Source organism: Canis lupus, chromosome 19 (assembly GCF_048164855.1).
Source record: "Canis lupus baileyi chromosome 19, mCanLup2.hap1, whole genome shotgun sequence".
Taxonomy (NCBI): Eukaryota; Metazoa; Chordata; class Mammalia; order Carnivora; family Canidae; genus Canis; species Canis lupus.
In genome coordinates, this window is record NC_132856.1 from 3,144,662 (window position 1) to 3,254,847 (window position 110,186).

The window sequence follows — 110,186 nt, forward strand, 5'->3', positions numbered from 1 at the left end:
GAATGAAGAAAAATGAATAGTATCAAAGAAATGTAACACACCATCAACTGCATCAATACAGACATAATGGCATTACCAGAATACAAGGAGAGAGAGAAAAGGGCAGAAAAAAATAATTGAAGAAATAATCGCAGAAACTTCCCAAATTCACTGAAAACCATAACCTGCACATCCAGAAGCTCAATGAACTATAAATAGGATAATTGCAGAAAGATTCAAAAGCATACATCATATTAAAAATGCTGAAAGTCAAAGGCAAGAAATCTTTTTTAAAAAGATTTTATTTATTCATGAGAGACACACAGAGGCAGAGACACAGGCAGAGGGAGAAGCAGGCTCCCTGCAGGGAGCCCGATGTGGGACTTGATCCCAGGACCCCGGAATCATGACCTGAGCCAAAGACAGGCACTCAACCATTGAGCCACCTAGGTGCCCCAAAGACAAGAAATCCTGAAAACATCAAGAGAAAGATGACTCTGTCACTTAACTTACAAAGGAACTTCAATAAAATTAAAAGCTGACTTCTGAACAGAAACATTGGAGGCAGAAGCAGGGAATAACATATCCAAAGTGCTTGAAGAAAAAACTGCCCACCAAGAAACTTCTCCAGCCAAGCTATCTTTCTAAAATTCAGGTTAAATAAAGACTTTTCAAAATGAACAAAAAGCAAGAGAATTTTTTGTTATTAGACCTGATTTACAAGAAATACTAAAGAAAGTTCTATAGGGTAAAACAAATAACCTTAGATGATAATTCTCATACACACAGAACATTAGTAAAGCTAATTATGTAATTATAAAAATAGCATTCATTTTCTCACAACTGATTTTAAAAGCAATTATATAAAATAGTATGTATATAATATAATATTGGGTCTATGACACAGATAAATGTAATAATATTATATGTGATATATGCATCAATAACAGCAGCCGTAACCCTGAGCCTGACCCTAATCCTAACTCTAACTTTAAATTACTCTAAATGCAGATGGGTTAAATTCTCCAATCAAGAGACACAGAGTCACAGAATGAATTAAAGACAGGATCCAACAATACACTGCCAATAAGAGATTCACTTTAAGGACACACAGAAGCTGAAAGTGAATGAATGGAAAAAGATATCCCATGCAAAAGGACAAAAGAAAGCAGGTGGCTATAATAGACTTTCAGCCGAAACTGATCTCAATAGACAAAGAAGGCCACTGTATACTGATAAATGGGTCACTTCATCAAGAGGATATAACAACTGTAAGCCTACATGCACTCAACATTGAACCATCTAAAAATATAAAACAAATATTAACAGAGCTGAAGAGGAAAATAGACAGCAATAATACAGTAGGGGATTTCAATACCCCACTTTTATCCACCCCATTTCATCAATGGATAGATCATCCAGACAGAACATCAGTAAGGAAATAGCAGACTTGAGTAACACTACAGACCAAATGGGCTTAACAGACACATACAGAATGTTCCATTCAACAGCAGCAGAATACAGATTCTTCTCAAACACACATTGAACAGTCTCCAGGAAAGATCATACTGTGGCCCTCAAAACAAGCCTTAACAAATTTTAAAAGATTGAAATCATATCAAATATTTTTTCTGAACACAATGCCATGAAACTAGAAATCAGTATCAGGAAGACACTTTAGAAAATTCACAAGTATTGGAAATTATACAACACACTCTTCCACAGCCAATGGGTCAAAGATGAAATCAAAAGGGAAATTAGAAAGTATTTTAAGACTAATGAAAATGGAAACATAATTCATCAAAACTTATGGAATGAAGCAAAAGCAGCTCTAATAGGGATTTTCACAGTAATAAATGCCTACATTAAGAAAAAAGAAAGATCTCAAATAAACAACATTTACACCTCCAGGAACTAAAAAAAAGAAGAACAAACTAAGTTCAAGTTTAGCAGAGGAAGGAAACAGTAAAAATTAGATCAGAATAAAATGAAATAGAAACTAGAAAGACAATAAGAAAGAGCAATAAAACTAAGAGCTATTTTTTTAAGATAAAACTGACAAACCTTTGGACTAACCAAGAAAAAAGGGAGGTACGTGGGTGGCTCAGTTGGTTAAGCATCTGCCTTCAGCTCAGGTCATGATCCCAGAGTCCCAGGATTGAGCCCTGCATTGAGCTCCCTGCTCAGTGGAGAGCCTGCTTTTCCCTCTCCCTCTGCCACTCCCCCCACTTGTGCACTCTCTCTCTCTCTCACTCTCTCTGTCAAATAAATAAGTAAAATCTTTTTTTTAAAAGAAACAAACAAAGAGAGCCCAAACATATAAAACTACTAATGAAAGAGGATACATTACAACTGATACCACAAGAATACAAAGGATTATAACAGACTACTATCAACAATTATGCACCAACAAACTGAATAACCTAGAAGAAATGGATAAATCCCTAGAAACACACAACCCACAAAGACTGAATTATGAAGAAATAGAAAATATGAACAGACCAATAACACATAAGGAGCATGGAGTAGTAATCAGAAACCTACCAAGAAAGAAAAGCCCAGGTCCAGATGGCTTCGTGGGAGAATTCTACCAAACATTTAAACAAGAATTCATGCCAAGCCAATCCTTTGCACATCCTTACAAGTCCAGCATTACCTTTATACCAAAGTTAGACAAGGACACTACAAGGAAAGAAAATTATAAACTGATAACCCAGAAGAACACAGATGCAAAAATACCCAACAAAAGACTCCCAAATTTAATTCAACAACACATAAAAGATCATACACCAAGATCAAGTGGGATTTATCCCTGGGATACAAGAATGTTCTAACACACACAAGTCAATAAACATGATAAATCACATTAACAAAATGAAGGATAAAACCATGTGATCATCTCAACAGATGCCCTCCAAAAAAATCACTTAACAAAATTCAACATCCTTTCATGTTATAAGTTCAACAAATTAGGTATGGGAAGAATATACATCAATATAATTAATAAAGACCATATATGACAAACCCACAGTTAACCTCATACTCAACTGTGTAAAGCTGAAAGCTTTTCCTTTAAGATTAGAAACAAGAAAAGAGTGCCCACACTCACCACTTCCATTCAACATAGCGCTGGAAGTCCCAGCCAGAGAAATTAGGCAAAAAAAAAAAAAGAAAGAAAGAAAGAAAGAAAGAAAGAAAGAAAGAAAGAAAGAAAGAAAGAAAGAAAGAAAGAAAAGACATCTAAATCAGAAAGAAGAAATTAATTGTCTCTGTTTGAAGATGAAATGAACTTATTTAAAGAAAACTCCCAAGACTCCACCAAAATTCTGCTAGAACTAATAAATGAATTCAGTAAATTTGCAGGATACAAAGTCAATATATAAAAAATCAGTTGCATTTCTATATACTAACAACAAACTATCAAAAAAAAAAAAAGTCAAGAAAATAATCTTATTGGGATTCCTGGGTGGCTCAGTGGTTGATCATCTGCCTTCGGTCTCAGGTTGTAATCCCGGGGTCCTAGGATCGAGTCCTGATCAGGCTCCCCAGAGGGAACCTGCTTCGACCTCTGCCTGTGTCCCTGCCTCTCTCTCTGTGTCTCTCATGAATAAATAAATAAAATCTTTAAAAAAAAAAAAAAGAAAGAAAACAATCTTATTTACAATAGCATCAAAAAAATAAAACACTTAGGATAAATTTAACCAAGAAAGAGAAAGATATTTTCATTGAAAGTATATGATATTGATGGAAGAAATTTAAAAAGACAGCCAAAAAATAAATAAAATACAAAAGGAAGTGGAACAAGGTTTACTATTGTTTAAATATCTGTATTACTCAAAATAATCTACAAATGCAAGCAATCCTTATTAAAATGCCAACTGTATTTTCACAGAACTAGAAAAAACAACCTTAAAATTTGTACAGAACCACAAGAGACTCCAAATTGCCAAAACAATGTTGAGAAAGAATAATAAAACTGAAGGCAATATATTTCCTGATTTCAAACTATTTCACAAAGCTGTAGTCATCAAAACAGTATAGTACTGGGATAAAACAGACACATAGTCCAATGGAATAGAAAGGAAAACCCAGAAATAAACCCTAGTATATACAGTCAATTAATCTTTGATAAGAGTGCCAAGAATACACAATGGGGAAAAGGTAGTCTCTTCAATAAATGGGGTTGGGAAAACTGAATATTCCACATGCAAAAAATGAAACTGGACTCATCTCACACCATACACAAAAATTAATTTAGAATATATGCATTCTTGAATGTAAGACCTAAAACTGTAAAGTTCTCAGAAGAACACAGGAGGAAAGCTACTTGAATTGATCTTGGTCACTTTTTTTTTTCAGATATGGTATCAATTGCACAGGCAACAAAAGCCTGTAGGACTATATCAAGCTGAAAAGCTTCTGCTCAACAAAGGAAATCATTAGCAAGATGAAAAGACAACCTATCAGAGGGGAGAAAATGTTCACAATCCATGCATTTTTTAAGGGGTCAGTACTCAAAACGTATAAGGAACACACACAACTCAATATTAAAAATACTAAATAATCAGATTAGTAAATGGGCAAAGGACCTGAAGGGACATTTTTCTAAGGAAGGCATATAAAGAGCTAACAGATACATAAAAAGGTGCTCAACATCATTAATCATCAGGGAGATACAAATCAAAACCACAATGAGATATCACCTGTTAGGGTGGCTATTTTCAAAAACACAAGGGATAACATGTGTTGTAGAGCGTGTGGTGAAAAGGGAACTCTTATACACTGTTGGTAGGAATGTAAATTGGTGTTGTCATTATGGAAAACATTATGGAAGTTCCTCGAAAACTTAAAAATAGAACCACCATATGATCCAGCAATCTTGCTTCTGGGTATATATCCAAAGGAAATGAAATCATTATCTCAAAGTGTCTACCCTTTCATGTTGATTACAGCACTCACTATTCACAATAGCCAAGATATGGAAATGTGGAAACAACGTGAGTGACCATTGACAGATGGAAGGATAAAGAAAATTTGATGTAGACACACATTACACACACACACACACACAGAGAGAGAGAGAGAGGAATATTATTCAGCTATAAAGAAGGAAATCCTGCTATCTGCTACAACATGGATGAACCTGGAGAACACTATGTTAAATGAAATAAGACAGACTTAGAAAAAAAATGGTTCTGTATGATCTCATCTATATCTGGAATCTAAAAAAGTAGAACCCATAGAACCAGAGGGTAAAACAGTGACTGCCAAGGACAGGAGGATAGGAGAAATGTGGGGAGACATTGGTCAAAGGGTACAAACTTGCAGTTATAAGATGAATAAGTTTAGGGTGACTATAGTTAATAATGCTATATTGAATACTGGAAATCTGCTAAGAAAGTAGATTTTAAGTGTTCTTACCACACACACATACAAATGGTAACTGTAAGGTAACTTGATTACAGTAATTATTACACAAAATATGTATATTAAATCACCACATTGTACACTTTTAAAAATCACATTGAGGGGATCCCTGGATGGCTCAGCGGTTTAGTGCCTGCCTTCGGCCCAGGGCATAGTCCTGGAGTCCCAGGATGGAGTCCCACATGGACTCCCCGCATGGAGCCTGCTTCTCCCTCTGCCTGTGTCTCTGCCTCTCTCTCTCTCTCTCTCTCTCTCTCTCATGAATAAGTAAAGAAAATCTTTAAAAAAAATAAAAATCACATTGTACAACCTAAATACATGTAATTTTTATTTGTCATATCTCAATAAGCTCAGGGGAAAAGGAGGAAAAAATACAAAATATTAAGTGTTCTGTCAAAAATAAAAAAATAAATGTTCTATCAAACTATTAGAGAAATTGAAAGTATAATTAAAAACCTTTCACAAAATACATTTAAGACCTAGGTGGCTTTGCCAACAATTTCTACTGGAAATTTAAATCCAGATAAGAGGAAAAAAAGGAAAACTTCACAACTTGTTTTATGAGGCCAGAGTATAATCAATACAAAAACCCAAAAAGACATCATGAGTATGAAAATATCACTTAGAAAAATAAATGGAAAAATCCTAAATCAAATATTAGCCAATCAAATCCAGTGACATATCAATCACAGCAACTCAGATTTATTACAAAATTTGTAGTTTGGTTTAATATCTAGAAGTCACCACATTAACAGAATAGAGTAGAAAAAGCATATGATTTTCTCCAAAGATGAAGAAAATTGATTGCATTTAACATACATTCATTAATTTTTAAATCTTATCAAGGTAGGAATAGAATGAAACTTTCTTAATCTGAAAAGGGAAATATATAGAAACCTATGCCAAGTGTCATATTTAATGATGAAATATTGAACGCTTTGCCCTTTGAGATCAAGAACCTGTCAAAGGGATTCACTATCATCACTTCCATTAGGCATTTTATCAGAGATTCTAACCAGTGCATCAAGGCAAGGAAAAGATAAGGAATAGAAAAGAACTAAAACTGGAATTGAATTAATACAAGGTTAATATATAAAAATCTATTGAATTTCTATAGATAGTAACAAACAGAAAATATTTTTAAAAGAAACCACTATGCTAGTATCAATAAATATCAAATACAAATAAAATTAAAGAAAACCTACGTAAATGAAGGTATGTATCACTTTCATAGATTGCAAAACTCAATATTGTAAAAATGTAAATTACTTCTAATTGCTGTATAGCTTCAATGCAGTCCTAATCAAAATCCCATCAATGAACAAGCTCATTCCAATATTTATGTGGAAGAGCAAAAGCCAGGAATAACCAAGACAATCCTGAAAAAAAAAGAGCATAGTAGGAGAACTTGTTCTACCAGTTATCAGGACCTGTTATAAAGCTACATTGCTTAAGACAACACAGTTCTGTACAAGGTTATGTAATCAAACAGACCAACAGAGAAGAGACTCCAGAAATATAAAAATCGGATGCTCAATTTATTATTTTAAAATAGTAATAGGTCAGGATGGGGTGCGGGGAATTATTTTTAATAAATATAAATAAAATCATTGGTTATCCATGGTTTTCCATGAGGAAAATATTAAACTGATCGTGCCTCCCATGATAAGAAAATCCGGTCCAGGTGGAATTGTAGATCTAAATATGAAAGGTAAAACAATAAAGCTTCTAGAATCATATAAAGAGAATTTGTAATCCCAGGGTCAAAGAAATCTTTTTTCAACAAGATACAAGAAAATCTGTTAAAGAGAAACACTGACATGTTGGAATGTGTGGAATACACATGAAATATATGTTATATATGTGAATATCTATTTTATGTATAATTTATGAATGTTATTTATATTAGGTATAAAAATACATAGGTGTAATACATACTGGAATATATTAAATTAAAATTAAGAAATTCTAGATATCAAAGACACCCTTAAAAAAGTTCAAAGGGAAGTTACAGAATGGGAGTAGATATTAGTGACATATAATAGACAGAGGCCCACATTCAGAATATGAAAAGCACTCCCTCATTCTTATTGAATAAAAAAAAGACAGAAAACTCAAAAGAAAAGGGACAAGGGCAAGGGACTGAACAGCTGTTTCACCAAAGAGAATATCCAAAAGATCTATAAACACACGAAGAGATGCTCAGCTCATTGGTAATTACGGAGATGCAAATTCATACCACAATGATATAGATACCTTAATATATCCATGAGAATAGGTTAGAATTTAAAGTTCTGGCAAAAGGTGTTGACATGATGGGGAATAACAGTAATTCTCACATTCTGCTGGCAACAGTGTAAATGGACAGAATTGTTTTGGAATCCAGTTTAGCAATATCTACTAAAGTTGTAGACAAGCATACTGTGTGACCCAGAAATTCCACTCCAAATTTGTTCTCAAGCAGAAATGCATGCACAACATGTACAAAGAGTTCTCAGCAGCACGTGCAAAGTGTTCAAGACAGGTGGGAAAATGTCCATAACTGCATTATTCATAATAGCTCCAAACGGGAAATGAGCCACATGTCCATAAACAAGAAAATGGAGATGTTAGCTATAGGACATTTACGAAGAAATACCACACAACAAGGAAAATGAACGAGCAGCTACACACCAGCATGGACGAATGTCACGAACAATGCTAAATGGAACATGCCAAACAAAAAAGGAGACAAACTGCGGGATTCCATTCCTATTTTTTTAAAAAACAGCAATCATGACTTAGGGCTCTTTGCTTAATACAATCATAAAACTATTTTAAAAGAGAGAGAGAGGAAGTAATTACCAAAAGTCAGGATAGTGGTCATTTGGGGGGAGGATGAAGAAAGTAAGGATTAAGAAGGGCACAAAGGGATTTCTGGATACTTCTAGCATTCAATTTTCTGCCCTGATTGGTGGCTCTCTGGGTACTTGCCTTGTGGTAACTCACTCCAGATGTACATTTCTTTTTGGTACAATTTTCTGTATGTGTTCACAATTCACATGAAAAAATTATTTTAACTGCTTCTGTTTCTTTGGCGCTGATATATTTATACTCACGAGGACTCTTTTAACTCTTACACTCTTTAAAGTACTATGCTAGCAGGTGGCTGTTATTACCTTTACAGATAAGGGAAACTGACTCTGAGGCAGGGCATGGGGGAGAGGGCCGGGGCCATGCTCAGTGACAGAGCAGCAACAGAATATTTATTCAGTCCACATCTGATCTTTTGCTTTACACAATTAATTTGTTTGGGGGGAGAAGGGAGGTGCAAATCACGTTTTCATAAATTGATTTCATTTCATTAAAATGCACTGGAAAGCCTGCCACTTCAGGAAACCCCAGAGTGTATTCATTTATTAATTGATTCAGCAAATATTTATCAAGTGACTATCTTATTCACAGAACTGTAAACCCCCCTGAAACCTAAAAGGCTTGCCTTTTAAAATTTTTTTTTTTTTTTATGATAGTCACACAGAGAGAGAGAGGCAGAGAGAGAAGCAGGCTCCATGCACCGGGAGCCCGACGTGGGATTCGATCCCGGGTCTCCAGGATCGCGTCCTGGGCCAAAGGCAGGCGCTAAACCGCTGCGCCACCCAGGGTTCCCAAAGGCTTGCCTTTTAATTTTCTTAATAGTGTATTTTGATGTATAGAATTTCTTCATTTTAATATATTCCAATGTGTATCCCACATATATGTATTTTTTACACATGTAAAATGTTTTCCACATGTATTTAATGCCTTCCAGTATATCAGTGTTTTCTTTTTAGGTTAGGTTTACTTTAATATGATTTAAATTTTTTCATAAAAATATTTTTTTCACAGGTACCTGGGTGGCTCAGTTGAGCATCTAACGCTCATTTTCGGCTCACGTCATGATCTCAGCATCGTGAGACTGAGCCCTGAGTCAGGCTCCATGCTCAGCAGGGAGTCTGCTTGAGATTCTCTCCATCTCCCTCTGCCCCTGACCCCTCTCACACACTCTCTCTCTAAAATAAAATCTTGAAAAAAACTTTTTCATAAAGTAAACACTCCCTTAATTTATTGTTTATATAAGTCTATATTTTCAGATATTGATACATTTTAACTTTTTATTGTTTATTTTTCCTTATTCCAACAGTAGTGCATGTTCTGCAAAACTATAGAGCATTTGGAAAATGGAGAGAGAAAAAAAAAAAAGAAAGGAAAACCACCTGTATCCCACCCACCCAGGGATAACTATTGTGAACATTTTGGTCTACATCTCTCTGATAGTTCTTTTCTATGCATGTATTACTTTTCTAACCAAAATGGAATCACTCTAAGTTTCTTTTTAACTTTAATTTTTAATTGATTTTTTTAAACATCTAATTGAAATCTATCCAGGAAAACAGAGGGAAGTATCTCAAATATACGAGCCACTCTACTACTGATTCACATAGGAGGACTACAGATGTCAGGTACAGGTTAAGGATGCATCATGTGCACATGCTGGGGTGACTGGGTATCCCCTTCCTGGGACAGTGTCTCAGGAGCAGCCTAATTGTGCACCCACCCAGATGACCTCCATCATCACTGTCAGCTGAGTGCAGCACCTGGTCTGTGCAGACTTAAGCCCCAACTACTGGAGAAACCCAAGGAACTACATATGGTTACAAGATAACTTCCAGTAAGAATATACAGACAGCTTTCCCCAGATCACCTTTGAGATTTCACTAAAATTCTCCTCCAGCCTTTGGGTAACATGGTTCTCTGTTGACCCAAGTCTCACTACCAGAATTTCAGCACATTCTGCCTATAATCCTATGGATATACTCTATTTTATGAAAGCCTACACTACCAACCCAGGTTGTTGGCAGGACCTCCATACTTTTCAAAGAACAGAAAATTTGGTAAGTTGCACCTATCAGACAGACATGATGTCTGGCCAGAACACTGCTATCAGGAGTAGTCCTGTCCTCGTCCTCTCAGGAGGCAAGGCACTGGTGGGGGAAAACAAAACTAGGGCATGAGGGAGAGAAGGGATGACAGATGACTCCCCAAGACAGGGGGGGAGTCTAGTGATCATTGATCAATATCAATGATCCAGAACCAAGCCAGCACCATTAGAGGGTAAGCTTGAGCTATCTGGACTCAAGAGGAGCCAGGAGAAAGCCAGGTTTCAAGAACTTGATCTAACATCTGGAATCCGGGAATTACAACTTGGCAAGAGAGATGACCATCACAGAGATCTTCATAACCCTTTTCAGGAGAAATAGAACATGTTAAATAAATGAACAAGTGACACAATAACCTAGCAATGAGGTGATCATGTCCCCAGTGGGTTGTATATCAATACCTCCTTTGCAGGGGCACCTTGGTGACTCAGTTAATTAAGTGTCTGCTTTTGGTTCAGGTCATGATCCTAGGATGGAGCCCCACATGGGGCTCCCTGCTCAGCAGGGAGTCTATTTCTCCCTTTTCCTCTGCCCCTCTCCTTGCTTGTGCTCTCTCTCTTGTTCTCTCTCAAATAAATAAAATCTTCAAAAAAAATTTTAAACACTTCCTTTACTATAAGCTCTTTTATCTTTTCATAGAGCACCAAAAGCAACCTAGGCAAAGTTGGTTTTTATGGAACACAATTCTTATAGCAAAGACAAAGTCACTGATTTGGTCAGATGCCAAATGAATTACAAGCAGGGATTAAAATCATCTTAGCCAGTGAACAATTTACTTCATTAGCAATTTGTTTACAGTTTATAAAACCCTTTTAAAGAAAGCATCTCAGGGTGCCTGGGTGGCTCAGTTGGTTAAGCGTCTGCCTTCAGCTCAGGTCCTAATCCCAGGCTCCTGGGATTGAGCCCCATATCTGGCTCCCTGCTCAGCAGGGAGTCTGCTTCTTCCTTTTCCCCTCCCCCTGCTCATTCTCTCTCTCTCTCTCTCCCTCCCTCCCTCTCTCTCTCTCTCCTTCTCTCTCTTTCTCCCTCTCTTGAGTAAATAAAATCTTTTTTAAAAAAATTTTTTAAAAAGCATCTCAAAAAAAAATAAAAAAATAAAAATAAAAAGCATCTCAAAAAATGTACTGGAAACAGTCAGAGGGACCCAACTAAAGTCCTACTTTTAGACTGGTAATTAGACCCTGTTTGATGACTCTTCTATTATTTTTGGATATCAGCATCTGAACCTTTTTTAGTGTTAGGAGAAATTTCACCAGAGAAAGCATGGGCATCTCTTCAAGACCCTGGGCTTGGACATGTCCAACTTTGGGAGACCCTATTTTTAAAGGGTGAATGCTTTTGGTAATAAGATAGTTACATTGTATCAGCAACAAGTACACATGCATTTAAATATGTGGAAATGTGGAAAGTTAGGTGCAGGCTGATATTGGATAGTCAAAGAATAGGGTAATGAAGGAAACCTGTTCATTGGCTTGTTTTGCTCCTTAGCAAATGAATCACCCTCAGCTATGGACTGAATGCTTGCATCCCTCACAAATTCATATATCAAAGCCCTAACCCCCAATGTGATGCTGTTTGGAAGTGGGGTCTTCAGAGGTAAATAGGTCATGAAAGTAGAGCCCCACAAGTAGAATTGGTGCCCTTACAAGAAGAGACACAACAGAGATGATCTCTCTGTCCACCATGTGTACACACAGCAAGAAGGTGGCCATCTGCAAGCCAGGAAGAGAGTCCTCACCAGGAACCGAGTCTGCCAACATCTTGATCTCAAACTTCCCAGCCTTCAGTACTATGAGAAAATAAATTTCTGCTGTTTAAGCCACCCAGTCTGTGGTATGTCTGTTATAGCAACCTGGACTGATGAAGACACCCTTCTGGGAGTGACAAATCACTGCCTTATGAGTTTTAGCAGAGGCAGAGCCCACCCACTACTTAGAAGCAGTTTAAGAACCCAGAATCCTGCTTTCCAGCCTCACTCAGGGTTAGCAAGTACACCTGACCCAGCATTGGCCAGACCAAGCTGTACAGATAGGGACTGGAGTAATTGTCCCAGTTCCTGCAGCAGGATTTTGGGAATGGAGTCAAAGATTTAGCCATGTAAACAATCCCGTGATCTTTTTATACTTCTGTGAGAAACCCAGGATCCTTATAACAAGCTCTTTTTCTAAGTAAATCAGTTGGAGTTGGTTCCTGAGCTTTCCAACTAAGAAGCCAGATTGCTAGACTATGAAAATAGTAACATGCTATTCAGTAATGGGAACGACACTGTCTTCTAAGATGCTTCATTTAACCTCAATGAATAACCAAGAATTTCTTCATGAAATCTGTACTTTCTAAAGACCTAGGTGTGAATTTGTCTTCTCACCTATACAAAATATGATATATAAATTAGATGATAAATTTGATTTAAAAATACAAACAAGACCTTTGAAAACAGCCCTGTTAAGTTGGTGTTCTCTCCCCCTCAAACAAAAATCTCTCAGAAATAGCAAGAAAATCAAACTTTACCTTGATTAGAACTAGGATTTAGCTAAAGCAGGAAATAAAAAAATGTGTAAATATGTGAAGTATATGGAGGCACCTGGGTGGCTCAGTCGGTTGAGCATCTGACTCTTGATTTCAGCTCACATCATGATCTCAAGGTCATGGGATTGAGCTCTGAGTCAGGTTCCACACTCAACATGGAGTCTGCTTGTCCCTCATCCTCTGCTCCTCCTCCTGCTCACTCTCACCCTCATCTCTCTCTCTCTCTCTCAAATAAATAAATAAATACAATCTTCAAAAAATAAGTGAAGTATTTTAAAAAGCAATAAAATTTGAGCAGGAATATAGGAGAAAACAGTGTTAGAGAAAGTGTCCATGGCTGCAAGTACCAGAAAGAGTTGATAAGGTATATGTACCCAAGTAAGAACCAAAATCCTTTATCATAAAACCAAAATCCTTGGGATGCCTGGATGGTTCGGCAGTTGAGCATCTGCCTTCAGCATTAGGGCATGATCCCAGGGTCCTGAGATTGAGTCCTACGTTGGACTCCCTGCAGGGATCCTACTTCTCCCTCTGCTTGTGTCTCTGCCTCTGTGTGTGTGTGTGTGTGTCTCTCATGAATAAGTAAATATATCTTTTTAAAAATCATTTCTGATAAAAAAAATGTATTACGTTCTCTGTACTCAGTTTGAATCTAAAAATCAGTGGGCTGATCTCCACAAGCAATCCCAGACAAAAGGAGAAGATATTTGCAGCAAACCACCAGGCCATGTGGCCAGGTTAAAAAGAGAGACTTTGCTCTGTGATCAGACTTACAGGTGACTGCACCATCAGGTGGGAAGAAGTGGATGCTGAAAGATGCACACACATTAGCTACAGCCAGCCTGGGGCACAACCCTGCCTCTCCTCCCTTGAACCTGCAATAAAGAGCTCATCCATGAAAATTTTCCTTATGCAGAGATGAGTAATGAAAAATAATTAACAGATGTTTATAAAGGTATCAGAACAAATGAAAAACGAGAAATCTCACATAAAAATTAATAGTAGATAAATATCACTCACCAGAAAACATCGCTTCTGAACAGAATTCAAATACTGAATTTTGCATCATAAAGTATAAAGACTTAACGAAGTCACTGCCAATATAAAACAAGACTACAAAGTAGATACAAGAGCTCAACAAAGACAAAACTAGAGAAAGAAGGCAAAGCATGATGAGCCGGCAGAAACTGGAAAAGATCAGAAGCAGCACAAAAGACTTTAGATGGAGTCCATCTACCATTGATCTGAACCCTACTCCACACAAATTCTCGAATGTCCACTAATACCATGGTGCCACACGTGCCCACAGACCTTACATATAATGTTTCCTTCCCTGTGAATCGCTTCTATATACATGTACTTTGGCTACCAAACTAATCTACTTCCACAGGATTTGTCTTCTATTTGAGTTCTTTTATGCTGAAAAACCACGAGGGGTTTTTCACCCTCATTATTTCTCCATGGCTTCTCATTATTTTCACTTCTGTAGTGATGTTTAAATTGTTATGCAATCTTTGAACATGCTAGGTATGTGAGTAGAAAAATGAGAATGCACAAAACTCTTCTCTTCAATCTCATGGTCTTCCCTGGCTTTCTCATGAGCTGGAGCTTTCTTCTGAACAACTGCCACTTCCTTTACACGTGTCTCCTGGTTTGCTTTGTGTTTCTCTAACTGATCTCTACAATGGCAGACCTCCCAAATGGAAAACAAGGTTCATCCTGGTCACTCTGTAGCTTTACTCCATGGGATGGTTCTTCATCATAAATGTCCTGTGTTGGGTCTCAAAGAGTTACCTGTACACTCATGTTCACAGCGGCGTTATTCACAATAGCCAAAAGGTAAAACAACACAAGAGTCCATCAAAGGACAAGTGGATAAGCAAAGTGTGGTCTATATACAGACAATGGAATGTTACGTAACCTTTAAAAGGAAGGAAATTCTCACACATGCTGCACCATGGATGAACCTAAAGGACACTGTGCTCAGTGAAATAAGTCAGCCACAAAAGGACAAATCCTGTATGATTCCACTTATACAAGATATCTAGAGTGGTCAAATTCATGAGGACAGAAAGAATGGTGGTTGCCAGGGGCTGGGGAAGGGGAAGGGCAGTTAGTATTTAATCAGGATGGAGTTTCAATTGGGAAGATGAGAAAGTTCTGGAGGGGATGGTGGTGATGGTTCCCCAGCAGTGCGCATGTACTTGACACTACTGAACCATACACTTAAAAATGGTTAAAATAGTAAGGTTTATGTTACATGTATTTTACCATAAATAATTTTTTTAATTTTTTAAATGCCCCAGTGGAAGCTGACTTCTCTCTTGCAAGCAAGTTTCCCAAATCTGAACAGTTACCTTGAAAAAAAACTTTTTTTGACCCTTCATGATTTATCCCTTTGACCTATCTAGAACATCTCCCTCAATCTGACGACAACCTCTCGAGGAAGGCTGTCCTCAATCAAACAGTGGCAGTGGCTGGATCCAACCTGGGTTCCAGAGTCCCCACAACTCCTGCACTGTGCTGCCACTCCCACAATGTACATTCAAATAAGCTCTCACATGCTCAGAAATTTCTGGAAGCTCTGTCTAGGAACAGTGGGCAGGTTTTCCCTGAGCCTTAATGTCTCTTCTTTGGCACGAGGGGGTACCAAAGACTTGCCCGCCACATTCCCTAAGCACTTTTCCCCTATAAACTAACATCTCTCTTTTTCTCCAGACAAAAGGATGAGCAGGAATGCTCATGTGGATGTTTCTAACTTTTGCTATTATAATTGCCTCTACAGGGAGCACACTTGTAGCTGCATCTTTACTCACTTAATTATTACTTTGGAATAAATTACTAGAACTGGAATTCTTGGTTTAAAAGATATGCACATTTTAAAGGTTTTTGATACATATTGCCAAATTGCCCTCTCAGAAATGTTCTACAAAAGTGCACTCAAAGCAGCAGGGTATGCAAGTCCCAGTTTCCCTACACACACCCCAAAACAGGGTCTTATCTTTTAGTTTTCCTCATCTCTTGCCAATTGCTCTGTTTTTTTTTTAAATATCTTATTGTGTTTGCATTTGCATTTCTATGATCACTGGTAATGTTGAGCACTTGTCATATATTTATTAGCCACTTGTGGTTTCGTCTTTTGTCCTCGTCCTTTGTCCGTTTTCCCATTGAGGTGCCCATCTTCTCCTTAATGATTTATAAAAGCTCTAAGTGTACCTGCTTTCCTGAAGCAGGTCCCAGCTGCGCTCGGCACCCTCTCTGGTTGCTATGCAGATGTACCAGTGGTGCGACCAGTCTCCATGGCCACAGATGCCCAGGTCTCAGCAAGAAGCTGAGTGGGGAGAGCGTTGCCATAGTGATGCTACCCAAGCGGTGCCTGGCTCCCCTCCCACTCGCTGAGCGGCTTTTCCTGGCCAAGGGGCCACCAGCCCAAGTAAAGGCTTTGCAGGCTGCAGGGAAGGAGGCATAGGGAGATTCACACCCTCAGAGAGCCAGGGACAAGTTTCCTGTCTGAACTGTAATGCCCAGCCATGTGCCTGGCAGGGCTGGCCACAGAGGGCTGGCCACTCAGACTCCAGGAGTCAGAAGTTTAGACTGTTTCATCCCTAAATATGGATATGTGTGATAAGATTCAAAGAATAAGCTGCTTATTACAGAACTTAAAATCGTGTCCTGTGGCCAGACCAGGTAATCAATAATGCACTAAATGAGTATTTTATTTAAAATATTGGAATTATCTTGTTATGAGCACAATTGTGGCACATTATTTGTGTGAAGTGTGCTTAAAGTACTAATTTGTTAAAGTGGCCATTTAAAATATAGACTAATTTTTTAAACCATTGAGGCAGATCCTAAGAGAAAATAAAAATAAAAACAAAAAACTGAAAAGTGCCTCTCTCAACCTCTCAAAATGGGCCTGCCCTCCCACTTTATGAGCTGAATCATGCCCCCCCTACATAATTCATCTGTTGAAATCTTAACCTCTAGTACCCCAGAACGTGATTATACTTAGAGATAGGACCTTTAAAGAGGTAATTAAGTTGAAATGAGGTCATTAGCGCTGGTGCTATCCAATGTGACCAGTTCCCTTATAAAAGAGGAAATTTGGACACAGATGTGCTCAGAGGAAAGACCACATGGAGTTACAGGGAGAAAGATGACCATCTACAAGCCTAAAGGAAAGGCCTCAAATGAATTGACCCTTGACACTTTGATCTCGAACTTCTGGCCTCTAGAACAGTGAGACAATACACTTCTGTTGTTTAAGCCACCCAGCCTACAGTATTTTGTTATGGCGGCCAGAGGAAGCTAATGAGCCCCCAAATCATCCATTTCACTTTATCTGCTCCACAGGGAGCTCATGTTATGATCAAACCCGTTTACAGATGCAGATAGGAGTTCCAGGAGGTCAGGGGTATGTGGAGAGAGGGCCTGGAGTCAGGATTCGAACCTGGGTCAGCTCTTCTTTGGCAATTGTGTTCTCCCCACTGCACACACTTTCTGAAAAAGACTCTGACTCTTTTCCTAGGAAGTGGGAAGCCTGCACCATCCCCTTGCTTATAGTTGAGGAAAATGAGACAGAAGTCAATACCCTCTGTGAGGTCAATATTGCTCCACCTCTTTAGAGCAGCTGGAAGGAAAGACTTCCCTCTCCGCAAACACTCCCAGCTCTGGGCAGTCCCTTGCAGGCTTAGATGAGGGTTATTTGTACCTTTTGCATTCATGTATTCATTCATTCCATTTCCTGACACATATTTATTGAACACCTACTATGTCTCCAGCTCTGGGCTAGAGAGACAGCAGTGAATAAGAAGGGCAAATCTCTGCCCTCACAGAGCTTACATTCTAGGGGAGACAGGATATACCCATGTAACCTAGTAAAAGAAGATCATTTTAGGGAGTTGTAATGCTAGAATAACACAAGTGACAGGACAGAGAGGGGCTGTGGCAGGGGGTGACTTGAGATAGGGTGGTTGGAGAAGGTGACATTTAAGCTGGGACCCTAATGATCTGGAGCAGCCAGCCACATGAAAGGTTGGAGGAGGCACAGTCAGGTGAAAGAGACAGCAAGTGACATCCCCAAAGCTAAAGTAAGTGTGGGAGGTCAGAGTAAAGAGGACAGTTTGTCTGTGACATGTTGACAGCGTAGGGGATAATAGGAGACAAGAGCGGAGCCATCTCAGGTCCTAGGAGTAGTGAGAACCTCGTCTTACTCCATGCTCAGGAGAACCTCAGGAAGAATCCAGCCCCCAGGCCCTTCCCTTGCCAGTACTGTCCACCTCTGGGTTGCCCCCTGGGAGGTAGCAAGAGATATGAGGAAGAACTTGAATTTTGGAGATGGAACTAAACTGGAATCTCAGCTTTGAATCAACAAGTTATGGGACCTTGAGAACATTGGTTTGTAGGGGACACAGTTCTATGTAGCCCAGATCCCCAGTTCTGGACCAAGGCACTCATTCTCCCAGAGGCTGGAAGTGTTGGAGGTGGATGACTGGTGGCCAGGTCCCTGGGAATTGTCCTTGCATGGTGGCAGCTGCTTTGCCCAAGATTATGCCCCTCCCAGAAAGGAGGGGGAGCTGGCAGTGGGCATCCACATCCAGGAACTAGTTGATGAGGGGTCCAAAGTCCTGGCCCCTAATTAGGAGAGAAGGACCACTCTGCAGGGCCATCCAAGATGGCCCTGGCTGAGACCATATGGCAGCCACATCACTGCCCAACAGTTTATTCTGACCAGCCCTGCTTGCCTCACTCCCTATGGTGTTGATCCCACATTCACTCCTTATAAACCTCTCACATCTCCCAGTTCATTGCCCAGGAAGCCTGACCTGAGACACACTTGATCTCTGAGATGTAGTTCTTCAGATGTACAGTGGCCACAGGGAATCATAAAGATGAAGAGGTGAGATATGCAAAGCTTCTTTGTATGATAAGAACATGTCTTTAATAAGTGTTGTTTTCCCCCTTTTCTGACCTTTACACATATTTCTATTTCCCATGGGGCTCAAGCCAAAGCCTTGGCACTCATCACACTTATCAGAAGATGAGGCAGAAACTGTTTTGTTGTCCCCCAATATCCATTCTCACCTCTCTCTCTCATGGAAATAGAACTCTAGACTTTTAGCTGGATACTGGGTTTCCCAGAATAAATATTACATTTCCCAGCACTTCCTACAGCCACCAGTGGTCATGTACCTAAATGCTAGCCACTGAAGCATAAGCAGAAATGATGTGTCCAACTTTGAGTTGTATTCTTAAAATGAAGGGTCATACTTTCCTCTTCCCCCTGGCTAGAAAGCAGATGTGATGGCTGGAGCTAGAGCAGCCACTTTGGATCACAGAATAGCAAAGCAACCATAAAGTTGTCATATGTATCCTGAGCTGAATGCTCATTGGCTGAGCTCATCATGGCTTACTGCAGTGAGTCTCTTACCTCAAAGAACCTCACTATTTGCATATGTAAAAAGAGAATGAAATTCTAAGTAAAACCATATGTGATGAATTTTACCCAGGAAGGAAAAAAAAATCCCTTAAACTGTAGGGTCTAGGACTGTTAGAAATTCTTAATTCTAAATTAACTCCTTCTTAATTAACTCATGTTTCTATTTGCTTTGGAGGTATGGCCTTGTTTTCCCTGGAGTGTTAGAGACCTAGTAGGACTGAGGAAAAGCCCAACAGATAAAGAAACAGATCCATCTCTCTCTTTTTTTTTTTAATTTTTTATTTCTTTATGATAGTCACAGAGAGAGAGAGAGAGAGACAGGCAGAGACATAGGCAGAGGGAGAAGCAAGCTCCATGCACCGGGAGCCCGACATGGGACTCGATCCCAGGTCTCCAGGATCGCGCCCTGGGCCAAAGGCAGGCACCAAACCGCTGCGCCACCCAGGGATCCCTGATCCATCCCTCTCAAAGGGAGCATTGAATTTATATAAATTAAGTGTGAGCCTGGCAGGACTCCAGCAAGGCAGGTCAGAGACCCCAAGGCAGTCACCATGGTTGTTACTCTGTGATGGTTTCAAATGCCCTCAGGACTGCAGTCTCCATGGGAAGGAGGTCTAGTCCAGTGCAGATGCCACAGGAGTTGTGTAGCCTCTGGGCACTGAAGAGGAGGAAGGACTTTCCTGGAGAGCAGAATATCTTGGTCAGTGGTATAAAAATGAGCATGAGAATGGCAGGGTGAGATAGGATGGATGCTGGCCTGAGTAGAGTAAAGGGTCTTTGGGAAATTTGGGAAGAGGACAAATCCAAAGCTTTGAGAGGACAATCAGTGAACACATGAAGTTAGCCTGAATTAGATGTAAGTATCAGTGAATCTAAGGACTGGCTTGCTTCTGACCTGGACAGAAGCCTATCCAGCCCAGCCCCCTGCCAGCAGCCCCTCTGCCCCCACCCAGGCTTTGGGATTCAACGGACCTTTCACAAGAACTCTATGCACCCTAGGGTATGATACAAGGTAAGTCACGTTCAAAATTTTCACAAAAAAATATTTTGGCATAAGAACTGAACAATTAGAGCAGAAACCCAGCATGAATACCAGTCATGCATATATCAGAATCTCCAGGGCAACCAAGGTAAAGGATATCCTGGGTAATTGCAAGAAACTCTGACTTTTGGGACTTCTACATATGGAAAGAGAGTAGAAGTACTTTCCCCTGTTCCTTCCACTAAGGACGGCTCAAAGTCATAGACATTATATATAAACTCTAAAAATGGAGAGAAGAAATCAGAACCACTGGAAACCTCAGTGTCCAAAGAATGGCATAATGGTGATTTCTCTGAGTCTTTCTTACTCCTCATATATCCCAGCCTGGATGCTCAGGAAGCTGATAAACTAGAAAATGGGGTCAGAAAAAATCCCCAAGAAAAGCCTGATCCTTCCAGTCCAGCAACCAGATAACAGGTAACCCAGAAAACTCATAGACAATAGCTGAACTGCACCACTAAATAACACAGAAAAAAAAAATGAGGTCTCATTTCCATTCTGACCAGTAGAGGCTATATTTCCACCCTCACCTAGTTGTAATGAGGTGAGCCTGTCCTCGCTGGGGTGGCATCAGAAGGTAACTGGGAAGTGGGACTTTCACCACAGCCCAGCAAGCACAAGGGTTGGTGGAGTTCATGACAGGGTGATAACAAGGTGTTATCACTGCATTAGCAGAGGAAAGCCAAGCCCTGTCAGCTATAATAAGAACCCTCTCCTTCCCTTAGTATCAAAGGAAGCCTAGTGGGGCACCTGGACTTCCACCCTCACCTGACAGCAGTGAGGCAAGATCCCACCATCCCCACCAGGACAGCATTAGAGGAAATGTTTTCAATAAAGCTCAGAATCTCATAGCATATATCCCCAAAAGTAAGGTTTCAATTGCAAGTTACTTTTCATACCAAGATCCAAGAAAATGTCTACCTGAGTGAGAAAAAAACAACAAAAGAAACAATCAGAGGATATGGATGCTAGAATGCTCTGACAAAGATTTTAAAGCAGCCATATGAAAATACTTTAACAATGAACACAATTGGAACAAATGAGAAACTAGAAAGTCTCAGCAAAGGAATAAAAGCTGTAAAGAAGACATTTCATAACTAGGTGATGGGCACTAAGGAGAGCACTTCATGTAATGAGCACTGTTATATGCAACTGATGAATCACTAAACTGTACCTCTGAAACGATTTTTTTAAAAGTTGTAAAGAAGAACCAAATGGAAATTTTAGAACTGAAAAATAGAACAATCATATTTAAAACTCAATGAATGTCCTCAACAGGACAGGGAACAGAAGAAAGAATGAGTGAACTTATGATAAAGCAAAAGAAATTCCTCAATCTGAACAACAGAGAAAAAATAGACTTAAAAAATGAACAGAAACTCAATTACCTAAGAAAGGGACTATAACAGAAAATCTAGCATTTGTATGATCAGAATCCCAGGAGGAAAAAGAAATCAAAGCAGGACTAAAAAAGCTGTCAAAGAAACAATGGTTTAAAAATTCCCAAATTTGGCAAAAGACATAAACCTACAGATTCAGGAAGCTGAGAAAACCCCAAACAGGATAAACTAAGACATAGCATCTTAAAACTTCTGAGCAAAGAAAAAAGACAAAGAAAAAAAAAGTCTTGAAAGCAGTGAAAGAGAAATGACATATATAAGGGGAAAACAATTTGAATGTCAGCAGATTTCTCATCAGAAACCATGGAGACAAGCAGAAAATGGCACAACATTTTTCAAGTGCTGAAAGAAATGTCAACCTGGAATCTTATATCCAGTGAAAATATCCTTCAGGAATGAAAAAGAAATCAAGACACTCTCAGGAGAAAGAAAACTAAGCGAATTTGTCATCCTCAGACCTATCCTAAAGAAATGATTAAAGGAAGTTCTCTAAACAAAAAGGAAAAAATGATAAAAGAAGGATTCTTGGAACATCAGTTGGGAAAAAAGAACATAGTAAGTAAAAATATTTTAAAAACCAATAGATTTTATATCCTCTTTAGTTTTCTAAATTTTGTTTGGCAATTGAAGCAAAAATCATTACATTATCTGATATGATTCTTAATATATGCTGAGAAAAAATGTAAGACAATTATATTAGAAATTGGAAGATTAAAGGGACATAATGGGATTTAAGTCTCTATACTTCACTCCAGCTGATAAAATGGCAACATCAGTGAACTGATGTTATGTATGCATCATATAATATGCTAAAAGTATGCTTAAAAAGTCTATCAAATTAGATACACAGAAAAGCATTATATACAGGTCAAAATGGAAAATTCCATTAGTTAACTTAAAGTTTTAAGTAACCCACAGGAAGGCAGAAAAAAGAGAAAACAGAGAAACTAAAAATAGGGACAAACAAAAGACAAAAAATAATGAGAGACAAACTCTAACATATAAATAATATTAAATAAAAATGGTCTAATATGCCAGTTAGAAGGCAGAGATTGGCATAAGGGATGAAACAATAGCAGCAACAACTATAACTGCATGCTGCCTACAAGAAATTCACTTCTAATGTAATGATGTAGGTTGAAAGTAAAAAGGTGGCAAAAGATAGTGACAATACCAAATGCCGAAGAGGGTATAAAACAGTAAGAACTCACCGGTTGCTAACAGGAATGTGAAACATTATGACCACTCTGGAAAACAGTTTGGCAGTTTCCCATAGAACTAACTGTACATTTACTGTACAACCCAGCAATAATACTCTCATTTATCCCAGAGAAAAGATATCTTAAATCCAGAAAAATAGCAGTTATATGTAATTGTCCATGGGAGCTTTATTTATAATTGCCGAAAATGGGAAAGAACCCAAACATCCTACCACAGGTGAATGTTTAAGCAAAACTGTGCCATACCCATACCAGCAATAAAAAGGGACAAACCATTAATACCTGCAACAACTTGGGTAGATTGCAAAGGCATTATGCCAGGTGGGAAAAGCCAATCTCAAAAGCTCATACACTATGTAATGCCTTTTATATAAAATTTGTGAGATGACAAAACTGTAGGAATGGGGATCAAATCAGTGGTTGCCAGGGATAGAAATGGTGGAGGGAGGGGTAGTTATAACCATAAGCATCAATATGAGAGGGGATCTAGGGGATACCTGGGTGGCTCAGCGGTTTAGCGCCTGCCTTTGGCCCAGGGCGCGATCCTGGAGACCCAGGATCGAGTCCCACGTCAGGCTCCTGGCATGGAGCTTGCTTCTCCCTCCTCCTGTGTCTCTGCCTCTCTCTCTCTCTTTCTCTCTCTGTATATCATAAATAAATAAATAAATAAATAAATAAATAAATAAATAAATAAATCTTTAAAAAAAAAAAAAAAAGAGAGAGGAGATCTTTGTGGCCAGAGTTGGTTCTGTATCTCGATCACAGTGACAGTTACACAAATCTACATATGATAAGGGACATGGAACTAGATACACACATCATAGCAATGTCAATTTCTGGGTTTAGTGTTATACTATAGTCAGAGAGATGTTGCTTTGGGGAAGCTGGGTGAAGGGAACAAGGGATCTCCTTATATTAGAAGATCCCTTAACTTTACATTTATTTTGAAATAAAAAGTTAGGAAAAAGATTAGGATGCAAAATTACTTTCTTTACTTTGACTGTACCCAGATGTATTCATAAATATAATCAGGAGAGCCCAAAGATTTTTATTTAAGGTTAAAAAATGTTAACCCTGAGGATGCTGTTTTCATTGTTTATTATTTTGTCAATCTGTAATAAAACACCATCAAATTAGAAAAAAATGGTTCCATTTGGTGCAAATGTATATGAAAGCATGTGTGTATTCACTTATTCATTCTATAAATACTGAGTACCTCTCCCCGCAAAAGACTTTGTCATCTTCAGTAATTTTCAGCAATTTCTGAGTCAGAGATCCAACAGCAACCCCCTAATTCTTAGAAAGCTCTCAGCACACAAGAGATCCCTAACCCTCCAGCCCTTCCAAAGATTCTGTATGCCCCCCACTCCCCATATTAAATCCTTTTCTGCTTGAGAGGAAAAGGAGTACTTTGCCCAAATAATCCTGACATAATGTGTATGCACACAGCCTGCATCAGGGTGGGAAGCACTGGAAAGCACAAGTCTGTTGGTGCCACTCTCTTGGCACAGGACCATGAAGGCGCTTGCTTGCCCTGCATCCTTCGTCCAGGAGCTCAGGGACATCCTTCCCTGTCCAGCATCATATCCTGCCCCTCCAGAGCTGTTCCAGATTCTTTCCTCTCCCTGCCTTGCTTCTGCTTCTCCTTCTGCTCAGAATGTTGTTCCCTGTGCCCTTTCCAAGGTGAACCTATCTGTCTCTGATCGGATTCCAAAGAAGCAATTAAGTACATGAGGTGTATTAAGTGCTCCCAGGGAAGCACCATGAGGGTTTGATTACCAGGCAGAGGTGGGCTGCCTGTGACAGACCTGAACACATCCTGGAAGCTGCTTCTATCTACGTCCCACTTAGGACATTGCTAACTGTGAATAAAAGACAAGGTCACTGGGAGATGCCACCTCAATCTGAATGGCCTGCTAACCTTCTGTGTTCCCCCTGAGACTGTGAGCCCTTTGAAGATGGGGGCTTAGTCAGATTTCTCTGTACCACCAGAAACCAGCATTGAAGCAGGCAAAACAAGTAGGGGCCGGAGACATTTTCCCTTAAATGCATGAGTGAATGCTATCTCCAGGCTTTCACTATTTTCAGAGGAGCAAGATAAGGAGGCTTCTGTGGGCAGTTCCCACTTCCAAAGCCAGAAATTTGGCAGGTTCTCTACAAAGCCCGAGTGGATCCATGAAGTAGCCTGAGATCCCCCCCACACACACACACAGTGACGCTACAGCAATAGCTGTAGGCAGAGAAGCTGTGGAGGGAGGCCCTGTATTGCCCTGCCACAGTCCTTTCTTTCTGGAGTATTCCGTGGGCCCTTCCATGCTCCAGGTGCTAGGGACACAGCAGCAAACAAAATAGATAGTCCCCTTGTGGCCATGGGAGGATGCTGAGCTGCTCCCTCTGCCTCAGTGTCCTCAGCTGTAAAGAAGAGATTATAATTTCTCCTTGGTTGCTCCAAGGCTAACAGTCAAAATGCATCAAGTGCTTGAACAGTGCTTGGCATATAGAAGTGCTAAATAAAACTGCCTTGAGTTTTATTAATATTATTCATTAATACTTTTATTTTTATTTTATCAATAACTTATCCACTAGGGTCATCTTAGAGAGCGAGAAGGAGCAGAGGTGAGCGTCCACCAGCCTGCTGCAGGAGCCACTCACCTAGCCCCAGGATGGGTCTGTCGTCACCAGAACATGCTCAGTGCCAGGCCTCAGGCGGCGGAGCCCAAACCCACCAGATGGTGCGCCCAGCATCCACGCCAATCTTGTCCTCACACCTCATCCAGCAGAGGCCCACATGAGGGCCCTGGGGAGGGGGCCGGTGTGTGGGAGCAGCGAGTGTGCCAGCCCCAGGAGGAAGATGGGGGTGGAGGAAACAACCCAGAGCACTCTACAGTGATAAGGGACGAGCTAGTGGAGGCAGCCCTTTGGTGGGTTTGAGGTGCGCCAGGAACAAGGCTCTGCTCTGAGCTGAGTCTAGAGACCCTCCCCCTCTAAGCATAGCTCTTCCTTCACAGAGACACACCGTCTTTGTCTTTGAGACCACTGGCTGACTGGAGTCCCTCTGTTGCTAGGTGATGGGAACTATGGGGAGGGGCAGAGGGGAGCACACAGGGTCTGGTGGGCCCCATAGTGGGGGGCCCCAGATATCCAGACACTGGTGGAATGCACAAACCACCTACACATAGCCCCACAGGCCCTTGGGGACACACCCACCCCACGGCAGACAGGCTCAGATGATCGCAGACACACCCCCACAGATGCGCCCAGCAGCCCCCCTGCAGAATCACACCTACAACCATCAAACCGAACCAAAACAATCACATGCTCATACACAAATACACACCCCCCGCACAGATCCAGACAGATCCAGAGCTCACCGCGACAGACAGGTCTGAATCACATGAACACACGGGTACAGCTGCCCACCTTTGGACAGGTGTGAGCTGAGGGGAGGGAAGGGACCTCACCCTGTCACCCTGGCCAGGGCTGGACACACAAAAGGGACTACCCCCAGGGGAAGGAAAACTGGCACCCCCAGGAAAACCCGGTCCAGCACTGCCCTCACTGCCACACCCCCCAGGTATACTCCTTACCCGTCCCAGCCCACCCTGGGTCTCAGAGGCCATCCCCCCTGCAGGGGTCACCTTCAGCCCAAACCCAGGGCCTCGACTAGGGATTGCCAGCCAGCTCCTCACTACACCCCATCTGTGCAGTTATGTGTCTTACAGGAATCTTCACTTGGGGACACAGCTGTAAGGAAAGCAGTATGTCCTGCCCTGTGGCAGCCACAACTTAGTGGGAAATGAACAATCATGCTTATAACCAGAAGCTTTGACCTAGTTTGAGGGAACAGTGCCCTGAGGGGCTGACCTCTGAGCTGGGGTGCCCATGGCAGAGGTGGGGAAGTTCCAGGATTATGCAAAGATCCTGCAGACAAAGAGGATATAGGGGTGAAGATGAGCTAATGATGGGAGAGTGACAAGGCCAGGTTGAAACTGGGATCAGCAGGTGAGCCTCCTGCCTGCTCAGGATTTCGCTTTATTCTAAATGCAGTGGGAGCCATGGAAGAGTCCAAGCAGGCCAGTGATGTGAGCTCTGGGCGAAAGTCTAGAGGGGACACTGGGGCGGGGCAGAGGCTGCAGTAGGAATGGAGGGGGTCAGGTCTGGTGGCTCCATGGCTGGTGGGGGATCACGTGCCTGGGCATAGGTAGGGGGACAGGGGAGGAGAGCACGCACAGGGGCTCCAGGGTTCCAGCTCAGGCAGCAGGGGGTAGGGAGGGGAGGCAACCCAATCCCTGACTCCTCCCTGCCCGGCCTGCCACGCCTCTCCCCACCAGGACCACCACCTCTGTGTTTCCAACAAATCCAGACTCTTCCTCCATTCCTTCAGCACAAGCCCTGTGCCCTGCCTCATAAGCACAGGGACCGGGGCCTTGCCCTTACGGGCCTCCGATAGGCAACTTGAACCCCTGACCTGTATTCTAGTCAGTGCCTTGTCCCAAGGGAGGCTGGCGGCTGCAGGGCCAGGCTGGGAGGGGCGAGGGCCTGACACGCAGCCTGGGAAACCAGGCAAGCCTTCCTGGGGAGCAGGCACTTACCCAGGGGCTAGAGGACACTCTTACCTGGTAACGGTTGGGGTCAGGCATCCCCAAAATGGAATCCCACTGTCCGTGTGGGCCAAGCCATAGCAAATGCTATAGAAGTAAGCTAGAACCTCTGTGCATATCTGCAGGGTGTGAGAAGAGGATGTTAGAACTTCTATTTTGAACGTATGCTTCTTAAAAAATATATATATATATTTTTTTTTTTTTTAATTTTTATTTATTTATGATAGTCACAGAGAGAGAGAGAGAGAGAGAGGGGCAGAGACACAGGCAGAGGGAGAAGCAGGCTCCATGCACCGGAAGCCCGACGTGGGATTCGATCCCGGGTCTCCAGGACCGCGCCCTGGGCCAAAGGCAGGCGCCAAACCGCTGCGCCACCCAGGGATCCCCTATATATATATTTATAATCTGCTTTTCACTACATCCTCTAAAGGTGATACGTCACCTTCACGTGGCCCTGCAAGGCCCAAGTGTTGTTTGGGAGGGGAGAGGCAGGAGGCATGGCCTGCGAGGCAGAGGGCCTGCACTCACAGCCTCGTTCTCCTTCAGCACACTGCCACGGCTGGATTGTGGATTTGTGGGTTACAGTCTCTGCTTTTAATTAAACTAACCCTAACAAAATGACCAAGTAGCTTAAGAAGTTCCCTGTGAAGGAACTGCAAACTGAATTTAATGCAAGCCTAAGCTCAGGACAAAAAAAAAAAAAAAGGTAAGGCTGGCACTTTCCTTCTCCCCTGGAAGGAATGCTGGTGAGCACATCGTCACCTAACCATCTCTGACGAGGAGCCAAACGCAAAAATCACCAACTCAACAGAGAAGTCTATTCATAGTGTGGGTTTACACCTGCGACGGCGAACGCCGGCCTGACCTGGAAGACATCCCCGGGAGGATAACAGGTGTCAGGACTTTAAGTCCCTTTAAGTACTTTAAGTCCCATTTATAATAAAATAATAATAGTTGTAGTAGTAGGAATGAGAATAATATATGTTAACATATGCACAAAGCCAGGAGGGATGGACACCAGCCCAGGCTCCCCCCCGCAGGGGAGGGTCGCTACTGTCAACACCATGCCTCTCTGCTGATTGGAATCATTACAGTGAGCACATACGACAATTTTAATAAGAAGCACAAGAAAGAATTGTTAAGCACCTGATTTTTTAATGCTTCATTTGCAAACAATTTTAGATTTACCCAAGAATCACAAAGATGAAATAGAGGTCCCGAACCTCCTCCCTGCAGCTCCTCCCACCATGAGTGAGGGCACCACTAACCACAGTGGATTTATCAGGACTACAACACGCACATCGGTCAATAGCACTAACTAAAGTTCAGACTTTCCCAGCTTCCCCACTAACATCCAGTCCAGACTCTATAACACACGTGGTCATCCTGTCTTCCAGTGTCCCTGGTCTGGGACAGCTCTTCTGGCCTGCCTTGTCTTTCACGACCTTGATCCTTCAGAAGCACACCGCCCAGTGACTCTGCAGGATGTCTGTGGCTTTCTCACGATCACTCCGGAGCTGTGGGTTTGGAGGGAGAAGACCACAGAGGTGGACACCCCTCTCATCACATCACATCAGGGGGTACCTGCTACCCATATGGCTGATGTTGCAGGTGATGTTGACCTTGAGCGCTGGTGGAGGTGGTAACTGCCAGGATCCTCCACTGTCCAGCGGTAGGTGGTTCTCCAGCAGTGAGAAGTTTCACAGAGGGGGGAGGGATCCGGAGCGGGGAGAGCAATAGGGTGGGCAGGTCACCGGTGACCTTGACTGTGGGCTTGGACCTTCTCTCAGAGGGAAAAGGAGTCTGAGCCGTGCTGGGCAGAGATACAGCAGGGTCAGCTCTGACGGTGCCTGTGTGCAGAGCAGGCCTGGAGGCCAGGGGAGATGCAGGGGGCAGTGGGGGCGGCCAGAGAAGCGATGTGCAGGAGACAGGGGTGGCGCTAGGGAGAAGAGGAGAAAAGTGAAGAGCCAGGGAGGAGTAAGACGAGGAGCCTCAGGGAGTGGTGCTTCTCTTGCCGGAATGAGCAGAAAGTCTCAGAAGTTGCTCTCCTGGAGCCATCACCTGCCCTCCCCACCCACCCACTGCCTACAAGTGCCCGGTGGGCTCCCCCATGTTGTGGGCCTGGCAATCCCCATGCGGGGATTCAGGGAAGTAAGGACCTGGCCCCAGTGATGCAGGCGGTCAGGGCGGGCCGGGCCTGGGGTCGTGGGGGAGCCTTCTCCTCCACCGCAGCCACCTGAGGTGGACAGGCTACCCTCCCCCTCACCCCAGGGCCTCAGGCCCTTGGGCGTCCCCGCCACTTCAAAACCAGCCCAGAGAAGTCTGCTGGCCCCAGTGTGGAGCGGATGCGGGCAGCACGTTCCGTCTGAGTTATCATTTGTTGTGTGAACAAACTGCTCCAAACTTAGTAGCATAAAGCAGTGATCATTTGATTCCACTCTCAGAGTCTAGGGGGTCAGGAAGTGTGCCAGAGCCCAGCGGGGGGCGGGGGGGGCTGCTTCTGCTACAGGAGTCAGAGACCACAGCTGGGAAGATTGAAGGCTAATGGTGACTCAAACTACTGGGGGCTGGAATCATCTGGAGTCTGCCTCAGCCTTGAGCCTGGCACCTGGGCTGAGGCGACTTGAAGGCTAGGCTGTGGACCAGGGGGCAGGCACCGGTGGCCCCCCACAGCGTGGTAGCAGGCTCCCAGGGGGAGCATCCTGAGGGGTAGCAGTCCAAGAATCCAGGTGGAATCTTCAGACCTGTCCTTCCACTCACCATGTTCTACAGATGGTAAGGGAGTCCTAAGGCCAGCCTGGACTCAAGGTCAAGGGCACGGGGACAGCAGCGGGGCCAAGAGCTTGTGGGATGGGGGGTTAGGGGGGTGTTATGGGACTACCTTTGGAAAGGAGACCAGCCCCTACGTCTTTCAGCCCCCGTGTCTGCGTGAGCCTGGGCTCCCAGGGTCACCGTCCCCATCCTGCCACCACGGCACAGTGTCAGCCCAATCCATTCCACCCTCAGTTTCCACACTCAACACCCCCTTCCTCAAAGCAACTTGAAGGCCAGAGCTTGCTCCTGGCTGGGTTTCTGCGTTTGACTGGGGCCGCACAAAATCCCCCACCCTCAGCCGGCGAATTTGTGTCAGACAGCCCTGCATTCGGGTGTCACTCCCACCCCTGACCTGCCTCACCACCTTGACTAAATGGATTCTTCTCTCCAGGTCTCAGACACTCTGGTCCCAGGCCCTGGGGCTGGGCAGTGGTCAGGGCCTCCTTGCACTTTGCACACCCACCCTAGTCTGGTTCACACAGTCTCCTCCGTCTGTGCACCTCCTTGAGCCTCCCTGTCCTGCAGCTGGAACCAGGGGGCTGCCGGGCAGACCCAGCACCGAGGGAAGTTTACAGCCTACCCCACCCCGGAGCCCAAGCCTGCCTGTGACTGGGGCCTGCCTCGATGGTGTGCCTGACATCCCAGCTTCCCCAAGCTGCCCAGAGGCAGGGTGTCCATCCTGACCAGAGTCTGGAGGCTGGCGTGGATACTGCTGGCTCCTCATCCACCCATCCTGAGGCAAATACTCCTGCAGCAGGTGTCAGGGATGCTGGGAGCCCACATCCCGGGGCAGGAGACTGACCACAGATACAAGCAAACCAGCACACAAATGCCAGGCAACAACGAGCACAAGACCCTGGCAGGCAGTGAAGACAGGCACCACCGCAGGTCAGCAGTGGGAAGAGGACCCTGAAATGGAAAAGAGCACGCAGGGGCTTAATTAGAGGGGGCTCCGGCAGATGAAGTCTTAGTGCCTCCCGTACAGCGACCATTTGTTTCTCACAGCTCAGAAGGCTGGAAGTCCAAGGTCAGGGTGTCAGCAGACTCAGTGTCTGGTTCCTGGAGGATCCTCCTCTGGCTGTGTCTCAGGGGGCTCCCTGGGGTCCTTTTACAGAGCCTGGAATCCCATTCCTGAGGCTCCACCCTCCATGACAAAATCACCTCCCAAAGGCCCCTCCCCCAAATACCATCACACTGCCTGTTGGGGTTAAATGCATGAATTTCCACACAGAAAGAAAGAGGGGGAGGAGGCAACACTGGGCAGGGGGAGGCAGGCTGTGAAATAGTGGCTCAGAAGCCCACCCAGCCCTGCGGGAGCCTCCGCAGCCAGACAGTCCTCTAGAGCTGCCCGCGTTGGCAGGAGCCCCCACATCAATCACTTACAGGGAGGACGGTGGCCTGGGGGGGCAGGTGTCTGCACCTGAGGGCAAAAGGCTCTCATGCCCAAAGCTGCAGGCTGAGGAGCCTGCCACAACATCCCTCATGGGTGCTGTTTTAACCAGGAAAGCCTCTGTGATGGCTAATTTCATGTGTCAACTGGACTAGCCCATGCTAGACAGTTTTTGGTCAAATATCAGTGCAGATGTTGCTGTGAAGGTGTTTATTAGATGGGATTAACACTGAGGCCAATACGCTTTGAGTATAGTAGGTGCTCCTCCAGAATGGGGTGGGCCGCATCCAATCAGTCAAAGGTCTGAATTCTGTCGGCAGGCTGCCTTCGGACCAAGGCTTGCAACATCAACCCTTCCCGGACTCTCTGGCCTGCTGGCCGGCCCGAAAGATTCCAGACTTTGCCAACTCCCACAATCACATGAGCCAATTCTGTGAACTAAGGCTATCTCTAGCTCTCTCTTTGCACACACACATGCTCATGGTGGCAGGACAGCAAGAAGGGCCTGGATGGTGAGGAAAGTGTGAGCGATCACCAGGGCACAGCGGCACAGACCAGCTGCGTTTGGGAGGGAAGGGATGCTTCCTCTGGCCACCTGGTGGAGGACAGACTGTGGGGGCCCAGGGCCAGGCAAGGGGGCCGGTGACGAGGTGGTCACTGCCATCCAGGGGGATAGCACTAGGGGGATAGTGGTGGAGCGAGTGGGCATGGCCACTCTAAATGAGTCTGGAGGCAGAATCGAAGGCCCCCCAAGTGGCCTGGCTCTGTGCTTGGAGGGGCTGAGAGGGCTCAAGAGGGAATGAGGATGTGGTCAGGGCCCCGTTCCAGACCCCATACATATCCAGGATGTTTGGTTTCAGCCTGTGTCTCACAGCAGGCTCCAGGAGGGCAGGGGATGGGGCATTTACCAATCCTGAGTATTACTGCGCCCATGGGGCTGGAGACATCTTTGTGAAGTGAGTGGATGAGCAGCCTCTGTCTCCACCTGCACACTAGTGCCAGCAGGGCTGGTGTCCGGGCGTGGCTCAGGGCTCGGTGTGGCCACCTGCCCAGCCCAGGCCTCGGGGAGCCCTGCCTGCTTGGAAGGCTGTGCCGGGCCCCAAGAGCACAGCTCTCCCTCACAGTGCTCACACGAGTTGAGGAGATAAGGCACAAAATAATTAGTGAGCAGAGTGTATAATTAAGTGCTAAATTGTGTGTTTCAGACGCTCTGAACTGTGGGAGTGCTAGGTGGAGGGAGTCGTGCCAGGCTGGAGTGGCTGGGGGAGGCGGCTTGTGGAAGAGGGGTGGCCACACAGGAGCAGGGGGATGTGCAGACAGGCCCTCACCCCTCCAAGAGCAGTGGGGACTGGGGCAACAGGGTCCCAGGGTTCTGCTGGGTGAGCCCATAAAATGGGCTGCCAGGATACCCAACAAGACAGTCTGTGTACAGATGCCAGCCCAGGGCTGGGGCACCGGGAATGTCCACAGACAAACAGTCAAGCTACCACACAGACAGTCGGATGGTCAGACAGTGAGACACACGGGCAGACAGATAAGCAAGACATATCCAAATAGACAAACAACTGAATTCAAGTCTCCCCACTCCTGGTCCGGAGCAGGTCCTACCCCCCTCATCCGGGCTTGAGAGGCAGGAAGTCTGGGGCTGCTGGTGGCACAGGGCCTGCCCGAGTGTCGAGGGACCCTGAGTGGCAGGATGCCCTTGCTGATGCCTTCAGAAGCCATGAGCTCTGGACAGCAGCTCTCCAGGGCTGGCTGCACATCTTGGAGGGCCAGGGGCCAGGAGTCCAGAGTCTTTCAAAAGGGCCCAAGCAAACAATAGTCACAACTGGGGCAGAGACAGGCCCGGCCCAGAAGGAAGAGGGGGAGGCAGGGACAGTGAGGGTCACCTCCGCGGGCCGTCAGGCCAGGCACAGGAATAGGGCAGCGTGTGCCTAGCATGGCCAGAGCCCTGCAGCAGCAGGAGGCTCCCTCTTGGCAGCACTGTGTTTGCAGCCTGGCTTAGCGTGCCACCACCTGTTAAACAAATATTGTGACAAGCCCGCTCCATGCACTCAGGGACAGTGGTGACACTTGGCTGTCACCAGGGGTAGCCTGTAATGAGGGCACTGGATGCCACAGCAGAGCCTCTCCTTCCAACACAGAGGCAAAGCGCTCTTCCTGAACAAACACTGGGCTTGGCCGCAGCCAAAATGAGATGCACCACACACCCTGGAAGAGGCGCGCACTCAGGGTCATGGCCACGCGCGGGCACCAGCCTTCACACACGTAGGCAGGAAGGAGGCAGAATCCACATATCCGTATCTATATATCCACCCGGCAGATATTTATTGAGCACCTATTGTGTGGATCCCTACTGGGATACAGTAGGAAACAAAGCAACCAAAAGCCCCATCTTCATGGAATTTATATCCTAATCAGGGATGGTGACAATAAACAAAAATATAAAACACCTAGGGGCAAAAATGATCTAAGAAGAAAAACCACAAGGTAAATTTGGGAATAGAGTGTGACAGTGAGTGGTCAGGAGAGGCACCTGTTAAGACTGGGGTGGAGACTCAACAGAAGTGATGGAGCCAAGTGGGAATCGCAGGGAATAGCATCCAAGCTTTAGGAGTAGCACATGCAAAGGCCCTGGGGCAAGGCTGTGCTTAGCAAGTTCTGGGACTGACCTGTAAGAAATGCATATGACTGAAGCAGAGTGAGGGCTGAGGACAGGTAATTCCCGAGGCCCGAGAGGTACTGAGGCAGACTGTGTGGGCTTTCCCTCTGAGGAAGGTGGCAGCATGGATAGTGTGGATCTGGGTTCAGTCTTAACAAGATCTCCCTGGGTGCCACAGGGAGCCAGAGCAGAAGCAGGGAGGTGGTTTCGACAGTCCAGGAGGGAGGGAGTGGGGTGCTTCGGACCAGAGTGGTAGCAGGGGGCAGTGGGGACAGAGGTCAGGTTCTGTGAGTATTTGCAAGGCAGGGTGGCAGGATTTCCTCAGAGGCCAGATGCGGGCACGAGGGGAGCCCACTGCATCACAGGCTTCCCAAACAGTGCTGAACGGCCCCATTCATTCACCCATTCAAACTGCTACTTTCCTCTTATTTTTGGCAGGGAGGGAGCAAGGGAGAGGACAAAGATGTTCACCGCAGCATTAATTATAGCAGGAAATTTGGTTATAAGATATTGGTCTTACTGATGGGATAAGAAATAAACTAGCTCAGCCCTACAACTGAGGACTGCGCAGCCCTGAAGTTCAGGTCTTTGGAGGGTTTCCAATCCACCCAGCCTGGCCATGCGGCCCTGAGGCCCTGAGACGAAACAGAAGCCCCCCCCGGCGGTGACACGAGTCCCCTGGAGCACCCCCCATTATTTAGATGGCGGCAGGTGCCCGCCGAGTAGCACCACCTGCCCAGTCCTAAAGGGAAGGGTGCAGCATGGTGGGGGTGCAGAGGGGAGGAGTGGGTGCCTGGCCACCAGGCTGCAGCACCTGAGAGGCTTTGACCATCTCTCTAGCTGACGATGTGACTTGGTCCTGAGGCCTCTGGCAGCCACTAAAGGACAGAGACATCGCCCCCTGGCAGCCCCGTGCAAGGAGACTGGTGGGGAAGGGGGCCCTGGCCTGAGCCAGGGCAGGAGGAGACTCGTCTGTGGCACACTCCCCCAAGGGGACAGCGTTCCCTGTGCCTGGCCCCTCAGGCCCCCAGCAGAGCCCTATCCTGCCCTTTCCTGCTGAACCTGCCCCTGCCCCTCCCTTCACTCAGCCCTGTTCCCGGCCTCACTGTGTGCCCACAGGCGAGTCCCCTGCCCTCTCTGGGCCTCTGGGAAAGGCCGGGACCGCAGGGTCTATGAGCCCAAGGACGCACAACCTTGCGCCAGCCACTCCTTAATGCACACTTCTCGCAGAGCCCAGCGACACTGGGTCAGGACAGGCCTGTACCTTTGGGAAAGCCATGTCTTTGATGGCGGGGCAAGTGAGTGGCCAATTTCAGCATCTTTACCCAAAGCCGCCAGATGGACCTCAGTTGCTGGGGAAGGCTGGACAGGCTGCTAACCCGGCCAGCTGCCACACTGGCACTCGGGGGCTCTCCACTAACGGGCTCCCTGCGGAAGAACAGCCACCATCCGCAGCCAACCCGTCCATTCATCTCCATTCATTCATTCACTGAGAACCTACAATGTGGATTAGGGTGCTGAACTCCGTTCTGGGGACTCTGGGGTGCGCGAGATAAAGCACTGCACAGATGGTGCTCACACACCGCTGGGGGAGACGCACAATGGTGCACAGGAAGAGCTCCAGTGCAATGTGTGGCAGGAAGAGAGTTAAGCAGGTGCAAAACCATGTTGGATGGTGGGGGGGGGGGTTGCCTCCCTGAGGAGGTGACATTTAAGCTGAGCCCTGAATGCCCAGATGGAGCCACAGTGTCAGGGGACAGGACTCTAGGCAGAGGGAACTCCAGTTGTCAAGGCCAAAGAACCCACTCCAAGCGAGGGGCTTTCCCAGGGCCAGCAAGGAGGCCGTGTAGCTGAACCGAGTGGGCGTGAAAAGGAGCAGGAGGAGAGGAGGTCACAGATGGCAGCAGGTCTGCAGCAGGTAGGAAGAATCTGGACTTTCTGCCGAATGCACTGGGAGTCATGGAGGGTAGATGAGGACAGAAACATCCCCAGTGTGGCTGTGAGTCGTTCCTCTGCTGTGGTGCCACCCACCCATGGACAGCCCTTGCCTCCAACCCCTTCCACGCCCACTGGCCCACACTGTTCCCTACAAGAAGGTATGGTCGTGCCCATTTAACAGATCAGGAAACTGAGGCTCGGGATGCTGGTTACTGAACCAAAGTGATAAGGATCAGAACTTGATATTAGCAGGGACTCAGAGTCCAGCCACTCCAGCTGAATCCAGCCCAGAGAGGTAACTGCGTTTTTCTTGCAGTTTTGTTTTGTTTTGTTTTGTTTTTTAAGATTTTATTTATTTAATCATTAGACACACAGAGAAGCAGAGACACAGGCAGCGGGAGAAGCAGGCTCGATCCCAGGACTCGATCCCAGGACCCTGGGATCACAACCTGAGCCAGAAGCAGACGCTCAACCACTGAGCCGACCCAGGAGCCCTCCCTGCAATTTTTAAAATTTGAATCACTTGCTAACATCGAAGAATTAGAAAATCTCACGTAAAATATATCTTGGCTTTCCAGTGTCTCTTGAGCAGTCAGTCTACAGCAGCACTGCCCCCAGCCTTGCATGAGGTTGACTGTGCCTGCCCCATCAGACGGGGGAGGGGAGACACTCCTGTTTGGCACAGACCCCCTTTCCCAGCTGTATCACACTTGGTCTCAATATGTCTCCCCAGCCCTGCAGCATCTCAAGTTGACACCCTAGTGGCCTCTGGTTGGGCCCACTGGCTCAGCTGATGAGGGGTGAACACACTGGAAATTCTCTAAGGGAATCACCACCACCACCAGCATCACCAGCTCCCCCTTCCCCTGCACTCCCTGATTCTAGGACTAGCACCTTATTTTCCTGCCCCAGGACCAGAGACACCCAACCCCAGCTTGCAAGAAATGGATTCAGAAGCCCTCACAGCCAGAGACCATGGATGGGACTATCCCTCAAAAGGAAACTGAGGCCCGGCAGGGCTGAGGGTCATTCGGTCAATCATTCTCAGTGGTCCCTCTGGAAATACAGGGTAAAGAAGTGTATCCTTCAGAGAGTCCTTGGCTCGGAGGCCCAGCCCTGCCTCTGTTCAACTGTGAGACGTGGGCAGCAAGCCTCAGTCTCCCCATCTGTTCACTGAGGGCTTCGTTGTGATGCTCTCCGAGGCCTCCCCTATCTCATGCACCCATTACCTGAGGAGAGAAGCAGCTTGCCTCTCTGGAATCAAACTCGGCCACTTCTGCTTGTTTCCGTGACCTTGGGCAGGTGGCTTGACCTCTCTAAGGCTCAGTTTCTTCATCCATAAAATGGAGCTGTAATTTATGGAGTTATTGGGAGATCCCATCAGATGATTAACACACAATAAGTGCTCGGCAAATATGAGCTGCCCTGCGTGCCCCTCTGCAGGGCTTAGCCCAGGGTCATGGCCACCTGGCCAGAGTCCCAGACTGGCATGGAGGCCAGCTTCCAGAGAAGGCCAGGCCCCGCACTACCCCAGCAGATGTCCAGATGTCTGAGCAGAGGAGTCCCAGACTGAGATCACCCTTCATTCCTCTGCACCCTCGTCAACACTGAAGAGGTCCAGTGGGGAACCAGACGCTCTTGGTCTTTGCAGGGGGCTGCTCCTGGTACTCCGCTTGAGGGGGGGAGAAGGATGAAACGGGGGCGGCACAGAAGCATCCAGGTGGGAGGCGGGGCTCCTCCGGAGCCGGTGGGCAGGAGAGAGCTTTGAGGAAGACGTGTTAGGAATGAGGGGGCGGGCGGCAGCGGGGCAGGCATGGGGGGCGGGGGGCACCGCGAGCGCGAGCGCGGACCGGGCGGCAGGCAGTCCCCGCGCCCAGGTGCTCCGAGGGACCCGGCAGCCCCAAGCCCAGGCGAAGCCAAGCGTCGCGGCTCTATTTGAAGGTGACAGGAGCCCCTAGAGTCGAGGCCCGCGGTGGTGCGCCTGCACAGTGAGGCCAGCGGCAGGCTCAGGTCCTACCCGCGGCTCCCGGCGAGGACGTGAAGCCAGAGGGAGCCCCCAACCCGCGGGGCAGGGGGGGGCGGGGCCCCGAGCGGGGTCCGGAGGAGGCGTGGGGCTCCCAGCCAGGCCGCAGGGCGCACCCTGGAGGGGCCTGCGCCGCAGCCCCGGCCCGCCCCGCCCCGCCCCGCCCCTCCTGCCCCCGGCCCGCCCCGGCCCGCCGCCCCGCCCCGCCGCCCCCCGCCGCCCAGCGCCTCGTGCCCGGTGCCGCACCGCCCCCTGCTGCCCGCGCCGAGCACCGCGCCAAGGCTGCGCCGCTCCCGGCGGCGCGGGGCTGTGGGACCTGGGCTGCAGGACCCACCTGGGGGCGCGGGGAGGCAGCGCGGGAAGGAGGCTCACCTCAACGCCAGCCCGGCTGCCTTCCCTCGACCTTCGGAGCCGCGAGCCCTGGGTGTCCCTTCGCGGTGACACGCGGCCCAGGTCAGCGGGGCTGCAGGCAGCCCTGACCACGCAGGCCAGCCGGCTGCACAGCAATCCACCTCACTTTCCTCACCTGGAAAGCGATGCCCATCATTCCCCCACCTGGTTTAAAAGCTCACCTCTCAAACCGTTAAATCTCAGCAGTTTGAATCCAGCTAAATTCACCAACAACGTCTAGATCGTTTTAGCTTAAATCCGCCTTATTCATGCATCTCCTTTCAGCTCCGGGATGAAGCAGAAGTGACATTGAACCGTAGGGTCTCCTAACTAAAGAGGATGGTTTTCCCGAAGCAAGGCCCTCCAAAAGCTAAGTTTGTAGCTCCATTAAAGATGTACAAGGACCTTACCTTGGAAGTCAAAAGATAAGTGACACACCAGGAAAAATCTCCGCAATTCCTATCACGAGTCTAATACAGGAGTCAGCAAACGTTTTGTGTAGAAACTCTGTCGAAACTACTCGACTTTGAGGTTGCAGCATGCAAGCAACCATTGACAATGAGTGGGGCTGTGCTCCAGCAGAATTGCATTCACAAGAAATAAGACGGTGGGCCTGAGGTAGCCTATGGGCTGTAGTGCGGCCTAATTTAACCAATATACAAAAAGCTCCTAGAAATCAAGAAAAGACAACCCAATGAAAAGTGTGCAAAGAACATGAATAGACAGTTTAAAGAAAACTCGAAAGGCCCCTCAACATATGGCAAATGCCCAACTTCACACATATAAAAGAAATGGAAGTTTCATTTTTCATCCCTTACCCAAATGGCACTTCAACGGAAATGGTGCCAAGACAGACACCCTGTTGGTGATGCCATGAGAAACAGGTCCATTCGGTGTTGCTGATGAGAGTGCAAAGTGGACACCCCCTTGAGGGGAAGCTGTGTGTTCTCCCATCACGGTTACCCTCTGACCCAGCAGCCCCACTGCTGAGCACGACCCTGCAGGCAGACCCAGGTCCCCTACAATGCCATATTGCCAAGTTACACCCAGTGAGCCATTGCTGCTGTGTTTGGAAACAACACACTCAGGAGCCAGTTACAGAAAGCCTGCACTGGGTGCACAGAGGAATATCACACAGCTGTTAACGGCAGGGAGGAGGCTCCAAGCCTGATATGGAAAGATCTGCACGCTGGCAGACATCAAGGGGAAAAAAGCAAAGTGCAGAACTGTGTTTTAAAGTAAGGTTTTTGTGTAGGAACAGGGTATGGGACTAAGAGCCTATTTGTATGTGTTCGTATTTGTGTAAAGAAACACTGAAAGGGCCCCTAAGAAACCAGTACAAGTGCTCTGTCAGGGGAATGAGTGGTCAGGAGCAGGGAGGAGAGAGAGAATTCACGGTATAGATCATTGACGTTTTTAAACCCCATAAGAATACATTTTGTCATCAGGAACTTAAAATTCTTAAATCAACGACTATGGCTTTGATGAGAAGTGAGGGAAAGAAGCCAGAAGAGTATATATAGATCGCTACAGTTTGTATAGGAAAATGCATGTTTCCTTATGTCTGAGTATCTGGAAGGACGACCCCTCCCCTCAAAAAGTGCTGGCAGAGATGGCCTCTGGGAGGACAGGGCCAGGGGTGGAAGGGAGACTCACCTGTCATTGTTGATCCTTTTGGGTGGTTGTATTTTTTAACTTTTTTTTCCCACCATATACATGATTTGAAGTTTTCAAATCAAAAGAAAAAGAGATGAAAAAGAAGGCAGATGAGAGCCCATGGGCCGCTAAAATAATACAGCGGCTCCCCAGGCACCGTGTTTGCCATGAGCCACATTCCGTTCCTTTCACGCACCTAGCAAGTGCCCAGGAAACTGAGGCCCAGAGAGGGGAGCGCTGTGCCCTGCATCATGCACAGGTGGGCACATTGCCCATCGAGTCTCTGGAAGACCCATGGGCGCCTGAAGCTGGAAAACAGGGATGTGGTCCCTCAGTGCTCAACACTGAAACTCCCTCTGTAAAATCCTCTCAACTTGCTACCCAGCCTTTGCTTGAATACCTCCCCACACCGGAAGTTCACTACTTTAGAGACAGGGCATTCCATCCATGGCCAGGTGGTTCAGTTAAAAATGCCTTGCTCAGCAGGAGTGTCTCCTTGTCCCTCGCTCTGCCCTCTGAGCCACCTGATTCCTCTGCCAAGGAGTGCCACACGGGCACACAAAGATCAGGGCACCTGGGGCTGTTCTTCAGGCTGAGCAGTCCTGGCTCCCAAGGTTCCCCTTGTTGGGTAATGTAGGTCAGTCCCTTTCCCTCTGTGAAGCAATGTCCATAACACATCCCCTTCTACATGATTGCAGTGGCCTCCACAGGACCAGTGTCCACATGCAGAGAGCCCCCGGCCAGTGTCTCCTGACTCCTCTTTATTCTGTGCTTTAGCCATATTAACCTTTGATCTTGCCCAAATCAGCCAAGACTGGGCATACCTCAGGGCCTTTGCACTTACTGTTGGCTGTATCTGGAAAGCTCTTGTTATGTCTGCATCATCCCAACCTCAATTTCCGAGTAGGACTGTGACCTCCTTGGACAGGCCTTCATTGAGTAGTCTAGCTAACATAGCTCCTGTCCATTCTCTTTCCCATCTTCCTTTTTCACTCTGGAATCATCTTGCTTATTCATTGCTTTGTTTGTAATAGAACATGAGCCCAGTGGACAAGGCCCTTATCTACTGCATTCCCTGCTGGATCCCAGTGCCTAGAACAGTGCCTGGTATATAACAGATGTTTGACACATGAATGAAAGGATGAATGCTGAGGCCTCTCTAGCTCACAGGGACAAGCCAGGAGGGGTTGTGGGCCCACAGGGCTGGAGGTCTAAGTGCCCGTCTCTGGAGTCTGCCCTGAGCAGCCCCCACCCAGGCACCATCATCAGTCTCTGCCCTTTAGCCCCTCTGCTCTCTCATCCACGGCACAGGGCAGAGGGGAGGCCAAGAGGCCACCCTCCCAGAGAAATATCAGGGCTCTAAATTCAATTTAAAACAGTTTAATTGCCTAATTGCTCTGCTCTTCGGTGCAGTTTGTTAACAGAAGCGATTCTGCAGCAGCCAGGCCAGCCTAGCAGAAAATTGGCATTTCAGCCAGAGGGAATTAAAGAGGCAGAGCACTGAACTGCCACTGATCCCAGCCACCCCGAGGCCCCTGCACCACCATCCCCAGCCCTACATGAGGTGTCAGCCACATGCAGGGCTTGGACAAGGGACGGGAGCGCCAGAGCTGAGCCTCTGTACGTGCAGACACGCACGCAGGCCTGAGCAGTGTCTGTGTGTTAGGAAGAGCAGGTGCTCTTGCCAGCATGTTTGGATCTCTCTGCTGTGTGCTTACCTAAGCATGGCTGTGCTTTCTCTTTCTTTATGTTTAAGCCGTGCTTTTAAATAGGAAACACATGCAAATGGTGTTTTAATTCAAGGTGTAAGTGGGTTTGCAGCAACAAGAGCCTCCTTTCCCCCCACCTTGAGCCCAGACCACCAGTTCTTTTCCCAGGCTCAGACTGTTATGCTTCCTGTGGGTCCTTCTAGAGCTATTCTGTTTATATATGCATAAGACTGTTTTTATACAGATGATTACATACCGTAAACATGGCCCCGCTTTTCTCCCTCATTGGCTGTATTTTGGAGACTGTTTCTTATCAGAGCTTATCGAGAGCTTCCTCATATTTGTCATAGTGAATGACTGCCCTGGATGACTTTTGTAAATCCCCTATTGCTGGACATCAAGGTTGTTTCACCCCTATGCTTTATAAGCAACAGTGCTATCTCAGTGCATATACACACCTTGTTTTAGCACATAGGAGGGTACATGGGCTTAGAACTCATATTCCCTTTCCAAACCAGTTGGCTTTTCCCACCACAAAGCCACACTGTCACCCTACAAGAATTGGAAGAGTGTCCCAATCCTATGGACTCAGAAACAACCTCAGTTATGCCCAGACTCTGGTGCATATGGATTCTGACTTCTGGTTCACCCAAATGGGTTCAAAGCATTCAGACCATTCTGCAAGCTGCTCCTTTTTTTCTTCATTCAACAATCAATGACACTCATCTTCCTATGTAAGTAAACAGCTCTGCTTTTTGTTTTGAGGGCTGAATAGCATGCCATTGTGCTCTCCTACTACATCGGATTTAACCACTCCCTTATTGGAATCCAGATTGTTGCCAACTTTTTGTTATTACAAGCTGCACTGCAGGAAAATTCCTTGAAGCTAAGTCCTGGCACACATCCTTTATGCTATCCTTAGGGCAGCTTCCCAGAAATGGAATTTCTAGGTCAGAGGGTGTATACTTTGGGGTGGGGGTGGGGGGCGGACCATGCATTTTAAAACCATTTGAAATGTATTTGTGCGTGTGTGTCTCTGCTGTGTGTTAGTGGGCTCCTGCCGGTAGGTTCATGCAGGTACCCAAGCAAATCTGTTGTGTGGATTTGCATAAATGGGGGTCTAGGCCTACTCTGTGCTGCCCCCCTCTGCCTAATATTTGGGAAAGTATGGGAGTGACTGCTGCCTGTAGAGTGCCATTGGAGGGTCTGTAGACCTCACTCTGATTTCTGAGCTAAGCTAAGGCTCATCTTCTCTGGATCCTCCCAGTCACCAGGGTCAGAAGGCCAACCCAGGCCGGCTTTACATCATGGGTGAGAAGTCTGAATCACCAGGAAGCCCAGGTGGATGCAGGTGTTGAAAGAAGTTCATTCAGCATCAACATCTGTCTCTCTCTCTTTTTTTTAAGATTTTATTTATTCATGAGAGACAGAGAGAGGCAGAGACACAGGCAGAGGGAGAAGCAGGCTCCCACTGGGAAGCCTGATTCAGAATTCGATCCCAGGACCCTGGGATCACAACCAAAAGAAGACGCTCAACTGCTGAGCCATCCGGCGCCCCCACATGTGTCTTGATTCTGGTTTGCTCTATGCCAGCTGCATTCTTGGGTCAGCCTTCACACGCAGAGGCAGAGACAGCCTGCCACCAGCTCCAGGCTTCCAGCTTCTCGCCCATGACCCCAGTTCCTTCTTTTTTTTTCCCTACAGTTCCAGCCAATGGCTTGGGTTTGCCTCTGATGGACCAGCTAAGATCACATATCCACCTGAACTTTCATGGCATCCAAGGGACCCTGGTGCCACAGGCCACCTCTGTATCCAAAGCTCGGAGCCAGTTCCCCGCCCCAGCCCACCCAGCCCTGCTCCTGAATCCCTGCTCCTGTCTGCTCACCCAGCAGCCAACAATGAAGGGGGTCGGTGCCAACGACTCTCGCCACTTGCCTCTCCTCTGAAAGAGCTGCCGTCTCAAGGAAGGACTCCAGAAATCCAAAAGGCTTCCAGCCACACAGGAGGAGAGGAGCTGGGGACCAGAAGCAGCTATTTCATGTAGCAGAAGTCACAGGAAACAAGGCTTGACTTGCTTTCCTTTGAAAAGCACTAAATGATTTAGCAGAAGGGGTTACTGGCAAACACTGGACTGTCGCCCTGGTCCGCACTGCTGTTCCTGTTTTCCTGTACTGGCCCCCCCAACCTGAAGGAAGGGCAGCGGTGTCAAGGTGAGACTGAACCATCACCATGGGTGATGCTTTCAACCCCAGGTCTTATCAGGCTGGACTATTTGCACTTCAGCAAACTCCCACTCATCCTGCAAAACCTATCCCAAAGTTACTTCCTCAGGGAAGCCTTCCCTCGCTCCCTCTGGCAAAGTTGGCCCAGAGTGATCTATCTGTGCCCTCTGAGTACCCATCACCTATCAGCGCCCAGGGCTCTGGGTCTGGTCTAGGGTTTCTGACTTCCCCCAGCCTCATATCCCACTGTTCCATGGAAGAGGAGCTTAGAATAAGTGGATATTTTGATCCGCTAGAGGAACAAAAATTGTTTTCATTCATTCATGCATTCATTCACTCAGCCAATATATACTGATCACCTACCAAAGACCAGGCCTGTGCTGGGTGCCCCGGCAGATATCACAATAACCAAATAATACCAAAAATAAATGCAGCATTCTAAGGGATGGTACATGAAGAAGAGATGGCATAATTCAAGGGCTGAGAACACGGGCTTGGAGCCAGACTGCCTGGGTCTGAATCATGGCTCTATCCCTTACCAGCAGGGTGAGGTGGCCACATCATGAAACCTCTCCAAGCATCAGTTTTATGATCTATAAAATAGGGAGAACCACAGTGCCAGCCCTATTCATCCACTGGCAGGATTAAATAGGTTGCTGGAGAAAAAGTATCTGAGAGAGGTGCATGGTCCATCACAGGAGCTTAAACACATCTGGATGGCAAACTCCTGAGCATACGTAGCGGGGATGCCTACCCTCTTTGATAGGTCAGGGAAAGCCAGTGTTTGCGCAGAGGCTGGAGGATGGGCAGGAATTAACACAGAGGGAGAGTGTCCCGGGGTGGCCATCCCACCTCGCATACATCACAGGTCCCCTAGACAGAAGACATGGGGAGGGCAGCGAGGCAACCTCCAGAGGTGTGGTGGAAAATGGATGACCCTTTCTTTCTATCACAAAGCATGACAAGAGGAATAGGATACAAAGCACTGAAGGCAGATATTCAATATTGGATGTGCACTGAACTTCCAAATAAAGCGTTTCTAAATATGCAAATGATCTGGAGTTGGCTTCTACAGACATGCCTGTTTTCGCACCACTATCAGGTTCCATCCTTGAGGTGGCTATATACGGTGCCTCACCAAGAATTTGTTTCATTGACCAGCTCTTCCGTGGGTGAGAAACAGCAGGGGCAGGTGGCCGCAAGGGAGGGCTGGGGGCGGCGCGCTGCGAGGGCGCTGCAGCGCGCCCTCTGGTGGCAGGTGGGAGGCCCACGGGGGCCAAGTCCTGTGGTTTGCAGAGAGGCGCCAAAACAATGTCCCAATATAATTCCACACGAATTCAATTGAGTGGTCGTAAAAAAGTGATTTTATAACTATAAAAATTTACCAGTGTGAAAATCTACTACCCTCAGTAGCTTGCAGGTTAGCATTAGAAAGCTAAATTGGAGGAGCTTGGAGTGGGTGTTGTCCAGTGTAGACAGGGAGACGGGCTCCAGGTAAGACAGGTGAGGAGGGTGGGGCCTCTGCGGGGCTTTGCTGGGGAAGCCGGGGGAGGGCACACGACGCCACAGACTCAGAGCTGCATGTATGTCTCTGGCCTCTATCTGCAAAGGAAAGACAGCAGGGGCAGAATGGAAGTGGCAATGTTGTCTCAGAGGTGATGGGTGGCAGTGAAGACCAGACTGACACAGGAAAAAGACACAGTTAATTAAGGCTATATTTTGGAAGTAAAATGCACAGGACCTGGTAATGGATGTGGGGACTGGGGGGTGGGCAGACCTCCAAGCCCTGGCCTCCAGAGCTGGGTGGGCAGGGTTCCCCTTTGGAGGGACACAGCAGGGCTCTCCTCAGCGGGGGCCACCTGGAGCTGAGGATGGAGGATGTCATAGGTGAGCACATCTGCCAGTTCTGGGGGGGACAGTCCTGGTTTATACAGAGTGCCCCTGCGTTGTTGTTCATGGTGCCCCCTTTCACTCTCAAAAGGGTCTCTGTCTTCCTCTGAGTCAAAAATAAAAATAATGTAGTAAATATAAATAATAAATGAATGAGCAAGGAGAAGAGATGCTCTTGTTTAGTAAAGCAGAAACCAACCTGTGAATGTGGAAGGGAGTACACAGTACAATTGGAAGGAAAGTCACCATCTGGCAACCAGCTTGGGCACCACTGTTTCTGGCAAGAATCAAAAGATAGTAAGACTAGCAGGGAGAAGGTGGAGGGAGAAAGGGGCGTCTGCATAGGCTCAAAGTACCTCCCCACAGAGGCGCATGACCTACAAATGGGAACGGAGTAACTCTGCTGTGAGGAAGCCTGCCTGATGCCCCCACATCCAAGTGATGAGAGCTGATGCCAACAAAGAGGCACGGTGACGTCAGGAGCCCTGTGGCAGGGTGCAGTGAGAAGCACGCAGCATCACTTCTGTGACACCCCTCCTGAAAACACATCAGCTGGATCGAATCATTAGGAAGCAGTTATTCTACAAGACAGCCCAATATTCAAAGGCATCCAAGTCATGAAAGTCAGTGAAGGATTGTAGAATATTCCAGATTCCAGGAGACACAAGAGAGAGGAAACCTCAAGGTCCTGAGCATGCAGTCCTGACCTGGATCCTTTCACCATAAAGGACATTGGGAGAGTTGGCAAAATGTGAACGTGTGAACAGGGTCTGTGGGTCAGACGATGGTGTCCCATCAGTGTGGCTTTCTCGATTGGGGCTGTGCTGTGGTCGTGCGGGAGAATGGTCTGTCCGGGGGAAATATGCAAAACTGTCTTCTAGGTGGTGGCATCATGTTGCCCATTGCTCTCTGATTGTCCGGGAATAAGAGATCTTTGTACAGGCTTGTATGTCTCTTTTCTGCGCATCTGAAACTGAGACCAGAGAGTAAAACAATTCGCCCCATGTCACTGTTAGAGGCAGAGTCTGACTTAGGCCAAGCTCTCAGACCTTGTGCCTCCCTCTGCACTCTGAGGACCTTCCCAGCCTGGAAAAGGATTCTCTGCTCAGATGCACAGTTTGCCAGGCTAGGAATGGAATCAGAGAGGTCAGAGACCTATGACCCAGGTTTGGCCACCCCCGGTGGCCATCTGGCCGATTGCAGTTCTACCTACAGAGAAACCCAAGGTTGGCGATCCCTCGGCGTGAGCTGTCCTCTGATGGTCCAGCGGCCGGCGCCAGTCAGCACAACCAGAGTGTTCTCCATCTGCACCTCGTGAAATCACTTCGTCATCAGCATCCCAAAAAATAGACCTGGAAGGGAAGTGAGGGTATGGGAGGGCAGAGAAGTCACGCAGCTGTCACAGCCCTGAGGCAACTAAAGTATGAAGGGTCCCTCCCCTGATCCGACCCCGCAGGTCTGCCCTCAGGAATCTTAAACTTTAGGGTCCCAGGACCCCTTTACACTCTGAAAGATTAGTGAGGGCCCCAGAGAGCTTTTGTGGGTGGGAATTTTAGCTATCGACATTTACATTAAATACTCAAAATTTATTTTTTTAAAAGATTTTATTTATTTATTCATGAGAGACACAAAGACAGAGAAGCAGAGACACAGGCAGAGGGAGAAGCAGGCTCCATGCAGGGAGCCCAACGTGGGACTCGATCCTGGGACTCCAGGACCACGCCCTGAGCCAAAGGCAGATGCTCAACTACTGAGCCACTGAGACACCCCTCAAAACTTAATTTTAACCAAAATTCAAGCACACATTCCATTGGCTGTTAGAGCAATGGCATCATCACATGTCAGGCCTGGAGACTTCCACAGTGCGCTCATGTCAGAGCGAGAGTGAGCAAGGCCCATAATGCCTGATATTATGATGCAAACAGCCTTGACCTCACAAGTCCCCTCAAAGGGTCTCAGGAACCTGGAGGTGCACGGACCTCAGGGGGAGAAGCCCTGGTGTAGGCCACATCCCTGCCCCAGTGATCACTATGACCAGCTGGAAGAAGTGGAACATTCACCTGTGACCCCAGCAGTGCTGTTCCTCCAGAGAGACTCCCACACCCATGTGTGAACCAGAGAGTCAGACACAAGCATGTGCACGACGCTATCATCCACCTTCACCATTTGGAGGCAACCTGAAGGACAGAACTGACAAGTGAACCATGTGCCGCTTATATAACAGAACACTACCCGATGGTGAGTGGTATCAACACACAGAGGCCCCCCAAACAAAACTGATTGAAAAACACAAGTTGAAGAAGGAAAGGATCAGTACGAGCCCACTCGATGAACTGAAAGCATACAGGACGATGCTGCACGTTGTCTCTGGGTGTACATGTCTTCTCTGCGTTGATAAACATGAAATTCAAGATTTCAAGATTTGAGGCCGTGGCTCCCTACTGTGGGGGGCAGGGGAGAGAACTGGGGAGGGAAGTGTACACAGGGGGGTTTCATTGTATCCATGATGTTTAATTCATAAAGTTATTTTTAAAGTACCTGAGTGACTGTGGGAAAATGTAAAACTAGGACAAGCTGGTGGTGTGTGCTACCATCAGTTCATTAACTGATTCTTCACAGTTTTGAGTACGTGTAGCAGAGATTGCCAGCCGCCTACCTAATATCTGTTTTCCTTCTTCCTTACCGATTTATCAGGGCAGCATGTGCCCAGCTCAAAAAAAAGAGAGAGAGAGAGAGAGACGGAGACAGAGAAAGAAAAAGAAAACACTGCATATTCCAGCCTCCCTGCAGTGACATGGCCTTATCGGCAAATTGGAGGCAAAAAGGTGAAAGTGAGGTTATTCAATGCATCTCATGGGAAAGATCCTCAAATATGAGGGAAGACAACTGCCAGCACTGGTTTTCTTCACCCCTTTCTCCCTCTTTCTACCTAGAACTGGGTGGGAAAGACTGACGGAGCTGCAGCAGCCCTCTTGTGATCCTAAGGCCTCCTTGTGGATGGAAAACAACACTAAGATGGCACAGCATAAAGGTAGAGGGAGCCTGGGCACTGATGATACTGTGGAGCCCCGCACCAGCCCTCACATTTTGTCGGGGAAAAATGATCTCTCTTCGTTTAAGCCACTTGGGTCCAAGTTATGTCCACTCACAGCAAGGCGACCTCCCGCACCCATGGCTCCTCAAGCACGCTGGGAGCACGCTGCCTCTCACCACACATGCAAATGGCAGTTGTCCCAATTCCCTTACTTGCTAATCCCTTTCTGCTTTTTGCCTTTTCATAGTCTACATTCCCAGCTTGTTGAGCTGCTTTTTTTTTTTTTCCCTCCACTTGGTGCCAAATAATGAAATTTTAGTACTTAGCCTTGAAAACTCTAAGCTTTTCTTACTGCTGGTAAAAGAAATCTCAGCAAGATAAGAAGCAAAAAAATGTTCCCGCTTTCCCTACAGCTGCAAAAACACAGACGCTCCTCGGAATCATAAAGCTGGTTCCGATAAGTGGGGGATTGAAAACGGTCACTGAAGAAACCACGCATGTTCTCCTCTTCAGTGTGGAGACGGATGTGAAAATGTAAAGCCCTATTCTATTTTCTGCCAGTGTGAACGTGTCCTTAGAGGGGTAATTTGCACAAAGGAGCCTTGTAAGATGACTGGCCTTTGGGCCTGGCTGCCGTGTCCTGTGAAACATGACCTCAGCCCTCACAGGCTGCAAGGCCCAGGACTGGGGGGTGCCTTATGTGATCGTTTCTCACCCTGCTGATGATATTTAGGTTCTGGAGTTCCTGGGTCAAAACTTAAGAGGATCATTGCTGCTTGCATGAAGGAAAAAATTAATAAAAGCTGAGGTGTTGGTAGATTATTTGAACCAAGATTTTGAGACTGTCTTATCTCGTTTATGTTTTTAGAGGTTTATTTATTTATTGGAGAGAGAGAAAGATGGAGAGAGAGAGCAGAGGGAGAGGGAGAAGCAGATGCCCCGCGGAGCAGGGAGCTTGACGTGAGGCTCGATCTCAGGACCCTGAGATCACGACCTGAGCCGAAGTCAAGAGTCAGATGCTTAACCGACCGAGCCCCCCTGGCTTCCCACTTTTGTCTCATTTAAATCAACATGGACCTACCAGTCTTTGTTTCTGGGTCCCCTGTGCAGAATGTCCTCCTGCCCTGCTCTCCCTCCATTTCATTAACGTCAGCTCAGCCCCCAAGCTTACTCAGAGTGTCCCTCTTGGAAAGACCGTGCCGGCAGCAGAACTGGGCCTCTTCCACCCTCGTGGGACCCCGGCGTCTCCCAGAGTCACCTCCCACCTCGCTCACTTCAGCCAGGACCCTCCAGCTACCAGAGATAAGCATTCAATTCAAACTAGCTTGAGGGGCGCCTGGGCAGGCTCAGTTGGTTAAGTGTCTGCCTTCAGCTCAGGTCATGATCCCAGGGTCCTGGGATGGGGCCCCACATTGGGCTCCCTGCTCAGTGGGGAGCCTGCATCTCCATCTCTCTCTCCTTCTGTATTTCTCTTTTGCCCTCACTCTCTTTCAAATAAATAAATAACATCTTTAAAAAAAAAAAAAAAGAAAAGAAAAAAACTAGCTTGAACAAAGAAGGAACTGCATTCGCTCTGGTGCCTAGAAACCCTGACCAAGCTACATTCAGTCACAGCTGGATCCAGGCACTGGGATGATGATTTGTTCCTGTGCTTTGCTCCCTGTCTAGTCTCTGAAGTGGCCTGAGATGGCTTCATCCTCAAGGATATTCTAGCAAGGGGGTGACAGCAGCTCCAGGATCACATCCTACCAATTCAGCCAACCCGGCAGAAAGAGACACCTTGTTCTTGAGGGCCGGAAGCAGCGCTGTGATTCCAATTGACCCTCTCATGTCACACACATCTCTGAGCCAATCACTGCCGCTTCTCATGGGCTAGCTCTGCACCTGTGCCCACCATGGGCAGGGGAGGGAGCCTTGATCACAAGGGTGGGCCAATCCTAGGAAGGGCGAGGGGGTAGTTTTCATCAGTACACTGAGCTGGCTCAAAAGTCTACCACAACATGAGGTTCTAATTTGTTTTCGTGTGTGCCTTCTGTGTCCTGATGACCAAACGCAGGAGGCTGGCACATAGTAGTAGGTGCTCAGGAAATGCTTGCGGGATAACACGAATGGGAAGTACTAGGTGCAGCCTAGAGATGTCACCTCGACGCCACAGCTTCAGAGTTTCTTGGCTATTTCTAACTCCCATATGTAGAGGGGCCAGGCTGGAGACACAAATAATCGATGTATAGCAGGTGGACCTGTCATAACTGTGAGAGGGAGGGGATGCCCCAATCTGGGATTGTTGCGTCTTGTGAAATTTTTTTTCTTTAATAAGCTAAAAATCTGGAAGTGTGTGTGATATCTAATATTTAAGTTCTGACAACTAATTAGAAAAAAATTTTTTAACAATCGTGCATGCCCATGGGCCACCTGTTTACAAGGATAATGAGAGTCAGTATTTGAAATGTGCAAGAGAGGGAAGAATAGGAACCTTCTGGAAGGCCACCTTCACAGGCTGCTTCCATGGCTGCCTGAGACTGCTGTCACCCCACGCGAGTCTGGGAGCCGGGGGTCTCTGTGACCAACCCCAGGGGAGCAGGCCCACAATGTGAGTGGGGGGCACCGGGCCAGCCCCACAGCCCCAGGACAGACCCTCGCCCTCTGGGAAGACTGCCTCCAATTTTCCACCTCAAATCAGAGTCATCTTCCCCAGAATGCCATTCGGCCCTGGCCAAGTGGAACTGATTTTGTGTCCCAGAGCCTCCAGGAGCTCCTAACGAGATCTTGACTGGAACCCGGCTTTAAACATTCCTCACAGCAGGTGATTGGGTCTTGATTCGCTGGATGCGTTTGGCTGAATCACCGTCCCCAAACAATATGAGAAATAAAACGCTGGCCACGCTCGGATGGCCAGGAGGCGCCTCCTGATCCGCGGGGCCAATTACACGGGCCACTCCCTGCAAGCGGGCCCCACGCCCCCCGAGGAAGGTGCTGCTTGGGAACAGAAGGTGGACAGGCCCCTCGAAAGAGACGCTGTGTGGTGCCAGGCCCTGCGCAGGAAGGAGGTGGGCCGGTCAGGGCCACGGTGCAAGTGGGAAAACTGAGGCGTGAAGAGCAAGGAGCCCTGCCAAGTTCACACGGAGGCCAAGGCAGACCTGGGGGCAGGAGCCGGGCTGTCTGCTTGATGCTCGAGCTGTGTGCGTGCTGGACCCGGCTCTGCCATAAGCATCCTGCCCTTCAGAACATGACTGTATTGGGAGTCAAGGCCTTTAAGAACTGATTAAGTCAAAATAAGGCCATTGGGGTGGGCCCTGATGCATCGGGGTAGCCTTAGAGGAAGAGGACATGCGGCCCCATAGAGAGACCCCAGGAACGCACATGTACCGGGGAAAGGCCACCTGAGGATGGATGGAGTGCACCATGGACAGAAAGGCCTCTGGAGAAATCAGCTCTGCTGGCACATCGATCTCACACTTCCAGCCTCTGGAGCTGAGAGAAATAAATGTCTGTTTGTTTTAACCACCCAGTCTGTGGTACTTTGTTATAGCAGGAACCCCGTGCTGATACACCAATGGCCACCGGTTCACACCTGTTGTTGCTGAGACCTCCCGTGCTCCTGCAGATCTCAGAGCTCTCTTATGTCCATGTCACACTTGGGCCACGAGACCCTTTGCAGCCACCAAGGACCCTGTCCCCAGGGTCTTCCTCCCTAAGCTCACAAGGGTGCCATCTTATCTGGAGCCTGGCCTCACCTGTGCCTGGGCCCTCAACACTCAGGGATACATAGACCTCACTCCCAAGGGAACCCCCAACTGTTTCTCTACCAGCCCCTGCTGCCTTCTGTAACCCAAGGCATTTGGAACAAAGTCAGGAGGCCATCCACCAGCCGCAGGCTTTCTGGGGCATGGAAGAACAAGATCAAACTCCCACTGACGGGGATGGAGAAGAAGGTGAAGTTCAGGAAGGAAAAGACACAATTACCATCTCAAAATATTATCCTGTCTCCCACAAATGACCCCTTGTAGGGCACGTTTTGATCCTCACATGTTTTCATGAAGACCAAGTTTGCTGGGGTACCTGGGTGGCTCAGTTGGTTAAGCATCTGCTTAAGCATGGGCTCAGGTCATGGTCCCGGGGTCCTGAGATCGAGCCCCGCATCTGGCTCCCTGTGGGGAGCCTGCTTCTCCCTCTGCTTGTGTCTCTGCCTCTCTCTGTGCGTCTCATGAATAAATAAAAACTTAAATAAAAGAAGAAGGAGAAGAAGAAGCCGCCGCCGCCGCCGCCAGTTGGTTGAAGTCCAGTGCTGGTACAGCAGCACCACTATCATTAGGGACAGGGCTTGTCATTTTGTGTATGTGAGCATCCTCAATGAATAGCTTCCCAAAGTCACCTCATCATCCAAGATGGCTGCTGGAGTGTCCATCTGCATCCCAGGAAGAAGGAAGGACAAAGCCAGGAGGACCAAAGAGCAGAGCTCCTAGCTGAGTTGGCTCCCTTTAAGCAGTCTGTGCTAAAGAAAGTGTCTCATACTTCTGCTAACAACCCACTGAGCAGAACTCAGTCACATACGTGACTGCAAAGGGCCAGGGAACCTTACCTTATACCAGGGTACTTCACCAAACCACAAAACATCGGGGCGTGGTTACTAAGAGAGGGAAAATGGGTATTAGGTGGCAACCGGTCATCTGCTAGCCCGAGTCACTCTGAGGGACTTGAAGGTCAGAGAGAAGACATGACTGCCCAGGATCCAGAGCCCGGGAGCAGCAGCAGTCGGGAAGTTAGACTGGAGCTTGGGTCACATATGGTCAACTCCATCACTATACCCAAGCTTCCAGAACCCCCCACATTTGGCATAGTGCTTGTTACCATCCAGATACAGCACACAGAATGTGGGCCTAGCAGAACAGAAGTGAGCAGGGCTTTTCAGGAAAATTTAAAAATGTGAGGGCCCCCCGTCGGTGAGGCTGTACTGGTAGGAGTTAAAACCGGCACAGCTGCTTTGATGAGGGTGCTGGTTCAGATTAGGTTCCACTGCTAGAGAAAAACCCAAAGTGGTTTCAACAAAGTAGACATTTATTTCTCACTCGTCTTCAAAAAGTCATCCTGAGGTATTGAAAGTCCAAGGCTATCGTGGATGCACCAGGGTCAGGGTATGGGCTCCTTCAATCTTGTTGCACTTCCATGAGAGGCTTCCATGCCCAAGTCACTCTGATTCCAGATGGCTGCTCTGATGCCAGCCGGTGCAACCACATCCTGGGCAGCAGGAAGGACAGAGCCTGTCCATCCTCCATAAGGAAGTCACATGCATGCTTGCATCCCATTGGCCAGAACTTAGTCACACGGACACACCCACCTGCAGGGATCACTGGAAAATGTAGTCTTGTTCCAGGAAGCTGTGTACCCAGCTTTAAAAAAAATCAGGGATTCTATTACAATGGAAGAAAAGGAGGACACATTGGAGGACAGCTATTAGCCTCCGCCAGAACACTGTGAGACTAATTAAAACTAATTAAGACTGTATGCTCCAGTAATTCCACGTGCATGAGTTACCAAAAGCATATTTATAAGGATTTTTGTCACTGCATGGTCTGTTGTTGCAAAATGTATCAGGAACAAAAGTCCATCCCGAGGGGACTGGTTAACTAAATTGCCATATATCCATAATGTATGCAGCTGCCGGAGCGGAGCGCAGCAGCTCTGCTACCTGACACAGAATGATCCCAAGATCAAGTGTCAAGCGAAGAAAAAAAATCTACAGAACATCTACACTCCCAGAACAGGAGTAATATACGTACACGTGTGAACACACACAGGCACCTGTGGATGCTTCTGGGGCAGGGGGTGGAACAACTGAATGAATGTCAGGGCAGGGCAGATATCCACATCCCAACGTATACCTCCCCGCACGAACTTCTTTTTTTGCCATGTACATATTACTTATTAAAAAACAACTTTAAGATCAGAACAAAAAGTAGCAGGCTCCTAGCCTCTTTTCTCCTACTGGGGCCTCCCCGTTGACACGGCTGTTTGCTCAGGCACTGCCTCTCGGGTGACATAAGTGTCCACGGCTGCTGGTACTGAGTGAAGCTCTGGACTGGCCTGTCCAGTCCTCCCCATCTGGCCAACACTTGCCCTGCTGGGAATGCCCTGCGGGCCTCCTGCCCCCACCCACCAGGCTTCCGGGAATGCTCTGAGAAGGAAACTCTTGGTGGCCCCATGGTCCCAGTGGGCCCAGGGGGAGGGGGGCCCAGCAACCTGCCTGTGCCTTTGCACTTGGTCTTGCCTGTGCCCATTGACAGGCCTCTGGGCCCCGGATGCTGGGGAGCATGGCACACGGGCCCCACAGTCACGAGCCGCCTTGGAGCTGGTGCCCTTCACATTCTGCCGCAAAAGAGGGCTGGCATTGAAGGCGGGTGCCAGGCCTGACCCTCAGCAGCCTCGTGACCCTGAGACCTCTTCGTCTCTGGCGGTGGGAATGACATACCTGGCACCTCCCTTCTTCTCCAGCTACCCAAAGACTCAAGGCCGAGCTGAGCTACAGTGGCAGCAACATGGGGCACATGACACCTCCCTCCTCTTGTTTGCAGCTCGCTTTTTTCTGGCTTAGGCCCATTTTTAGCTTATCCCGATTCTTACTATGTCAGTCCCTGTCATCCTACCTTCTGAGTGCCTATCATGTGGCAAGCTTGACTCTAGGGGCCAAACACAATAGTGTTATCACTACTGTCCCATTCGCATCTGCAGCAACTCCTGCTACTTCTAAAGTCTTTACACCAGCCCCCGCAAGACACGCCTTCTCGTCCCCATGTTACAGATGGCGAGCTGGAGCTGGGGTGGGGAAGCGGCCTGTCCAGGAGGGCAGAGCTGAAGGTGCAGAGAAAGGGTGGGACCTGCAGGGCTCACTCCAAACCCCAGGCTCCCCAACAGGGTGGGGAGACGGCAGCTCACAGAACCGTGGTTCACTTTACACATCCATCTTGTCTGCTCCAACGGGGCCCAGGAGATGGGAGCCCTGGAATCCAACTGCCCTCCCCCGCCACTTCCCCAGCAGCCAGCCTGGGGCCTGTGCACGGGCCAGGGTTCCTCCACTGAGCAAACGAAGGAGCCCAGAGCCTCCCAGGGCTCAGGATGCAAAGGGACCTGTCTGGACCTCTGATCATTGCCTATTCTCGCCCCAGCGCTCAGGTTCCCAAGAGGAACTGGCCTGAGTATTCCTGCAGAACCTCCACAGCTGCACCTCCTGCTCCTTTTGTTTTTTATTTAAAAATAGGTCAAGAAAATATACACACTTCAGCCCACCTGCCAGAGTGGGCTTTGAGGAGGCCAAAGCGCCACGGGGAGGAGGCAGAAGGGTGAGAAGGGCCAGAGCAGTCCTGGGTGCCCAGGCTTTGGAGAAAGGAGGTGCCCTCAGCTGGCCTAGCCAGGCCTGGCCCTGGGAGATCAGTGTGTGGGCCACGTTGCTGAGCAGGGAGACAACAGGTGGAAGGAAGGTGGAAGGCGGAGGCAGCCCCCAGCTAGAGCAGAGGTGGCTAAAGACACCTGGGAGCACAGAGGGCAAGACAGGGCTGGCGTGGGCTCCTGCCCACAGAAGGTCCCATGACCTCGTCCTCCTCACCAGGGGCTTCACACTCAGCCTGCCCTCCACAAGCCCCCGCAGGCCTTCCAGCCATGGTGGCCACACTTAGGTATTGATAGCCTTCCAGCGCTCACTGTCTGTGCTATTGATGCTGCCAGTGTGGCAGGGCATGGAAGCAATGTCGTCCAGGTAGGCCACCCCACCAGCAGAGTCAAACTGGGTGCTGGCAGCTCCTGCTGTCTCCAGGCCCTCCCGCCGGGCCACAGCATAGGGCTGGGGCAGGTGCATGTCCGGTTCCTCAGTCTCGTCCACTTGGCATTTGTAGGAGAAGAGGATCTTGGGCTCCGAGCTGGTGGGGAGGAGAGAGGGAGAGGGGGGCCCCATGTGTGGTCAGGGAAGACTTCCTTCTCTGAACAATAAGGCTTGCTGCCTAACGGCCACCTAGAGCTCCCCAAAGCTTGGACTCTGGAGTCCAATGGGACTTGTTTTAAAACTCAGCCCTTGTGTGAGTGTGGGCAAGGACTTCTGTGCCTGCTCCTCACTGTAAAATGGGTGCAACTCTGACCTCAAGCCTCTTTGCAGAGGGCAGAACAGAGGCAAACTCTGGCCTGAGGTGCTCAGCAAACACCAGCTGCAACCTCCACCCTTGCAGCCTTTATGACCATAGGATAACTCTGACAGGGAAGCACTGCACCCAATTTTCAAAAGGAGCCTGAGGCCAGGGAGATGAACGCATGTGCAAGGTCCCACACAGATCAGGGCTGGGCTGAGAGCCAATCTAGCCCATCACCCCACCTCTGATGGCCTCTCTCGGCTTTACCCCCTCAGATTCCCCACCATCTCCTCAGACCCAGCACTCCTGTCACCTCAGAGGCCCAGGCTCCAACCCTCCATCCCACATATCCCTAACATCCTGTCTCCTTAACAAACCTCCAAACACACCAAAGTGCACTTCACCGGATGCTCCCCTACAACACCCACCCCCCACATCCCTGCCCCTCTCCCCAGCCACTCCCAGCTCAAGTCCGTGGGTGTGAATGTGGTGATCTGTGTCTTCTTTGTTCCCTGTCGTACCTGGCAGCTGCAGCAGTGCCCAACACCTAATAGGTGCCCGTGAATGAGCTAATGTATTCTAACACGGAAAGTAGCAAATGTAGAACAATTTGCATAGACACTCTCTTGTGGGGAAAGTGTGTCTATTTGTGTTGCATATGGAATGTGTATATGTATGTGTGTATGCGTAGACGTGTGCACGTGCATGAGTGCGTACGTACATGCGTGTGCACATATGTGTATGTACATACGTATTTGCACGCGCATGAGTGCGTACGTAGGTACGTGTGTGCACATGCTTGAGTGTGTATGTAGATACGTGCGTGTGCATGCATATGTAGATATGTGTGTGTGCACGCACACGAGTGCATAGATACGTGTGTGCACTTGCATGAGTATGTATGTACATGTGCATATAAGCGTACGTACATACGTGTGTGTATGTGCATGAGTGCATATGTAGATACATGTGTGTGCACACACGAGTGTGTGTATATACGTGTGTGCACACACGTGTGCGTATGTATATACGTGTGTGCATGTGTAAGTACATAAATACGTGTGCGCACACGCATGTGTGCATGCATATATACGTGTGTGCATGTGCATCTGTGCAGAGATACGTGTGTGCACATATAGGAGTGCGTATATAGATACATGTGTGTGCACACATAAGTGTGTACGTAGATACGTGTGTGCACGAATACGTACATACGTGTGTGCATATATGCGTACGTACATACGAGTGTGCATGCACATGAGTACGTATGTAGATACGTGTGTGCATATGTAGATGTGTTTGTACACGCATGTGTGTACGTAGATACATGTGTGCACACGTGCATGTATATGTAGATACATGTGTGTGCATGTGAGTGTGTATGTAGATACATGTGTGTGCACGTGCATGAGTATGTACATAGATACGTGTGTGCATGTGCCTGTGTGCGTATGTAGATATGTGTGTGCACGCGCATGTGTGCATACGTATACGTGTGTGCACGTGTAGGTAGAGACACACTTCATGCGCTGAGTCCTGCCGGATACCTGACCCTGAACTGGGAATATAGGCTGAAGAAACTGAAGCCCTGGATGTGCAGACGCAGGAAGCTGGGTGCAGTCCTGCCTGCAGCCACACGGGGGCGCCCGCGGCCCTCAAACCACCAGGTGCCGGCGTTGAGCAGGGTGCTGGCTCCCACCCCTGTCCTGCGCCCCCTGCCTGCACGCCCCGCCCCCGCCCTCACTCCCGTTCCCGTGAGAAGACTCACCCAAAGAAGCCCCGGAGGAAGGCCACGTAGATGAGGGGCGCAAAGAAGCTGAAGTAGAGAAATGTGGTGGCATCTACACAGCTGCAGGGCAGGAGGAGCAGTCAGGGAGCAGCCCCTCTAGATGGGGCCCGGGCTTGGCCTCCCCCTGCCCCCGGCCCACCTACCACAGCCCCTCGATGATGTCTGCGCAGAGCAGCGCGCTTCCCAGTCCCTGCAGCAGGTTGAGCAGTGCCAGGATAGCCGCATACACGTAGAAGCTCCTTCGCGCTGGGGGGCAGGGGGCCATGAGCTCCTGCCCTCACCTCCACCCTTCATCCCCAGCGTGTCACCTGAGACCCTTCTGGGGCCTCAGCAGGACACCCTCCCTCTCACCAAGGGCTCTGCAGCAGGGGAGTCACAGTGGTCCAAACAGACCCCTGCCCCACACCCAGCCCTATCCCAGAGCCACCCACCAGCTGCTTACACGGCAGGGAGATGCGCTCCTTCAGCGGGGTCTTGGGGAGCATGACCACCAGAGAGTAGACCTGCAGACACAAAGCAGGATTGAGGATGCTGGGGACCCCGGGCCCAGAGCAAGCCCAGTACCAGGACATCTAGGCCTCCGCCTTAGGCTCGGAGGCTCATCCAGCCACCCCAGGGTGCCGAGGCCTGGGAAGCAGGGAGGGCACCCTCAGCCTCACCAGGAAGAAGAAACAGGAGCTGACCAGCCAGAACTGGCGGCCCCCATGCCCGTAGATGTTGAAGTCCTCAGCAGACAGGTGGGCATCAGGGTACAGGATCTCCAGTGTCCCCTGTGGGAGCAGGTGGGGAGGGGTCTCAGTCTCCTGCCACCTGGGGGCCCCTGATACAAAGCACCCAGAGCTCTCCACCACCCCAAGCCCAGCTCCCCAGCCGGGCCTTCAGAGTTCCCTGCTCCCTGCCCGCCTAGCTCCTGGGGCTGGGACAGGGCTGGAACAGGGCTGGGCAAGACATAGTCCCTGTCACATCTAAGCAAGGAGTCTCCAGATGTATAGCTCTCAGTGGGGTCTGCACACCTGTATGTCCCCTACCTGGGCTGCCTGTCACTACAGCAGGTTCTAGGCATCCTCCCCTAACCAGCCTGGCCTATTGGATTGGACTTGGGGCTGCATGGGGGTGAAGGGGCAGACCCTGCCTTGTTAACAAGCACCCCAGGTGATTCCTTAGGCGCATTTAAAGTCTGATAGCACTGCACCTAATAAACATTCAAATCCGGGCCCAGAACCAGGGAGCAGTGGATGCATGGCCCTCAGTGACCCCTGGCCTCCTCCCGGGGCCCCCACAGCTGCAGCTGCCCCACCTCCCCTCTTACCTGGGTGACAGAGTAGGCCAGGGACAGCACCGTGGTGATGGCCAGCACCCGCTTGATGCTTGACTTGCTCTCCAGGTGACCTGAAAGAAACGTGCTGGTCAGTGAGCGGGAGCTAGCCGGTGACCATTGGGGTCGGTGCCCGCTAGGGAGGGACGGGGAGAGCGCTGGCCCCAGCAGCACACGCACCGAAGGCAAGGCCCAGGATGACCACACTCAGCTCGATGGCCAACAGGAAGAAGCGGGTAATCTCCCACAGGATCTGGACACAGAGTGGGCAGAGGGTCAGCCTGGGGGCCTGGCCACCCCGCTCCCCAGCGCCCCGCCCCCGCTCCCGCCCTTGTCGGCAGGCCCGGCCACACCTTATCAGCAACAGTCGCAGCATCCGAGGTGCTGACTGTCATGGACACCACGGCCCGGGCGATGCCCACCAGCGCCACCACGAACACCTGGTGGGCGAGAGTGAGGAGGCCATTATGGGGTCAGGGACAAGACCTCTGGGAATTGCAGGGCCTCTGCAGGAGTCTTGGATTCTTTGAGAATGGAAGAATTCCAAAATAAAAGAGTCAGGAGTGGGATGTAGAGAGGTGGGGAGATCCTCCACTGCTGGTGACCTCGGGCCTGGCCCTTCCCTCTTGGGCCTCAGTTTCCTGGCTCAGTGGCAGCCCTGGAATGGCTAGCAGGTATGCTGTGGACGGCTCAAATGCCAACCCTGCTGCTCCTGGCGTCTCTGACCTCAGCCGAGGACCCACACCTCCATGCCTGCCACTTCCTCACCTATGAAATGGGGCAAAACTAGCACCTACTGAATCTGATGGTTGGGAGGAGCGAATGGATAAGTACATGTAGCAGAAGCAGGCCTGGCACCTGGTAAGGGCTAGGCACATGCTTGCCTTTAGTGTCATATTAGCGCTCTTATTTCCAAGACAAGGGGGGAGGAGGCTGCAGGGAAGAAGTCTTCAGGGACTCGGAAAGGCTGCTGCCCCAGCACGTCTAGCAGAAGTGCCTGTGCTCAGCTTCGGCGGATCTTGTTGCCCCAGGATCCACTCCCTTCCTCTGGCAACAGCCTCCTTCCTCTCCCTACTGCTCACATGACTCGGGGGGCTGACACCCCCTCCTGGCTTCAGAGACTGGCCTGAAACCCAGGGCTGACCCTTTGGCACATGCCATTCCCTGATTTGCAGAGGGGGGTGGGACCCAAGGGAGTCTAGTAATAGGCACAGCCAGGACACCAGGTGCAGCCACTGGAAAAGGAAGCTGGCTGGGGGGGGGGGGGGGGGGTAGGGGGTAGGGGCCCAAGCCCAGAGCTGCTGGGGCTGCCCAGCTCCACCAGCATGAGACTGCTAGAGACATGGCCATCAGAGAGACTCCAGCTGAGCGGGAGACAAAGACTGTGCTCCCATAGCCTCCCAGAGCCCCTGAATCCAGCCATGCCTGAAGCCCTGGGACTTGTCAGATTCTCTATCAGTACGTTCCCTACAGCTTCTGTGAATTTAACTTTGGTTTTCTGACACATACAAACAGAAGAGTCCAAATCCATACATGGTCTGTGCTTTGTGCCACAAAAACCATGTCGAGGCCTTGGGGAGGCTGACGCCACTCAACAGGGCAGGTTGTAGGAGCAACAAACTGCCATGTGCCTACTGTATGCCAAGCTGCCACCGAGCTAGAGCTACGCACGATGTATTCTGTGGTGCTAGTGGGAGTGCCCCAAGCTAACGCAGGCCCAGCACACATGACACAGGAAGGCCAAGCCCCGGGTCCAAGGTCACTCAGCACAGCTGAGGTTCGGGGCAGTCGGCATGAGTCTGTGCTCAGCACTGTCTCCTGAGCTCTCTAGAAAGAAGTCTCCCGAAATAGGAGGGCAGAGGCAGTGCTGGCCCTCTCTCATGTTCCTGGGCATTGGCCCTGGGCCCCTTCTCCCTCCACGCTCTGCCAGAAAGGGCATCTGCCTGTCTGCTGTATCTGTTACATAAATACAGTCACGAGTCAGAGAAGTGGGGAGAGAAGAAAGAAGGCCTCAATGCCCACCCTGGGGGGGGGTCCAGGTGGCCCCCAGTCCCTGGGGCCTCCACCGGCAGCCTCCAAGGGGTCCCTGCAGCCTCACCTGCTCGCCCACTGGCAACTCCTCTGAGAAGTGCTGAGCCAGGCCATGAAGAGGGGGCCCAGAGAGCCAGAGCTGAGGCAGAGGGGAGGACTCCAGAGCCAGACAGCTGGTACCTGCACCTGGAGCCCACTCCTGGGGTGGCCTTCTCAACCACAGCCCTGCCACCTCCACCTTGGGCAGCCCACATTGGGGCCGCTGAATGATGAGAACTTGGGTCCTCCCAACAGGCAAGAAGTCTGCTCCAAGGAGGTCTCACAGAATGTGGGGATGGATGGCTGGATGGACAGATGGAAGTGGCAGTGGGCATCCTTCCAGCAGCCAGCATCTCCTCCCCCGCCCTCTATGAAGGACTCCCCAGTTTTCCTCCAGGGACCACCCCCCCCCCAGTCCACATGGTCTGGCTCAACCGACCCCACCCTCCCTGCAGGGCGCAGTGACTGGCTCAGGGAGCAACCCAAGGTGGGCCAGTGAGAGGGAACCTTCCAGGTCTCCACCAGCAGCACCAGGACAGAGGTCCTCTTCTGCTGGCGCTGGCAGGGAGGCGGGATGTTAGCTCACAGCTGCTCTTGGCTATGTTGGACAGCAGGCAGGAAGAGCAGAGATGCAGAGAAACAGAGCCCTGATGGTGTCCATCAACCCCCAGATCCAGCCACGTCTGAGGCTGGTTTTCAAGATAGAAGCAGTTACTGATTCCCTTTTTTTACCTAAGCCAGTTGGAGTTGGGTTTCTTTCACCAGTTGGAGTGAACTCACCAGGATATAGAAGGTGATAAAAATGGGGCTGGAGGTGACACGGATCTTGGCCCGAGCGAATGGAAGCTTCCAGAGCAGGAAGATGAAGAAGAGCACATTGGGGATGAGCAGCAAGAGGTCCCAGTACCGGACCCTAGCAGATGGGCACAGAAGCCAGCTGACCGGTAAGGTCACCCCGACTACCACCCACCACACTTGCACACATGCAGGCATGCACACGCGCACACCCACACGCATGGGGGAAGCCCACTTACACGCAGCCAGCCTGCCCTGCAGGGCCGTGGCCACCTCACCTGGAGGTGCCGATATCCTCGTAGAGCAGCAGCAGACAGCGATGCGGCACACTGATGTTGGGTGCCATGGGTGGGGGCAGGGCTGTGCTCCCATTGGCCCAGACCACCTCTTCCGGGGTGTCCATCCCACAAGCAGCCAGCCCTGGGGGAGTGACAGCCCCCACGTGAGGAGTGCCAGGGCTGTGTGGCCGTGGGGTCTCTGGTCCCAGGTTCCTAGTGGAACCTGAGAGCCACGACCTACATTGGGCTGGTGGGCCACACCCCCCACAGCAGGCAGAGGGTGAGCTGTGGCTCCCACACATGCCATAGCACAGTCCCCAGACAGGGGCTCAGTCCTCTACCTTGGCCTATCTCATGACCCCCAAACAGTAAACGCCACCCCCCAGTAACGGAGCCTTCCCCTCTGACAGGCACAGCAAAGCAAGCTACTCAGCGTGACCCCAGTTCATCCCTCTGATCCTGGGGACTCAGGGGACAGGGAGCAGAGGGGTGAGGAGCCCCTGGAATGGGGCTAACAGCAGTGTCCACCCTGGAGGCTGTAGTGGGCACTGATGTGACATCTAGCACCTCCTACAGCCCACCCATGCCAGTCCTGAGTCCAGACCATACAGCCAATATAGGGCCCAGAGATAATGGTGTGCATCACACAGCCACCCAGCGCCAGAGGGGGCGTCACACACACCTCCGGTGGACCACCGCCCTGTCATCCTCTGCTCCACCCTGGAAAGGGAGATACAAATAGGGGACCAGGGGGCATGCACTGTGCCAAGGAGATACACAGGAAGTCTGTAAGCAGAGGAGAGGGAACGAGAGGCACTACAGAGGGGACCACCATAGAGGGGGCCACTGCAGAGAGAGCTGTGTCTGCAAAGGCAGGGATAGGGGCTGCGAGGAGAAATGGGAGTCAGCAGGGAGGCCAAGGGCCTCAAAATGAGAGGTTAAGAGTCCAGCCTAGGGGCAACTGGGTGGCTCAGCAGTTGAGCCTCTGCCTTCGGCTCAGGGTGTGACCCCGGGGTCCTGGGATCAAGTTCCACATTGGGCTCCCTGCAGAGAGCCTGCTTCTCCCTCTGCCTGTGTCTCTGCCTCCCTCTCTGAAGGCTCTCATGAATAAATAAATAAATAATCTTAAAAAAAAATAAAAATAGAGTCCAGCCTAGAAGATAGGAGAGCCAGTGGCCTGGGGCACTGGGAGCCACCTTGGACAAGGTGGGCTCCAGGCTGCTGGGCTCTCAGGGATAGGAGAAGGAGCTGGGCCCATACTGACAGCAGCAGGGACCTCCTCAGGGAGCTGAGCGGGTGCAGGGCAGGTAAGCTAGGCATGGCACCAGGACAGAATAGATGCTAGCATTAAAGTGATGACTTGTGGGCAGCCCCGGTGGCCCAGTGGTTTAGCGCCACCTTCGGCCCGGAGTGTGATCCTGGAGACCCGGGATCGAGTCCCACATCGGGCTCCCTGCATGGAGCCTGCCTCTCTCTCTCTCTCTCTCTCTCTCTCTCTCTCATGAATAAATAAATAAGATCTTTAAAAAAATTAATTAAAAAAATAATAAAGTGATGACTTGAACAGATTAGGCCTTATGACTTGGCATCTCCACTCCTGGGTACATTTGTAACAGCCCCAGGCTAGCAAGAGCCCAGATGCTCATATCAGTGTACACACACATACATGGCGGTGCTTGGGTACACAGTGGGATGGAGAAGAAAGGACAGGCTACTGCTGTGGGCAGCACCATGGAAGGGCCTCCCGGATATGGTGCTGAGCAGGGCCAGCTACAGGTACACACATGTGGTCTGCCCCACGCAAAGATTCAGGTGAGGGTCACCTTTGTGGAGGAGGGAGGGCATGGGGGGAGCGGAGGGGACCACAGCTGCTGGTGCTTGATCGGGGCGGGGGGAGGTGTACATAGGCGTGCTCACCGTGGCAAAATCCACTGAGTCATCCACCTATGATCTGTGCACCTTTCTGTATGGGTTACTTGTCAGTAAGTTTTTAAAAAATTAGAAAGATGTGTTCTGTTTATACTTCAAGAGCACATGTCTCCCGTTTGGCAAGGAGCAGCCAGGCTGCTCAGGCCCTGTTGGCAAGGACCCCCAGCCAGCCCCGAACAGCCACAGGTCCAGGGCAAGGGCTGCGGGGGACACAGCAACATCCTTGCTGCCATTCCAAGCCATGAAACGTGAGCACTGCCTCTGGCCAAAAGGGAGTGGGGACTGAAGCAGGTGGGCAGAGACCTGGGATTCAGATCCCTTTGTCCTTCTCTGCAGGCCACTTGATGGCTCTGGGATCACACCCTCATCTGTGACCGGAGGGAAACGCGCCTAACACATAGTACGTCCAGAGAAAAAAAGGCATTCCTCACAAGTTCCCCCACCCGCAGCAGCCTCCTAGGAGCAGGGGATGAGGCTAGGAGCTGGCACACGGCTGCCCTGGGAGGCTGTCATTCCAGGAGGGGAGGCAGCCAGCCAGCAGGAAAACCAAGTTAACAGAAGAGTGCATGGAACAAACACTAACACAATACAGACAGCAATACTAACACAATACAGGGTTCCCATAATCCACCTTCCCCTTTAGTGCTGGAGCCCATGGATTTTAGCTCACACACGGCTTCCCAGAATAATGGCTACTTTCCAAGCTTCCCTTGCTACTGGCTATGGCCACATGACTGAATTTTATCCAATGGGAAATGAGTGGTTAATTTAACAAGTTGGTCAATTTCAGGCCAAGCAAGTCTCCTTTCCTGTTGCCTGGAATAGGGATGTGGTGGCAAGAGCAACAGCAGCCATCTTAGACCACAAGACTGAAACCATGTACTGAGGATAACACAGCAAAGAGTGTCCGGGTCCCAGACCCAATGGGCCTCCAGGAATATCCTGGATCGCCTGCACACAGACTGTCATGCGATACATAGGAATAACCTACCTTGTTATCTTGACCTTTGTTTCAACAGCTAAGCCAAAACCTCAATGAATATAAAGAGGTGCTGCTTTGGACTGGATTATTGGACAAGCTGACATGTGCACTAGATCTAAATAATTGAGAAAGAACCAGACTTTGGGGATGCCTGGGTGGCTCAGCCAGTTGGGTGTCTGCCTCCAGCTCGGGTCATGATCCTGGGGTCCTGGGACCGAGCCCTACATCTGGCTCCCTGCTCAGCGGGAAATCTGCTTCCTCTCTCTCCCTCTGCCCCTCCCCTAACTTGAGCATGCTCAGTGTCTATCAAATAAATAAAATCTTTTTAAAAATAAAAATAAATAAAAAAATAAAAAGAATCAGACTTGGAAAAATCTGGACAAAGAGCACACCTGGGGAGAGAAGAACAAATGCCAATGCCATGAGGTACATACAAACAGGCATGGCCTGTCCAAAGGGCAAAAAGCAGGCCAGTGTGGCTGGAGGTGAGATCAGAAGGGTTGGCAGGGCCAGGTTACACACACAGCAATATGACCACATGCGATGTGATTCCATCCTAAATGCAATGAGAAGGGTGTCATGGGGCAGCCCGGGTGGCTCAGTGGTTTAGCGCCTGCCTGCAGCCCAGGGTGTGATCCTGGAGACCCAGGGTCGAGTCCCAAGTCGGGCTCCCTACATGGAGCCTGCTTCTCCCTCTGCCTGTGTCTCTGCCTCTCTCTTTCTCTGTGTCTTGTGAACAAATAAATAAATAATCTTTTGTAAAAAACGTAAAAATTAAAAAAAAAGAGAGAAGGGTGTCAAGAAGGCAGGTGACAGGGTCCCATTTCCATGCAGAGAATCACTCAGGCTCCTGTGGAACATGGAGCAGAGCAGCGGCAGAGTGGGGGCAGGGAGATGGGCAGCCACTGTACCAGGGCAGCGGGAGGACATGGCTTGACCACTGGTTGCAGCGGGCGTGGAGTGGAGGGATCTGGGTCAGCCAACCCGACCAGCTCACAGACACGCCGAGGGATTGAGGAAAGAGAGCAAGGATGCGGTGGCTTCTGGCCCGAGCCGCTGGATATTTTGCAATGGCTAGGCAAATGCTGCTGATGTGTCCCCACCAAGCACTGCCTCCTCCTCCCTAGCTAGCAAGGGGCTATTTTATTCCAGGACCCCTCCACGATGTTCTGCTGCACAGGCAGGGGCCCCTGGCCTGGGCCAGAAGCTGAATCTCAATTACCATAAGCCAGTGGCCTTGGGCAGGGACCATGCGAAAGAGTACTGGACACCCCAGCAGCACACAGGGTGCTCCAGCTTGACACCGGGACTGTGGGGGTGGGACTCTGGCTTAGCTATTGAAACAAAGGTCAGGATAACAAGGTAGAAGGTTAGTCCTGCATATAGCACGCCAGTCTGTCTATGATTTCTCATGGACAGTGGCCACGGCTGCCAAATGTCCTGCAGCCTGTGGGACCATTCACCAACTGGATGATCGTCTTCCCCTCTGCCAACAGTGCCCTGGAGAGGGCCTGTCAAAAAGGGTGTTCTCCTCGCCGGCAGCTAGGTTAGGCAAGGACATGTGATGAAATAGGGGGGAAGTCTCCCAAGAAACATTTTCCTTGCTGACCGTTAGACATCCTCAAGCCCCTTCTTTGCACCTGCAAGTAGCTGTTGACGGTCTGATGTCTGAACTGCAGCCATGCTGAGCATGGGGAGGCTACAGCTGGCAGGGGCTGTGGGAAACCCCTCAAGACTTCTGGTAACCTAAAATGATGACCCGTAAGTGACTGGCGTCAAAGGAGAGAGATTCCACAGCCCCTGGAGCAAACTTCTGGCCCCAGCAGCCCAACGCCAGCTCTGGCCTAGGGCAGGGTGTCCAGCAGCGAGTGTGGGCCAGGAGGGGCAGGCCCCAAAGAGCAGGCCAAGCACCCAGCAGCCACTGAAAAGCTTAGAGGTCCCTTGTGATGTAAAGAAGCCAGCGGGGAGGATCAGGGCCAAGGAGCAGGGGAGACTCAGGCAGGGAGTCTGAAGGGGGAAGCATCATTTGGTTTTGCCTGTCCAAGCACCTCATTTTTCCTGAGTCGGGGGGACTCTCAGCTCCCCCTGTCTCTGTCCATAAATGAAGCTGAGGTTCAGCTGATTCAAGCCCTTCACAACTCTGAGGAGTGTGCATGGGATCTAAGCCTGCCCAATCGGGGTGCTCCACCGCCCTGGCCAGTGAGAATCTGCCCTGAGACTTTTGCTGTCATTGTTAGGAACAGATGCCCTTTCCACTAAAAGTGTCATAGCATTATACGGAGCTGTACCACTTTGACCCCACACATGGCTACCCACCTGAGGACAAAGCCAACATAGAGGAATGACAGGTGAAAACACATCCCTCATGTGAGCCCGTGGACACATAGCCACACCTGAAGTTAGACCTACCCCTGGACTCCCTTTTTAGTTATAAAATCCGACAAATTCCCTTCTCCGCTGAGGTCCTGTTGAGTCTGATTTCTCTAATTCACTAATGAAAAGCTTCCAGCTAACACATTTTATGGAGTTGGGCAGATCTGGGTTGCACTTCTGGCTCTGCTATGTGACCTTGTGTGAGTCATTTCTCTCTGAGTATCACAGGGAAAATAACACCTACGCAACAAAGTTGTAAGGATCAAACATAAATGCCTACACGATGTCACACCAACATAATTGCTGCTTTTTTTTTTTTCTTCCCAGACAAGGGCCTGGTGGATGTAGAGGGAAGAAGGATCTGGTCCTAATGCAAGGGCCCCTTTCAAAGGACAGTACCAACTGTTCTCCTGCCGACTTGGTGGCAACAGCAGAGCACACTCACTGAGCCCTCCCACCCAGCTAGTGAGGGAAGTACTCTGGTTACTCTCACGGACAAAGTGGGGGGCCCCAGCAGCCACCTGCCAGGTTGTCATCTCCAGTGCCCAGGCCCCCAAGTGGCGACTTGCCAACCACCCCTCTGTGGGCATCGGTTTCTCCACCTATAGATGGAAGGCTCTGGGCTCCGCCTGGAGCCATGCCTCTCCCACCTGAGTGTCTTGAGGCGGTGCAGGTTCTGATCCAGCTGGCCTGGGGAGAGGCTGACAGGCCACATTGCTAATACAATCCCAGTTGGGGCCTGCCGCTCTGCTGGTCAGAGAAGCACTGTTGGCTTATGAGGCTCTTGGCCATACCAGATTGCCAGTGTGTGTCAAAGACTGTAAAATAACTAAAGCAATGATTAAAATAAAATAAAATAAAATAAAATAAATAAATAAAATAAAATAATAAAATTAAATAAATAAAATTAAATTAAAAATAATAAAATAAAAATAAAATAAAATAAATAAAATAAAATATAAAATAAAATAAAATAAAAAAATAAAAGAAAATAAAATAAATAAAATAAAATAATGCACACCACCTGCAGACCCAGAGCTAAGCACGTTACGTGTGGTGACACACTTACCTATCACACCAGCCCCTACATAAGAGAACTCTTACGACCATTGTACAGAGGGGGAAAGGAGAGGCACAAAAGGGATAAGTCGCTGGCCCCATATTCTCCTCCCCGACCTAGGGCGAGCTCCGGGGCTTGGGGGCAGAAGCCTGGGCGGTAACAGAGAAGGAAGGGGTCCGCAGGCTCAGGCATGGGGACAGATGACGGGACGGGACAGAAGATGGTGGGAAGGCTGGCTGAGGGCAAGGGAAAGAAGGGGCAGAGGCCAGACTTGAGGGATGGGGAAGGGAATTCTCAGAGGAGTTTCTGGGATGCTGAGTGGCCTAAGGCAACCCCAGACCTCTCAGAACCAGAGAAACTGGGACAGACTGTTTCTTCCACCTGGGAGGGACTCTCCTGACCTTGTTAACATTCCAGAGGCCATCTTCCCACCCACCACTGGGGCCTCCAGCTCCCTCCCTCCCTCCATGGCCAGCCTATGGGGCAGGACACCAGGAAGGCTCCAGTCACATGGTGCCAGACCTGCAAGGAGCCCCTGGACAGGATCCTCCCTTCTCTGAGCCTTTTCCATCTTTCATCTGTGCAATGGGATTGACCAGGACCACATGGAAAACCCCAGGAAGATAGAAAGCCTTGAGCAAAACAGAGAGGTTATATTTCTTAGTTGCTATACGGCCCCTCAGTGCTCCCAACCCCTAGCAGACTGTTAGGCTTCTAAACTCTGGAACCAGAACAGAATAAGAAGGCTACATAGGACGGAGGCCAACCCCTCACCCTTCAGCCTTGGGGGTGGGAGGAGGTAGATGCAGTCCTAGTCAGGCCACTCCTGGTGCCCTGCCAGCAGCCCGGGCCCGAACCCCCCAGGATGAAGGGAAGACCCGGGCCCCTTCCCTCACCGTTCAAAGCCCAACCTGATCTGCCCCTGCCTTCCATCCTCCAGCCCCTGACCTCCACCTTGCTCTCCTCGCTGCTACGCGTCCTCTCACCTCAGGGCCCTTGTGCTGGCTGGCCCCTCTACCATTCAGGGCCCTCCTTGACCATCTCTCACAGCTAGCCTGCCCTGTATCTTCTTTACAGCATTTGGCCTCCATTAGACATGGCCCTAGCTGCATGTTTATGTGTTTGCTGGCTGCCCACCCCAGGCGTGCTCATGACCCAAACCCCTAGAATGGCGCCTGGCACTGAGTAAGTTCTCAACAAAACGTCAGAATGGGACAGATGAATCTCCAGCAGAGTGCAGCCAAGCCCTCTGCGGAGTAGAAGGACCGCTGGAAGGACCCCACAGCCCCATCCGCACCACAGAGGAAGCCGCGCTCCGGGCCTCCCAGAAGGCCCCTCCTGCAACAGCAGCCCCAGCAGCCCCAGCAGCCCCAGCCCCGTAAACCCCAGCTCCCCTGCCCTCTGGGGCTGCGGAAGGCCACAGCGAGCTGGAGGCAGGTCCTGCCGGGCTGTCCGTGGACGGGGCACAGCGCAGACGCAGGGCCGCAGAGCCCAGGTCCCCTCCTGCACGGCCTCGAGCCGCAGGGTGCCCCAGCCCTCTAGCCCGCCAGCCGGCCCGGCGGCTGCGCAGGAGCGCGTCGCCTCTTCCTGGAAGTCCTCCCCCGGGGCCCCCCGGCCCTCGGAAACTTCCCCACGGGCCCTCCGAGGCTGTCACTCCGGGGGCAGGGCGGCGACAGGCGGGCTGGTCCGGCAGCCCCGCGCCCCGCGGCTGTCGCAGGGGTCACTAGCCGTCTCCGCGCTCGCGAGCTCCCGGCCAGGGAGGGGCTGCGGACGCGGCAGAGGCGGGGGCGTCCCTGGAGCGCTGGTCCCGCCGCGGCAACCCGGTGGCGGAGGCCGACCCCGCGGCGGGCTTCAGGACCGCGGCGACCGGGGGGCGGGAGAGGGCCCCCTCCTTACCTGAGGGCCCCGGGCCGAGCTCAGGCCCCGCCGCCCGGGTCGCTCATCCGCCAGCGCAGTGAGCCGACCTGGCACAGGCCCGGGGACTCCGGCCTCCAGCGCCCTGGGCCGGCGGCGGGGCCAGGAAGCGTCGCGCAAGAGCCGCGGGCAGCCGGCCCCGCGGAAACCGGGGATGGGCGGGAAAGGGCGGTCAGCGCGCCGGGCCCCCCACCCCCGAGACAGCGGCAGCCCTTCCCCGCGGCCGCGACCACCGGAAAGCAGGCGCGCGCGTCCTTCCCGTGCGGCCAAAACTGCGAAAACAGCCACAGCCCCTACTTATAGCATCCAGGCCCGCCCCCAGGCCCCAGGAGCCTATACAAACGGAGCCACACCAGGAAGAGGCCGCAAGCCGCGGACGGAGCCAATCAGATCCCGAGGGGGCGGGGCGACCAGCTGACCCCTTAAAGAGACAGCAGGCGGGCCCCGCGGGGGAGGGCAGGCTCCCCGGAGTTGGGAAGGTGTCGCGTGCCTCGGCGGGAAGGCGGGCGGGCCCGCGGGCGTCCGAGCCGAGGCCGCTCTGCAGCTGTCCGCGGGCGCCTGGCGCCGGCCTGCGCTCCTCCTCCGGGGCCGACCGCCCGGCCGCCCGGGAAGGAACCTCCGCGGGCCGCCGCCTCGGGCGCCCCGCAGCGGCCGTCCGAGCGGAAGACCAGTGACCGGGGGTCACCTGGCCGCGGCCGGAGGGGCAGGGGCAGGGTTAGGGGCAGCGCCTCCGCCTCCCCCGCGCTGCTCCGCGTCCACCGTCCGAGCGCACCGCCCCCCGGGTTTCAGGCACTCGTTTTCACAACCACCTTGCAGGGCGGTCCGCAGTGGTCGCCTTTTCCGAGGCGGAACCTGCGGCTGGGAGACGTTAAATAACTTGCCCAGAGCCGCACGCCTAGGAAGTGGCAAAGCCTGGACGCGGGGGGTCTGAACCGCCCCTCCTGTCATCTCGGATTTCCACAGTTCTTCAGGCACCTTCCTCTGGGTCCCTGATTGCCCCATTCTGGCGCTCCTGACCTCGTTGCTGTGTTCACTGCGGGCAGCCCTAACGCTGGCCCGGTGGCCCTCCTGGTCCGAGTCCTCCTTCCCACCCATCCGACCCTCAGCGTGCTCAAGCCACGGTGCTTTCTGTTTCCCTTCCTTGAATATCCCCAGCTCCTTCCTGCCTCCCACTCTCTGCATCTGCCCAGTCTGGCTGGCTCCGTGTCACATGACCTCCTTGACACCCTAGTAACTGCAGTCTCTGTCACATAATGCCCCTTTATTTCCTTCGAAGCACCATCTAACATGATTATATTCATTTACTTGCTTCCTAGTTCATCAGCCACCCTCCACTAGAATTGTCAGTGTAGTGAGAACAAAACCATGTTTGTCACATTCCCTGCAACATCCTGAGGCTGACTCCCTGCCTGGTGCAAATGGCAGACACCCACTTATCACAGGAACCCCAAGTCGCACCCCCCGTGATGACACAGCTGCTTCACAGTTGGACTGAAATAAGATTGGCCCCGTTCTTCTAAAACTGGAGAAGGTTAGGACGTCACCACCTGGTGACCATCCAGGATTTGGTTTGTCTGGGACTTTCCCAGCCTGGACGGTGGTCGGGGTGCACAGTTTCTGTATCAGCCGGGAGGGACTGTGCTCCACACAGATGCCTGCCTTCCTGAATGGGCTATGGGGGGAGTCGGGGTCAATTTCTAGAGTTGCCAGGAAACTAAAAGCATTACTACCACTCACATTTAATTGGCAAAAACAAGTCCTGGGCCACTCCTAACCTCAAAGGAGCAGGAAACTTCCTTCTTACCATGTTCCAGGAAGAAGAAATGGACAATCTGTGACCAGGCCAAAAGACTGCCCTCCATCTTTCTTTTTTTGTAAATTTTTTTTTCAGACAGTACAAACTTTCTGGGGGGTGGGAGGAATTTGATTATTATTGCAAGGGACAATTCTGCATTCTATGTTCTGAGTTTTGGGCCTCATGTGTAGGTTTCTGCAGGATTTCAACTTGTGGAATAACTTAGGGTATCTATATCATCCCCTCCCCTTCAGGGCAGAGTCAGGGTCTTATTCACTGCAGTATCCCCTACACACAGGACAGAGTGTGGTATCAGTGAAGGTCAAGAAATGGTAGTTAAGGATCTAATTCTCAAGTTCTCTTCCTTGCCCTGCACCAGGCTCAGACGTGATCATCCTCTCTGAACCATGGCTGTTACAGAACAGGGCTCCCTGAGAGAAATGGAAATCTTCAAATGACAGAAACAGCATGACAGTGCTCAGCTATCAGAAGAAAAGTAAGGTGCAATGGTCATACAACCATCGAAGCCAAAGGAGCAGCCAGCAAGGCTGAATAAACCTCTGGGTTTGGCTGGCAGTGTGCCCACATGGTTCCTTGGTCTGTATGAGGGGAGTTTTCCCAGAAGTGAAGGTCAAGTGCAAGTCCCTGAAACTTGCCCCACCCACCCGCCTCAGGCAACACAGTAAGTAAAAAAACAATATCACATAGCAGGAGAAATGCAGAGATTAGTGCTCCCATGAAGATCTAAAACATATGGAATTGGAGATAGCCCCCATCATATCCCTAATTAATGCATCAGTCTGACCTTAAAACAATACAGAGAATGGTAGTGGATTGCTGCAAACTCAAGCCAGGAGTAGCCCCAATGACAGCTTCCGTGCTAGTGTCCTTGCATGGAGCAGCATGACCTCAGGTACCCAGGGGCTGGCGTGCAATCTGACCATCTGTATCAGGAACCACTGACATTCACAGGGAAAGACAGCCACTCACATTTATGGCCTTGCCCCAGGCCAGTGGTCATAACATAGTCCAAAGAGTCCTGGCCATCTGAACCCTTGACAGAACGTTTGCGTTAGTTCACTGTATCAATGACATCCTACTAATCTGGCTGGCTGAACAAGAAGTAACAAGTAAATGAAGACCTAGATGAGACATAGGTGCTCCAGAAGATGGAAGATAACTCCTGTGAAGATGTGGGGGCTTGCCACCTCAGTGAAGTCTAGTGGTCTGGGGCACACCAGGACATCCCTTCCAAAGGAAAAATGATTGCATCTTGCATACCCCACTCCAGGGAAGGAAGCACAATGCCAGAACCCACTCTTTGGGTGCTGGAGACAGTATATTCCACATCTAAGAACTCTGCTGTGACCCATATATCTCTGGGCGACGTAAAAGATTCCAGCTTTGAGTATGGCTCACAGAAAAAGGCTGTCTCATAGGTTGCAGGACCCAAGGATCCTATAATATTAGAGGCATAGGTGGTGGGTAAAGATGCTGTGTAAAGTTTATGGCAAGCCCTCTCAGGAAATCCATAATGTACACCCCTAGGGTTCTAGAGTAAGGCCAGGCCACCTATAGTGGAGAATTATATACAAATTCAAAAAGCAATTCCACTAGGTTACTGGCCCTTCATAGAGATGACTAGGGGATGGCGAGTGACCATAAGGCCAGAGCTGTTCCCAATGAACTGGGTTCTATCAGGCTTGCTAGGTTGTAAATTCAGGTGGGCCCAACAGATCATATGTGATCCATTGTAGCTCTTCCATCATCTACCACAGTCCCACCGGCATCTCTCCCTCATTCACACCTATGACCTGCTAGGAGGCCCCTCATGACCAGTTGACAAAGAGAGAAAGCTAGGCTTAGTCCAAGATGAGCTGACCTCTTCTCTGATGCATTGCCTAGACAAGGAGCAGCCAGACAGAGATTTTGAGGATGAAAACCCCAAGCTGAAGGTGGGAGGAGGCTTGTCCTTGATGATGTCCAGTGCTGGATGCCTACTGAGGTAAGAAAAATAAAGCCCCAGGGTAATGTGCATCCAGAGTGAGTCCAACATGACTGTTGCCTGGGATCCCCAGTTCTCCACTGGGGTCCCAAGTTCTCAACTCTGTGGGCCTGTTCGCAGGGCTGGCTGCCTGTGTGTCCTCAGAATATGGCAGCTGGCTTCCCTCCAAGTGAGTCATCTGACGGAGAGAGGGAGACAGAGGAGAGAAAAGGCACAATCTTTTTATAACTTAATCTCTGAAATGACATCCAGTCACTTCTGTCATATGCTGTTGGTCACACAGACCAACTCTGGTCCATGTGGGAGGAGATAACCCACAGGTGTGAGTAGCAGAAGGCAGGGATCACGGGGAGGGGGGGGGGGCATAACAGAAGCTTCCCCCTACTCTCTTCCGCATTTCCATTTCTCCTACCCTCCTCCTATTAGCATGTAAACATGCCCAAATATCTCTCATCTCAAAGAAAGGCCCTTCCTAATCCCCACATCCCACTTGTTACTTCCCCCTCCCACTGCCCAACTTCCCCAAAGAGCTGTCCACCTTCACCCTTATTACCTCCCTGCACCCTCCTCAACACACACCAATGTGACACCTGATGCTGATCTGGCACAGATGTGCTATAGCTGGGGCCACCCATGGTTCCTGGTCCCTACCAAACTTAACCTCTTGGCCGCTTGTCACCTGCTGATCCTATCTACCATCTTGACCCCCTGCTGGAAAGCAGCCTCTGAGATGGTCCTGATTGATCCCCTCCCCTCAAGAGTGCGCTGAATGCAGCCACTTGCATCTAACAAACAGAAAATGGCAAAAGTGATGAGCCATCACTTCTGGGACGTGACTTCTGTCTCATATGGCCTCTCTCCCCCTATCATTCACTTGCTCTGAGCTAAGCCAGCTGCCATGTTGTGAGATGTCCTAAAGAGAGGCCCACCTGGCAGGGAAATAAGGAGGCCTCCACCCAAGGGCCAGTGTGAAATTGGGTCCTCATTCAACAGCCTGGGAGGAACTGAATCCTGCCTCATGAGGGAGGTGGATCCTTCCCAAGCCAAGCCTTCAGGTAAGACTGCAGCCATGCCAGCACCTTGATGGCAGCACTGTGAGAAACCTCGAGGCAGAGGCACCCAGCTGTCACAGCCAGATCCTGAACCCGTAGTCACGTCAATAATACATAGTCATTGTTTTAAGCTGCTGGATTCCAGGATAATTCATTATGCAGCAATAGATAACTAATTCAATCCCACCCACCATCCCTTCTCTAGCTTCTCCTTAGCAGCTCCCAGTATCCCATTCCCCTGCCCAGCATCCTTTATTGGTACCTCCTATCTACTAGGGTTTCCCAGGTATGAGACCCAGGGCTTCTCTTCTCATGGCACTCACTGTCCAACCACTCTCAAGACAATCTACAACTGCAGCCCATACTCTCTCAAGCCCCAGACCTAAACACTGAATGACCTCCTAAATATCTCCACTCAGGGCCCAGGTTCAACCCAGCCAGAAACAAACTTCTCTTCTTTCCCCCCAAACTTGTCTTCCTCCTACACTCCCCATCTTAGAGGGGGTGCCATCTGGTCCTGGGCGCCTCCGTCTTGCTCAATACCCAACACCCATGGACTCTATCTCCTAAATGTCTCTTGGATATTCCCAGTCCTCATCATCCCTCCTGCACCTACACTGGGTTCCATCCAGAGATACTTGTTTGTGGCGGAGAGGGCTGCCATCCAACCCTGCCCTGCCCACCAGGGGACCTACCCTAGCCCAAGGGAAGAACAGCAGCAACAGCCTTCAACTCAACCGGCCACCAGCCAAGAGCAGCCTGAGGGATTCCCCCGTCCTGGGCATCACAAACTGTTGAACCAAAACTACGGGATTTCTTAGAGATCCCCGCTGTGCCACGCTCTCTGCATCTTTAGAAATGGCGTTCTTTCTGTTTGGAACGCCTCTGCATCTTTGCTTTCCTCGGTGAAAATAGCTCTACTAGAACATCAATCGTGGCCTTCGACAACTATGGAGCCGTTTGGGTTCTTGGAGGATTCAGCCTGAGAGCTCTCGGAGACCTCAGAAGGCAGGGCTCTGAACTCAAGTGGCCTCATCTGGAGGACCGCCACGGGGCGACCCAAGTCCTCGCAGCCCCAGCCCCCCCCCCCCCCCCCCCCCCCCGGTTCGCGGGTCCCGACCGCTCGGAGCAGGGCGGCGCGCCAGGCGGAGTGGGCGGGGCGCCCCGGGGCGGGGGCGGGGCCTCCTCCTCTGCCCCGCCCCCGCGCTCGCAGACCAGGCCGACGTCACGACGCCGGGTTCCTCCGGACGCTTCCCGGGCTCGGGCGGGTCACGTGAGCCGCTTTTCGCGCGAAAACTGGTTGTTGCTGGAGCGGCGGCGGGAAGCGTGGCGTTGGGATGGCGGTGAGCGCTCGGGTGGGCCCCGGGGGGCCTGGGGGCGGCGGGTGGCCCCCGCGAGGGCTGGGGGCGCGGGCGGTGCGGGCGCGCGGGGAGCTGGGGCGGGGGGCTGCGCGCTCTCGGCCCCGGGCCCCTCCCCGCCCCGCCCCGGTGGGGCCTCCGGATGAGCTGGGGCCCCTGGGTTCTGCCTCGGAGCCGAGCCGTCTCCCCCCTGCACCTCTCTGGCGGGGTCTGCAGAGCCGGCGGGCTCCACGCCGCTCGAATCCGCCCGGGGACGCGCCTGTCCCGCCCCGGGCCGGGAGCTCCGAATCCCCGACCCCGAGCTTTGGGGCCGGTCCGCTCTGCTTGTGGGGCGCGCTCCCTGCCGGGCGCGGCGTGTGCACAGGACAGACAAGGTCCCCGTCTTCGTGCACGTGTTGTAGTATATTCTGTCCTTTCGTCGTCTTTATTGTCTGTCCCTTAGCCCAGTAAATTCCAGATCTCTTATGTTTGGGTCATTCTTGTATTGACTCCTGCCGCAGTGTCTGGCGTATTATGGGGTAGGAAGGCAGGCTGACAGGAGAGGAATGCAGGGGCAACAGAGAAACAGGTACGTAAACAAATGAGGTGTCCTTAGTGACTGGGCATGGAGGAGGCATGGGGAAACGTCAGTGCCTGGAGAACCTGAGGAAGTGATGTTTGAGAAGCCATTGGCTCAGGGACCTCACAGTTAAGCCTTCCAGGCAGAGAGAACATCAAATGCAAAGTCTTGAGGCTGGAGGGGGTTTGGAGTGTCAGGGGACAGGGTTACAGGTGGAAAGGACAGCCTTATAGGATACTAAGTCAACCTTCACCTTCTCTGTCCTGCAGGAATCATCTGAATCCTTCATTGTGGCATCCAGCCCAGCCCAGCGGCGGAGAAGTGATCCTCTTACTTCCAGCCCAGGGCGAAGCTCCCGTCGCATGGATGCCCTGACCTCTAGCCCTGGCCGTGATCTTCCCCCCTTTGAGGATGAGTCTGAGGGGCTTCTGGGTACAGAGGGACCCCTGGATGAAGAGGAAGAAGATGGAGAGGAGCTTATTGGAGATGGCATGGAGAGGTATTTTCATTCAAGGCTAGGCACTCAGCAGATAGTTCTCTGGAGAGCCCATTGTGTGGCTGGCGGCCTTGCTTTGGGTACAGGGAAGTAGGTGAATCAGAGTACCCTTGCCTATGAGTGCACCTTGATGCGGGGTCTGCGGGAGACAGGTTCATGGAATCACAACACAGGTGTGTGTAACTTGCTGTGTCACAGACTGGGTAAGCCTCAGCTCCAAGCTGAGCACCTTAGGGAATGCAAGGAGTTCTTCACGTGGTGGACCGCATCAGGGATGCCATGGGTGACTTGGAAGAACAGGAAGCAGGCGGCTGAGTGATTTTCTGTAACATCAGAGAAACTGTGCGGGTGCCTGATGAATCAAAGTTTTAATGCAGTTCAGCAATAAATCATGCCTGATCTGTATCAGGCCTGGAGTTAGATATTGTCACACTTCCTAATAAAAATATAAACGAGTATTGAAGGTTACAAGGCTTAATGGTAAGGTAGTGGAATATGCCTGCAAGGGAGCAGGGTTGGGTATCTCCTGGCGCTACCATGTATTCACAACCAGGATTGGTAGATATACTAATAGTAGGATTGTTTGAATACCCAGGAGCTTATGAAGACTCTCCATTGGGCCACCTTTTACTCTGACCAGGGGTTCTAGTACTGTACAGGCCACCCCATGATCCATGGGGAGTGCCCTCTGGGAGCCAGCAGAAGGACTTGCCGGGGCTCTCTGGACTTTTTGGATCTTTGCTTTAAGAACCAGTACCCCAGATGATGAGAGTGGATGTGCCATATGTGCCACACCATGGGAAGAATCGGCTCTGAAGTTGTTACGTACGTTTTGGATTTACTTCGGCATGTATCTGGCTTGTATGTTAACTCTGTGGTTAATCTTCTGAGGAACTGCTAGACCGTTTCCCGAAAGCTCTCCACCATTTTACATTCCAACAAGTTGGGGTATGAGGGTTCTAGTCTCTAGTTCTTGCCAACACCTGTTATTTTCTGGTTTTCAGTTTTAGCCAGTGGGTGTGTGGCGATGTCTTACTGGGGTTTTGATTTGCGTTTCTTTTGTGGTTAATGATGTGGAACATCTTTTTTTGTTGTTGTTTTTTTTTAAGGCTTTATTTATTTATTTATTTATTCATTCATTCATGAGAGACACACTGAGAGAGGGAGAGAGGCGGAGACACAGGCAGAGGGAGAAGCAGACTCCATGCAGGGAGCCCGACATGGGACTCAATCCCAGGTCCCCAGGATCACGCCCTGGGCCGAAGGCAGCGCTAAACCACTGAACCACCTGGGCTGCCCTGGAACATCTTTTTTATGTGCTTATTGGCCATTTATATATCTTTGGAGACATATCTGTTCAGATCCTTTGCTCATTTTATGATTGGATTGCTTGATTTTTTTTATTCCTGAATTACAATAGGTTTTAAAATTTATTCTGTTTGGGTCCTTTATCAGAACATGATTTGCAAATATTTTCTTTCCAGTCTGCCTTTCTTTTTTTTTTTTTTTTAATAGCGTATTTTGAGGCACAAAAGTTTTTTATTTTGATAAAGCCCAATTTATTGGTTTTTTTTTTACGGACCAACTAGAATTTCACTGAGGACCGAGGACATTTTGTGTGACTTAGAATTCTCAAAAAGTGTGACAAATATCTTTTAACTGAGAACTTTTAAGAATTCAGAAATGAATCAGCTCATACATTTACCTGGTTCTGGGATCTGTTTCTGGTATCAGCAATATGGGATTACTTATTCTGAGTTCATTCCAAAAAAGAAGCATCAGTCGTTCCCCCCCCCCCCTTAACCATTTACTCTGAAAAAAAAAAGAGAATTTTCCAGACAATTGTCTCAGGGAGGTAGGATGGTATCAGGGAACAGCCTGCAGCTTGTGGTTGGACTGTATTTTGACACCCAGCTTTGCTGAGTGGCTCTTGGCAAAAGCCCTATCATCTCCATAATCCTGTTCCCTCATCTTACAGATGGAGTAATGATGTCTACTTCCCAGAATTGCAGGGAGGAAAGCTGTCCTTGCTCTCAGTGGGTTTCTTGTGCAGACAGCATTCCCCTTGAAATACCTGACAGGTCACATCGTGGACAACAAGTCCTCTTAGGTCTCAGAGTAGCTGAGAGGGTTGAGGCAGTGGGCGGGTGTTTCAGAGAGGCTGGTTTGGCTGATGTCAGTAGACCTTCCCAGTACTTCAAGGGGTTTGAGGCGACCTTGTCTGGGAGGGGAAAGTACATGGAGAATTTCTGCCCCGTTGGGAAACTGGGGTTGGCTGCCTGAAGGTTTTGTGGTTCTTCAAATTCCTATTTCGTATTGGATGATCAAAGCTGTCTGGACATACCTTCCCCTTGCTTTTTATCATGGCAAAACACACATAATACAAAAAATACAGAATTTACCATCTTACCCGTCTGTAAGTGTCCAGTTCAGGGGCACTAAGTATACTCACATTGTTGTGCAAACATCTCCAGGACTTTTTCATCTCCCCAAACTGAATCCTAAGAGTATTTGTCCTTTTGTAATTGGCTTATTTCACTGAGCCCATTGTCGTCAAGATTCCCCTGCCTTGTAGCACCGTCAGCCTTCTTTCCTTTTGAAGACTGAGTGATATTCCATTGCAAGCACTGACCACAATTTGTCTCTGTTGGAGATCCTCTTGGAGCCTTTTGTATTTCTGGCCTGGGGACTCCCAGCCTGCCTAATCTGGGACTCTTTTGGAGTAGCACCAGCTCCTGGGCAGGCTTTTGGGTTTGTTTGTTTGTTTTTTATACCAACAGGGTATGTTTTGGTGTTCCCTCAGGGACTATCGTGCCATCCCAGAACTGGATGTCTACGAGGCCGAGGGACTGGCCCTGGATGATGAGGACGTGGAGGAACTGACAGCCAGTCAGAGAGAGGCAGCAGAACGGGCAATGCGGCAGCGTGACCGAGAGGCTGGCCGGGGCCTGGGCCGCATGCGCCGTGGGCTTCTGTATGGTAGGCTCAAATGTCTGCACCTCCAAGGGTTCAAGCTGGTCCTAGCTTCCAGAGTCTCGGGAGGCCAGGAAAGGGAGTTCTGGGGAAGGCAGGAAAATTTCACATGAGGGTATCCCTTTGGCCCCCAGACAGTGATGAGGAGGACGAGGAGCGCCCTTCCCGGAAACGCCGCCAGGTAGAGCGGGCCACAGAGGATGGCGAGGAGGATGAAGACATGATTGAGAGTATCGAGAACTTAGAGGACCTCAAGGGCCACTCAGTGCGTGAGTGGGTGAGCATGGCAGGCCCACGCCTGGAGATCCACCACCGCTTTAAGAACTTTCTGCGCACCCATGTGGATGGCCACGGCCACAACGTCTTCAAGGAGCGCATCAGCGACATGTGTAAAGGTACGGCTTTCACGTGTCCTGTCTGCCTCTCCACTTACCTCAGTTCACCTTGCAGAATTCTTCTCCAGGGGTCATTCCCTTGGGCCTTTAACAGCACGTTTCATAGGGATGTGAACTGCAGGGAATACCGAGCCACCTGCCCGTCGCTAGACAGGAGCCAGCACCTGACACCCGAGGTGTCCATCATCAGGCAAATACAAAAAGCATTGTATGCTCTCAGATGCTCTGCTGGCTGTCCAGGAACGTCTGGACCACAGAAGTGGTGTTTGACATGCTTAAGATAAGACATGTTTGATGTAAAAGTCTGGATTACTACTTGAGTCAGAAAGTAGTACATTTCTGTGGAATGGGAATTACATTTAAGAGGAGGCATGTAGATCTTGGTCCCCTGCTGTCCACTCCACTCCCTTTTTGTCTTGTATTTGACATAGTTTATTCACAGGTTTCCTTCCTGGCCCTTTTAGGCATTTTGAGTTTGCAGTCCTCCTGTAAAAGGCATCCCGCATGTATTATTTCCCTTAATGTGATTTCATATGCTGTGTGATGTCCGCATTTTACAGATTGGGAAGTTGAGGCTCAGGATGTATCACTCATCTGAGTCGTGTAGCTAAAGCAGGGCACGCTCAAATTAGGGCTGGGGTTTCTGGCGCCAAGCCTAGGATTTGGGTGGGCAGGCCCTCCCCCTTGTGCAATAATAAGGGAAAGAAATTGCCTGCTGTGTCCCTGGCTGAGCTCTGCTTGGTCTCTCTTCCTACCACCAGAGAACCGCGAGAGCCTTGTAGTGAACTATGAAGACCTGGCAGCCCGGGAGCATGTCCTGGCCTACTTCCTGCCAGAGGCACCAGCAGAGCTGCTGCAGATCTTTGATGAGGCTGCCCTGGAGGTTGTGCTGGCCATGTACCCAAAATACGACCGCATCGCCAGCCACATCCATGTGCGCATCTCCCACCTGCCTCTGGTAGAGGAGCTGCGCTCCCTGAGGTAAGCCAAGGGCAGGGTGAGCCTGAGGGTCTGGGTTCCCACCACCCTGTGGCTCAGCTTCGTTAGAGGGAGCGGCAACAGGGCCACAGGCCTGGGTGGGCTGGCTATGGCCAAGGAGAGTTCTCACTCCTGGCACTCTGGCTTGTACTGGTTGTAATGATGTGGATCTGATGGCTCCAGACCCCAAATTTTCCAGATCCACTTCACTTATAGCCCCAATCTCTGAATGGCATGGATCAATCATATGGCCCTCCAGGCCACTGATATGCCCTCTCGTGTCTGCAGGCAGCTGCACCTGAACCAGCTAATCCGCACCAGCGGGGTGGTGACCAGCTGCACAGGCGTCCTGCCCCAGCTCAGCATGGTCAAGTACAACTGCAACAAGTGTAGCTTCGTGCTGGGGCCCTTCTGTCAGTCCCAGAACCAGGAGGTGAAGCCAGGCTCCTGTCCTGAGTGTCAGTCAGCTGGCCCCTTTGAAGTCAACATGGAGGAGGTGAGAGGCTGCACCCGTTGTTGGCTGCCCTTCCTGTCTACACAGGGCCTGCCCCACCTCTAAGCAGTTAGATTAGCAGGGCAGCTGTGGGAAAACAGCATAGACTTGTGTATTCGCCACACCCTGAGGCAAATCAGATCTATCTGGCTGGCCTGTTTAGTTTGGCCTGTGGGGCATTTTTCAAGAACTTATGCCAATATTTTAAAACTAGATCATTTTGTTTAAAATGTCAAAATTGATGTGTTTTTTTTTTTTTTTTTTAAGTTGGGGGTGTAGATCTGGCAAAACTGGGCTCACTTGTCAGGCTGCCCCCATAGTAAGGCACCTGTTTCCCCATCCCTTACTCAGGGGCTTTCCCTTGACATTTCTGGTACCAACCTCTCTGGGCCTCTAACTGGGGGCCTCTAGCTTATAACTAGCTTAGACATCGCGGTGCCATATTCAGGAGGCCCTGCTGAAAGCTGCTGGGACATTTGTCTTTGTATTCGAATGACTGCATCTCTACAGTTGGGGTCATCCCTGTACTGGTGGGGGACGCCCAGACTCCCTTTATGGCCTTGCTGCGATTATCTGCTGCTGACCTCTCAGCACTCTGCGCCTGAGAAGTGCTCTGGCTGAGACCACTTTATCAGAAAACCCCTGAGGGTTTATGATTGTGGCAGCCCAGAGCCAATAGCAGACCTGATGTAAAGTCGAGGTGCACCTTGCTTGGGTCGGGTGAACTGCAAGGCCACATGTCAGCCGAGCCCACACCTTTGCCCAGAGTCCCCTGCCTGCTTAGCTCATCCTCCTTAAGAGTCTACTTTCCTAGAAGCTTCTTGAGAAGTCTAAACAGGAACAGGGTTTCAGGCCCTGCTTCTACATGAGTAATAATTACTTCTGAGGTTTCTGGAGTATTTTGCAAGGTGCCAGTAGGGGATGATGTATAATTCAGTTTTCATTATACATTTTGAGGCAGGTGGTATTACCGATCTCAAGGTCACACAGCTAGGAGGAGGCCCAAAGGTTAGAACTCTGGCATTTTAACCCAGAGTGTCTGCTTTTAACGGCTGTGTTATGTGGCCTCTTTTCTAGACATGAAATGAAATAATGGACATTAAATTGCACAGCAAAATGTTGACATGTGACATTTGGCAGCAGAGCCCACACTTAGTGGAGCTCACTGTTTGTTGGGCATTGATTTCAGTGCTTTTGACATAGGACATGGTTTAATCCTTACCCTGAGGGTTTACTTTGAGCGTTACCATCCCCATTCCGCAGAGAAGGCCTAGAGAGGGAACATGGTTGCCTAAGATCACACAGCTCAAGACACGGAGCTAGGATTTGAACCTAGGCAGCCTGGCTGTTGCGTCTGTATGCAGCAGGGCTTGGCTCCACAGCATATAGCAGGTGCTTGACTGGCAGGAGGCATCCACGGGGTAGTGGCAGCAGTGGAGACTGTCCACTGATGCATTGGTCCCAATAGGCTTGTTCCCTATCTTCTCTAGAATGGCTCTCCATTTTCTAGTCAGTTGATGGAAATAAGAATCCTGTCTGTTCTCCTTCCTCATGGGGCCATGGCCAGGATCAGGTGACATAAGTCAGTGCTTGAAGGAGTCCAAAGTTGACCTTCTGCTTTTCCCACATAGACCATCTACCAGAACTACCAGCGCATCCGAATTCAGGAAAGTCCTGGCAAAGTGGCGGCTGGCCGTTTGCCTCGCTCCAAGGATGCTATCCTCCTCGCTGATCTGGTGGACAGCTGCAAGCCAGGAGATGAGATAGTAAGTGGCCCAGAAGCAGGCCCAGAGGGAGCCGAGTTGCTAAGGAAATCAGCATCGGCATCTATGGTGCAGAGAGGGTTGCTGGCAGTGGGAAGAAGAGTCTTTCCCTCCTTGTAAAGGACTGGCCGGTGGAATGTTTTGGATTAATCTTCTGGTTTACTCTTTTTGCTGTCTGGTATAGAGGAGTTGAAGAGGAGAATCAGACAATGGAGGCAGTGGGGAGGAGGACCTCACCCCTGAGTCTAACCCCGGGCTGGGCCTCTGGATTGTTTCTCCTCTCCCAGGAGCTGACTGGCATCTACCACAACAACTATGATGGCTCCCTCAACACGGCCAACGGCTTCCCTGTCTTTGCCACTGTCATCTTAGCCAACCACGTAGCCAAGAAGGACAATAAGGTCGCTGTGGGGGAACTGACAGACGAAGACGTGAAGATGATAACCAGTCTCTCCAAGGACCAGCAAATTGGGGAGAAGGCAGGTGGAAGTCTGGGTGGGATTGTCGTGCTCCCAGAGGAGCACCCAGAACCATGGTTCTGATTCCCAGGTCCTGGGGTCTACCCTTCTTCATTCTTTCCCTTCCCAGTGTTGGCTTGGTAAACTTGCCTTGAGGGAGAGGGGGCGGTGCACTCTGAGGAGGAGCTTGAGTGCTGGTGTCCAGACTGGCTTCTCGGTGGGACAGGGCTGTGGTGAGGAGTCAGTGGATCGAGTCAAGCCCAGGCTCAAAGCTGAAACAGGTGGACAGTAGGAATAACTCCTCTTACAAAGAAATCAGACTCCTACCAACTCTTGTTTCTCTAGGAAGAACACCATCCCCAAGTTGGTTTTAGGTTTATGAGGTCTTTTTGTTTTAATTGTAGACATTTTTGCTGAAGGTGGGGGAGCTAGGGATTTATGAGCCAGACCCTCAATTCAGGTGAATCAGTGAATCAGCGCAGGTTCCATTTGGCTGGTTTAGCAAACGGGATCCTTCCCTAGAGGGCAGGACCATATGTGACGCACTCACCTCCATCATGTCCACCTCGGCCACCAAGATTTGGGGCTCCACCAGGATAGGTAGGGGTTTTCCCAACCTTGGAGAATGAGAGCTTCATTCTGCCAGCAAGCTCAGACCTTGAATGCTTGTAGGGCCGTGTTCTAGGATCTTGGGAAGTCAGACACAATTCTTCCCTTCCTGGAGCTCATAGTTAATCAGGGTCCCCGATGATAAGAAAGAAACAGGACCTTTTCACAGAATCAGAAACCGAGGAAGACAGCCACAACCCACGATTCTTTGTTTCCTGCTTTTTGCAGAGGAAAATTAGTACTAATACAATGGTCCTGTTTTCAGATTCTTCGCAAGTATTTGAGGCAGTTTCCGCACCTGGCTTGCATCAGCTGTGAGCACGCACTGAAGGAGCAGTGTGCTTCTAGAACACTTTGCCACTGCCCTCTTCCCTCTGCTTCAGTTCTCAGCCACTGCTCTCCCACTCTCTTGGGGAGACAGGAACAGCAGCAGATAGAGCATAGAAGACAGGACGTGCTGGACTTGAACAAGGCTTGGGACAGGGCAGTCCCTGTGTATGCCTTGTGCCCCAGACTTCCAGAACTGCTCCTCGGTGCCCTAACATAGAAGGCTCTGGCCACACTGCTGGACCTCGATAGCTGTTACCCTGTCTGCCTTTTTGTCTGCATAGCTGATCTTGCCAGGCAGACACGTCCTAGCATGGTACTGGCTGCTCAAGTTCAGTTAAACCTATACACTTACACAGTGACCTCCACAGGGTTGCAGAGGGTGCCTTCTAAACAGGTCCTTGAGAAGGATCTAGAGGGGCCCCTCCTATAGATGATGACATCTCTGCGGGACACCTTTCTGAACACTGTCAGGGAGGGAGGGCTGCATGATCACCAGGGAGGGTTGGTCTGTACTGACCCCTTTGTCCACTGTTAGCATGGATATTTTTACCAAGAACTTGGACAAAGAAACCATACTTGGCAGTTTTGGGGACAAACTGAAAGGATGACAGGCAAGATCCAAAAATGATGGGGTTCATTTGAATTATTTAAGCCAGAGGTTTGCAAATCAGTGGCCTATGGGCCACTTGCATCCTGCTGACGGGTTTGGTTGGTAGGTGGTTCTCTATTTCCCTTTCTTTTTTTATTGCATTTAGTTTTGAATTAGTTATCATCCTTTAGGAATTAAGAGATTGCACCTAAAAATCTGGAAGCCTCAGTTTGTGACCATCCAAGCACCCGTCAGTGCTAGGTCTTTGTTTTTCTCCAGCAACTACTCTTGGGAGAGCCAAGGGGCAGCTGTCCTTTCAGATGGGGACAGCTCCCTGCTATCTGTCCCAGCCACCCACTGCTCCACCCTCTAACCTGATGAGCTCAGCTTACTTGCCTATGGGACATTTGATTTTGTGGTGCCTGATCACAGAAATAGTCAAGGGGTAGATGCCATGCCTGAAACTTAGATTTTTAAAAATTTTTATTTATTTGTTTTTTTAAAGATCTTATTTATTCATGAGAGAGGCAGAGATATAGGCAGAGGGAGAAGCAGGCTCCCTGTGGGGATCCTGACACAGGACTCGAACCCAGGACCCCAGGATCATGACCTGAGCCAAAGGCAGACACTCAACCACTGAGCTGCCCAGTGGTTGTCAGGCACCCCTGACAGATTTTAAACAACTAATGGGAGAATGAGTCTGGAGCCAGACTCCTTAGGTTTGGACTTTGGCGTAATCCTTGTGTGATCAGATGAGCATCTGGCCTCTATACGGTGAGATGGGTAAGATGGGTGAGATGTGGTGGGTAGCACCCAGTAGAGTTGTTTGAAGGTTACATAGAGGTGCACATGTGAATGCTGTGCTATTGCATGCTCAGTACAAAAGTGAAATTGTTCCTACAAAAACTGGATGGGTGTGCCCCCCCCAGACAGTGTATGTGGACTGGAGGAGGATAAAAATAGCCCTTGGGCACTTTCTTGTGCTCACAGTAGCTGTGTAGGTGGGAACTTGGCCTCACTCTATGCTGGGCTGTTCTGAGCAGGGGGATGGGGCGGTGTGTATTGAGAATTAAGAGCATGAGCTTCAGATTCAGAGGAATCTGGGGTCAGGTCCCACCTCTCTTATTTAGGAACAGTTTGACCAGAGCCTTGGTTTGTTTCCTCCTTAGTGATATGGAGGAACTAGGATCATTATGAGGGTTAAGTGGACTACTTCATGGGAAGCAGGTCATTCCTTGGCAGGTCTGGGTTTGATTTTACCTTTTTTGTTTTTATTATTTTTTTAAGATTTTATTTGTGACAGAGAGTTATACCTGAGTTGGACGGGGAAGGAGAGGGAGAAACAGCCTCTCCACTGAGCAGGGAGCCCAACTTGGGGCCGTTCCCAGGACCCCAGGGACACGACCTGAGACCTGAGCCAAAGGCAGACACTTAACCAGCTGAGCCACCCAGGCGCCCCTCATTTTACCTTTATTACCAGCAGTACGTTTGCCAGTTACTTTCTCAGACCAGCTGGGTCAGTAACAGGGCAGCATAGGCTTTAGCATGGTTGCTCCCTTGTCCTCCAGTCTACAGGGAGGCCCATCTGGATACAGCGGGTGCTTTGCAGAAGGGGAGCGGAGTCTGGGCAGCTGGTGTGTAACAGTCAGGGAAGAAGCCTGCTACTCTCAGTCCTGGAGGAAGACATTACCTCATCTTTGCAGGGGTGCCTGCTACAGGAACGGCCCTGAGAAAAGTTGGGTAAAGAGAGGTCAGGGACGGCAGCCTTGCCACACCCACAAGATGTACAGGAGGATGAGACATCCATGGCGGATTGGCTCTCCTGACATTCCCAGCACAGGTGAGGGTGCAGTTGCAGTGGAAGAGCCATACATACTGAACACTAAGCATCGTCTTGACACCATGTAGGTAATTTCTAGAGAGTAACAACAGTAATGATCCTATAATGGAGGTGTCACGGGTGCCGGTTTTATTGATGAATAAACTGAGGCACAGGGTCAAGTAAGCTGCCACCCGCCATAGCCACTAATGGCAGAGGCAGGATCCCCATCCAGGCAGTGTGGTATAGAGGGTATACACTATACTAGAGTGTATATGAGTATACACCCGCTGTATCCAGACAGGCCTATCCCTCAGTTACTATGCAGCTACTTCAAGACACAGTAGCTGACCATGGATGTCTTGTTGGTTCTGTCTACCAAATCTAACCACAGCGCCACGACAACACTTTAAACACAGGTTCCACAATGCCAAGTATTTGATTGGTGTCTACATCTCTGAGATAATCCTGCTTTTTAATTATTTTTTAGAAGTCTCTTGGTATCGATATCCAAGGAAGGCTCGCATGTTGGGACTGGTGGATCTGTCTCTTAAGTCTCAGTCGTAGGTCCCCTCTCCATTTCCTCAGTTTTGTGGAAGAATCTGAGTCGTCTGTCCTGTTGAGATTTCTACAGTCTAGGTGTTGCTGATTTTGTCTTTGTCAAACATATTCCTGGGCTGTGTATATTCTGTGAATTGTGCCTTCAATGCACATGCTTACTCAGTCTCCCAAGTTTTCTTTTTGGGTGAGGTCTGTGGCAAGACTGCCCCAGAGGTCTACGTTCCCACCAGGGCGTCTTGTCTCTCTGATGTTAGCAGCCACTAAGGATCCTTGGTTTGCAAAATGAGAGTCTTCTAACTCCACATCTTTCTTCATTTATGTTCTGGAATACTTCTACATAGAGAAATTTGTCTTTACTAACTATTGGACTGTGCCTAGGTAGAGGTCCTCTGGGAAAAAGCAGGGTAGTGCTTTCCCTCCATTTACCGGTTTTCAAAATAATGAATGGTTCCCCTCCTGAGGTGACCATTGAGCATCATTACAGATGAACGGACTTGAATGTCATTGAGGCTTTGGTGTTGCAGTGGCCATCTGGGTGATGTCCAGCGTGTCCCTCTAGTTGCCAAGTGTGAAGCCCGTTGTCCCTGAGTTCTATTGGCATGACTCCAGGTCTCTCTGATAGCTTCCTTCTTTCTTTTATAAGAACACAGGTATCTCTTACATATTTCCTGCCCCAGACCTGGGTTTGGCCATTTCTCCAAATAGGCCTGTGGGAAGTATAATATTCCTTCAGTGGAAAATGATGTTTAGAGAGGTCAGCCTCTACATGTACCAGGCCTGAAACCCTGTTCACCAGCTAATGTTGTCCTATGTCTCCTTGGGCTCGGTTTTGTAGGACATATTAGGACCACGGAAAGAACGAGCAAAAGTGTCCATGTGGAAACTGACCTCCACCCCTAACTTACTACCTAAAATAACAGCCGGAGGCATTTCTGCCCCAACACCAGTGGTATCGGCAGATCCTCTTTCCAGAAGGACCTGCTGGTTACACTGCCCTCTGGCAGCAGTGGAGAGTAGCTGTCCGCAGGATAAACCGCTGAACCCTAACTCCAGCTCTAAGAATGGAGTTTCTCCCACCTTCACACTTCCAATAGCCCCGAGGGATTGATTCTTCCACCTGGCAGGAAGAAAGGATGTGTATGCACTGCTTCTGCAGAGCCCCTCCGTGCAGATGACAGAAAGGTGGAGAACAGTAAAAGCGTGTAGGTAGAGATGGAAGCTGCTTCCTACCAGCAAGACATTTCTTTGATGTCTCTGGTTTTATCTTTAAAAATCATGCAGATTTTGAGATTGTCTTTTCCTCTTCTCTGTCTCACACCCAAATAGGTGTTTTTGTGACTTAGCAGTTGAAATGGTGACTTCCTGGCGGGCCCATCTTCTGAATGCTCCATATTTATCATATTTGGCTACCAGAGCATACCCAGGAGCCAGGCACTTGTATAAACCTCTCACTTAGAACCTACCCCGCCCTCTGAATTTGAGCCGTGATACCTGTCTTCCATCAGCCCACCCTCTTCCCACACACTGCACTGTTTCGTGGACCTGGGTCTTGTCTCCCTTCTGCAACCTTTGGGTAGTCCTTTCTGAATAGGACCAGAAAAAGGGTGGGACCAAAGTTCTTTTAAGCTCTATAAAGTTCTGTGATTCTCAGGACAAGCCAGCTAATTGCATGACCCAGGGTCAGAAAGTAGGGCTCAGTGCTGGGGCCTGGCAGAATTGTGACAGCTGTGGTGTGGGCTCTGGGGCTGGAGACACCCTTGTTCCCTGAGATTGGAGTGGGTAGGGGATCTATTGCATGTGTGGGGTAGGCCCAGACTCAGAGCAGAGGCTCCTATTCTCATTGGCTCTTCTTCCCGTTCAGATCTTTGCCAGCATTGCTCCTTCCATCTATGGGCATGAAGACATCAAGAGAGGCCTGGCACTGGCACTGTTTGGAGGGGAGCCCAAAAACCCAGGTGAGCGGCATTGGGTACTACCCACCCCCACCCTTACCTCTGCATTGCAGGTACCAGACAAGGCAGGACTTGGCATTTAAAGGCTGGGTGCCTGGGGAGAAAGTAAGTGTTAGCAGATGGCCAGACCATGTGTGGCTCAGTCATTGTAGGGAGAGCGTAGCCTGTGGCTGTGGCATCTTGGGCGTTTTGTTTGTTTGTTTGTTTTAAGATTTTTTTCTTTACTTATTCATGAGAGAGAGAGAGAGAGGCAGAGACACAGGCAGAGGGAGAAGCAGGCTCCATGCAGGGAGCCTGACAGGGGACTCGGTCCTGGGTTCCCAGGATCAGGCCCCGGGCTGAAGGTGGCGCTAAACCGCTGAGCCACCCGGACTGCCCTATCTTGGGCGGTTTTAACTATAAAAGTAATACATAAATATGGAGAGGTGATTATGATTGCATCCTCTTCTTAAATTGTTAGAAGTCACAGAAAGATGAAAGTCCACGCTGAGCACTGTTTCTAATCCAGTCCCTTCTTGGTGGGTCACTCTGATCAGTGTAATGTGTGTGTGCACTGTTGGGCCTTTGCATGGCCACTTGTAGACTTACACGTGTACTTACACAGTAGCACACTTCCCATGTCATGTGTATGTTTCTGTTAATAAATGCAGTGTTTCCTGTATCTGTGTAAGTGACTAGATAAAATACCTAGCTTTCAATTTCCTGTTCATTACCATGTTTTGAGCATCTTTTTGTATTGGTGTGTACTGAGCAGGTTTATTCCCATAAGCGACTGTATCAAGGTTTCTGTAGCATAGCATATGTGGCTCTCGGTGGAGAATATTATTTGCACTGCTCCCGGATTCTTAACCTTTGCTAAGAGTGTCTTTTTTTTTTTTTTAAAGATCTTATTTATTTATTCATGAGAGACACAGAGAGAGAGGCAGAAACACAGGCAGAGGGAGAAGCAGGCTCCCGGAAAGGAGCCTGATGTGGGACTCGATGCAGGGGCTCCGGGATCACGCCCTGGGCAGAAGGCAGGCATTAAACCACTGAGCCACGCAGGGATCCCTGCTAAGAGTGTCTTTATACAAGTGGCCTTATGCCCCCATCTCTCTGGGTTCAGTTCTCCAGAAATAGGATCACTAGTCCTAGAATCTTGCATCCCTTTCTAGAGGATATGGTTTGCCATCAGCATATGTAGGCTGAGAAACTAGGGATAACCCAGCTCTATGTTCTGCACTCTTCCCTTCCCTTCCATCCTCCCCTCCATCCTGTCTCCTCCAGGGGGTAAGCACAAGGTACGAGGCGACATCAACGTGCTCTTATGTGGAGATCCTGGCACAGCCAAGTCTCAGTTCCTCAAATACATCGAGAAAGTGTCTAGCCGTGCCATCTTCACCACTGGGCAGGGGGCTTCGGCTGTGGGCCTCACGGCATATGTCCAGCGGCACCCCGTCAGCAGGGAATGGACCTTAGAGGCAGGCGCCCTGGTTCTGGCTGACCGAGGAGTGTGTCTTATCGATGAATTTGACAAGGTAGGTCCTTGGACCATGTGGTGATAGGATTTGGGGTGTAGTTAACAGGATAGCAGTTGGAGCAAATGTCATGCATTGAACCTCATGCAGATGAATGACCAGGACAGAACCAGCATCCACGAGGCCATGGAGCAGCAGAGCATCTCCATCTCCAAGGCTGGCATCGTCACCTCCCTGCAGGCTCGCTGCACCATCATCGCTGCAGCTAACCCTATAGGTATGCCAGGCATGGGGTGGGGGTCTGCCATGGAGTCAAGGGAGTCTGCCAGAGGGAGGCAAGACCCAGAGAGGCCTTGCCTTGGGCAGTTGGAGCCTGCAGCACTCCTCGGCTAGTCCCACGGTCTGAGGAAGGAGCTGAGCACCCGAAAACCCTCCTTTGTCCCCTGGGTCTTGTTGCGGGTTCGTGGAAGCAGGACTTTCAGTCTTTTTTGAGCTGTGTTCTCAGAACCAGTTTTGGGCATTTTCCTCAGAAGACGAGGCAAGAATCTAGCGCGTTGTCTAAGTTGGGTGGAGTTGATTATTGATCCCAGCCAACATGTGGCAGGGAGCCCAGGCACCTTGCCCATCTTATTCTAGGTTTTTCCTGCTAGGAGTTGGTTAGACTCTCGGTGTAAAGGCTATTTCAGGCAAGTGCACGGGGGAAAGTCCTTTTCTGAGTCGTCGAGAATGCCTGGTAGATGCAGCGTCTTGTCTTCTTCCAAAGTTGTTTTTTTCTTTTATTACTGAAGCATCTTGGGGTTGGCAAGAACTTTCTGCTCAGAAGAGCAGATCTGAGGGAGCGTGACCCTGATGGAGGGGTGCCTTTATGTTTCAGGTGGCCGCTATGACCCCTCACTCACCTTCTCAGATAACGTGGACCTCACAGAACCTATCATTTCCCGCTTCGATGTCCTGTGTGTGGTGAGGGACACGGTGGACCCAGTCCAGGTACACAACCCCATGTCCCAGTCCCGTGCAGTAGGTTCTGGGGACCTTGAGTGAGACTCAAGGCCTGTGTTCTGTAAGGTGAGGAGACGGGCACCATTCAGACTGTGGTGTTTGTCCCAGAGTCAGCCGTGGTTTCCTTTTCCTCCCCTGGGCTGTGCCAGCCACCCAGCCAGCATAGTCCACTGTCTCACAGCAGAGCCCAGGGGCCCTCCCACTGGCACCCTCCTGCCCCTCACTGCTTCCCTGCTGCAACCCAAGTCCCGGCTTCTCTCGCCCTGACCCAAAGTACTGCCATTTCTTATGGTCGGCCTCTTGGCTGCCACTCCCACCCCATATAAGGTCTTCTTCAGTTGGAGGCCGGCCCATCTTCTGAAAACATAAGGTGGACTATGCCTCTTCTTAACCCACTGGCAGCTTTCGCTGTAACTAGCAGAGCATCCACTGGCCCCATGAGGCCCCGGGGCCTGTCTCCATTCCTTGCTCCCTTCACTTCATCCACCCCTGCCACACACACCCTTTCCCTCCCTTGCAGCTGCCAGGCCTTGGCTTGTCAGTGTGCTCTTCTCTCTTCCTGGAAGGCTCTTCTAGATTGCTGAATGGCTGAGGCGTTCTGGCAGCCTCAGCTGGAGGAGTTTCTTCATCCCCTCGACCCTGTGCATGTTTCTCTCTGTGGTTATTTTGAAAGCTGTCTCTGTCCCCTCTCCCCTCACCAAGAGGCAAACTCCATGAGGGTTTTGTCACGTGTACCAGTTACCCCCGGCACCCACAGCTACCTGGCACACAATAGGCATTGGATGATGCTATTGTGAGAATGTCATTCTCCGGCACATGCAGCTTTCTCTTCTTCCAACGAGCTGACTTACTCCAAGCCAGGTCATGAGACTCTACTCACCCTGCAACTTGCCCTCTCTGGTCTTAGGATGAGATGCTCGCCCGTTTTGTGGTTGGAAGCCACATCAGACACCACCCCAGCAACAAGGAGGAGGGGCTGGGTAGCAGTGGCACCCAGGAACCTGCCATGCCCAACACATATGGTGTGGAACCCCTGCCGCAGGAAGTCCTGAAGAAGTACATCATCTATGCCAAGGAGAAGGTCCACCCAAAGCTCAACCAGATGGACCAGGACAAGGTGGCCAAGATGTATAGTGACTTGAGGAAAGAGTCCATGGTAAGGGCCTAGGGTGCAGCCTCGGAGGGGGTGGAGTAGGGTGCAGAGAGGGAGGCACCGTGGAAGTTTCTTTAGCTGTGCAGTCAGTTAATCTAAGAAGACCTAGAGCTAGAATGCCTTTAAAAAATGAGATGTAGAGGGACACCTGGGTGGCTCAGAATTTGAGCGTCTGTCTTTGGCTCAGGTCATGATCCCGGGGTCTGGAATGGAGTCCCACATCAGGCTTCCCATAGGGACCCTGCTTCTCCCTCTGCCTGTGTCTCTGCCCTGTCTCTCTCTCTCTCTCTAAAAAATAAATAAAATCTTAAAAAAAAAAATTAGATGTAGCTGTCTCCTAACCATTTTGTTCCAGATGGAACATAAACGTGCATGCATTGGTCTATTGGGTTTGAAGCCAAGGTGTCTTAAGTGTTGGCCACTAGTTAAGTTCTGTGCTGATTTTGTGAATTTCACCAAAACGTGTTGTCTGAACACATATCAGTTCTTTCATGGGGGAGCAAAATATAAAGGCACGTTGCATGCAGCTAGAATGCAGGATTGTGTGGGTTTTTTTTGTTTTAAGATTTGCTTATTTGAGAGTGAGAGAGAGCTTGAGTGAGCCAGGAGGAGAGGGAGAGAGAAAATCTCAAAGCAGACTCTACCCAGCATGGAGCCTAACATGAGGCTTAATCTCACGACCCTGAGATTATGACCTGAGTTGAAACCAAGAGTTGTTGACTCAACTGACTGTGCCACCCAGGTATCCCTGGGTTGCAGAATTCTTGTAGATTGGTAGGTCTCACCCACCTAACCAAGACAGCAGCTTCATTGAGTCCTTGGAGAGAATTTGACCTAGTTTTTATACAAACAGCTTCTTTGTTTCCCACTTCTGTTGCAGGGGTATGTGCAGTACTTACCATGTGACAAAACTTAGTACAGCTGGCTACAAACCTTACAGACTCTGGGGTGCACACAGTGAGCTGGGGGAGAGAAGGTGCAGGCGGGGTAGTGGCAGGCCCCGAGCGTGTGGCCTTTGTCAGAGCCACTAGCCGTGCCACTTCGCCATTTTTCTCACCTCTGTCTCCTGCCTGAGCAGACCTGACGCTGTCCTTCTTCCAGGCGACAGGCAGCATCCCCATCACAGTGCGGCACATTGAGTCCATGATCCGCATGGCAGAGGCCCACGCGCGCATTCACCTGCGCGACTATGTGATAGAGGATGACGTCAGCATGGCCATCCGCGTGATGCTGGAGAGCTTCATCGACACGCAGAAGTTCAGTGTCATGCGCAGCATGAGGAAGGTGGGTGGGAGTGTGGCGGCCGTGGCGGGCCTCCCAAGGCTCTGGATCCGGGCCTTGCCATCCTCCTGGCTGCAGCCACAGCTCACTGACCTGGCTGCTCTGGCCAGTCATGATGGGAGTGTGGTGGAGGCAGGGACTGGTCATCCCGTAGTAGCCTGGAGGGTCCTGGTGAGGAAGGTATCTATCATGTGACTTCCGCTGTTCCCTGCAGACCTTTGCCCGCTACCTTTCGTTCCGGCGTGATAACAATGAGCTGCTGCTCTTCATCCTGAAGCAGTTAGTGGCAGAACAGGTGACATACCAGCGCAACCGCTTTGGGGCCCAGCAGGACACTATTGAAGTGCCTGAGAAGGACTTGGTGGACAAGGTATGGACACAGGTGCTTCCTGGAGAGCTGTCTGTCCTCTTTGGGGGCAAGAAGTCCTTGCTGCATCATTAAGTGGGCAGACCTCGGATGGGAGCCCTTTATTAAGTGTCCTGGTGTGCTGAGCCCTGTTCTGTGCTGTTAACACCCTTGATAGTGGTCGGTCCTATTACTACCATCCGTGTTACAGAGGAGACAGGCACAGGGCAGCTGAGTAAGTAGCTTGTCCATGTTCACAGGCAGTTGGCAGAGCTGAGGTTTCATGCCCTGTGTCTGTCTCCATACCCCGACTCCGTCACCTCTGTGCTGGTTGACACCCCCCCACTCCCACCCCCCCACCCCCCGCTGCCCTGAGTGGACCTCAGACATTGGACAAGAATCAAGGGCCCTGCTGCAGACAGGCTGAAACCCATTCTCATGGTTCACTTGACGTTTTCTCTGTTCAGGCTCGTCAGATCAACATCCACAACCTGTCTGCTTTTTACGACAGTGAGCTCTTCAGGATGAACAGGTTCAGCCATGACCTGAAACGGAAAATGATCCTTCAGCAGTTCTGAGGCTCAGGACCGTCCACTGTAGCTTGTGGACATCATAGGCAGGAGGGCGGACCTGGGGCTGACTCCACACTCTACAGGCACACGGAACCCAACCAGTGAGGGACACTGAGGGCGGGTGCAGGTCTCCACAGCTGAACCACCCAGCTGCACCCCTGGTCTCCTGGGCTCAGGCTGGGCTGGGAACGAGGGTGCTTGTTTCTTTGGCTCCAGCTTCTGCTCCTCACGCCGTCTGGGGTGGGCAGTTTGCCTCTTTAACCCGCTGGGCAGCCCTCCGCCTGCGGGAGGTTTGTCTCCACCTTGGATCAGAGTCCATTTGAGGTGACCGAGCACAGGAGGGTGTTATGAGAACTTGTTTTCCTCTTGGTGTGAGTCCCCAGTGCTGGATGCTTCTGCCACTTTGGCCAAAGAGCAAGTTCAAGGTATTTGTAATGTTTTTCTGAACTCTATCCTGCGGGTTTCTCTGGGCTTCTGTGAGAAGAGAAACTGTGGACAGAAGAGCGCACAACATGTGGCATAGCACCTCCCCGCCCCTGCTGCTTCCCTCGGGGTCAGTGTGGTAGCGAGCTGGGAATGAGAATTATCCCTGGTAACAATGGTGCCCAGCCAGGGACTGGCCATCACCATTGCTGTGTTCCTTGGTTTACTCCTGCGAGGTATTCCCCATCCTCTCGTTGTATATTCAGTTTTTGTTTCTGTAGTTTTTATTTTTAATAGAATGAAATAAAATCTAAATAGTGCTGGCTGTTGGTCTGAATTGTGTCTTAATGTCATCAGGCAGGCTTTCCTGCACTTCCCTTGAAGGCTTTCCCATCTTCCAACTTCGGTGTCCGGTAGGAGGGAGATGTGGCTGTAAGTGCTGTCTTTTGTGGGGCTGTGCAAAAACCAAAACCATGTGCTCTCCCTAGGGAATTTAGTTGGTGATTGCTGCCTCTGTGACTTCTGTGGAATCCCTGAGAACCAGAGAACAGACTTGTACACTGCAGGGACTGGAGGTAATTTGGCTCTGCCACCAAATGGAGCAGTCTTGTTCGTCTCAACAGCATTGCCATCTGGTCTCTACCTGGAAATGCCCGGCTCTGATCAACTGCCTTCAGAATGGGTGGATACCTACCATTCCTAGTGTTTCTTATCTGAGATTTAGCAGAAATGTCTTGGAGCTTCTCATGCAAATTTTCCTTTCTGGAAATGTCCAAGATGAGTCCTTCCTGTGAAAGCCCTGAAGATGTTTGATGAACCTAGTATGTTTGATTTCCTCGTTTGGTTCCTTCCACAAATCCTTGAGAGTCGGTAAGAGGAAGGCCCCCAGGAATGTGGGAAGACCTTCGGGGAAGCAGTGAAGTACTGAGGAACTGATGGAGAAGAGAGATGAGGGGATGGCCTTTGTAAAGGTGAGATCTTTAGGAAGAATGGGAAGGAGCCAGCCCCAAGGAAAGAGCAGTTGGTGTGGCTGAAGCTTGAGGAGTATGCAGGGGAAGAGCTGGGGTAGGAGCCAGGCCTTGCAGGGCCTGCAGGTTGAAAGGAAAGCGTTTTCTTTACACAGAGAGCTCTTCTAACGCCATAGGTGTGGATTCTCCACACGAGTCAATTCACTTAACAGTCACACCCTGGATTTTTTTTTTTTAAGACTATTTATTTGAAAGAGAGAGAGCATGAGCAGGGAGACGGACAGAGGGAGAGGGAGAAGCAGATTCCCTGCCAAGCAGAGAGCCCGAAGCAGGGCTGGATCCCAGGACCTTGAGATCATGACCTCCGCTGAAGGCAGACGCTTCGCCGACTGAGCCACCCAGGTGTCCCTGGGTGTTCTACAATTTGGGCAGCTCTAATAATACCTGGAGTCAGTGTGCAGACCCCACAGAGTAGGGGCACAGTCCCACAGACTACACCCACTTCAGGTGCTGCTTGCAAGTCGTAGGTCCCCGGGTCTCCCATACTTATATCCAACTTGCCTACAAGTCAGAGATACCTATGACCCGCCCCCTCCCCAGGTTTGATAATTATCTGTAACAGCTCACAGAACACAGGGCAGCAGTTGACTTATGACAAGCTTATTACAAAGGGCTTACTGAAGGATACAAATGATTGGTCAGATAGATACAGAGAGTGAGGTCCCATAGAGTACCGAGGGCAGGAGCATCTGTCCCTGTTCCACCCTCCTGGCACAGGCATGTGTTCTTGTTCACCAACCCAGCTTCAGTTAAGGGGTTTTGTGGAGGCTTCATTACATGGCCATTAGTGATTAGCTCAACCTCTAGCCCCTCTCCCCTCTGCAGAGGTCAGGGGCTGGGGCTGAAAATTCCAGCCCTCTAATGATGGGGTTGATTCCTGTGGCAACCAGGCTCCATCCTTAGGAGCTTTCCAAAAGTCACCTCCTTAAACTCTGGTGTGGTTGAAAGGGCTTGTCAGGAATAAGTAAAGACATTTTTATCTTTATTACTTGGACCTTAGGGAGCCAAGACAAAACCCAGATATTCGAACAAAAGATGCTCCTATCCTCTTATCATTTAGAAAATTACAAAGATGTCAGGAGCTCTGACCCAGAGCTGGGGATGAAGACAAAATATATACACTATACATTATATTACATTACAGTTTGTTTGGTTCTTTACAAACCAAGATTAGAGATCTAATTTTTTTTATTGAGATAAAATTGACATATAACGTTCTGTTAGTTTCAGATGGATGACAGAATGATTTGCTATTTGTACATCTTGCAAAGTGATCACAGTAAGTGTAAACATCCATCGTTGCACATAGCTACAAATTTTTGTTTCTTGTGATAAGAATTAAAAAAATTTTTTTTTAATTTATCTATTCATGAGAGAGAGAGAGAGGCGGAGACACAGGCAGAGGGAGAAGCAGGCTCCATGCAGGGAGCCTGACGTGGGACTCGATCCCGGGTCTCCAGGATCACACCCTGGGCTGAAGGTGGCGCTAAACCGCTGAGCCACCCGGGCTGCCTGTGATGAGAAATTTTAAGGTCTTTTTTACTCTCTTAGCAACATTTAAATCTACAATACAGCACTCTTAACTATAGTCAGCATGCTGTGTACTGTATATTTTTATGCTAACAAAACAATATCGCACAGGCTTAACAAGGCTTGAACCTGACTGAGGTAGCCAGCCCGTGAGGGGTGGGAGGCAAGAGAGGAACACAGTTCGGAGTATTTTACAGGGAGCTCCTGCTGGTCACTCAACTCCTGCAGGGAGAAAGGAGGAAGAGATGAGTGAAAGGCTCTGGTCTTTCACGTCTGCAAATGGCAGTGGTCTGAACTAGAGGGTCGGGGAAGGTGGACACAGTTTAGATGGACTTTGCAGTTTCAACAAGATTCAGTGATGGATAAGAAGTGGGAGAAAAGAAGAAACTAGATGATGATGACCAGATTTCTAGCTTGAGAAACAGGTCGAGGTGTAGTAGGGAGAACCAGGAGCTTCACTGGGCACATGTTGGCTAGAAATGCCTTGTAGACATGAAATAGTGTGAAATTTGCAGGCCGGGATCCCTGGGTGGCGCAGCAGTTTGGCGCCTGCCTTTGGCCCAGGGCGCGATCCTGGAGACCCGGGATCGAATCCCACTTCGGGCTCCCGGTGCATGGAGCCTGCTTCTCCCTCTGCCTGCGTCTCTGCCTCATTCTCTCTCTCTCTCTGTGACTATCACAAATAAATAAAAATTTAAGAAAAAAATTTGCAGGCCGATTTGAGCCTGGACTGCTGATAGAGTTTTGGGCATGAGCTATAATCATCTGACAGCTGTCATGGTGGGGCTGAGTGTAATCACCCAGCAGAACACAGTGAGAAATGAGCATTGAAGGAGACTTGAAGGCCCATTATCTAAACCAGCAAAGGACATTTAGGAGTGGGCAGATGGCAGGAGGAAAATGAGGGGAGGGATGCTTATGGAAGCCAGAAGAAAGCAATTCAGGTAGGTTGAGGTCATTTGGGGCCAACATAGCTCTAAGGTAAAATGACAAGCCTGTCCACTGTACCAAGTTTCATTGCATCTAAGATGCCATCTATTATAAAAATCACCATTATTTTATGTGCTGCTAAGACAAAAATGCTAACATTTAGAATGATTAGATGCCATCAACCATAACATGCCCCAGCTTAGAGGTGCTGGGGAATTATTTCAAATATGCATCTTAAGTGGAAATGGGGTGTTGGTGGAAACATGGTGGCTGGTGGTGACCTTGACAAGCGGTTTCAATGCACTTCATAGAATAAGGAGGAGGGAAGCAGTAAGGAAATAGAGGTTGCATATCTAGAGAAATCTTGACAATTTTGGCTCTGAAGGGAGAGCAGGGAAATCGGCAGCTGGCAAGGTGTGTAGGATCAAAGGAAGTCTTTTCCTTTTGTGTTTATGAATTTTAGAATTGAGCAAAGTTTGTATTCATGCCATAAGAGTTTACTAATGGATTAATCTGAAAGATAACCGAGTGAAAAAAGATATCAGGGACCCCTGGGTGGCTCAGCGGTTGAGCATCTGCCTTTGACTCAGGGCAGATCCCAAGGTCTGGGGATCGAGTCCCACATTGGGCTCCCTGTGAGGAGCCTGCTTCTCCCTCTGCCTATGTCTGCCTCTCTCTCTGTGTCGCTCAGGAGTAAATAAATAAAATCTTAAAAAAAAAGAAAAAAGATACGGAAGGATGTGATCCAAAATACATAAAACTTAAAAGTATACTGATACTATGTACTATTTTGTGTGTGCATATGTCAAAGATAATAAAAAGCAGGGTTCCTGGGTGTCAAGTCAGGTAAACGTCCAACTCCTGTTTTTAGCTCAGGTCATGTTCTCAGGATCGTGAGATCGAGACCCACATCAGGCTCTGCACTCAGCACGGAATCTGTTTGACATTCTGTCCCTCTGCCTCTCCTCCCTTCCCTGCTCGCTCACTCTCTCTTGAAAAAAAAAACAAAAACAAAGTGTCTCCTTATGTTCTTGTGGGGTTTTTTACATAACAGGATTATTGAGATAGAAGCCATATACTGTATGATTTAAAATGTACAATCCAATGGTGTTAACATAGAGTTGTTCAACTATTATCACAGTGAATTTTAGAATATTTTCATCACCTTCCAAAAACCCATACCTGTTAACAGTCAACTCCCCCCATCGTTCAACCTCCTCTCCCAGCCCTAGGCAAACACAAATCCATTTTCTATCTCAACGATATGACTATTCTGGACATTTCCTATCAGTGGGGACTTAACAATATGTGGTATTGATGGGCTGCTTCCACTGACATAATATTTTTAAGTTCATTCCTGCGTAGCATGTCTGAGCATATCATTCCTTTTTGTGGCTGAATAATATTCCATCAGATATCCATCTGATAAAATGCCACATTTTATTTACCTACTCATTGGTTGATGAACATTTGGGTTGTCTCCACCTTTTCACTATTATGAGTAATGCAACCATGAACAACAAGTCATGCAACAAGTTTTTGTATAGGCATATGTTTTCTGTTCTCTGGGATCCGTGCCTCAGACTGGACTTGCTGGGTGGTTGGCAACTTTAGGTTTTGATCTTGTGAGGAGCCACCAGTCCATTTCCCAAACAGCTACATTTCTACATTTTGCATTCCTGTCACTAGGATGTGAGGGTTCTGATTTCTCCACATCCTGCCTAATACAAGCCTTCCTTCTTTGATTTGAGTCATCTCAGTGCAGGTAAAGTGCTTTCTCATGATTCAGATTTGCATTTTCCTGAGGCTAATGAGGTTAAGTATCTTTATGTGCTTATTGGCCATTGGTATATCTTCTTAGAGAAATTCCTATTCAGATTTTTGCCCATTTTTAATTGGGCAAAAAAAAAGATCTCTAATAAAGAGATAATAATAAATTTAATTATCCTCAGATTTATGACTTCCAATTTTTTTCCCATTCTGGGGTTTTCTCTTCCTTGATGCTGTCCTTTGAAGCACAGTTTTTAATTTTCTTGATTTCCAATTTTTATATTTTTTGTTACTTGTGCTTTTGGTGTCATCTCAGAAACCATTGCCTAATCCAAGGTCATAAAAATATACCTCTCTGTTTTCTTCTAATAGTTTTATAGTTTTTGCTCCTACATTTAGGTCTTTGATCCATTTGGAGTTAATTTTTGTATGTAGTGTGAGGTAGGGGTCCAATTTCATTCTTTTGCATGTGGATACCTCTATGTCCCAGCATGATTTTCTGGAGACTGTGTCTCCTCCATTGAATTGCTTTGGCACTCTTGCCAAAAATCAATTGACCATAATGTGAGGGTTTATTTCTGAACTCTCAATTTTATCCAAGGATATGATTATCCTTGTGCTAGTGCCAACTTTGTTTTCCTTTCTCAAGGTTGTTTCAGTTATTCTGGACCCACTGAATTTCCACAAAAACTTTAGAATCATCTCATCAGTTTCTACAAGGAAGCCAGCTGGGATTTTGATGGGGATTGGGTTGAATATGTAGATTAGTTTGGGGATTGTCATTTTAACAGTTGTAGTCTTCTTAACCATGAAAATGGAATGTCTTTCTATTTATTTAGGTCTTCTTTAATGTCTTTCAATAATGTTTGTATTTTCAGAGTAAGACTTGTGCTTATTTTATTTATTCCTAAGTATTTTATTCTCCTTGATGCTATTATAAATGGAATTATTTTTCTTAATTTCATTGCAATTTGTATTAGCTTTCTATTGCTGTCATAACAAATTACTACAAACTCAGTGGCTTAAAATAACCCAAATTTATTATCTCAGTTTGGGAGGTCAGAAGTCTGACATGGATCCCACTGAACTAAAATCATGGTGTCCATAGGGCTATACTCCTCCTAGAGGCTCTGGAGAAAAATCCATTCCCTTGTCTTTCCTTGCTTCTAGAGGCTGCCTGCATTCCTTGTCTCATGGCCCCTTCCTTTACTTTCAAAGACAGTAATTACATCACTCTGAGCTAGGCTTCCATCATCACATCTCCTTCTCTGACTTTGACTTCCTTCCTTCCTTCCTTCCTTCCTTCCTTCCTTCCTTCCTTCCTTCCTTCCTTCCTCCCTCCCTCCCTCCCTCCCTCCCTCCCTCCCTCCCTCCCTCCCTTCCTCCCTCTCTTCCTCCCTTCCTTCCTTCCTTTTTATCTATTTAAGCAGTGTCTGCACCCAACATGGTACTCAAACTCATGACCCCAAGATCAAGAGCTGCATATTCTACTGAGCCAGCCAGGTACACCTCTTTATTCCCTCTTTCAATTATAAGGATCCTGTGATTACATTGGGCCCACCTATATAATCCAGGATACTTTCCCATCTCAAGATTCTTGACTTAGTCACATCTGAGAGTTGCTTTTTCCATGTGAGGTAATGTATTCACAGGTTCTGGTGATTGGGACAGGGGACATCTTTGGGGGGCCATTATTCTGCACAAGTATATAGAAATATATTTGATTTTTGTATATTGATCCTATATCCTGCAAACTTGCTGAATGCATTTATTAGTTCTAATAGTTTTTTAGTGGATGAATAGGAGTTTTCCATACACAAGACTGTGTCATTTACAAATGGAGATGGTTTACTTCTTCCTTTCTAATCTGGGTGGCTTCTGTTTGATTTTCTTGCCTGTCTGGCCAGAACTTCTAGTAAAATACTGAATAGAAATAGCAAGAGTTGGACATCTTTATCTTGTACCTTAGCAGAAAAGCTTTCAGTCTTTCACCACTGAGTGTGATGTTGGCTGGAGGTTTTCATAGGTGTCCTTTATCGGGTTGGGAAATGTCCCTTCTATTCCTAGTTTCTTAAATATTTTTATCAGGTAGGGATATAGAATTATGTCAAATACTTTTTCTGAATCTATTCAGATGATCGTGTGGGTTTGGGTCCTTATTCTATTGATATGGTATATTGTATTAGTTGGTTTTCAGATGATTTTCAGATTTCAAATTACCCTACATTCCTGTGATACATCTCAATTGGTCACAGTGTAAACTTCTTAAAAGTTGCTAGATTTGGGGCAGCCCTGGTGGCTCAGTGGTTTAGCGCCGCCTTCAGCCTAGGACGTGATCCTGGAGACCTGGGATCGAGTCCCATGTCAGGCTCCCTGCATGAAGCCTGTTTCTCCCTCTGCCTGTGTCTCTGCCTCTCTCTCTCTCTCTCTCTCTCTCTGTCTCTCATGAATGAATAAATAAATAAAATTTATTTAAAAAATAAATAAATAAAAATAAAAGTTGCTAGATTTGGTGTCCTAGTACTTTTTTTTTTCAAGATTTTATTTATTTATTCGTGAGAGACACAGAGAGAGAGAGGCCGAGACACAGGCAAAGGGAGAAGCAGGCTCCATGCAGGGAGCCCAATGTGGGACTCAATCCTGGGTCTCCAGGATCATGCCCTGGACTGAAGGCAGCACTAAACCACTGAGCCACTCTGGCTACTCTGGTGTCCTAGTACTTTGTTGGATATTTTTGCATCTGTAATCACAAGGGATATTGGTCTGCAGTTGTTTTTTGTTTTTTTGTTTTTTTCCTTATCATATCTGTGTCTGGTTTGGGTATCAGAGTAATACTGGCCTCATGTAATGATTGGAGAAGTGTTTCCTGCTCTTCTATTTTTTGGAAGAGTTTGTGAAAAATTGGTATTGATTCTCCTTTAAAGGTTTTGTATTCATTTTTATGTAGTTGTAAACTTCAATCACTTCATTTGTGCATTTTGTGATTGGTTAATATATTTCCTATTTTGCCATTACTTAGCTTTTTAAAACGTTTTAGTTTTCATTTAGTTTAGTTTCATTTAGTTTCATTTAGTTCTTCAATCAACTGATATGATGATATGAAGTAGGGATCTAACTTCATCTTTTCAGATATAATTGACACAACACCATTTACTGAGTAAGTAGCTATTCCCCACTACTTTGAAAAACTTGATCATAAATTTCCATGTGTACTGAGGCCTGTTTTTGATCTCTTTTATTTCATTGATTTATGCATCTATTCTAGTTTTAATAACACACTACTTTAATTTCTGTATTTTATACTATGTTTCAATAAAAATTTCCTTGGCTCTTCTTGGATGTTTTCTGTTCTAGATGAATTTTAAAATCAGCTTGTCGGGATCCCTGGGTGGCGCAGCGGTTTGGCGCCTGCCTTTGGCCCAGGGCGCGATCCTGGAGACCCGGGATCGAATCCCACATCGGGCTCCTGGTGCATGGAGCCTGCTTCTCCCTCTGACTGTGTCTCTGCCTCTCTCTCTCTCTCTCTCTGTGACTATCATAAATAAATAAAAATTTTAAAAAAATAAAATAAAATCAGCTTGTCAAATTCTATAAAATAGTCTCTTAGGATTTTTTTGTTGGTATTGCATCAAATTTGATTAATCTGACAAATCTTTATAGTATTGAATTTTTCTATCTAAGGACTAGATACCCTTTTGCCTTTGTGTTAATATTATAAGAAGCTCCAGCATTTTCTCCATTTAGTTCTCATACATCTAGTTTGGTTTATTTTTGGCTTGTTGTGAATGGGATCTTTTTTACTACTGTTTTTTCTAACTGGTTATTGATGATACATAGAAAAGTTATTGATTTCTATATGTATCTTGTGTCTAGAAATCTTACTGAACTCTTTTTAAAAGTTACTTATTTACTTATTTGAGAGAGAAAGAGAGAGAGAGAGGGGTGGTGTGCAGGGGGAGGGGCAGAGGGAGAGAATCGCTATGCAGACTCCCTGCCAAGTGCAGAGCCTGACATAGAGTTTATCCCATGATCTATGAGATCATGACCTGAGCTAAAATTAAGAATTGGATGCTCAAATGACTGAGTCACCTAGGCACCCCTTGCTGAACTCTTATTAAATGTTTTCAATTAGTGTATATGTTTACTGTCTTGCATTTTCTAGGAACACTTGCAAATAATTATTTTTACCGGATTTTCCCAATATTTTTGATCCATTTCCTTTATCATGCCTTATTGCATTGTCTCTTACAGAATACTCTATATTTGTGTTGGTAATGATTATCCTTCCCTTATTCCTCACTTAAATGAGAAAGCCTCTCATGTTTCTTCATTAAGTTTGCTGTAGATTTTTGGGAGATAATCTGTTTTGAATTGAAGAAGTTTCCTTCTTTTAAAAGGAACAACAACAACAAAAACCTTAAAAAGTTCTTATTTGTTCCTTTTAAAAGGAGTAGGTTTTAAGTCTTATCACATGCCCCTTTTCAGGGCATCTCTTGAGATTTTTTTTTTTTTCTTGACACTCTTAATGCAGAGAAATACATTAGTGACTTTTGCTGATACTCAACCAATCTTATGACCCTGGGTTAAGCCTATTTAATCACAGTGTATTTTTAGTACGTTGCTGGAATCGACTTGCTCATATATTCCTCATGAAAGTTGTATCTGTGTTTAGGAAGATTGGCTTAAGGTTTTTTATTTGTATTATTCATAGTTGGTTTTGGCATCGGGGTCACACAAGCCTCATAAAGTGAATTGGGATACTTTCTAACTTTGCTTTCGAAAGGTTTATATATTGAAGGCTTGACAGAATGAATACACTCATTCCAAAAGAGGCTTATGTCTTTTTAAAGAGTCGATTTTTACTCTCTTTTAGTTTTCTCCACTGTTGTTTGTTTAGCTTTTCTACTATTTGAATCAATTTCAGTAATTTGTGTATTCCTTAAAGTATTCAATTACATTTTTATTTTTATGGATATATGTGAAGTTTTGCTTACAAGTTTTAAATCTTATTTCTAGTTTTGCTCCCTTTTTCATTCCTAATGGCATTTACTTATGCCTTCTCTTTTTTATCTGACACTAAATTTTGACTGTTTTATCTTTTCAAATAATAGGCTTTTAGCAATCAGTTCTACTAGGTTTTTGTTGTTTTAACAACAATAGAAATTTATTGATTTGTGTGTATATGTATATTTGTGTAGTTTAAAGCTTCTTAAATTGAATGCTTAGTTGATTTACATTTAATGTTTTTTTCCCCTAATAAATGCATTTACAGCTATAAAAGCTCTGTGAATTGTTGACTATATCCTATGGATTTTGATATTCAATGTTCTCACATTGTCATTAATTTCTAAATAGATTAAAATTTATATTGTGATTTACTTTTTTTTTTTTTTTAAAGAATTTTATTTATTTATTTATGATAGTCACACAGAGAGAGAGAGAGGCAGAGGCACAGGCAGAAGGAGAAGCAGGCTCCATGCACCGGGAGCCCGACATGGGATTCGATCCCAGGTCTCCAGGATCGCGCCCTGGGCCAAAGGCAGGCGCCAAACCGCTGCGCCACCCAGGGATCCCATGTGATTTACTCTTTAAGATTATTTAGACAGGTATGCATTTTGGGCTGTAGTTTCCTCCATCAATTAAATCTCTTTTGCTTTTTATCTTCCCAGCAATTCCTCCTCATTGTAGACAACCAATTGATCCCATCTTGTTTTCTGGTGCTGTTTTGTATTTACATATATATATATCCTGTTATTTCTAGGAATCAAGAGCAGGAGGGGAAAGCAGGGACATGTGTGCAGTGTACCAGCAGCATGATTTCATATCCCTCAATTTCTTTTCTCTTTTTAAGGTGAGAGGTACCAGATCATATTTGTATCTAATGAAAATGATCCAGAGAAAGAAAGCCTGACACTGTCAGAAAAGGGAGACCCTAAAATGAAGTCCTTGAAAAGGAGATAAATAATGCAATGGTGAGCCCAAGTGGAGGAGACTGGCTTGTGATAAAGAGGGGATGTTTCCTTCTTTTTAACAGAAGAAAGAAGGAGATAGATGACAGATCTAGATACATCCTAGTTTTCTCTTTTTTCCAAGTCAGATACTCTCAGTTTTAACTGTTGTTTTTAATGACATCTTTCTGGATTTCTCCTTTGTTACTTGGTCCTTCCTAAAAAGAAAAAGGTTGTCATAAAAATATAATGTTAATGAAATTCACACAGTTCAGAATAATAGGACCGTTAACTTCCTTGTTCTGGATACTGTACTCATTTTAGGTCCGAAATTGCTTTACACTTTGTAGCTGTTACCTATTTGTGGGCATTTTGTATGAACTGTTTTAAATTAGGTCTCCTTTAATTTGTACGTGCATAGAGACTAGCACCCAAAAACACAGTCAATGTGATTCAATTCAGTCATTCTCCAAGTCTTGTTGGTTGTCTGTGGAGGGTTTTCTTGAATCTTCTCTGCCAGTCCTGGGTCAGACTTCTGCCATCTGCCACTGAGACTACTGCAGCATTCTCTCCAGTGGCCATTTTGCTCTTCCTCCCTGCTGCCCTCAGAATTCTCCAAAATACATGCATG

At 48.9% G+C, this 110,186-nt stretch overlaps 2 protein-coding genes and 2 long non-coding RNA genes across 7 annotated transcripts; 2 read left to right on the forward strand and 2 right to left on the reverse strand.

Annotated features, from left to right (window-relative positions):
* Nucleotides 1-28,724: 28,724 nt before the first annotated feature.
* On the reverse strand, nt 28,725-38,555 carry LOC140609701 (uncharacterized). The gene is made up of 2 exons (XR_012011449.1): nt 37,623-38,555; nt 28,725-29,528 (listed from the first exon to the last, which is right to left on the reverse strand). It is a non-coding gene; the product is annotated as an uncharacterized lncRNA (long non-coding RNA).
* A 9,653-nt stretch (nt 38,556-48,208) lies between these two features.
* On the forward strand, nt 48,209-50,875 carry LOC140609707 (uncharacterized). Of its 2 annotated transcripts, XR_012011458.1 has the most exons (4): nt 48,209-48,521; nt 48,978-49,108; nt 49,217-49,314; nt 49,731-50,875. It is a non-coding gene; the product is annotated as an uncharacterized lncRNA (long non-coding RNA). The 2 variants fall into 2 exon arrangements; XR_012011457.1 differs by having other exon boundaries at nt 48,210-48,521; nt 49,217-50,875.
* Nucleotides 50,876-54,354: 3,479 nt separating this feature from the next.
* On the reverse strand, nt 54,355-72,203 carry TPRA1 (transmembrane protein adipocyte associated 1). Of its 3 annotated transcripts, XM_072784862.1 has the most exons (11): nt 71,916-72,203; nt 63,676-63,817; nt 63,383-63,515; nt 60,886-60,972; nt 60,713-60,785; nt 60,527-60,606; nt 59,877-59,987; nt 59,660-59,720; nt 59,361-59,463; nt 59,197-59,277; nt 54,355-57,224 (listed from the first exon to the last, which is right to left on the reverse strand). In XM_072784862.1, exons 2-11 carry the CDS (start codon nt 63,798-63,800, stop codon nt 56,981-56,983), a joined length of 1,098 nt encoding a protein of 365 aa, XP_072640963.1. In that variant the 5' UTR covers nt 63,801-63,817; nt 71,916-72,203; the 3' UTR covers nt 54,355-56,980. The 3 variants fall into 3 exon arrangements, with proteins under 3 accessions (XP_072640963.1, XP_072640964.1, XP_072640962.1); XM_072784863.1 differs by lacking the exons at nt 63,383-63,515; nt 71,916-72,203 and adding an exon at nt 71,006-71,055; XM_072784861.1 differs by lacking the exon at nt 71,916-72,203 and having other exon boundaries at nt 59,901-59,987.
* A 5,788-nt stretch (nt 72,204-77,991) lies between these two features.
* On the forward strand, nt 77,992-98,674 carry MCM2 (minichromosome maintenance complex component 2). The gene is made up of 16 exons (XM_072784864.1): nt 77,992-78,128; nt 78,972-79,201; nt 82,002-82,177; nt 82,306-82,566; nt 83,328-83,547; nt 83,833-84,040; nt 85,669-85,803; nt 86,088-86,279; nt 92,028-92,121; nt 93,385-93,635; nt 93,726-93,852; nt 94,450-94,562; nt 95,482-95,730; nt 96,829-97,011; nt 97,223-97,378; nt 97,822-98,674. Exons 1-16 carry the CDS (start codon nt 78,123-78,125, stop codon nt 97,930-97,932), a joined length of 2,712 nt encoding a protein of 903 aa, XP_072640965.1. The 5' UTR covers nt 77,992-78,122; the 3' UTR covers nt 97,933-98,674.
* The last annotated feature ends 11,512 nt before the right edge of the window (nt 98,675-110,186 follow it).

Coding starts and splice junctions, on each gene's coding strand:
- TPRA1 (XM_072784862.1), bottom strand. CDS start 63,800: ATGGACACCCCGGAAGAGGTGGTCTGGGCCAATGGGAGCACAGCCCTG. Junction 63,516..63,675: donor GAGGATATCGGCACCTCCAG/GTGAGGTGGCCA, acceptor CCCATCTGCTAG/GGTCCGGTACTGGGACCTCT. Junction 57,225..59,196: donor TTCCTCCGGGGCTTCTTTGG/GTGAGTCTTCTC, acceptor CCTCCCCACCAG/CTCGGAGCCCAAGATCCTCT.
- MCM2 (XM_072784864.1), top strand. Junction 92,122..93,384: donor AGGGGAGCCCAAAAACCCAG/GTGAGCGGCATT, acceptor TGTCTCCTCCAG/GGGGTAAGCACAAGGTACGA. Junction 94,563..95,481: donor ACACGGTGGACCCAGTCCAG/GTACACAACCCC, acceptor CTCTGGTCTTAG/GATGAGATGCTCGCCCGTTT.